Source organism: Sus scrofa, chromosome 16 (assembly GCF_054392235.1).
Source record: "Sus scrofa isolate SSC_HxYL_T2T_F1_AM1 chromosome 16, Sscrofa_HxYL_maternal_Yorkshire_Landrace_v2.0, whole genome shotgun sequence".
NCBI lineage: Eukaryota > Metazoa > Chordata > Mammalia > Artiodactyla > Suidae > Sus > Sus scrofa.
This window is the reverse complement of record NC_139398.1, coordinates 18823683-18967861: the sequence shown is the minus strand read 5'-3', so window position 1 is coordinate 18967861 and position 144179 is coordinate 18823683. Positions and strand designations below refer to the sequence as shown.

The 144179-nt window shown below is 36.3% G+C and overlaps 1 long non-coding RNA gene across 1 annotated transcript in view; it reads right to left on the bottom strand.

Annotated features, from left to right (window-relative positions):
* Positions 1-137565: 137565 nt before the first annotated feature.
* The window catches only part of LOC110257281 (uncharacterized), a 7103-nt gene continuing 489 nt past the window's right edge, over positions 137566-144179 (bottom strand). The window contains exon 2 of the long non-coding RNA XR_002339691.2: positions 137566-142153. This is a non-coding gene — a long non-coding RNA (uncharacterized LOC110257281). The remainder of the gene's footprint in view (positions 142154-144179) is intronic.

Genomic DNA, 144179 nt, shown 5'->3' with positions numbered 1-144179 from the left:
CCATAGGAAGTCTTCCCCATACCAGTTCATGGCAATTCTACCCTTCCAGTTTCTGAAACCCAAAGCTTGAGTATTCTTGATGACTTTCCCCTTTTTTTACACATCACATCCAATACTTTTGCAAATTCAGTCAGCTTTCCTTTTAAAATATACCTCTAATATATGACATCACCTCTGCTCAGGACTTTGTGATTTCTGTTACTCTCAGTGCATGTCCACCGAATAGTTGTAAGGCTCGCTTTCCTTCTTCAGATCTTTACTCAAATATAGCTTTTTTCATAGGAGCCTTTCTTGGGCACCATATATAACATTACAGCCCTTCCAAACTTCTTCATCTCACTTCCCTACTCTATTATTGTTCCTACATATTACCCTATCTATTTTATTTAATTCTGCTGCTTACAATCTGTTTACCCATTTCCATCCATGGGAGCTGGGAGTTTGTACATAAAACATGTAGAATAAAAAGAGACACATGGTAGGTTATCAATTAATATTTGTAAATGGATGAATTAATGGACCAGAAATATACCTTTTATCATAATTGACAACATGAAGAATGAGGACAGGAAAAAAGTCAAGAATAGGTCCCAGGTTTCATCTGTGTTAGAACTGTCTGGGACTTCTCTCCACCATATCTGACTTTTTGTTGGTAGGTCATGGAAGTTCCAGTCAAGTAATTCATAAACAAATGTTTTGAGGAATGACATCGTCACACAATTTGCAGTTCCAAAGTTTAACAATTCCTTAGGTAGTTTTTAATAGCCACATCTCTCTCTAAAACCAACATATTAATCTTTTATAACTACTAAAAAATAGAAAGAAAGAGGGAAAATGTTTGGATTGGGCTACCTGGGATTTTTATTCTATTTCTGCTATAATTTTATAAACTTGCCTAAACTCCTTTGGAAAGTTTTCACATCCTAAAAAAACAGGAAAAAAATAGCAAAAGGAAGTTAAATATTTCTGCTCTAATTTTCGGATAACATTGCAAAGAACAAAATGAGAATTGTATAATATACTCATTAAAAATTAGAAAGGTTATGAAGTCTATGTACAAAAATTCTTTTACTATTTTGTTTTCAGGAAGTCCAACACACTAATATTCCAGATATATAAATATAAATGAAGGATTTACAGGCAATTATACAATAATGTAAAAATTCTCAGAACCAAAATCTTCATAGAAGTAGTCAATGTGCTCGCTGAAAACTTTTTTCCTTCTTATTACAAAACCATTTCTAGTGATCTACATTGATCATTAATGTGCAATGCTTTGCCCGTGTTAGCTCACTACCTTCCCCTTAAAATATCTGTAACCTTTAAAAGATTCTACCATCTCTTTATGTCTTTGTCAAAACTAAGAAATCTGAAAGAAAAAATGTCCACAGAGTCCAATTACAGATTACTGAAAAGGTCAGCAAGATGTCAATATTACAAAGTTGTCGGAAAAATCTCATGACAATTTTAGCCAAGAGTTCAGTTAAATCATTGGGCTCCTAATATAGAGGAATATCTCAGAAGAATAAAGGGCAACATCTACCATATGGGTAAAGAACACTGGTTTGACTATTCCTTTGATGTAAAACAAAGCTGTGGGGAAATTGGCATCAACCAACACGTTACACGACATTGCTTCTGGTAATTAAAGGCTATTTGGTCTCCTATTTTTTTTTCACACTGTAATGTGCATTTGACTTGTAACTAATACACTCTGGAATAAATTTCTGGTTTAATCATAAAGATTTAAGAGCTTCACCAAATTTCATAATTGAAGGGTTCTTTAAAAATGATAATTAAAGGTATTTTTAGGAATTGATTACCAGTACAAAAATACAAGATGCACTTGTGTTTTATTCTTATTTTTCAATTTATTTTGTACTTAGAGAATGAAGTACCAAGATTTATAAGACTTGGAGGAAAATTTGAATAAATCAGCCAAACATCTTGCCTAAAAATAAAAAATACAGCAAATATAGTGGTGTGAAGAAGGATTTGAAAGCAAAAGAAAAGGAGCTTACTTTAAAATTATGAAATGACATATGAAGTCTTAAGAAAGCTTTTTTAATATCTTAGAATATTCCCTCTAGTTATTGGGTCAAAGAGATTATAGACTTTTCTGTGGTCTAGTAAAATATAGCTAAAGATTTCCAGATCTTGAATGTTTATATAGATTCTCCTGTCTTTAAAATTGTTTAAAGTTTTAACAATATAGTTCTAAATTTAGTATTGCTATTGTAAATGAAAAAGTGGAACCATCATAAACTGCTAGTTAAAACAACTTTGGCAAATGATTTGGCAATTTATTGTAAAGTTGAACTTTCACATACCACATGAACAGCAATTCTACTTCTAGATGTTTTACTTAAGAGATATAAAAACATTTCCACAAAATATGTAAAAGAATGTTTATGGTATTTTTTTTTTCATAATAGCTCACAATTGAAAAAGCCCAAATGTCCATACTTGAACAGGAAAATAAAAGATCATCTGAGGTGTTTTCTTATAATAAAATACTACTTAGCAATAAATAAGAACAACTTAGTGATATGATTAATCTCAAAAACATTATGCTGAGGAAAAGAAGTCAGATGCAAAGAACATACTATATAGGATTCCATATATTTGAAGTAGAACAAAAAAACTTATGCTAAAAATCAGAATAGTGGGGGCCATCATGGGTGGTGGTTGACTGGAATTAGGTCTAAGAAAACATTCTGGAATGATGGAAATTTCTATGACTTAATTATGGTAGTGTAACAGGGTGTATACACAGGTATCCTAATTTACTGACATTAAGATTTTCACTATTTAGTTTTTTTTCAATGAATAAGAAAACAAATATCAAGTGATGGACAGATATGAGGACATATACTTTCTCAGACTCACAAAAGCAATTGCCATCAAAATTCTGAAAATGCACTTAATTCTTTTTCTTAAGGAGGTAACCGAGTATGTGAAATGCAAAGAGCTATATGCATTTAACTTAATCATTATATACATAGTAGTAAAAGTTGGAGCAAAATTAAATAGACCTTCCTTCATACGCTAGCATACTAAGCAGTCCTAAAAAAATTTCTGAGAGTTTAATAATATAACATATTATATCAATATATTAATATATATCAATATTACATTAATATTATTACACATTGATATTATATATTAATAGTATAACATAATATTCTTGTTATTAATACATATTATATATATTAGATATTAAGTGAAATAGGTACAATGTGTGCATAATAGTGCCATGTGATTAACTGTAGAACAGATACTTGTGTGTTTTGACGAACCTGTACATGTATACATGGAGTAGGAACCAACATCCATGTATAGTGAGCCCATGTGGACTCATACTGAACATGCTAACTTGTAATCTCATTTCTCAGTACCACTGGAACATCTTTTCTATTGGGTCTGTATTTTACTGTATGTGCTGATTGCTTTGCACAGGGTTTGGCAGAGTTTCACTCAAAGTTTGCTTATTATGGAAAATATTCTCAATAAATATAGCACTTCTCTAAACCACTATAGTTCCTAATGCTTAGGAATTACATTAAACCTGGTTTGCCTTTTGTTTTTACTATAATTGATATGATTCATTGACAACATACTTTCTTTTCATGTTATAGAGAATAGAAATTCAAGCCTTCTGAATTGAGCTATTTAAAGTCAGGACCAATTCCTGTACCTCTAAGAGATTCCAGTGGAATACTATATCCCTAATTGTTTAAAACTGGGTTTGTGTTCCAGTTTTTGAAAAAAATCCTTGCTATAATTGGCTTAGAAAATTAGAGCACATCTTTGCAGCTGGAGTGGGCCTTAGTAACATTGACCCTGGTTCTGCCTGGGTTAGAATCATAGCTTTGCCACTTGCTATTTGTGAGACCATGAGAGATTATTTCAACCTCTCAGTAAGCTAGTGGTAATGATGGTATTTCCTAGAGTTTGTGAGGATTAATTATATTTGTAGTGCATGAAATGAACCCAGCATACATATGAGTTCCATAACATAGCTATTACAATTATGTTTATTATTGCCAGGGGATCTATAGGATGTGTGGGGCAGGGGTAGGTCCCCCCAAAAATTAGACATCTACAATTTCTGTAGAAAGTGCCCCCCAAATTAGACATCTACAATTTCTGTAGAAAGTGCCCCCCCAAATTAGACATCTACACTTTCTGTAGAAAGAATTGTGTGTTAAATAGTTAGCCATCAGTGGCTACTACGAATAACTACTTCATAAGTTAAGCTATTTTAAAGTGAGAGACTGATTTATTATCTTAAGAAATGGCTAAGGCAGTCACTGAGTATATAATTTATTAACATAATTTTGATTAAACTGACAAGTGAATCCTTGGTTAGTCACTCAACTATTTGGTCAAGATGGAACTCCTAAGTTTCTCTTTATTGTTCTTTATAAAAGGGCAAAATGATAATGAGGAATTTTAAGGGTGAGTCACAAAAAATAATGAAATAAATTCCTACCGTCCACCTGGATTCATCAGTTGATCATTTTAGAGAACTAAATATAAAGTCTTTGGGAAAATGAGAGAAAATAGTCCTTTCAATATCTACGTTTGACTTTGCTAAGTAGGATTACAACTTAAAATCAGATACTTAAATAAATATATTACTTTTAAATGAATAAAAAGCAAAACTATGGATATGCCTACTTCCCAATCATTTTTTACACTCCTAAATTATACTCAATTGTGTAAAGTTTGATTAGTTGGAAAAATCAATATTCATCGAAGGATAAAGGGACTGCCTTGCTGCCTTAAGGAAATCTTAAATTCCTCGGAAGTGAGCACATGGATGGAGGAATACCAGCTAATTGTTATCTCCCATGATGTACTTCTAACTATATAAGTAAATTAAAGCTTATTCCCCACTTACCACAAAATAAAATCAGATATTTATATAAAATAAAAACCTTTCACTAATGTTCAATAATTGACCACACATGGTTTTTTGCTTTGTATACTTTTCCATAAGGGTCATTCTATAAATTTTCAACATTCTTTCCTATTGAAAGGATCCCTTCATTTGAACACTTTCTCATTGGATTTGGTGTGAAACAGATAGCTTTTTTTTTTTCTTTTTAGGGCCATGCCTGAGGCATATGGAGATTCCCGGGCTAGGGGTCCAATTGGAGCTACAGTTGCTGGCTTATGCCACAGCCACAGCAACATTAGATCTTAGCAACATCTGTAACCTACACCACAGTTCACAACAACACCAGATCCTTAACCCACTGAGTGAGGCCAGGGATTGAACCAGCAACCTCATGTTTCCTACTCAGATTCATTTCTGCTCCCCAACCACGGGAACTCCAGTAGATAGTATTTTTAATGGTCCTGGAGAATTATGCCATTCATCGCTGAACTTAGAATTTGTTCACCTTATTTGGATAGGTCACATTTTATTCAGTGCCCAAAGATAGGTTGCCTGGTAAAAGTCTAAATTACAACCTATAGTCTTTGCGGGGAGGAAATACTTTGTGCTCAGGGAAGTAAGCATTGCAAATTATTTAACAAACTGATGAATGGGTATTAATCCAAAAAGCATAATTATTTCAAAACTGTTTTAACTGAATCTTGATTAATTAACTAAATGCTTTTATATTCAATAAACACTTTTATTTAATAATATGCATGCCTTATTGCATATTAATGCTATCTTTTAAAAATACAGTTCACTTCAATAGTTACCTTGTCTAACATAAGGACAAATGAAACACTTGCTTGTGACAGTAAACATTGTTGTCTAAGCGCTTTGCTTATTCAGAAAGTGTGAATAAACTAGTTACTGAAGTCATTGAGAATACAAAAATCAAAACAGTACAATCCCTTAAATAACCTTGAGTTCTGGGCTTAGAATTGTTAAGATTGTCCAACAACATATCAAAAGAAACTTTGCAAAGAAGGCTTTACTATTTCTTTTACTGTGTATGTAAAAGTAGGCAAGACCAACACAATTTTTTTAAAAGTTCGAAAGTAGAAGTTGAGGGCTTAGAAAAATTTATTTTATAAAGCTGACCAAGAAAGTTAATGTTTAAAATGTATTGGTGATGGCCAAAAAACACATGAAAAGATGTTCAAAATCACTCATTATTAGAGAAATGCAAATCAAAACCACTCTGAGCTACCACCTTACACCAGCCAGAATGGCCATCCTCAAAAAGTCTACAAACAATAAGTGCTCAAGAGGGTGTGGAGAAAAAGGAACCCTAGTACACTGTTGGTGGGATTGTAAATTGGTGCAACCACTGTGGAAAGCAGTATGGAGATTCCTCAGAAAACTAAACATAGAGCTACCATTTGATCCAGCATTTCCATTCCTGGGCATCTACCAGAGAAAACCATGACTCGCAAAGACACATGTACTCCGATGTTCATTGTAGCACTATTTGCAATAACCAAGACAGGGAAACAACCTAAATGTCCATCGGCAGAGGAGTGGATCCAGAAGAGGTGGTACATATACACAATGGGATATCACTCAGCCATTAAAAAGAATGAAATACCAGCATTTTTTGCAACATGGATGGACCTAGAAATTATCATGCTAAGTGAAGTCAGCCATACAATGAGACACCAACATCAAATGCTTTCACTGACATGTGGAATCTGAAAAAAGGACACACTGAACTTCTTTGCAGAACAGATGCTGACTCACAGACTTTCAAAAACTTATGGTCTCTGGAGGAGACAGTTTTGGGGGGTGGGAGGGATGTGCTTAGGCTGTGGGATGGAAATCCTGTGAAATTGGATTGTTATGATCATTATATAACTACAGATGTGATAAATTCACTTGAATAATAAGAAAATCATAGTCACAAGTATTATTTTATAGAGATGTAATTTTTCACTTTGAACATTCAGATCTAATACCATTCTAATCTAATGCAGCTAGGATTGGCTTTAATGTGTAGTGTGAGGCCTTAATATATAGAATTCTAAGTTCATTTTTAATTGGCACAGAGCAAATTACTTAAAGGATTATCCTTTAAGGTCCTCCCTTTTAAAGAATTGGCATATGTAAAATGCTCACAAATCATAAAGAGAGCAATTCCTCAAAAATTCATCTTATTGATCAGAGCATTTGCTGTGACTGTCATTTTGACCATGAGCTAACACTTTGTTAAATCTTTACGTTCCAAAACTTGGACAACAGGCCTTGAAATAATTTCATAGCAGATCCCCTCTTTGTCTTCCTTCTGAAATCTGTCTACCTAACCTGTAATCTGTGATAGAAGAGGAGTTTCATGATTGACAACATCAACATAAGAATTCACATAATATTTTCCAAGCACTAAATCTGTAGGGAATATCATGAAGACATCGATTATACATTGAACATCATAATTTTTTATTCAACAGAAGTGAAAAGTATCTCTTTTAAGAAAAGCTCTGTTTTAAATGGGATGAAGCTAGTGCTCCCCAGCAGACAGGATTTGGCGATGTAGCATTTTAGCAGCATGGATCCAGCCTTAGCATGCTGTGAACATATTCATAGCAGCCTCATGAAAGTCCCAGGGCTGCTGGGACAGCAGCTGCTCACTTCCAATGGAGCTCCTGTTATTACAGAGCACTTTTTTCAATTCTCTATCCAATCTTTTTATAGTATGGGGCTCCACAGCCACAAGGAATCAGCTCTGTAAGGGACTAAGGAGGCAACTCCTAAACATAAATAATAGCTAGTTAAGTGGACATGTCGTACGTGCAAAAATGACAGTCCTGTATGTCCATGTAAGAGCAATACTTCAATTACACAAACATTGAATCATGACTAATATGGCTGGACAATGTGAATTAACCAGACAACTCATTTTAAACCTCCAAAAATATAAATATCTATGTTAGCATGCTCAGAAGATAAGAAGTCAATTTAAAATCACACATCATCACACACTTTCTACAATTCTGAAGAGCAGTTAAACTGTATTGCTAAATACTTTTGAATACCTTTCTCAACGAGTCCAGGAGAAAACAGGATGTTTTGTAAATATAGTCTGATATGAAATATAATTCTTAAAATAGAAAGCTCATAAGACAAGAAGTCAGAAGATATTGATTCTCAGGTGTTCCATTGACACCTGGGTAACTTTAAGAAAATAACATATTTAAAATGGAAATAATAGCTGCTACACAGTTACCTCGGAATTGTTAAGCGAGCACATGAAATAATGTATGTAGATGTCCTTTTTATCTCATAAAGAGCCATAAAGAGGTAATATTTTAACACTTATAGCTAAGTGTGATCCTATGATCGCTTTTGAATAATCTGTATTTCTGGAAAAATTTATGTAATTGATATATAAAACTAAATAAACATTTTAACATACTTTTTCAGTTTCAGAAGCTAAGGAACCTCACATTTTATGTACAAAATACACCTAACTTTTAAATATATAAGCCTACTTTTAGCTTTCATCATGTAAAACCTTCATATTCTGGGAAACTCATGTGCATATATTCCTGTTTGGGGACTGACTACATTTCAGGGCTAAGACAAAATAGCATTCTCTTATACAATTTAACTAATTTTACTTAAAATTTTCTCTTAAAAAACTGAACAATTAAATGTCTTTGTGTGTCAGCATAACATTTAATATTCTTGATTTATAACATACAAACAAATCTAAACAAACTTTTTTTCTTTTTCTAAACTTGCATATTTACCAAGGTTTCCAGAACATTCTAGACAGAACTGATCTTTTGTAATAAATTTCTAAAAGAAAGATCATCCTGAATCTCTCTCTCTCTCCCTCTCTCTCTCTCTCTCTCTCTCACACACACACACACACACACACACTCATTCACATAGCAGTAAGAGGATGGTCCTTCTCTCTTTCAAAATACACATCCAATCAGCTTTGCAGGTAGCAAGCTCTGTTAAGCTTATTGTACCAAAAAGACAACCTAGAAAATGTAATTTAATTTTTTAATAAAAACTTCATTTCTGTTTAATTGCACACTACACCTTCTTCAGTGCTGAAACATAATGAGAAGGAAACAACTTCAAATGTGCTTAAAGGTCTTATGCAGCTCCAAAGTAGAACTGGTTTCCATGGCAACTGGCATACCACCCTCTATTTATTCCAAATAAATGACAAATTAAAAGTGCAGCTGTAATATCGGGGAATTCTATTTCTCTTAACACAATACAATGCTACGAATGCCTCTGTGAGCATGGTTACCACTTTTGATAACATAATAAGTGAAAAAAGCAAGCTTTCGGAATGTAGTCTGTGGCTGCAGTTTTCTGCAGTGTGATGACTGTCACAATGACCTTGACTTCTATTCTAGAAAATGCCCTTGGGTGAGAAAACAAAACAGAAGGCATGATTTTCATGATGTTAGATATTTTACACTGCAAATGAGATTTGTTTGACTTAACCTAAGAAGCAAATCACATTCTAAATGACATCATCTAATAGCTACTGCTGGGAGGTGCCGGCAAAGGATTATTGATTTGGAAACCCAACATCTGCAAAAGGCTAACCTGATCTATTAGGCTAAACAAAGGTTTTCCTGGCTCAGCTGGTCCCTTTTTACTGCCTTCATCATGCTGCCGGTTAAATGAGCTCCAGTCCAAGAGACAGGAAAAGAGGCTGGTGAGAGTCCATCAAGTTAGTTAGTGTGCATATGAGACAGCATCATTCCAACTTAGTGCAAAACCTGCATTCCCTCAGGCTCATTCACATGAAAGCTTCCTCTTGCATATTCACGTAAGTGCTTGCAAAGGAGCACACACACACACACACACACACACACACACACACACACACACATGCACACTCACTCCTTCCCAGTGAACATCAGAGCCAGAATGCTTGAGGAAAAAAATCATTTGTACCTTTCACATTTCAACTTATTTGTAAGTCCCCTCATGAAATGAGTTATGGAAAAATAAGCATACATTCAGATAGAGAATATACTCATATGTGATTTTCTCATAGGAGCTATTTTATAGTCAGAAATACTAGTATTTTTATTCAATATTTTATTTCAAGATATGCTTAAAGATTTAGGTATATGTCACCAGCATAACACTGATGAGACTATTTGTGATCAGTAATCAACCAGACAGATTTTTCATTTGCCAATTGGAAAGTTAAAATCACTAATGAAAACACACATACACACATGCACGGCCATGCATTTTTTTTTTTTTTTTTTGCTGAGTCTCTCCTCCGCAAAAAGACCAGGGGCTTCCTGGAAGAACAGAGGCCAGGGTTTGTTGTTATGGTCTGTCTGCCGGTGCACAGTGAAAGCACAAACCATGCCCATGTCAGCTCTACTGCGTTCTGATTTCTCCCATTGTTTGTCAGCAAGACTGTTCTTTTTTTTTTTTTTTTTCCCCACTGTACAGCAAGGGGGTCAGGTTATCCTTACATGTATACATTACAATTACGCTTTTTCCCTCACCCTTTGTTCTGTTGCAACATGAGTATGTAGACATAGTTCTCAATGCTATTCAGCAGGATCTCCTTATAAATCTATTCTAAGTTGTGTCTGATAAGCCCAAGTATGTATATGAATGGACTAATGAATAGAACAGTTTCAGCACTGAGCTGTTAATCCTTTTATGATTTTTTTCTACATCACCATTCCTCCTAGACACCTCGACCAGTTTTTGTCACAGAAATAAATAAAGAGACCAGGGGCAAACATAGCTGGTTTTGAGATTCTTTAAAACTGCTCACCCAAATCTTAATTATGTCAAAAATATGGATTCCTTCATGAACACTAGTTAGAAAACTCCTCTTCTTAAAAATAGATGCAACATGCCCGCCAGTTTGGCAAAAAAAAAAAAAAAAAAAAAAAAAAAAAGATGTAATACTAAAGCCAGCAAAAATCTATTTAAACTCGCAATGAGCAAGCTCTTACACAAAGATTTAGTTAAAAAATCAACCAAATGATAATGATTCTATTGATTTGTTTCTAAAATGATGTGTTTAGACAATCAATTAGCAACAGATAAGGGTTGATGTGATGAAGGAAGTTGCCATGTTGGGAAAGATTGTGGGTCCAGGAACTATGGGGAACCCCTAGGATCTGCGTAAACCTCTAGGAGCTTAGGAAGCCTCCAGCCAACATCCAGCCAGAAGAAAAGACCCTCACTTCTAAACCACAAATGAATGAATTTTGCCAATAACATGAGTATGCTTAGAAACAGAATCTTCCCCACTCAAGCAACCAAATAAAAATGCTACCCAACTAACACTTGAGTGCCGCCATGTTAGACCCTTAATTGAGGATACAGCCATGCCATGCCATGCCAGGATTTCATACCCTGGGCCAACCCTGGGAAATAGTAAATATGTGTGTTTTAACCCATTAAGTTTATTGTAATTTGTTAACAGCGTAGAAAATGGAAATTTTTTCTCCTTTCTAAAATCCTTTACTTATTTGTTATTTTGACGTTTGTAGTTAAGAGAGATATTTTCAAATATCACATGATCTTCCTTTATACCTTTATGCTTAATCACCCCCACAAAATGATTTCCTCTTTTTCAAGGTTAATTATAATGATAACAACACAAAGTATCAGTGATGTATTAAAGCATGAAAAATCCTTTCACTAGGATGCCACGTGTGAGTACTATAGAATGTACAGTACATATCAATTGTGTTTTCTAACCCACACTGTATTCAGTTATCCTAAATAAGCTAAATCTCTCAGCTTAAGCACTATATTAGTCAGTATTTGATAGACAATGCTTCAGCAACAAATTAATCCTAAAATCTAAGTAGCTTAATACTACAAAGGCTTAACTCTCAAGCTCACATAATCTGATGTAGGTAAGATGATACCATGGTTGGTTGTGCTGTATGAAATGGTTCCACGTCCAGGTTGCTTCCATATTGTTATGCCATTATTATGATCTCAATATGTGGTTTTTCATAATCAATAGCCAAATAGAAAATGAGGAATGGAAGAGCCTAAAGAATCTTAGGAGCCTTAGACTAGAAGTAGGGTTCATATTTCATTTGCTAGACTTGATTACATGACTATAGCCTGATTACAAGGGAGGATGGGACATGAAAAGAAGTACATGAATATTTTCTGAGTACTACTTATCCTGAAAACAAGAGCATTGCTTATCGCTAATCATAACTTGCTCCTAAATAGAAGAGTGTAGATCTTCAGCACTTTGTAATTGTTTTAAACATTGTAATTAAAATGGTATCCATTTAACTTTCTAAACCTGTCCAGTGACATTTGAAGGGATGTAAATATCAGAGTGGAAAAACCTTGCAGCATATGTGGCACTGAACTGAGTTTTGAGAAGGGTGGGACTTTAGTAGTGAGAAGGCTATGAATTTAGTGGTGAGATTAAATTACCCCTAGAATGAAGTCTACTTATCTTAATAAGCTGAAAGAAAGCTTTGTAATGATGAATATTAGCCTTCCAAAATTAACTCTGGGCTAGGGGGGGAAAAAGCCAAATATAACTAAAGCAATCTGGCAACCAAAAAATGTAAAATTCACATTAGAAATTGTAAGACACTGAAAATTATGACCCAAATGTTTGAGAAGAAAAATGGAAAGACAACCACATATAACAGGATAACAGAATTCATAGACAGCAACTTAAGCCATCATAAAATTTATAAATACACTAGAGGATATAAAGGGAAATGTGAACTGATAAGAACAGTAGACGATAAGAAAATGACCCAAATGGAAGCTCTAGAGATGAAAAATGATATACCTCAATGAAAAATATTCTGAAAGAGATTAATAGTGATTAGACACAACAAAAGAAAATAGCTGTGAAATTGAAGAAATTATCCAAAATAAAGCACAGAAAGGAAAGTCTAGAAAATAAAAACGAACAAGGCATAAGTGGGCCTTTGAGAAATATAAAGAAGGCTAACATAAGTGTGATTCAATTCCAGAAGGAGGAGGTGGAATAGAGAGAAAGAGAGAGAAGAAATAATGGCTGCTTTTCTTAATTTTTTAGAAAAATTTGAAATCTAGGGACTTACAAAGCTCAAAAAACTCCGAACAGAAAAAATAAACAGAAAACAAAACCAAGGCATATTGTAAGAGAAATTATTAAAATTATGTACAAACATAAAATCATAAAAGCAATGAGAGGTCGTGGAGCTTACATTACAAACAGAGGAATAGAGGTAAAATAATGGCTGAGTTCCTGTCAAAAGTATGCAGACCAGAGGCAATTGACCAACCTCTTTATAAGTATTGAAAAAGATGTGGTCAGTCCATGTGTATATACTTGGTGAAAATATTTCTCAATATGAAAATAAAACAATTTTTCAGAAAAACAGAAGCTGAGTGAATTTATTACCAGAAGGACTGGGCAACTGGAATGTTAGAGACAGTTCTTCTGAGAGAAGGAAATTCATATCAGAGGGTAATTTTCAAATATGTAAAGAAAAAAAAATTCAGGAATAAAGTATATGCTTTTTGATGTTTCCTTTTCTTAATGTAATGCAAAGATCATTGACTGAAAGAAAAATAATAATAATGCATTGTGGTGTTCATAACATCTAAAAATAAAATGGATAACAACAATAATAAAGACTGAGATGTGGAAAATGAATGTATACTTTGGCAATATTATTACATAATAATGCACACGTATTATTAGGTAGACTCTGATAAGTTAATGGTACATATTTTAGATCCTAGAGCAACCCTGAAAGAATAAAACAAAGAGGTATACATATAAATTAGTAGCAGGGAGAAAATAAAATCCTCCAAACCGTCAATGCAAAATAAGTTAGTAAATGAGGAAAGGGGAATAAAGAAGAGATGATAAGAATAGAAAACAAATGGAAATATTGCAGAATTAGATCCAACCTTATGATGATTATATTACATGTGAATAGACTAAACACTTCAATTAACAGGCAGAGGTGGTGAGAATTTTTTAATTTTTAAAAATGTGTAATATTTATACAGTTTTTAAAAGATAAACATTTATGATCATTACAAAATATTGGGCAATCTTCTCTGTATTGTACAATACGTCCTTGTAGCCTATCTTACACCCAATAGTCTGTACCTCCCATTCTTCCAGCTCTATTTGTTCCTCCTCCCCCAACTGGGGACTGGTAGTTTGTTCTCTATATCAGATAGGATTTTTTAAGCAATATTTAACTATATGCTACCTATAAGAAACTCATTTTAGATATGAACACTTAGGGATGTTAAAGTAAAAGAAAAGAAAAATCATAGTATTCTTATACTAATCAGAGAAAGCTTGAGAGGCTTAAGTAACATCAAAGTAAACTGTAGATAGAACAAGAAATATTACCAGGGATAAGGAGGTATTTCAGAGGTACAAAATGGTCAATTTGTCAAAAAGACTTAATATTCCTATATATGCATTTAATAAAGAAGCTTCAACAACACATGAAGGAAAATTGAAAAACTGAAAAGATAAACAATTTTACTTGGAGATTTCAACACTTACTGTCAGTTATTAACAGTAAAAGCAGACTGAAAATGAATAAGGAAATTGTAGTGGCTATGTACTATGTTAGCTTCTCTCGGCTGAACTTTATTCCCCAGTATTTTTCTTTTCTCACTTGTTTTCAGTCCCTTTGAACCACGAAGTAAAATTCTTGGACAGTTGGAATGTGGAAGGGAAGCAGCTGCCATTTTGAAGTCCACACTTGATTATTGCTGATCTGCTAACTACCTCACTGGCATGAAGCAGCAGCTAGGCCTGCCACCACATAATGTGGGGATCCTTCTTCAGCTTCTCTGATTCCTGGGCCAGGCCGGTATCTTCAGCTCCATGAGGAAGAGCCTCTGCTTCTGCAAAATGCTAGGTTAACAATGGTCAGAACAAAAATTAGTCTGTTCTTGTAGGGTTCCATCTTATGTTCCAAAGGAGATAGGGTCCCTCTGGAAACCTTGATCTCCTTCACTTTAAATTAAATTAAGTTTCGCTTTCTGATGTCCCTCCCTGTGGATTTCAAGTTCCAGCATTAGGTAGGGACCCAGCCTTACAGAGGCCACTTAACCATCTGTCACAGTTATAAGGTCAGTCCCCTGGAATAAATCTACCTGTAATCTATCTATCTGTCTATCTATCTACCATCCGTCTACCTAGCTATTGATTTATATATCTGTATCATAAAGATTCTGCCTCTCTGATTGAATCCTGACCAATATAGAAGACTTTTTAACCAATTTGTTGTGACTGATAAATACTCTACCCAACAACAGTATAGAAGATATTGTTCTCAAGTAAACAAAGAATATGTACCAAGATAAACCTTATGGGGACCATAACATGATTCAATACATCCTTAAAAATTTAAATCTTGGGGAGTTCCCATCATGGCGCAGTGGTTAACGAATCCGACTGGGAATCATGAGGTTGTGGGTTCGATCCCTGGCCTTGCTCAGTGGGTTAAGGATCTGGCATTGCCGTGAGCTGTGGCGTGAGATGCAGCTCGGATCTGCGTTGCTGTGGCTGTGGCGGAGGCCAGTGGCTACAGCTCCGATGAGACCCCTAGCCTGGGAACCACCATCTGCTGCAGGAGAGGCTCAAGAAAAGGCAAAAAAAGACAAAAAAAAAAAAAAAGAATTAAATCTTGGCAGATGTGTTGTCTGCATGAAATGGAACAGAATTAGAATTCATTACAGAGATATCTGTAAAATCTCTAAATATTTACAAGATAAACAATACACTTTTAAATAGGATAGTCTGATAAAATACAGGACACTCCATTAAATATGAATTTCAGATTTTCAATGAGTTCTTTAATATAAATACAACTCAAATATTACATGGTACATACTAATACTAAATATAATTTTTCAATTTGAAATTCAAACTGAACATTTATGTTTTTATTTTCTAAATAAGGCAATTGTACTCCTTAGTCACTCATTAACCAAAAAAGAAACTCAGAGAACATTAGAAAATATTTTGAACTTTATAAAAATGAGAACATAATAAAACAGCTGTGGGATACAATAATATATTAATTGGAGGTAAGTCCATGATTGTCAATAGCTTATAGTATCTAAGGAGAAAAGACTAAATCAATTAGCTAAGATTTCACAATCTGAAACTGAAAAAAGGATATCAAATAAAACCCAAAGTAAGCAGAGGAAAAGGCTAATAAAGATAAGAGTGAGAGATCAATGAATTAGAAAGTGACCAAAGGTAGAGAAAAATGTATGAAACCTAAAGCTCCCTATTTGAAAAAATGAGTAAAATTTATAAATTGCTAGCTGTCTGTTGAGAAAGAGAAGCCCTCAATTACCAATACCAGGAACTGTGAATCCTAAAAACATTAAAAAGATAATGAAGGAATACTATAAATAATTTTTACAAATAACTTTAATAATTTAAGACGAAGTAGACCAAATCCTTGAAGCTGCAACTACTAAAGCTCACTCAGTAAGAAATAAATAACCTAAATAGCCCTATGTCTATTAAAGGAATTGAATTTGTAATCGGCAAACGTTCCCACAAAGAAACCCGAGAGCCAGATGGCTTCCTTGTGAACTCTGCCATTTACTTAAGGAAAAAATACTATCCATCTTACAAAAAGTCTTCAATAAGGTGCAATTTATTTTGTGAAGCCTAAATTACACTGGCACCAAGATGAAAATGACTTTAAAAGAAAAGGAAACAAGAAATCCCCGACTAAACAGAGATATAAAAATTTCAACAAATTTTACCAAACATAATCCAATAATACATAAAAACTATAACATTCCATGACTAGTTGGATTTTAGTATCAGAAATGATAAATTTGTATTACATTAAAAAACAATCAGGATAATGTGAGAAAAAAGAATGTATGTATATGTATGGCTGGGTCACTTTGCTGTACAGCAGAAACTGACAACATTGTAAATCAGCTATAATTAAAAATTTTTTAATTAAAAAAATAAAAAGGGGAAAATGAGAAAAAAAATCAGTGTAATCCTAAATCTAAAATAATTAGGCTGAAACATTTAAAAAATGTTTTAAAAGTGGGAGATCCCATCATGGCTCAGTGGGTTAAGAACCCGACTAGTATTCATGAGGATGCAGGTTTGATCTCTGGCCTCGCTCAGTGGGTTAAGGATCTGCCGTTGTGTGAGCTGTGGCATAGGTTGCAGATGTGGCTCGGATCCTGCATTGCTGTGGCTGTGGTTATAGGCTGGCAGCTACAGTTCTGATTCAGCCCCTAGCCTGGGAACTTTTTAAGTACAGCCCTAAAAAGACAATCAATCAATCAATCATTTTTTTCCTTTTTTTTTTATTACTCAAATGAATTTATCACATCTGTAGTTGTATAATGATCATCACAATCCAATTTCACAGGATTTCCATCCCATAGCCCAAGCAATAAATGCAAAAACACTTTAGAAGTTATCAAAAAAAGAAAAACTCTCAGAAAAATAGAAGGGATCTTTCTCAACCTGAAAAAGAAAGTCTGTTTCACTATGAAAATCTATAATGACATCATACATGATGGTGAAATACAAAAGACTTTTCCTTAAGATCCAGAACAAAGTAATAATGCCCCCTATCCTTACTTCTTATAAGTTAAGAAGTTAGATTATCAGTCATACTGTGCTGGTACACTCCCTAACAGACTTGTTTTAATGTAATTACCTCTGTAAAGTCTCAATTTTTAAATAGAGTCATATTTGAAGTACTGGAAGTTAGATCTTCAACATGTGAATCTGTGTAGCAGCGTGTACCCTTTCAGTCCATAACAACCACGTTTTAAAAAATATGCCTCAATTTTATCTCACAGTGAAAATAGACCTAAATTTAAAAATAATAACTGGAGTTCCCATCGTGGCACAGTGGAAACGAATTCCACATGAGGTTGCAGGTTTGATCCCTGGCCTCACTCAGTGTGTTAAAGATCCAGCGTTGCCATGAACTGTGGTATAGTTCACAGATATGGCTCGGATCTCATGTTGCTGTGGCTATGGCGTAGGCTGGCAGCTGTAGCTCCCTAGCCTGAGAACCTTCATTTGCCACGGGTGTAGCCATAAAAAGCAAAAGAAAAAAAGAAAAAAACCAATAACTATAAAAATACACAGATAAAAAAATAAGGGGAAATTTTCATGATAATAGATTGGGCAAAGGTAAATAAGGACACAAAAGGCATCACTCATCAGAGAGAAAATTAATAAATTTTCTTTTGTTAAATCTAAAATCTTAGAGCTTTGAAAGACATCCTTAAGAAAATAAAAAGTCAAACCACAGACTGGAGCCAATATGTCTAAAACTTCAGTCTGATAAGGCAATCGAATCTAGAATATTGAAAGAATTCTTACAATGCAAAATTAAAAAGAAAAACAATCCAGTAAAAAATGGGCAACAGGTTTGATCAACCACTTCATCAAAAAGAGCATATAAACAATGAAGTTTTACATGAAAATACGCTCAACATAATTGTTCATTAGGAAAGTGCAAATTAAAACAATAAGACATCAATCAACTAGAATAACTTTAAAAAAAGTGACAATCACAAATATTGGCAAGCCATGGAACAATTGGAACGTCCACACATTGCTGGTGGGAATGCATATGATAAATTTCTTTCTTATACAGTTGAAGATATTGCTACCACTTGACCCAGTAAACACAGTCCTAAAAATGACTCAAGAAGAAGGTGTATGTCCACAAAGAGACTTTTACATTAATATCCACATAAACTGTGTTTATGACAGTTAAAATCAAATGCTCATCAACTAGTGAATGGATTAGCAAAATGCTATATTCATACAATGAAATACTACTTTGCCATAAAAAGAAATATGCCATGGATGCATGCAAAAATAGAGATGGATCACAAAAGAATTTTTCTTAGTATTAGAGTACAGATGCTTAATGTACATACTATATAATTCTATTAAATTAAATTCTAGAAAACATAAAAATATAGTAACAGCACATTAATGGCTGCTGGGGCAGGGCCACGGATAACAGAAGAAATTTATTGCAAAGGGTCACATAGAAATTTTAGGAGTGACAGAAATATTCTTTCTTTCTTTTTCTTTCTTTATTTCTATGACTACACCTGTGGCATATGGAAGTTCCCAGGCTAGGGGTTGATTCAGAGCTGCAACTGCAGGTCTGGCAACGACAGACCAGGGACTGAACCCGCATCCTCACAGAGACTATGTCAGTTCTCTAACCTGCTGAGCCACAATGGAAACTCCTGCTAACTATCTTTTGATAGTTGTAGTGGGTACAGAGCTTTAAGCATTTGCCAACATTCATTAAATTTTACGGTAAAACCACTGACTTTGGGGTTGACTTTAAAGAATAAACATTTTATGAAATTTTCTTTTTTGATTCCAAAATCTCATATATATATATATATATATATATATATACACACACATACACACATTCATGCAGTAGAGTGAACATCTACCCCAAAGTGGCGGATAGATAAGGAATGAGTTTACATACACAAACTTCTGATGGTGCCAACAGCTGAAAAAGAAGGACTTTATCTTAAGGGCACATGGAGTGGTGATACTCAGATATCTTTCAAGAAGACTTTTTCAGACCCATCCCTAAACCCCCTTCCTGAAGAGAAGGGTCTTGCCAAAACCACTCAGCTAGCAAGTGTCAGAGCACTAGTGTTGGAACTAGAATCCAAACCAAACTAGTCATGCTTTACATGATGCTTCAACCCCCTATGTTAAGTTGTCTTTAAAATCCATGTGCTTTGGAGTTCCCGTCGTGGCGCAGTGGTTAACGAATCCGACTAGGAACCATGAGGTTGCGGGTTCGGTCCCTGCCCTTGCTCAGTGGGTTAATGATCCGGCGTTGCCGTGAGCTGTGGTGTAGGTTGCAGATGCGGCTGGGATCCCGCGTTGCTGTGGCTCTGGCGTAGGCCGGTGGCTACAGCTCTGATTCAACCCCTAGCCTGGGAATCTCCATATGCTGCGGGAGCAGCCCAAGAAATAGCAACAACAACAAAAAGACAAAAAAAAAAAAAATCCATGTGCTTTGAAAATTGACATCTAATTTTAAGATCAATTTGATCATTAGAATGCAGACTGCTTAGATCTGTGTCATAACAGGTATTAGTATTTGTACTGATAAGCATTTTCAACTTCAGCAATCAACCTTGACTTTGAGAAAATTTAATGTTTGTATTTGCACTGCTTTTTAAATAATACCTTCTATTAGAAAATGTGAAATGGAGTGATTCTTTACGTGGCCCTTCTACGACTTTGCATTATAGCATAGTCATAAGAATAATATGAACTGATAATTTGTTGTATGTAATAAGTTACACATTTTAAACTAATATGATGATTATGTAGATTCATTTATAGCGTTAATTAATATACGCCTTTGTTAGATGAATGTATTATTTCATTTGTTCTATAAGAGCCAGAGTATTTCATTTCTTTACATACAATTTAGATAATGACCATATCCTTCAATGACAATTTTTTAAGGATAACAGCTGTCTTAGAGCTGTAAATCTCATTACATGCAATGAACAAAGCTTTGGACAATAGCTGATTTCCTAGAGCTCAGTAAACTTTTATAGTAGAAGCTGAAAAATACTCCCTATGTCAAAATTGTTTCATATGTTAAGTATCTAGTTGTATGATAGTATAGTATGAATGAAGAAATGTGTTCTAACTTCTACATAACAATATTTAAAAGGATTTTTTAATCTTCTGCATTGTCTGAAATATATGAGTGACAATATCTTGAGCATTTTCTTGTGTATAAGACATCATATAAATTCCTAACCACTGAGTAAGATCCAGTATATTATAGAGTTTGAAAAGCATTTGGAATTGTAATATCCCAATTTCTAAGACATCACCACTTTAATTTTTAAGTTCGCTAACTGAAGGAAAACTGTATTAGCTTTTAAAATTCCAAAGTAACAATCTTATAAAATAAAATAATGTTAAATAAATTATCATACACTCCAGAATCTGCAAAATTGTGATGCACTAATTCATAAAACTATGGAAATTGGAAGAAGGAGATGGAAGAAAGTTTATAGATTTCCTCAAATAGACCAAGGTCTGGAAATTAATTTCAGTAGTAGACATAGTGTCACATTTTCAAATGGAAATAATAGACTACACACATACATACATTTTGTTATTTTTAAAGAACCATTGACCAGGTCCAGTCCTTTTATTAAACAAATTTTCTGATGAACAAAGAAGGATTAGAACAAAGTTTTTTCCCCAAAATTCCCAGTTGCTTATGTATAATTTTAACTAGAGTTTTAAAGCAATCTCTCATTGGTATATTTTTAATCTCTAGATATATTATTTGAACTTAAACTTTCTGCCAAATTCTGCAATTTGTTATCCTTGATCTCACAAGTAATCTTAATCATTGTCTTATATGAGTTAATCTGTGACCTCCTTTAACTATTTTTTACAGCAGAGAAAATATTATAACCAAATTAATTTTGTGAAATATCCTTCATTTACTTTTTTCCTGGATGTGATAGGACAAAGTTTTATTTAGCACAGAAAAAAAAATTCCAAGTGAAAAAGAGGTGTCTTTAAATTCTTTGACATCTTAAAACTTTAATTGATCTCTAAAAATTAAAATTGCTTCTCAAAGTCCCACCCAGCCAATAGCAAGAAGCTTCCTAGATGGTATGCTGAAATAGCTGCACAACTTCGGTCTCACTTTTCCATCTTATCTCACTACCACTATGCAACTAAGCCTCAAAAACTCTTATATGTAACCAATTAATCCTTGTCCTTTTCAATTTTTACACCATATTACTGTATATGAAATCAAGCAGATTTTGATTTTTTTTTAAAGACAGTTAAAGCCTAATTAAAGACAGAATAGACTGGATTGCATTCTTCCCTCAAGGTAGTAAGGGAGAAGCGGCCTTACAAGGTCCTAACAGAAAATTTGTAATGATACCAAGATGTGTAAGGGAGAGTTTGAAAAACATCCCAAACTCTGTATCATGGTGCACGTAGCTCCTCAACAACTTGGCCTTGACTCCTCCCACTTCTTAACTGCTGTGACTTCCACTTTCTCTTCCACATTCTTTCAGTCTTTATTCTTTTGCCAAATTGTCCACAGTATCTCACATCTCTTGGTGTGATACTTCATTTACCACACTATGCAATAGTTTTTGATTTACTTGTTCATCTTCTAATTAGACTTTACTCTCCTTATATTCAGAGATCAATTGTATTTTTCTCTCCCCACCTCCACCCTAGGTTCCATGAAAGTGACTGCCCTAAGTAGGGGCCCAAGTGCTGTAAGAAAACTACAGACAAAATTTTACGAGGCGCCTCATATGAAAATATTACTTGGGTGAGACAGTAGAAGAGCACAGAGTTGGAAAATCAGAAAAAATCAGGGATGTTTAAGTAGTGCTTAAACTGACAGGATAGCAATGGGATAAAATGCTAGAAAGTGAACTAGAGAAAAGAGATTGAGCAAAGATAAATAATCAGAAAATGATGTGTAAGGAAGGATTACCCTTGTCTGGCTAGAATAACAGGGAGAAAGTGGAAGGGGGAAAAAGTTGATACCAGACTTTGGAATATCGTAGTGTGTAAGAATTAAATTTGTTTTGAGTAATACACGAATTCGTGAACTATATTTCAAGATTAACTTTGCAGAATTTTGCAACATGTAGTATAGGGAGGAAAGTTAAGAGACTACAGATGGTCTTCCGCTTACATGGTTTAATAGAATTTTTCAACATTATGATGGTGTGAATATGTGCCTTCAGTAGATATCCTGATTTCTATCTTTTCCTAGATTAGTAATAGGCAGTACTATCCTCTTTTATGATTCTGGAAAGCTCCCAGTCAGCCATAGGACCACAAGAGTAAATAGCCAATATACTTACAAGCATTCTGTACCTATACAACTAGACTGTTTGTTGCTTTCAGTACAGTATTCAATAAATTACATGAAATATTCAGTTACACTTTATCATAAAACAAGTTTTGTGTTAGATGGTTTTGCCCAACATCAGGCTATGTAAGTGTTTTCACTAACTTTGTAAACTTCAGTAGTCACTTAACCTCTCTAAGTTTTAGTCTCACTAACTGGGGAAGTTAACAACCATTCTACATGTGACATAAAGTTGAGAGGATTAGATAGAAAAATTAATTTTTTTGGTGAGAAAAATAAATATGCTATAAAAACTGCAGTTCATAAAAAAACTAATTATTTTTGTCATACTGGTTTAATGAGCCACAATGCCCTCTGGACATATGCAGTTCAGATTATCAACTTCTAAAACAAGGCTCAGTTCTTGTTCAAATGCATATTATTATACACAAATAAGTAATTAATAAATACAGTTTTATATCCTTACACATGGAAATAAACAATAGGAAACACTGTAGATAAAATTTTAAAAGATATTTTAGATATCATGAAGTTGTAAGGTCAAACAATAATTATGTCCACTTAAACACTCAGCCTTATTGTCCTATATTGAAATTTCATTATAAAAATACATGTTTAATCTAGCTAAAACTAACAAGGCATTACCAGGTAAGTCAGTATAAAAAGAAAAAATAGGGAGTTCTCTTGTGGTACAGTGGGTTAAGGATCTAGTGTAGTCACTGCAATGGCTTGGGTCACTGCTATGGCAGAGGTTCAATCCCTAGCCTGTGCATGTCCACATGCTGTGGGTATGGTGAAAGAAAGGAAGAGAGAGAGAGAGAGAAAGAGAGAGAGAGAAAGAGAGAGAGAAAGAAAGAAAGAGAAAGAGAGAAGAGAGAAAGAAAGAAAGAAAGAAAGAAAGAAAGAAAGAAAGAAAGAAAGAAAGAAAGAAAGAAAGAAAGAAAGAAAGAAAGAAAGAAAGAAAGGAGAAAGAAAGAAAAGAGGGAGGGAGGGAAGGAAGGAGGGAAAGAAGGAAGGGAAGAGAAAAATAACAAAAAAAGCAAAAAATAGCTCAAAAAAGCTTTCATAGTCCATGACTGTTTCACCAAAATAAATTTCATAGCCCATGACTGTTTCTCCTAAAATTTATTTTAAAGTATAATTTCTTTGTCAGTATAAATTTAAATCTCAAAATAATATATGATTTACACTTAATACACTAATCTTCAATAAATTGTAAATATTATACTTAATTTCAAATAAATAACTCTATAGTAGCATAAGTATAATTTCTATTTATGAAAAAATTGTTATTTTTCTTAAAACATATTCATTTATTTATCCAAAGCATAACATACAGTACACACTTCATGCAAAAGTGCTGTGCTGAGTAGCAGTAATATATGCCTCTACCCTCAGGAAGCTTCTATTCAAATGGGGATGAATATACACTAGAGGTGCCAATGTTATATGATATTTAATTTGATCAATCTCAAATGCTATAAAATATTACATTTTACAGATTTTAACATCCTAGAAACAGTATTCTTAATCCCTTATTTATCTCCTCCTTTGCATTCTCAAAATCTTTTTTTCTCAGTTTTTGTCTTCCTCCAACCCCATGGCCATATGCAATCAACAAAGACTCAGGAATAACATGGTTAAACAGTTCATCCCAGGCTCTTCCAAAGACGTTTTATAAAATTATAATTGTTATGCACCTGGAACATTAAGAAGTAAAATGGTATACAAGCCTAAAATTATAAACTAATTTTATACATTTTAAAATATATATTTAAGAATATACTTAGTATTTACAACAAAGATACATAGCTTTGGGAAGGAAAGAATGATCCAAATCCATATAAAATTTATTCTGTATACGGGAATAATCTATATAATATCTATATACAAAAAATTCTCTAGAGAAAACCAAATATGTCACAAATACTATTCTGAGTATTAAGTACACATAAAAGATTTTGTCCTTAAGCATTGTGTAAGATTGCCTAATTAAATGGTATTATGACATATCATAGTAATTAAATAGTAAGGAATAATTCCAGAATTCACTCCAACTCTTTAGTTAGAAAGCATAACAATGTAAAATAATCTCAGGAACTAAAACCACTATGATTAGAACCAAATTGTCATCCAGTTTCAAAGTTAGGAAACACTATATGTTGTTTTCCCATGACCTCATGGTGTCTTATGTTTCATTAAAAACTTCCATTCTTTTCCTAACCACTTCTACCTCCAAATAATTATATAGATTTGGTTACACAGGAAGAAATAGATGAGAACTGAGTGTAAAGATAGAAGTTATGACTCAGACTTGGTCAATTTAAGGGGGAAACCAAAGAAAACAAACAGCTGAATTTCATTATTAATGGAGATTAATTCTAATAAACATGAATTTTCTGTAAATAACCTTTGGGAATCCTAATTCTTTCTGTTTTCTCAATGCCAGAGGACTCTCAAAGCATTTAATTGCTTTCTGGCAGGACAGAGGCACACACCGGGACTGTATTGTGCTTTGGTAATCAAACTACTTGAATCCTGGTCTTATAGCTTATCAATTATATGACCTTGAACAAGTTATTTAACTTCATGGTGCCCAAATTTCCTCATATAGAGGAAGAGGCTGCAGTAGATTGCATTTCCAATCACCTTAATTCAATGCCTCTCTTTTCTTTCCCCCTCCCAACTATACATTCCCAACCAATTGAACTCAGTTATGACCACATGACCTTTTCTGACCAATGAAACAATATGCGTGGGAATAGCATGTATCGCTTTCAAATGGAAGGATCAAGGGAGCCACACAATGTGTATGTGGGCTCTGTCCCTCTGCTACACTCTGAGGCCATGTCCACAGATAACATGCAGTAGAGCTTCAACAAGTCCACCTTGGATACACAGTACAAAGGAGAAACTTCTGTTCATTAAGCCACCTGAGCTGTTCCACTTGCCCTTTAAGGCAGTTTAAGCTCAACTACCTTGATTGATACAGGGAATTTACCGGTGCCAAGAAGATCAATTAGATTGTTCAAGGAAAAAATTTAGAGGCACACTTGATACAGTAAAAATTCATGGTAGAAATTCATATGGTTATAGTGTATATAATTTCCATGAATCAATCTTTAAAAAGAATCTATCTGATATACACAAATCATGTGTGTTTGTGGCCATTTATTAAGATAGTGCTTATTTTTCAGATGCATTTATTATTTTTAACACTGCTTGAACATTTCTCATTTGTAAAAATGTATTAATTCATCTGTCATTTTTTTTCTTAGAAAATTAATATCTGCCTATGCTTCCTCATATATACAACAGGGACAAGAGTGCCTACTTTATCAGTTTATGAGGATGAAATGTATTCACAGATGTAAAGCACTTAGAACAATGGAATGGCATAGTTCCATTCAGTTATTATTATTATTAATGATCTAATTATCTTTTCATATTATATTCACCTATAGATTACTACTGTGTCGCCAATCACAGAAATTAATTTCCTTCTGTACAATTAATTGAGGTTTTCTGTTTAATTAGAAAGTTAAGTTAGAAAATAAGCAAGTATTTATTGTGATCCTATTACGTACTTATGTCCTGTTATGTACTTTCGCTGCTGGTAACTGCATTTGAGTCTATTTCTGTTTTGAAAATAAGTTCATTTGTATCACTGTTTTTGATTCCATATATAGTGACATCATATATTTGTCTCTGTGTCTGGCTTACTTCGCTTTATGTGATAATTTCTAGGTCCATTCATGTAGCTGCAAAGGCATTATTTCATTCTTTTTATAGCTGAGTAATATTCTATTATATATCATATATAATATTTAATCTTCTTTATCCATTCATCTGTTGATAGACACAGGTTGCTTTCATGACTCAGCTATTGTAAGTAGTGCTGCAATGAACATTGGAGTGCATGTATCTTTTCAAATTGTGGTTTTCTTCAGATATATGCCCAAGAGAGGGATTGCAGAATCCTATGGTAGATTTATTCTTAGGTTTTTAAGGAATCTCCATTCTGTTCTCCATAGCTGTACCAATTTACATTCCTGCCAACAGTATAGGAGGGTTCCCTTTTCTTCACACCCTCTCCAGGATTTTATTTCTAGACTTTTTTTATAGTGGCCATTCTGACCAGTGTGAAGTGATATGTCATTGTAGTTTTGATTTGCATTTACCTAATAATTAAGGATGTTGAGCATCTTTTCATGTGCCTTTTGGGCATCTGTATGTCTTCTTTGGACCAATATCTACTTAGATCTTCTGTCCATTTTTTGATTGGGTTGTTTGTTTTTTTGCTAGTGAGGTGTATAAACTGCTTGTATATTTTGGAGATTAATCCCTTGTCAGTAGCTTTATTTGCAAATATTTTCTCCTATTCTTTTGGTTGTCTTTTTGTTTTGTTTATGGTTTCCTTTGCGGTGGAAAGATTTTAAGTTCAATTAGGTCCTATTTGTTTATTTCTGTTTTTTATTTCCATTATTTTAGGAGACAGATCCTAGAGGAAAACATAGGTAGAACACTCTGACATAAATCACAGCAATATCTTTTGGGATCTGTTTTCCGATATTCTTGAACAAATGTAGCCTCGCCTTGAGTGCGCAGCACAGCCTTTCTTCCTGTGCTCTCCTCAGGAAGGTGTATCTTTGTTTCTGCAAGAAGAGGGTTGGGTAGGGCAGCTGCTTCCCAGTGACACTTCCAGAATGGCCCCGGGGTTTAGTGTTGGTCCAGAGGTGAGCAGATAAGCCCTAGCACTAATAGGCTAGAGGGAGGATTCCAAAATTGCACTTGCTGGTGTTCTCATGGCAGAGTGAGTTCCCCAAAATGGCTGCCCAGGTGTAACACGGTTGCCTCCTGCTTCTATGGAGGTCCTCCAAGAGCAGCAAGTAGGTCTGACCTACACTCTTTTAAATCACTGCCTCTGCACTGGGACTTGGAACACATGAAACTCTGGGTATGCCCTTTAAGAGTCTGCTAGATTTCCAAACCAGAAGTTCTGGATACTTTTCCTTTTGGTTCAGTGTCCCCATGAGGGGAAGGAAGCCTGAGGTGAGACTCAGACCCCCTTGCTCCAGAGGAGAACTTCTGCAATCGTAATTATACTCCCTGAGTGTAGCTTGCCTACCTGAGTGTGTGGGTCTTGACCACACCATGTCTCTACCCCTCCTAATTTTCTCATCCTCATTTTACATCTGTAATCATGGAAAATATCTTCTGCTAGTCCTTGGGTTATTCTCATGGAAAGTTGCTCTGTAAATAGGTATAATATTTGTGTGTCCATGAGAGGAGGTGAGCTCAGCTGGTCTTCCTTCTTCAACATCTTGGCCACACCTCTGACAAATGTGAGTCAGAATTATCCTTGTCGGAGTCCTCAAGGAGGAGAACTATAGCTTTAGCCCTAGTCCAATCTTTGGAATTCACTGGGTAATTACATTTATTCATTTATGTATGTATATATATATTTATTTATTTATCTATCTTTTTAGGGCCATAATTGCAGCATATGGAAGTTCCCAGGCTAGGGGTCTAGTTGGAGCTGTAGCTATCAGCCTGCACCACAGCCATAGCAAAGCCAGATCTGAGCCGTGTCTGTGACCTACATCACAACTCATGACCATGCCAGCTACTTAACCTATGGAGTGAGACCAGTGATCAAACCCTGTCCTCATGGTTCCTAGTTAGATTTCTTACTGATGAGCCACAATGGGAACTCCCACTGAGTAATTACTGTTAATCTACCATTTAAGGAAAGTATCTGGGTTCTATGTCCTATGCTAGACCCAGAATTAAAAAGAAGCAATGCCCATTTAACCATTCTTAAAATGAACCACTACCAGAAAGCAGAAACTTTGAGCAGAAGTTGTCATGAGAAATTAAGTTTTCTGGAAATATACTGAAATCTTTAAAAAGTTATTAAATCATGGACTTGGAGAAGAGACTTGTGGCTGCCTGATGGGAGGGGGAGGGAGTGGGAGGGAGTGGGAGGGATCGGGAGCTTGGGCTTATCAGACACAACTTAGAATAGATTTACAAGGAGATCCTGCTGAGTAGCATTGAGAACTTTGTCTAGATACTCATGTTGCAACAGAAGAAAGGGTGGGGGAAAAAATGTAATTGTAATGTATACATGTAAGGATAACCTGACCCCCTTGCTGTACAGTGGGAAAATAAAAAAAAAATTAAAAAAAAAAGTTATTAGACTTTTAGCAAGTCATGACATAGCATTTTAGAAACAATTTTTCTATACATTAAGGTTCAAATGTACTATAGAAAACATAAAACTTAACAACATTAATAAATTTGGACATTAGCCTCTAGTTGATGGTAATTTATTAAAGCAGAATAACATTAAATTTTGGAGTTTGTGCTAATAATCTATCTTCAGTGTGGTGAAGATTTGTTAGATTCAAGTCTACATACAAGGAAACTGGTTAAGAAGCTACTGCAGTAGGAAAAGAAGAAAGATTACACATATTTGAAAATTTGAAAGCTGAAATCAAGAGCTTTGGGGTTAAGAGGACATGAGCAGTAACAGTGGGAGAAGAAGGTATGATTGTGCCCAGATTTTTAATTTTTGGACTACATAACAGGGACATATAGTATTCCAGTGTTCATTGTATGACACTACAACCATCTGTTCAGCTGGCTCCTGGCTGCCTAGTATAATGGCTACATTAACAAGAGCTTTTTTTTTTTTTTTTTTTGGTCTTTTTAGGGCCATACCCACAGCATATGTAGGTTCCCAGGCTAGGGGTCAAATAGGAGCTATAGCCGCTGGCCCACACCACAACCACTGCAATGCCACATCCAAGCTGCATCTGCAACCTGCAGTTCACAGAAACACCAGATCCTTAACCCACTGGGCAAGACCAGGGATCAAATCTGCATCCTCATGGATGCTAGTCAGATTCATTTCCTCTGAGCCACAGCGGGAACTCCTAACAAGCTTTTATTTAGAGCTACCTGGGCATGTGATTTAAGTACATTCTGGCCAGTTGGTTTATAAGCAGAAGTAGTGCGTGTAGCTAAATGGAAGTGTCTTTAAATGGAGCAGATGTATTTTTATTCTCTCTGATGGCTAGTGTGATGATGTGTTGTCAGAGGCTCCACCAGCTACCTGACAGTATGAACTAGGAAAACAACATAGGAGTGGCAGAGGGATAATATGGAAGAAAATATTATACAAGCTGTCATACAAACCCAGAATTATTGACTTCTGGCCTTTGAATATGACAGAATAAACTCTAGGATGCTGAAACCAACATCAATTTGGGTTTTCTGTCCATTCGTTACCTTAACTATTACAACCATCTCTATTTTATGCTGACATCATTCAGTGCTAAGAAATACAAGGAGTTTCTCAGGGAAAGAAAAGGAGTTCAATTCTGATAATATGGGATTTGGGATTTGTTTGCTAATGAAACATTCAGATGGATGTATTAGTGAGATAAAAAGAGGACCTACAACAGAGACTTTTAAAAAGAAAAAAAAAATCTTCTACAGAAATAGAAGCCAAGAAAACTCTAAACCATAGAGGCTAGAAAACCATCAATTTTTGGCAGCACAAAAGCTAAGGCTGGAGCTTGTTTCAAGAAGGATCACTATTCTATAAAAACCTATATGGGAAAAGAATCTGAAAAAAGAATGAATATATAATGAAATCACTTCACTGCACACCTGAAATTAAAACAATAATGTAGGAGTTCCCATTATGTGACACAGAGAAATTTGACTAGGAACCATGAGGTTTTGGGTTCCATCCCTGGCCTTGCTCAGTGGGTTAAGTATCGGGCATTGCTGTAAGCTGTGGTGTATGTCACAGATGTGGCTCAGATGTGGCAATGCTGTGGCCATGGCAAAGGTCAGTGGCTCCAGCTCCAATCTGACCCCTGCCCTGGCAACCTCCATATGCTATGGGTGTGGCCCTAAAAAGCAAAAAAGCAAAACAACAACAACAACAAAAAAAAAGCAATAATGTAAAGCAACTACACCCCAATGAGAAAAAAAAAATTTTTTTTTAAAGAGATCAAGTGGTTAACAGTGACAGATGTTGAAATGTTAGGTAAGTGCTGAAGTGTGTGTCTTGAACTAGTGATAAAGTTTTTGGCAGCCTAGGTGAAAGCAGTTTCACTAAAGAGGTGGTGGAAGGTGATTTGCAAGTGGGTTGATGTCTGAGTGGCTTGGCCCCAACCTCATCTTGTCCATTATGAGGCACAACACTTCCTCTCAGAAAGTAAACTTGGCACCCATACTTCTAGAGCCATGGCACAATAATTGTCTACTCCCTTATTCTTCTGTCATTCAGTTCAATTTTGCCCATTAGTTGAAACACACTAGCTTTTTGGCCCATACCTTTCCTCCTCTGGTCATTTTAAGTACTTCTGTCGACAGAACACTGTAAATCAGCTATAATGGAAAAAAAAATCATTATAAAAAATAAAATAAAAAAATAAGTACTTCTTCATTCATTCATCACTGTTCTAAATTGAAACTATTCTCTCATAGTGCTTATCGAATCCTCAAACACCTAAGTCCATAAATAACATCATGTACTACTTCCTAAAGTAGGGTCTTAAACTTCAGCACTATTGATATGGGGAAGGGGCACCTCCACTGTCTATTATAAAATATTTAGCAGCATCCCTGGCTTCCACCCATTATACAACAGTAAGAGCCGCCCCAACAGTTGTGACAACCAAAAATGTCTCCAAACATCCAGTGGGGAGGCAACATTGCCCCTGACAGACAACCACCAGAAACAGTTTGTCAAGAATATTTCTACCTTCTTTTTCCCACAACTACAGGTTCAATACCCCTTCACATTCTTTAGATGGAGACTCAAATGGTAGGGCTATAGTCATTTTGAGAACTAACATTCCAAACCTTTATTCCTTCATCTTTTCCTCTCTAAGGAATCACTTTCCCTTAACCTAGATGTAGGTTGATGCAACCTGATAAAACAGCTATCACACTTTCTCTAACCTTCTCTAGAAAGTCAGTCTTCTTAACCCTCTCTATATGTCTCATCTCATTCCTTTCTTCAAAACTATCCAAATCCTATACACAAGCCATATTAAACAATCATTTATAGTTTTTATTCTGGCCTTGCTCTTCCAAAGGTGTGTTTGCTCTTCCCTTTTTCCTACACAATATATTCTTTCCTTCTCATTCATTTTTCTAACCCTCATGAATTCTTAAAAACTCAATCCAAGAAGCATTCTTGGACCTACTATTACAGGCTAAATTTCTTGCTAATATACTTCAGAATACCCTGGGTTTACTTTTGTCGCTACACACATCACACTTTTATACTTTCAGTTGGACTCTTTCTTTCCCTGTTTCCACAACCATTAGCTCCTTAAGACTAAGATCTATGTCTTCTTTTTCTGTTGCAGTTAGATTTGCTGAATCCACAATGGACATGAACTGTGCCATATTCTGTTCCTTTGACTTAATTTTACTCAACTGTGTTTGGACATAATGGAAGCTGTTAGGCATTTCATTCACACCTTGATGACTTGCAAATACATCATCTTCAGCTCTATTTAGGTCAACTCATTTTTTCCTACCCATTTATCTGCTCATCAGGAGAGATGAAAATAGTGGAAATAACATATTTTGTTCAGGAACTGGTTAATAACTGCCTCTATCTGATGATGCAGTAGCAGTTTTCCAATTGGAACCAAGCTGCTTATTTATTGATTGATGGCTTAAACGGAAATTGTTTTCTTTTCTCCCCTAAAAGGTTAGCCACACTTCTAAAAGAGGCTTTTCAAGACCTCAGCCTGAACACTTTACATAAATTTAATCAAGGGTAATCAATAAAACATGATTTCATGTCACTACTGAGTGTCCTAAATAGCTAATTTCCATTTTTGTTCAACTGAAGTTATATAGGGTGATATGAAATTATCACAGCATCAAATGAACTTAAAAACCAGAAGACATTATACAGTATATTATTGAGCTTCTGGGTTTACAGTTAAACAGTTACTCTCTGTTTTTCTTTAAATCCAATGGTCCGGAAGACTTAACAAAGATTTTTAACCAAAACCCTGGAAAATTAGAAAAAAAGTTAGCCTCATATAATTGACACAATTCATGAATACTTCTATTTCTCATCATAAGAAAAAATGTATAATTCGTATGATGATTTTTGTCCTAAAGTTATCAAAATTTCATTAAAATAATTTAACCACACTTCTGAACCAAATGTATTCTAAGTTGTTATAGGTTTATCTAGTCAAGAAATTTGTAATTCTGCTTCATTCCTCGATAAACTGGGAATAAAAACAGTGGGAGAATAAAAAAAAGAATCTTTATATCCCAGAGTTCCTTTCACAGCTTGGTGGTTAATGAAACCAACTAGGAACCATGAGGATGTGGGTTTGATCACTGGCCTTGCTCAGTGGGTTAACTGTGGTGTAGGCCAGCAGCTACAGCTCCAATTTGACCCCTGGCCTGGGCACTTCCATATGTGGCAGGTGCAGCCCTAAAAAGCAAAAAAAAAAGAAAAGAAAAAGAATCTTTATATCCAGATTAACACTTTTGTCTTATTTGTTCTACTACCTTGAAATCAGTGAAATTCCTTTAGATGTGGATTTAGAGAAAGAGGACAGGTAGTAGGGAGGAATGGACTGGGTGTTTGGGATTGACATATATGCACAGTTGCCTGAGACCACAGTGTATCAAGTGTGGTATATGGAATGATTGTGGTATAGGGAATGACTGGCCAGCTGGGACCTGCTGGATAGCACAAGGAACTCTACCCAATATTCTGTTTTAATCTACATGGGAAACGAACCTGAAAAATAATGGATGTGTGTATATGTATAAGTGAATCACTACTGTACAGCAGAAATGATCACATGTAAATCAACTACACTTCAATCAAACTCTAAAAAACTGAAAAAAAAATGCTTACTTAGGTAGATGGCTAAAAAGAGGGACTTAATGAAGGAGCGACAATTTTCTCCACTAACCAGTTTTTTCCTTTTTCCCTTCTCCCTCCATTTCACAATAATAAAGATATCCATGGAATCCAGGGATCCATGACCAAAGAATAGATGGATTTTTAACACTGGGATAAATATTCTCATTTCTTCCCAGAAGATATATTAAACCAATATGTTTTTCACCTGTTGGTTTTAACATTATTTGATAGACTATTTTCATTATAACTTATTGTTTATCAATATGCTTGATTATTTGCATTATCCTCCTCCCAATTTAATGTATAAGAGGGCAGGGAGTTCTGCAGAGCCATATCCATTATAAATATTTGTTGAATAAATATTTTGATACAAACTATGATATCATCATCTAATCTGAACGGGGTTTATTGTTCAGAGAACCAATAACTCTGAGAACATATTTATTAGATTACAGGATCTAGTAACCAATTTAAATAAACAAATAAATACTGTTTGCATTCTTGGCATAAAGCTATGCCTGAAATGTTATATTAAATTGACAAAATGTTTATGCTTTTAAATCATTAGTACATTTACAAAATAACAATCACTATGCTCTTATTCTTTTCTCTTAACTGGCATCAAACACTAGTTATATAGTTATTATTCCAGCTCTTAAGCTCATGTGACAATTTCTTCACACTGTTCTTGAATCTATCTTTTGTTCATTGATTCTATTCACCTCACGTGAAAGAAAGCATTTTAGGCAATGAAAGAGTCTGATCCATTCTCTAATTGGTAGGAGTATGTGATTCTAATCCCTAGAAAGATTTAGTCAAAAATTAAAGTTGTAAACTTTTTTTTTTTTTTTTTTTGCATTTTTAGGGCCACATATGGAAGTTTCCAATCTAGGAGTCAAATGGGAGCTGTAGCTGCTGGCCTACGCCGCAGTCACAGCAACTTGGGATCCAAGCTGCGTCTGCACCTACGCTGCAGCTCATAGCAACACTGGATCCTAAACCCACTGTTCAATTCAGGGATGGAACCCTCATCCTCATGAATATTAGCCACGTTTGTTACTGCTGGGCCATGACAGAAACTCCGAGATTCTTTTGGTTATTATTAGCCTGACAAACATTTTTCTATTCTGTTTCTGTACTTTTAACCTATCTATGTCTTTATTTTTGAAGTGGATTTCTTATATACAACATAGTGATTTTTGCTTCATTTTTATATTCATGCTGATAGTCTCTTAATTGATGCATTTAGACCTTTCATACATTAAATGATTATTGATATACCTGGATTAATATATGCCATGTGTGTCACTGTTTTCAATTCATGTATTATCCCTTTCTGGAACTTTTTTTCTGTCTCTGGTTTTAACTGGCATGTGAATCATGTGTATGATTCAACTTTGTCTCCTCTTTTAGCATATAAATTTTAGCGAATGTCCTAGTGTTTCTAATGTACATTTCTAACTGATCTAAATCCACCTTCTGCTGACACTACTACTTCACCTGTAGTATAGCTACCTTATAACACAGTATTCCTAATATCTTCTCTCATCTCTTGTGACATTACTTTCATTTATTTCACTTATCCATATGCTAGGATTATCCAATACATTGTTATTATTATTATTATTATTATTATTTTGTCTTTTTAGGGCCATACCCACTGCATATGTAGGTTCCCAGGCTAGGGGTCAAATCAGAGCTGTAGCTGCTGGCCTATGCCACAGCCACAGCAACGTGGCATCTGAGCCGCATCCACAACCTACACCACAGCTCAAGGCAACACTGGATCCTTAACCCACAGAGCAAGGACAGGGATCAAACCTGCCTCCTCATGGATACTAGTCGAGTTTGTTAATCACTGAGACATGACAGGACACAAAGTTGTATTTTCCATCCATGTAGAATAGGAAGGATAAAATATTTTATTTTTACTTTCATTTATTTCTTTTCTGATGTTCTTTTGTGTGTGTGGCCCCTTCCAAGTTGCTATCCTATTTAATTTTCCTTCTGCCTCAAGAAAGTTTCACATTTCTTGCAAAGTATGTTTAACAGTAATGAAGTTTCTCAGTGTTTGAGAAATTCTTTATCTGTTTTCTCTACTCTTGAGAGAGAAATTCATTAGATGTGGAAGTCTAGGACAGTGTTTGTTTTCTTTCAGCACTTTAAATATTTCATTTCATTTTCTTGTGGCTTCTCTGGTTTATGACCAGAAGTCTTCAGTCCAAGATTAATTCTTGTCCTTGTTTTCCTATAGATAAGGTGATTTTTCTTTCTGGATTCTTTCAAGAATTTCTCCTCATCCCTTTGATTTTCTTCAGTTTAAATACAGCATGCCTTTGTGTAAGAGGTTTTCTTGGGTTTATTTAGGTTTTGGTGTATAGGTTTTGGTATTTATCATGGTTGATCTTATTTAAGCTCTCTAGACCTGTGGTTTTGTGTTTGTCATTAATTTTGGAAAGACTTTGGTCATAGTATTTCAAATATTTATTTTATTCTATTGTGTCTTTCTTCTACTACTAAATTACGCACTATATTACACTTGTTTTTATTGTTCCACAGTTCTTGGATGTTTGTTCTGGTTGTTTATTTGTTTTGTTCTTCTTTAGCTTTGTGTTTCAGGCTGGCAAATACAAATTAACCTATCTCCAAACTTATTGATGCTTTTTTCAACTGTGTTGAATTTACTGATAAACCCATGAAAGGTATTCTTTATTTCTATTATAGTATTTTTTAAATTTATTTATTTATTTATTTAATTTTGTGTGTGTGTGTGTTTTTGCTATTTCTTGGGCCGCTCCCGTGGCATATGGAGATTCCCAGGCCAGGGGTCCAATTGGAGCTGTAGCCATCGGCCTACGCCAGAGCCACAGCAACGCGGGATCCGAGCCGTGTCTGCAACCTACACCACAGCTCATGGCAACCCCGGATCCTTAACCCACTGAGCAAGGGCAGGGACCGAACCCGCAACCTCATGGTTCCTAGTCGGATTCATTAACCACTGAGCCATGACGGGAACTCCAATAGTATTTTTTTTAATTTCTAGCATTTCTGTTTGATTTTCTTTAGTAATCCATCTTTGTAGTTATGTTACCCACATATTTTTGCATGTTGTTCATTTCTCCTTAAAGTCCTTAGTATCTTAATCATAGTTATTTTAAATTCCCTGTGGATAATTCCAACATCTATGTCTTCTCTGCATTTGATTCTGGCATTCATTTCGTTTCTTCAGACTGCATTGCTCTCTTGCCTTTCGGCATGCCTTGCAATTTTTTGCTGGAAGCCAGACTTGCTATAGCAGGTAATAAGAACTGAGATAAAGTCTTTAAATGTGAGGACTTAGTTTATTCTGGCCATAAACTGAGCTTTGTTTAATGTTTGCTATTGTCCTAGAATAGTAGTAAGGTAGTAAAGGTTTCACATTCCTTTAGTGTCCTTGTTTTTGGCCCTCCTCTAGTCTTTGGATTTCCCTAAATATTCCTTCTCAGAATGATTCTGCCTTGTGCAGCACCTTTTTTGGCTATATGCCACTGCTATTTTTTAAATACCCCTATTGATGTGGAGGCATTGATAATGGTAAACCATGTGTGGAGGAGGGAAAGGGAGATTCTGTAATCTTCTGTTTAAACCTCAGTCTCTTAATGAGCCTATGTCTTAGGGCTGTGACCAAGAGAAATGTTTTTCCAGTGATATGGCTTTTCTCCTGCCCTACTCTCTTTTTTGCCTACAACATCCCAAATCTATTTTTGTGAATCTCTGATCCCTTAGACTGTTGTTTGTTTGTGTTTCCCTTAGATGAAATAGGAGGGTGGAGGTCACTGACAACTAAAATGGGAGAAATTCCCTTCCCTTAACTACTAGGAGAATGCTCTAATAAAGTCCTTTTTTTTTACAGTAGTATTTTGTCAAGGAGAAAGTTCTATGTGTATTTCACAGTGATTATACCTCTTCCTGTGCCAACACCACAAAATGGTCTTTTCTGAATCTTCATTATTATAATTTAATAAGGTTCCTGGAGATAAAGCTCATGAAAGAATGGAGCCCCTTGGAGTTCCTGTCATGGCGCAGTGGTTAACGAATCCGACTGGGAACCATGAGGTTGTGGGTTCGGTCCCTGCCCTTGCTCAGTGGGTTAAGGATCTGTCATTGCCGTGAGCTGTGGTGTAGGTTGCAGACAAGGCTCAGATCCTGCGTTGCTGTGGCTCTGGCGTAGGCCGGTGGCTACAGCTCCGATTGGACCCCTGGCCTGGGAACCTCCATATGCCGCGGGAGTGGCCCAAGAAATAGCAAAAAGACAAAAAAAAAAAAAGAATGGAGCCCCCAAGGTTTCTCATTTTCACATTAAGCCACATCAGCTTCCAGCAATAGGTCAAAACTGTTTTCATGTTCCTACAAGTTTGTGATTCTAGGAGCTTCTGTCTTAGATCAATAAATCTCAGCTGTGGCTCTCTGAATGCACCTGTCTATCTAGGGTTTGAGAGGAAGGTTTAGTTTCTAATTTCAACATTTTTAATAGATTCAAGAAAACATCTTTGGTTTTCAGTTTGTCTAGCTTTTTGTTTAAAGGATGGAGTGATGACTTCTAAACTCTTTACATGTGAAAGCAGAAGCCAAAAGTCCCTACAGTAAATGTTTTAACAACATTTATCTTTCTATTTTGAGTTTGGATAGGTTGAGTCACCACACTGCTTTTTAAAAGATGCTAGTGAAATTACTGTTGTCATGCCATTAAATGAAACTATTGCTATCACACTGGCACTTGCAAGTCAATGAAAGGAAAAGATTTTCTCTAATGGGAGCGTAAATGAAATGGTTTTCTCAACAGCTTTACAGGGGAAAAAAAAAGAAAGCTTGTAAAACTAAATATTTCCATTTTTATAAAATAAAAATTTATCTGGGAAGGATTGGAGTTCAGGTAAAATAAAATTTGAGTGTCAATTGAATGATAAGGCCTCCTCTCATTTGTAATACAGAGCCACTAAATTTTCAAACTAGGAAGGATTTTAGAGTTCATTGAGACCAGTGATCCTTAGTGCTATGTTCGTATAGTTCATAGGGGTACAAAATTGAAATGACAGCCTGGAAACTTGGTGCTCCAGTAATCACTTCTCACAAGCCCTGATCCTCTGGAGCAGCTTGAGTGAGGCACATGCTCTGGCGCATGAGACGGGGCTGAGAGGCTTGCAGAGACTTGGGTGCCACGGTTTATTTACATCATTACTTCTGCTGCATCTTCTGGTGCTCTTTTCATTGGTCTTCTTCACGTGAATTAGGTCACCTTTCTTACCATAAACACACATCAAAACTGTGTTCTACTTCTCTACTTTTTGTATGGTGCTTTCCTTCTTCCCACCGCCTCCGTCCACAAAAAAAGAAATAAAAATGGAATACGACACTTAGAGACTCACTTGTGTCATAGGCAGAGAGGAAGCACAGATAGTCATAACACAAACACTCAAGCTGGTTATTCTCAAAATGAATACGTAACTCCAGGCTCTTGGCAACACAGCAATCAACACGGGGCTGCCAGGGGTCATGATGGGGATCTTGAAGTCATTTATGCTTGCTTTTCTTAATAAGCCCTTTTTACAGATCAGCAATCCTAAGCGCATAACTCAAATATATCTTTATGATTTCTATGTCTTATGTTAACTTTTATTTTAAGCATCAATTATAAAGAAGAAACAATTTCAGTCTGCTCATTTCCCAATTTTTTTTTTTTTTTTTTTTTTTTTTTGTCTTTTTGCCTTTTCTTAGGGCTGCTCCCATGGTAGATGGAGGTTCCCAGGCTAGGGGTCTAATCAGAGCTATAGCTGCCAGCCTACACCACAGCCACAGCAACAAGGGATCCAAGCCACGTCTGCGACCTACACCATAGCTCACAGCAACGCTGGATCCTTAACCCACTAAGCAAGGCCAGGGATTGAACCCACAACCTCGTGGTTCCTAATTGGATTCATTAACCACTGAGCCATGACAGGAACTCCTATTTTTCTTCAATTGAATTTAAGATCTAACTGAATCTCAGACCCATAATTCCAGGGAAGTGTGGGGTGTGTGTGTGTGTGTGTGTGTGTGTAAAATATCTTAGGTAACTAGTACTATATTCTGAAACAGTACTCCGAATTCATTTCTCAAAAACATTAGCACTTCTAGGCACATGGGCTTCTAGCTCTGTAGATGTCATTAGCTCCACTTCAACCCCAATATACACTAGTTCTTTGTTTGTTTGTCTGTTTGTTTGTTTGTTTTTGCCACGCATGGCATATGGAGTTCACAGGCCAGGGATCAGATCCCAGTGGAAGTCGTGAATTACACTGTAGCTGGGGGTACCTGGGATCCTTTAATTCACTGTGCCCGGCAGAGGAAGGAACCTGCATCCTGGCACTGCAGAGACCCACTTCTCCCATTGTGCCCCAGTGGGACCTCCTATCCAGAGTTTTCATGGCTAGGTAAGAATTGCTGGCTACAGATAAGGTCCCTACTCCCTTTGACTGGGGGAGAAAGGGAAGATGAGCGTGTAGTGCTTGTACATAATTCACTACACTCAGTGATATTAAGGGACAGGCTTATTTGATTGTTTTTACCTCATTGGCAGATAATGACTAGATTTTTTTCTATTCTCTGCTGGAAAAGATTTAATTATTTTAGAAATTTCTATTTCAAGATACAGACATAAAAATAACCTCTCACAGATTTCTTTGTTTAATTGTTCTCAGAACTGTCACTGGGAAACTGAATATTGTCAGTGTTTACTCATCCACCTTTGCTTCTGAAAATCACACTTGTATCTTTCCCAGGATGTTCAAAACAGTCTATAGAATGACTTCAAATTCCTTCTTATCATACAACCATGAAAATTCCAAGTTAGCCATGAATTCTGAGAGTCGACTTCATCACTGACAATTCTTCCACAGAGTCATGGACAATGATTTAAGATTCCTTTGCTTTCATTCCAGTCTGTTATTACTTATGAGATACAATTCACAAACATAAAACACATACTTTTACAATGTGCAATTTTGTGTTTTTGAGTATATTTTCAAAGTTGTTTAATCTTCACCACTATTTAATTTGAGACCATTTTATCATAACAAAGAAGAAATTTAGTAGCCATTAGAAAAACTCTACATTTTTTCCCTTCCTCTTGCCCCTGGGAAATACTAATATACTTTCTGTCTTTAAAGATTTGCCTATACAAATCATTTAAATGTAATTTAAAAATGTATATGCTTTTGTGACCAGCTTTTAATACTTAGATGATTTTTCAATGCTCATCCATCTTATAACATTAATCGGTACTTCGTTCCTTTTTATCACCAAGTAATATTCCATTGTGTGGCTACATGCAATTTTAGTTACCCATTGCATCAGTTGATGAATATTTCGGTTTTTCCCACTTATCAATCATTATGAATAACCTTTCATGGTCATTTATGTTCAAGTTTTTGTGTACATATATTTTTCATTGTTATTGGATACATAACCAGGAGTAAAATTGCTGAGTCATACAGTAATTCTAGTTTTAACATTTTGGAGAACTGCCAAAATTCTTTGGAAAGTGGCTGTACCATTTTATTTATTTATTTATTTACTTACTTATTTTTAACTTTATTTATTTTTTTATTTTTATTTTTCTTTCTTTGTATATATTTTTTTCTACTGCACAGCATGGTGACCTAGTTACACATACATGTATACATTCTATAGGTTCCATCATAATTGACTACAGAGTTCCCAGTGCTACACAGCAGGATACCATTGCTAATCCATACTGAAGGCAACATTCTGCATCTATTTACCCCAAGCTCCCAGTCCCTCCCAATCCCTCCCCTTCCCCCTTGGCAACCACAAGTCTATTCTCCAAGTCCATGATTTTCTTTTATTTGGAAAGTTTCCTTTGTGCCATATATTAGATTCCAGATATAAGTGATATCATATGGTATTTGTCTTTCTCTTTCTGACTTACTTGACTAAGGATGAGAGTCTCTAGTCCCATCCATGTTGCTGCAAATGGCGTTATTTTGTTCTTTTTTATCACTGAGTAGTATTCCATTGTGTATATACATCACATCTTCCTGATCCAATTATCTATCAGTGGACATTTAGGGTGATTCCATGTCTTAGCTATTCTGAATAGTGCTGCAATGGACATGAGGGTGCATGTGTCTTTTTCAAGGAAAGTTTTGTCCTGATATATGCCCAAGAGTGGGATTGCTGGGTCATATGGTAGTTCTGTGTGTAGTTTTCTAAGGTACCTCCATACTGATCTCCATAGTGGTTGTACCAGCTTACATTGCCACCAACAGTGCAGGAGGGTTCCCTTTTCTCCATACCCTCTCCAGCATTTGTTATTTGTGGACTTCTTAATGATGGCCATTCTGACTGGTGTGAAGTGGTATTTCATGGTAGTTTTGATTTGCATTTCTCTTATAATCAGCGATGATGAGCATTTTTTCATGTGTTTGCTGGCCATCTGTACATCTTCCTTGGAGAACAGTCTATTCAGGTCTTTTGCGATTTTTCCATAGGGTTGTTGGCTTTTTTACTGTTGAGCTATATAAGTTGTTTGTATATTTAAGAGATTAGGCCCTTGTCATTTGCATCATTTGAAACTATTTTCTCCTATTCTGTAAGTTGTCTTTTTGTTTTCTTTTTGGTTTCCTTTGCTGTGCAAAACCTCATCAGTTTGATTAGTTCCCATTGGTTTATTTTTGCTCTTATTTCTGCTGCCTTAGGAGAATGACCTGAGAAAACATTTGTAAGGTGAATGTCAGAGAATTGTTTTGCCTATGTTTTATTCCAGGAGTTTGATGGTGTCTTGTCTTATATTTAAGTCTTTCAGCCATTTTGAGTTAATTTCTGTGCATGGTGTTAGGGTGTGTTCTAGTTTCACTGATGTTCATGCAGTTGTCCAGGTTTCCCAGCAATGCTTGCTGAAAAGACTGTCTTCTTCCCATTTTATGTTCTTGCCTCCTTTGTCAAAGATTAATTGACCAAGGGGTCTGAGTTTATGTCTGGTTTCTCTATTCTGTTCCATTGGTCTCTCTGTTTTGGTACCAGTACCATACTGTCTTGATGACTGTGGCTTTGTAATATTGCCTGAAGTCTGGGAGATGCCTTCTGCTTGTTTTTTTTTTTCTGTTTTTTTGTATTTTATAGAGCCGCACACAGGGCATATGGAGGTTCCCAGGCTAGGGGTCCAATTGGAGCTACAGCTGCCGGCCTACACCACAGCCACAGCAATGTGGGATCCAAGCCACATCTTCTACCAACACCACAGCTCACGGCAATGCCAGATCCTTAACCCACTGATCGAGGCCAGGGATTGAACCCACAACCTCATGGTTCCTAGTCAGATTTGTTAACCACTGAGCTACAACAGGAACTCCACCTCCTGCTTGGTTTTTTTCTTCAGTATTGCTTTGGCAATTTGGCGTCTTTTGTGTTTCCATATAAATCTCTGGATTGTTTGTTTAAAATATCATCAGAAATATATGAGAATTCCAATTTCTTCACATTTTCCCCAATATTTGTTACTTTTCTATCTTTTAAAATTTAGCAATTCCTAGAAGATATATAATGATATCACATTGTGGTTTTAATGTGTGTTTTCCTAGTGACTAATTATGTTGAGCATTTTTCATGTGTTTGTTGACAAGTTGTATATCTGCTGTGGAGAAAGGTATATTCAAAATTTTGCTCATTTTTAATTTAGTTCTTTGTTGTTGAGTTTTAAATGTTTTAAAACTTTACATATTCTATATAAAAGTTTCTAAACAGATAAATGATTTTCAAATTGTTTCTCCTATTCTGTGATTTATTGTTTCAATTTCTGAATGGTGTCTTTTTAAGTACAAGTTTTAAGTTTTAATAAAATCCAATTAATCTACTTTTTCTCCTATCGTTTGTGCTTTTGGTTTCATAGCTAAAAAACAAATAAACAAAAAATCAGTAACTCTTACTTAACCAAAGTCACAAAGATCTACTCCTTCATTTAAGAATTTTTCTTCTGACACAGGTCTTTATGCGTAAGTGTTCTACAAACTAATCTTTAGACCTTTGCCCTTTAGACCCAGACCCATGAAGTTGTATTCAGGGTGTGCCAGCCATCAGTTTTTCAAATATCCTCATTTCTCTTTTGTTTCTCTTTACTTTTTTTCTACCAATTTAGAAATCTCTACTTAAACATTAGGATTCACCATATTTCCTCTATATCCTAATTCCTACTAAGCCCTAGATTTTCTTTTTTTTTTTTTTTTTTTTTTTTGCCTTTTCTAGGGCTGCTCCTGTAGCATATGGAGGTTCCCAGGCTGGGGGTCTAATCAGAGCTGTTGCTTCTGGCCTACGCCAGAGCCACAGCAGCGTGGGATCCGAGCCGCGTCTGCAACCTACACCACAGCTCAAGGCAACGCTGGATCCTTAATCCACTGAGCAAGGCCAGGGATCGAACCCGCAACCTCATGGTTCCTAGTCAGATTCATTAACCATTGCACCACTACAGGAACTCCAAGCCCTAGATTTTCAAAACTTGGAAGTCTTCTATGTGTTTTCTATAATATCTTAGTTTCCTTGAGGCATATTATATATATCTTATAATGTAACTGAAGGAAATATAGGAAATACTGAAGCAAAAAAGTTATCATTTCTATATCTTTTTCACAAATAACACAAAGCATTCTAACAAAAGGCCTATGTGTGTGTCAAAGACAGTAAGCTACATATAGTAGCTAAAAATTAAGTGACTCATGTATTAGAAAAAAAAATTTTAAGTATTGGAATTAAATGCAAAAACAAATAATATTTTCCTTCAACTAAATACCATGTCAAGTCTGGAACTTGTGACAGACAAATTTATCTCACAGAATAGGAAACACCATTGTTAGTACTCTTACAATAGGCACTCATTTTCGTAGATCTACTGCTTTTGGAGTTAAGACCAGTTATATCTTTTGGGAATGGTCATAGAAGATTTACCATTTTGTGAACCACTGCAATTACTTTTGTATCCTTTGTTGTCGGAGATTTCTTATGGAATCATAGGGGAAAACTCACATCTGATTAGTTCTACTTGGCTAGTGTGAATTAGTTCTACTTAGTTCTACCAATGAGGCAACTATATAATACACACACACACACACACACAATATTTTGCCCAGTTAAAGGAAGATGACTCATACCAAAATCATTTGGAATATGCTGAATCATTATACACATTTTAAAAAATTTTGTGTTCAGAGTGAAGGATTCTTTGACCACTGTTTTGACGGAAGTAAACTTTTTTGAATCATTACCTATTCTTTAATTATTATGAAGAAATTGATAATGAGTATACCATCATTTTTTATAGAAAATTAATTTGCTTTCCATAGTCAAACAAATTTTGAAAAGCTCTAAGACGCATCTGTTCTTTTGCAACCAAAGATGTTTATGTGATGCTTTAAATTAGAGAGAATATCTTCAGGCTAACAGGAATATTTGGAAACATAGTATACCTAAATGAACTTGACATGCTTCTGGGGTGAACATAGAAATGACCTGTGTTTCATTGGAAAATTTTTATATTGGATAAAGCAATTTGAGAAGGAAGTTAAATTATTCCATTTCATGTTAAAATACATTTCCAAAAATAAATATGCAAATATTTAACTAAACAAAATGCTTTTGCATCAGTCCAGTGACTCTATAGATATCATTCTTCTAATGATATTAATGAAACAGAAAAAAATTGATTTTAAATTAATTTGTCTTAAAACAGATTGCAGCAACAATGGTGACTTAATGAGATATGATTTCTCAGTTATGAGTCAATGATCACATCTAGATATAATGTGGAAAAAAAATACAGTTTGAGAATTTCTGGTATTTTTTTTTTCCATAATGATGATGATAATGACGGTAGCACTGGAGTGTGCTTCTGCCATTTGCTTCTACTACGTGCCGATAACATAAAGAATTTTCATCATTTTTACATGTAAAGCAAAAGTCAGAAAACCTTTTAAATAAAAGTGTTGAGGAGTCCCCTGGTGGGGGTGGTGCAGCAGGTTAAGGATCCAGCATCACTGCTGTGGCCTGAGTTCAATCCCTGGCCCAGCAACTTCTGCATGCAATGGGTGTGGCCAAAAATAAAATAAAATAAAATAAAAGTTTTGGCATGCTTGTAAGCTATTCTATTAAAAGTCTTACTTGGCTTAAACATTGTTGAAAAAAGTTAAAGGAGAAGGATCGCTAAGTAAATTTTATGTACACATTAGTGTGAAACTAAAATAGTCAACTTTATAATTTTGGGCTATATCTTAAGGCAAATGACTACATCTACTTGATGAATGAGAGCAATGGAACAGATTTACAGATGTAGAAACTAGAGACCTGATTATAGAAGTCTTTCTCAAGGTGACAGCATGAATTATTGACAGGGGTAGAAACAAATTCCAGATGTTTCTGACTCCAAGTGCTATACCTCTTTGATCTTAAAAGAATGCTTATTCAAATGCCTGTGATAAATGAAGAATGGTATCCCTAGTATTCATTACACAATGATATAAGGCACTAACATGTTCCTTGGAACTTCTGTACTGGCCGGAAGGTCTGGTAAAACAGATACATTATTTTTCTCTGAAAAAAGAAGGTAGGATCAAGTCTGCAACCGGCCCCTCTATGAAACTCCATCTGTCAAAACATGACTATTTTCTACTTTCAAATTTACCCAAAAGACTATAAATTCCCCAAATAATGATAACCCTAACCAGGCAAGCGCCTACATTACAGTAGGCACAATGATTATTCAATATACAGAAGATCACAGGCTCATAGCCTAATTCTACATAAAATATGGGAGATTAAATCCCAGCAAGTTATCTTCTAAAGGAGCTACATTTTCATACAACCAGATAGCTATATTGATTATCAAGCATTATAAATTCTTAAAGTTTATACCCCTCTAGCATTCATACTTTATCTGATCCTGGATATTATAAAGTGTCACCATCATTCAGTTTTCATGAGAAATTCAGATAAGTAGTGTGCTTCCATAAGACTCTACTATGAACTCTCAACATTCCCTGCCCCAGCCTCAAGCAGGCACAGTTGGTGTCTGGGAGTTTAGGCTGAAAGATGGGCTGCTATGCACTGCTGGGCACAGTTGCCATCAAGGTAATTTGAGAAGCAGCACATGTTGGGGTGATTGTCCAATGAATAGAAGCCTGTCCAAATAGGTAATCAATCTGCTAGGTCCAGGCTGAGAGAAAGCTTCCAAGTAATGATGCCAAGGGCAGAGAAATCCAGGAGACCAGACTGGAGAGAGGGTTCAAAGCAGATGGTGAGGGTAGGAGCCACCTGGAATAATTCTCTGAGTCAATTATCATGTGCCAGGAGTGGATTCTGGGGTAACGCTTCAAGCTAGGGAAGAAAAAATGTCTGCCTTAAGGGTATAGGCTGGATTTTAAAGTAAGGGGAAAATATTTTAAAATTTATTTCTCCTTTTTATCCTTTTCACAAGCTCACTTCATACCTCACTCAGTCTAGACCCCACTGATGGTTACCTCAATCTCTCCCCACAAATACGCTCATCTAACTTACAAGAGTTTTCCTTACGTTCCAACAATAGAGAAACCTCAAAAGATGGACTCTGCTCCCTTTTTAAGTTTTATCTATGGATTGTACCTGAGGAACTTTCCAGGGCTGAGGATCAAATCCATGCCATAGCAGTGACCTGAGTCACAGCAGTGATGATGCTGGATCCCTAACCCACTGAGCCACCAGGGAACTCCATCTTCTCCTTACTTTAGGCTCCTGAGTACTCTATAGAAAAACAACCCAAGGATTTTTGTTAGTACAGTACCCCTTATTATTATATAATGATATATAATCTATTATATAAAATGATCTGCTATTATTATCTATTAATTTTTGTCTTTAACCTATTCCCTCTACTAAGAAAAAATTTTATTTTATTTATTTCAAATTTAATTTAGTTTTTGTAAAATTGAGGTATAATTGGAGTTCCCGTTGTGGCTCAGTGGTTAACAAATCCAACTAGAACCATGAGGTTGTGGGTTCAATCCCTGGCCTTGCTCAGTGGGTTAAGGATCCAGTGTTGTCGTGAGCTGTGGTGTAGGTTGCATATGCGGCTTGGATCCCGTTGCTGTGGCTCTGGCATAGGCTGGCTGCTACAGCTCCAATTGGACGCCTAGCCTGGGAACCTCCATATGCCATGGGAGCAGCCCTAGAAAAGGCAAAAAGACAAAAAAAAATTAAAAAAATTAAAAATAAATAAAATTGAGGTATAATTGACATAGAACTTTGTGTTACTTTCAGGTGTACAATGTAAGGATTCAATATGTTTATATTGCAAAATGATCAACAAGTAATCTTTTGTCAAAATTCAGTCACTGCATGTAGTTTAAAACATTTTCTCTGTGATAACTTTTAAGATCTATTCTCTTAAAAACTGTAAAAAATGCAATACGGTCATATTGACTGTAATCACCATGCTAAATATTATATTCCCCAAACTTATTTATTTTATAACTCAAATTTTGTACCTTTTGATCCCCTTCATCCATTTCTGTCACCCCCATCCCCTCACATCTGGCAACAACCAATCTATTCTCTGTATCGATGAGTTTGTCACACTTTAAAACTTTTGCCACTCTGTGAATTCCCCACACTAACCCTTGTCACCTCTTTCTCATTTGAAGATCTATATCTATGACATTCTTTATCATTTTATTCGTCATCCCTACATCTTTATCTGACCTATATTTCCAGGCTTTTTTCTAATTTCCAAAGTAATTATACAGTTCCTCATACTAAAGATCACCCTTGGAGTTCCCGTCGTGGCGCAGTGGTTAACGAATCCGACTAGGAACCATGAGGTTGCGGGTTCGGTCCCTGCCCTTGCTCAGTGGGTTAACGATCCGGCGTTGCCGTGAGCTGTGGTGTAGGTTGCAGACGCGGCTCGGATCCCGCGTTGCTGTGGCTCTGGTGTAGGCCGGTGGCTGCAGCTCCGATTCGACCCCTAGCCTGGGAACCTCCATATGCCGCGGGAGCGGCCCAAGAAATAGCAACAACAACAACAAAAAGACAAAAAAAAAAAAAAGATCACCCTAATCCCATCTGTGTCCTCTCCTCAAGGAACTGGCATCCTTCTTTTATGCTCAGGCACTCACTCTCCCTCTTTGAAGATGTCCCTCCAACTTGAAAATGTGCTGCTAGTGTCTTAGATTTAAAACAAAACAAAAACCAAAGTTGGCGCCTACTTCTGCTGCACCAACTGCAAATAACAGCTGAGGAGCAAAAGGAATATCAGAAACCATACCGCAAGGAAAAATCATCAACTGCCTTATCCACAAGAGACTCTGTGTCACTCGAGGATCTTTGGAGTGTCAAGAAACTCTTGGAATTCAGATTCTCCAAGATCCTAATCTCTGCTTAACAGCTGGCATTCAAAATAGCAGCATGCATATACTTAAACACACACGCATACACACACACACACACACACACACACACCCTCTAAAGCTACAGTTCTTATATTTGCCCCATCATAAAAACACCCATAGCATCCGTTAAAAATTCAAATATCTAGATCTGGAAATTATATCTGAAATGAAAACTAAATATATATATATATATATATATTAACCTGAGTGCAGTTGAGTTTTCTTAGAAGGAAACATTGTTCTACCAATTTCATCCCTGTAGCTCACTATGCTCTCTTTACCTAAAAAGCAATAATAATAATAACATCTTGTGCTCTCATTATCTCTTTCTTTCTCACTTTCTTCCCACTTGCTAAATTTGATGCCCACTAAAATTTCTCTTTCAAGATAATAAAATCCTCAGTCTCTTTCCTCAATGTTAACCCCATGTTTTGACTTAAAGGAAACCTGATTTTCTGCTGATGACACGTCTTCCTTTGAGATGTTCTCAAGGGCAGCTGCTCATTTTCTCACACTTCATGTACTTGTAGGTTGAGAAGGTTGGTCTATATGTTCCTTATTCCTTCTTTCGAATATTTACATCTCATTCTTCTTATGAAACCCTCCTTTTATACCTATAAATATGAAGAGAAGGAGGTAGGATGCAGAGATAGCATAGCCTGAAGATAATATTGCATCCAGGGAAGTATTCCTATGCTAGGAGAGACTCAAGCAGGGCCTGAAAGGGGGTGGGGAGGAGAAGAACGCATAAAAGAGAGATCATTGCAAATGTACGTTTTCTGGGAATTAGAATCCAAGGTATACATGGAAAAATTAGCCTTTGATACATAAAGGGGCACTTTCTGTATTGCAACATGATAGGAAAAGAGAAATGTGAGTATAGACACACCAAGTTTTTAATATCTTTGGTGGAAAATTGAGGGAGTTCCCACCGGATTTTTATTCAGTCATTCAAGAGGGAGGCAAGATTCTCTTCCCAGAAAGTGCAGATTAAAATGGGCTATTTGAGGTGCTTCCCACTACGGCTCAGCAGGTTGAGGACCTGACACTCTCTCTATCAGGATGTGGATTCGATCCCTGGCCTTGCTCAATGGGTTAAGGATCCAGCTTTGCCACAATCTGCAGTGTAGGTCGCATATGTGGCTCGGACCCAGTGTTAATTGCAGCTGTGGCACAGGCTGGCAGCTGCAGCTCTGGTTCAACACCTGGCCCTGGAACTTCCATATGCATCAGGTGTGGCCAGCCATAAAAATAAAAATAAAATAAAATAAAATTTGGAGGTTCCCAGGCTAGGGGTCAAATCAGAGCTATAGCCACCGGCCTACGCCACAACCACAGCAATGCGGGATCCAAGCCATGTCTGCAACCTACACGGAGTTCACGGCAACGCCAGATCCTTAACCCACTGAGTGAGGCCAGGGATCAAACCCGCATCTTCATGGATGCTAGTTGGGTTCGTTAACCTCTGAGCCACGACATGAACTCTAAGAGGGTAATTTAAACGTTGATCATATGAAAATCCTTCTGGATGTAAAGGACATCTACCTCCAGTGCGACCTTATTACCTGGTGTGCTTAGTATATATCATTAGAGTCCCACTTGGCTTTTTAAAGTTTGGACTGCTGTGTTGATATTCTGAGTCCTGAGAAATTAGTGTTATTTCAGAGCCAACACCAATCTCTGCTCAAAAATCTGGTTGTTTTCTTTTTTTTTTTTTCTTTTTAGGGCTGCACCCATGGCGTATGGAAGTTCCCAGGCTAGGGGTCCAGTCGGAGCTATAGCTGCTGGCCTACGCCACAGTCACAGCAATTCAGGATCTGAGCCATGTCTGCAACCTACACCACAGTCATAGCAACACCAGATCCTTAACCCACTGAGCGAGATCAGGGATCGAACCTGAAACCTCATGGTTCCTAGTTGGACTCCTTTCCCCTGCGCCACAACAGGAATTCCATATCTAGCTGTTTTCCATTCACCTTATCCATCCTCTATGCAATGACCAAAAGCCATAAGGGAAGATTAAGGAGAAGTTTCCTGAATATTTTGCCAGGTTATAGGGTTCTTTCCTAAGGAAACTCAATTGTTTTCTTCCTTCAAAACAGTCTGTCTATGAACACACTGAGGATCTATCTAATAGTCAGAGAAATTATGTAATATAATTTCTCAATTATGTTTGATAAAGTCAGATCTCTATTCATGAGAGTCGGGATACTTATATTAAAGCAACTGAAGAAAGAGGGTCTTGAGTTGACCATCAGTATCACCCTTAGATAGCTTAGCATCGACTAGCTGATGTGAAAGCGCTTAAGAGGTTATACAGATCTCAGAGGTCTGATTATAATGCCTATCTCAACTTCTGTTGTGACAATCATACTTAGCCCTTGATGGCAAATATGGTCCCACCCATCTCTGCCGCACTTAATTATCTCATCTTCTTTGAACTTGGGGTACCCCTACAGAGTCTGCAAATTCTTCTCAGCCTCAGCTGCCTCTAGGGCAGTTGACCACGATCATCTCCATCAAGCCACAACAGAAATGATCCAGTCTGTATGGACTCTGACTAACCTCATGTTAGTATAAGCCAACATATATTACTTCATACCAGCATCACCACATGTGACTCATTTCCTGCCCAAGGAATTCCCTGTGAAATTGCAGATGTAAAACCAAGTAGGCAGTCTGGGGGACTTCAAATGCAAAATGAAGGCGTGCAAGAGAGAGTTGTTGATGGACAAGTTGTTCTCCTTTCATCTACCTAGATAGACTGCCCTACGATTTTTTCATAAGACACCCCCAAAAGATTCTGTTGTTGGTTTCATGTGATACCAAAGTTGTCACATTCTGACATTTGTTCTCTCTTCTTTTCTGACTCACATTGCTTTTTTGGTTTTGCATTCTCAGATAGCAGCTTTAGCTGTAGGCTCTTCTTTCTGGGAGAATCCATTTCATTTGCAGAGTATTCCACCAGGATTTTTAGCTTGAAGAAAGCAATGAGTAAAACACAGTTCTAAATAAAAAGTGTGCTTTCCTCAATACTTTCTCAAATCCTTAGTAAAGACTGCCTCCTCTGGATTTTTCTAAGGAGACATTGGGCTTTGAGTGAATGGGATGGGATACATATGAGGGATTTGATAGATATTTTGAATACTTCTTTCCATATTTGTCAAGGTCTTTCTGAACTCACAAAGTCTTTAGCAGAGACCAAAACTAGTTTGTATTGTTAGTAGTTCATATTGTTAGTGACTACCACTCAGCTCTTCTTAACTCTAAATAAATAAAATGTCATCAGTTAATTCCCATGTCATTCCAAGTGCTTCCCATTGCCTTTGAGATAAAATCAAAGCACTTTAGCCTCGAACACAGACAGGGTCCTCCTCTCCTTGTGTCTATCTCTCTAGTTTTATCTCTTGTTACTCCTAAACCTGTACTTTACAAACCACATTTTCAGTTTCCCACACACACATCACCCACACACCTGTTCCTGTAGTTTTGTTTATGCTGTTCCCTATTCTGGAAACTCCAGCCCTACATTTCTCTTTCTTATGAACTTTTTATTCATAAAGACTGAGCATAGCTTCACTTTCCTACAAAAAATATTTTTCTGAATTTTCCTCCCTCGACCCATGTCACCCCAAGAGGTTGTGTTATTATGAAACCATATTATTATAGTAAGGTCATTTCTTTCCTTGATGTCTCTCAAAGTAGACCAACTTCTTTGAGAGCAGGGGCAAATTTTATTTATGTCGGTATCCTAGGACTCTGAACAATGTTGGTTATAAGAAAGTATCAAATAAATGTTTGTTAAATTGTTGTTAAAATACCCATTAGAGGAGGGCTAATGGAAATCCATTAGACAAAAGTAGAGTTGACCAGAGGTTAGAATTCAAAGAAAAATATTTAAGTTTAGCTAAAAGTAAAATATACAAGGAGTGATCCAGAAGACAGGTAATAGAAATTTCAAAGAAACACAGAAACTGAAGGTGCCAGACAACTGAACTTCTTCTAACTGTAGGCATTTTTCCTAGAAAACTATGTCTGCTTCAACATTTCTCTATGATAAAGTCCTTAGCTTAATAATAAACATTGAATCTCAGAGTGATTCCATTTCAATTTACCCTTCAGTCTGTGTGAACATTATTTATGGCCAGATGGCTTTGTTTTCCCTTTTGATTATGGTGATGCCATCATCAAATATCTTTGTTTCTAACAACTATGGATACTTGAACTTAAAAACTCTGTTTAGAAGCATTTACCCCAAATGTTAAAAATAACTAATACCTCAAAGATTAAAACTAAGTATTATTATTAATATTATTATGCTAATGCCAGGCATAAATATTAAATTATTACCATGTGTTAAGTGGCTGCCACATAGGAAAGTTTCAGTATCAGATACTTTAATCTTCATAAATAAACCACAGGCCTTTTTTCCCACTTTAAATATAAGGGAAAAAAAATCTCAGAGAAATTAAAGGGTTTGATGCCCGCTCAGATCTATTTGAGGCCAAACTTATGCTAAGAAGAGAATAAATGGAGTTCCCGCTGTGGTATAACAGGATCATCAGCACCTCTGCAGTACCAGGAAGAAAGTTCGATTCCCAGCTCAGTGCAGTGTTGCTGCAGCTGCAGTGTAGGTCATGGCTGTGGCTTGGATTGGATCCCTAGCCCGGGAACTCCATATGCTGAGGGGAAACCAAAAAAGAAGAAAAAAAAAGAGAGAGAGAGAGAGAGAGAACAAATGGACATGATGTGACAGACTAATTTTAATATCAATGGGTATGATTGTAAAATTTCACAAATAAGAAACTTTCAACATTTCATCCCAAGAAACAGCATTTCTGAAGAACACACTGAACTGTATTCTTGCCATTTACTGCTGGCACTCATTTCTGTTTCATTTGCTTTAAGTGTTGTATTTCATTTCAAATTGCTTCCACTGTTACTAAAAATGAATTTAGAGCATAAAGAAAAAAAAAAGATACTGGCAAGTTATTTCCAGTTCTTTAGATGAGATTTCCAGGGCTCTGTCATTTTAAAACAGAATCTTTTCTTTTTCTATCCTTAGAAGATTACCTTAGTAATGATGAAGTGATACTGACTTTTCCTACATGTTGCGAAATTGCCCTTCATGATCTCCTACCCCCTTCATCCCCACAAATGCCTCAAAATCTCCTTAATGAAATCCAGCAGCTAAAAATATTCAAGAGAAATATCTTTCGTCTATGCTTTAAAAAGTAGATTTATAAATGGAAAATTTGTTTTTGGTGAAGAGATGAGCTTTTCTTTTTTAATATTATTATTACTTCTGAATCAAGACCAAGATTTAATAACGTCTCCTTCAAAATGAGAACTCCTTCTGATAGACAGAGATCATCCCAACCACGGTGGCAGAAAAGGACATAAAAAGGCCTCAAAGGGAACTTCACGGAGTGGGACAGAGGCTCAGTGCTGTGACTCCAGTCTCCTGCCAGGGATGTTCTGGGAAAATGAGCGGCTGGAGCTGGGAGCCCGGTCTGGATTGGCCATGCTGGCTAGGAACCCACGCTCTGGGGAAAATGTCTGCGCTTGTGAGTGTTAACCAGTGACCCTGACTAGAGAAGTCCAAGCATGAATCCCTCCACCTTCCTGGTGAACAGGGTCTGTGCCAGCCTTGTGCATTGTCCCCACACTGAATGGCACTGGGACAGCTTGCAAAAGAGATGCAACAAGAAGAGTATAGCAACAAGTGTGCGAGCAGGCAAACACCTGGTCTCCCTTGAGCCCTGAGGGAACTCTCTAGCTTGTCTCCAAAGGGAATTGGTAAGCTGGAACTATATTGAATATGTCTGCCATACCTCAACAATGCAGGCAGTGAGAGAATTTTTCTAAAAAAATCCCAGACTTGCTCCTAATCTGGAAGATGGGGACTCTACCAGTCTTTATTTTGAAATTAGAGAGCTATGGTCATCATTGCACTGTATTTTAGATATGTGGCTATTGTACTATCAATTGCATGTATATGTCCGATAATCAAGTAAGTTGCATAAAGTGTTGTTATGGAATTACATGTAAGCAATTTGAATCCACTCATGCTCCTGCTTTGCTTTAGAGTGGGCAGAACCTCCCCAATCATTAAAATCAAGATTGTGGTGTCCAGAATAAGCAAAATCAAGCACAAGTACCCTTGCAGAATGTGGTTTTAGCAAAGCTTATTTTAGTCTGATTATGTTACCCGTTACAAAACCACAATTTTCATGCCACTGAGAAGCTCTTATTTCAAATTGACCACATGTCGATGATCTTAAACAAGATACTCTTTCCCTGAGTTAACTGTGACGAAATCCTAGCATCAGTACTGTTACATTATTTAAAGTTGAACATTTCTGACACATATATTCCAGAGACACCGTGCAATTGTTTTTAAGAACATGGGTTTATGACTTTGTATTTTGGTAACTGTGATATTGTTTTGTAATGTCTAATGCAGAGTCCATTTAGAAAGGCATAGTAATGTAACTGAGTATTTGAAATGCAAAAATTCTAATAGAGACACTACATTTAAATTTAATACTTAAACCTTATTGAATACTGTATTGCCTCCTTAATTATCCATAATAATTATGTACCACATTACATATTTTCAAACCACTTTTCTCATTAATGAACACATTCAATCTCATCATTGATCCTAACTTTGAAAGAGATGAGCATTGTTTGCTCAGTTTAGGGAGGACAAACAGAACAATTTCCCCAGTATCATATAGATATGAGCCCATATCTTTATGCTTTTGAAGGCTGTCTCTAAGCAAGGAAAACTAATCTTTACAGTTATTTTGGCTTGACACTAGAGCCCCAAAAATTCAGAGAGATGAGGTCTTCCTCACAATGACCAGTTCCATCTTCTTGCACACCCACCAAAGTCCCTTCAGCAGAGGTTTTTCTCCAACCATTGCTGCTAGGAAAGGAAGTAACAGGTACCTCATCATGTATGATTCTGCCTCCTGATAGAACCAGAAATCTGCCTTGGCCACCACTTGCTTAGTGGAACAGCAAACATCTCCTTGAATGGAGTCCAAAATCTAGCTTTGTGCCTGAACCATGAGTTTCCAATATTGAGAAGGATTAAGACCCTTTGAGCAACTGCCTAGCTAATTTGAAGTAAGGAACACATCCTGACTTTTTGATTTTCTACAAAGTATTAATTATGAGTTTCCATATAGATGTCTGTCGTTAACTGAAGTTAAGCATTTGTGAAGATTCTCAAGAATCTGTAAGGCAAAATACCAATAAGAGCTGGTTTTCTGCCAGATGTCTGTTCACCAATCAAAAGCTCTCCCAGGGAGTTCCTGGCATGGCACAGTGGAAACAAATCCAACTAGGAACCATGAGGTTTCGGGTTTAATCCCTGGCCTCACTCAGTGGGTTAAGGATCCAGCACAGGTGAGCTGTGGTATAGGTTGCAGATGTGGCTCAGATCTGACACTGCTGTGGCTGTGGCATAGGCTGGCAGCTGTAGCTCCGATTAGACCCCTAGCCTGGGAACCTCCATGTGCCACTGGTGCGGCCCTAAAAAAAGCAGGAAAAAAAAAGAGCTCTCCTAAACTCTAAACTCTGGCAACATATATTTGAGTGTTATATGCTAGACACATTCAAGTTTAACTTCCATCCCATTGTTGCTTTGTTGCAAGGCACAGAGCATGGCTGTTACATCATTCCAAGACATCTGGCCATAGGGAAAAATGTTTCATCAAAAAGCACACCTGATGGTGGCCTGACTTAACCTGAAATTGATTTCAGGTGCTACAGAAGTAAGAAATTAAGACTTTGTACATAACAATTTAGAATTTATTAATTTCACATAAACAATATGTTGTTTTTTTTATAATTCTTCATTTAGAGATACATGGATACCTACCCTTCTCTAATGTTAGCATCATATTAGCATTTTCCAAAGCAGCTCGCATATTTCCAAACTGATCTCTATCTGCAAAGTTAAATATCTTGCTAATAGCATTGGCCCAACATGAGAAAGTAATGAGTTAAGCATTTTAATCAAGGAAAAAACATTTTTTATTCCTTCTTAATTGCAAAATCCCTTTACCTCAAATGCCAGCTTATGCATTTACTTCTAGCTAGTAAAGCACAGGAGACTTGCTGCCTTGGAGAGTTAGGAAAATAACAAAATTTTGTTTCTATAATACACTTAAAAATGCAAAACAAGAGTAAAATTTCCGCAAAGGAGAAAGATAGTGTTGGGAGAAAATTCTCCAAGGATCTTCCCTTTCTGTACATCTTCTGAGCAAAAGGTACTGATAACATTATCTTACAATGTTTGCAAAGCTGTGAGCAGGGGGCATATTTTATTAAATTCCAAATGAATCCCATCTCCTGATTCATTTAGGATGATAAAGATGAGCTCCAGAGGGGCAAGAACAAGCAGTCTCCTTGTAAGGTTGGGGCTTTCTTGAGGTGAGTGTTGCTCAGCTGTAGCCAAGATCCACCGTGTCCCTATTTCACTGTTCTGGGGACTAGATGACAAGGGAAAGCAATGCACATAGGAAGCCCAGGCTGTCTTCTGTGCCATTAGTAACAAATTGTCTAAATCTACTTGGGCCCATTGTCTCTTACACTAGAGTGTGGCAGGCCCACCCAGCAGCTTCAGTATTAACTGCTTCTTAGGAACTTCATCCCTTGACAGGTAGACATAGAAAAGTAAACTTTGGTCTTAGAATGGTACTCTTTGCTCCATTCAAAAAGAGGAAGTCAGAAAGTATGCAACGAGGTGTGATGCAAGCTCTAGAATGAAGTTTTCTAGGAAAATATCTGTTTTATGAGTGCAAGATCAAAAACTCCCCTTTCTGCTAAGAAATTTAAGTAAAAGCTATCCAGTTTGTGTGTGTGTGTGTGTGTGTGTGTGCGCGTTGTGTTGTGTTGTGTGTATGTTTTCATCTCATGCATCCAAGTTATTCTGTGTCTGGGATTTTGACTGAATGAAATACAAATTTTGAGACAATTTTGAGCCAACCAATCTGAGATGTAAATGTAAAAGACAATAAGCTTTTACTATGGACATTATCAAACACATAGGTACATTTATAAATTTAGAGGGAGAAAAATTCTGAAGGCTTCTATTGACCAAGAGGAGATAATTTAAAATTGGTAGCATATCTCCTATTATTTTACCATACAGAGAATAACATTGAAATTGAAATTCACTTTCATTATTTTTTTTCAGTGAAAATCAAAATATTTCCATGTGCCTTTATGCCTAGTTATTGGCCTCCTAGTCTATTTTTCTTTTTTAAAATTTTTTTGGAGTATAGTTGACTTGCAATATTGTTTCAAGTGTATAGCAAAGTGAATCAGGCATATACATACAAACACATATCCATTCTTTTTCAGATTCTTTCCCATATACAGAATATTCTTTCCCATTCATAGAATACAGAATCAGGAAATTACAAAATATTGAGTAGATTTCCCTATGCTATACAGTAGGTCTGTGTTAATTATATATTTTATATATAGTAGCATGTATACGTTAAACCCAACCTCCTAATTTATCCCTCCCCCCAGTGTTTCCCTTTTGGTAACCATAAGTTTGATTTTGAAATCTGTGAGTTTATTCTATAAATATGTTCTTTATATTATTTTTATTATATTTCACATATTAGTGATACCATATGATATTTGTCTTTCTCTGTTTCATATACTTCACTTAGTATGATAATCTCTAGGTCCATCCATGTTACTGCAAATGGCCCTTATTTCATTCTTTTTATGGCTAAGTAACATTCCATTGTATATGTACCACATCTTCTTTATCCACTCCTCTGTCAGTTGACATTTAGGTTGTTTCCATGTCTTGGCTATTCTACATAGTGCTGCTATGGACATTGAGCTGCATGTATCTTTTCAAATTATAGTTTTCTCTAGATATATGCTCAGGAGTGGGATTGCTGAGTCATATGGTAGTTATATACTTTGTTTTTTAAGGAACCTCCGTACTATTTTCCATTGTAATTGTACCAATTTACAGTCCACTCCAATTGTTTAGAAGTCTTCCCTTTTCTCCACATCCTCTGCAGCATTTATTGTTCATAGACTTTTTGATCATGGCCATCCTGACTGATATGAGGTGATACCTCAGTACAGTTTTGATTTGAATTTCACTAATAATTAGTGATGTTGATCAATGGAGTTTAATATCTTCAGTGGGACTTCTATAAAGATATAACTATGACTTCAATATTTGGCAGGGATTATTGTATTTTACATTAGAGGAAATGTTTTCTATTAAGTTCTCCTTTGGAATTGGTTTCACCAGAGTTTTGTTTTTTGTTTGTTGGTTTTAATCGGCATAATTCTAAAGTATTCAGTGCACCATCCTAAATCATTCCTTAGTAACTTAAAACATTGGAGAATTAAAATGACTTACAAATGACTTTTTGAGCCATGTATATTCTGTTTCTCAGTATAAATGTTTTTTTCCCTGTTTTGGAATTTGGCAAGAATGTAAAAATTTCCCATGTTGGTTAATTTTCAAACATCAGTTGTTTCTTAGATATGTTTAAAGGCACGAGTAATAATGGAATATGAAAAAAATCTTATATAAGCCATGGAAATTTGTTCTTTTAGTTACTTTAAAAAATTACTTTTGTCAATTAAAGAAAGAAAATTTGATTTAATAAAGATTTTAGGTTTTTTTTAGACACAGTGCAAATAACTTTTATTTATTTATTTATTTATTTATTTATTTATTTTATTTTTGCTTTTTTTTTAGGGCTGCTCCAGAGGCATATGGAAGTTCCCAGGCTAGGGGTTGAATTTGAGCTATAGCTGCTGGCCTATGCCACAGCAGCAGCAATGCAGGATCCAAGCCACATTTGCCATCTACACCAGAGCTCATGGCAATGCCAGATCCCCAATCCACTGATCAAGGCCAGGGATCGAACCTACATCCTCATGGATATTTGTCAGATTTGTTTCTGCTGCACCACAATGGGAACTCTGAGTACTGTTTAATTTAAATTTATACTTACAAAAGAAAGCAAGTAAAATAGTTATATCTAGACTGTATAAAGAGTTGCAGACATTTCTGCTAATTAATTTCTATTTAAATCTGCATTCTAAATCATTTCTCCATCTCACCAATATGTCGTTACCAAAATACTCTGAAGCCAAATGAACTTCAGACCTCATTTTCCCACGGCAACAAGTATAAATTATACTTCGATTTCTAAACCAGCATGCAAATCTCATTTCCCCCTTGCATGCAGGTGTCATTGCAGAGATGCAGTGTCAATGTTTTTGTCTTCTAAGTTTTGAGGAATTCTACTCCTCTGAAGAACATCTCTCTTAATGAGCCATGTGCTCCCTTGAATGGGAAGCAAGTGCCCAGCAATGAGAAATCTTTTGAGTAGTGATGCAAGAGAGCTCTGGAGGAGAGAAGGGGTAAGACTGGTAACAAAAGAATGGATGGCAGAACAGCTCAGCTCCCAAAGGAGAGGACGCAGACCTATAGTCAACTGCTTTGCCACATTTCAAATGCATGTACACCTGCCCTTAGCCCAGCCTCCCACCTTCCCCCACCACATCACCTAGCTTATCCGTCTTCCCTCCACTTCAGAATTCCAAAGTCTAACTTGACGTAAAATCTATGCTGAGGTTCTGATCATTATCTGTGAAAAACAGTGTAGAAGTACTTTGAAATCACAAAATCACTGGTTCATATTAAATTGTTTTTTCATTTGTTCATTCATTCATATATGCAATTTGTTCAGGATATTTGTACTGAACATACACTATGTATAGCAGACACTTGATGTTTATTCCTTAGCCTTATAATTCATATCTATGTCCCAATTGTATGTATCTAGATCCATCAAATTTGTTGCTGTAGAAGATGTCTTGATCTTAATCCAGCTCTTCAAGTGCAGTTGAATCTGGTTACCTTCACACAGTAACAGATAGAGATTATCCAGCTCTTTTTAGCCACTATAGGGTCCCATATAAGAAGAACCAAAGAGTAGAAAATAAAACATATTTAAAGTACTCCATCACCACTTCATAAACAATTCAAAATTCACGTCTTCATTCTAAATGTAATACTAAGAAAGAACACTGCTCAAAAAAAATATATATATATATACTAGACCAGTATCAGCAATTTACTACCAACATGTAAGTTTTGATTTCCATAAAATTTAAATAACCCCAGTAGGACCAAAACTGGTAATAATTATTGAAACCGATAATGATGGGTCAATTTCAGATTATTTGGTAAGAGGTCTTTGGTGAAAATGGTGAGCAGGGTAAAAGAACAATTATAATAAGCACTGAAGTTTTTTGCAAGCAATTAAAATTCCAAGTGAATAAATTAAAATGAAAGCTTATTTTTTAAAAAATATTGCTTCAGGTAGAGGTATATCTGATAGAAGTTCTACCAAAGAGAGTATTTGCTTACTAAACTAATTTGACTTGTTATGAGCCAAAACTAATGAAATACTGATATTTGCTTTCGGAATAATCACCCTCCCTTTACTTATGTCCCATGTGTCCATTTTAATGTTCTCTTCCATTTCTCTTCCATTTTTTCTCAGGTTCGTTCAATCTATCCAGTCCTTAGCGTAATGACAAACCAGATTCTCCAGATCAATTACACTGAGAAAGAAACAACAAAATGCACCAGACTGAGCAAGTATTCCACAAAGAAGGCAATGTTCTGCATTAGAATTAACATATAAAATGGATATGTGTATTTATGTGTTGATCTGCTATTAAAATATTTCTTTACCACTATTAGTATTCCTTATTCTTTAGAATCAATTTTGCCTAATACTTTTATTTGGGGAATAAACATTTCATTTTGAAGCAAATAACTGTATGGTGTTAATCTTGCCATCATGAGGAAATGACTTTTTTTTATTCATCTTAATGCTGATTATGTGATAACTGGCCATGAATATGTATTTGGTGCACATATGTTTTTTCAGTGTAATCTAACATTCTAAAACTTTATATAAAAGGGAAGACATTAAAAATTCCTCTTTCCTTTCTTTCTTTTCATGTAAACTTAATAACACATTTCGATAAATAATATACATGAGATATAATGTCATTGTTAATGATACTTTTTCTTTAGTATCTATAATGGGGGATAATGTGAGAAAAAGAATGTATGTATATGTGTAACTGGGTCACTTTGCTGTACAGCAAAAGTTGACAGAACATTGTAAATCAACTGTAATCAAAAAATAAAAGAATAATAAAATCACCCCCCAAAAAAAAACTTCTTTTAAATAAAAGAATTCAGGTTTACCTTCTTCTCAAAGAAAAGATAAACAACAACAAAATACCACTTCAGGAAATTAGGAGGTTTGAGAACACTGACAAATTTCTTGTGTAAAATTGAAGGATAAATATTCAAAGTTTAGAAATGAAAGAAATTTAACCTAGTACAAATCAAATTCTAGTATGTGGATATTAAAACTTTTGATGTTCATCATTAAAAATAGTTGTGTTTTATTTATAGTCTTGCAAAGTCGAGTAACTTCAAATGATGTAACTGCTATGTTACTCGATACAAATGTTCATCTAGTGACATGATACTTCCATTCCTGCCCTTCTGAATTCTACCTTATTTTCTCCTCTTTGAAATGAATGACTTCCTGCTGATTTATTCAAACTCTAACATCTGTTTTCTTGTTGACCAATAGCATCTGTGATAATTATTGCTCCTAAAGAAAAGCCCTTGGTCCAATAGCTCACATATGTGCTAGATGGTAGCTTGTCCTTAAAGTTCCAGTTTTTCAACTGGCCCAGGGTAAGCTGACCAGTTTCTCAATTAAAAAGAGTGAAAGGAGTCCTCAGCTATTTAGCCAGGGTCCAGTGGGTAGACTCTTTCAAATATGCCACATACATCAGGGTTGGAAGTTGTAAGGATTCAAGATAATTTCTGGGAGCCCTCTGATAGCAAAGACATGGCAGCTTTATTAAAGCATTTCTTAAAGTCAATTCAACTCCCAAGAGGGCACCAGGGCAATCTGATTGAGTACCAAGTATTATCACAACCTTGACTACCTGCTGTTTTAATTCTCACATAAAGCAGTTTTCCTAGGTGCAAATCATTCCCAGCAGGACTTGACCAAAAACACTTTTCCTTTATTCTCTCACAATCTCCTTGCCTAATCTAATCTCCTGGATGCCTGTCTAGCTCTCTAACAACATGATAATTTAATTCAAGAGGATTCATTCACTTCCTTGCCTCTGTCCTGTGACTGGGTCCAACCAAATCCATTCCAAAGACGTTTTCAAGCTCTAAACCTTGGGGACAGATGTTTGGAAACTACTGATTCCTCCCTCCCAATAAACGATAAGCACTTAAACAAATCGATTCAAGCTTTTGTCAACTTGGGAGAAGCCCAAATAAAAGCCAGAGAGAAGATGATAAATGGTACCAACATCTTTTTTTCCTACCTCTGATCTGCCAAGCTCACATCTGAGAAAGCCCCACAATGTCTATTCAAAAATATTTCCTATTTTTTTTTTTTTTTGGTCTTTTTGTCTCTTTGCCCTTTCTAGGGCCGCTCCCGTGGCATATGGAGGCTCCCAGACTAGGGGTCGAATCGAAGCTGTAGGCACCGGCCTACGCCAAAGACACAGCAACACAGGATCCAGGCCATGTCTGCAACCTACACCACAGCTCACGGCAACGCCAGATCCTTAACCCACTGAGCAAGGGCAGGGATCAAACCCACAACCTCATGGTTCCTAGTTGTGGGTTAACTACTGAGCCAGGAAGGGAACTCCCAAAAATATTTTCTAATGTTGTTCCTGAATTTAAAAAGAAAGAAAAAAATTAGTAGGCAAAAAAGAGAAAAAGTTTTTGAAGTTCTCCATTCCATCTTACAAATCCATTGCCAACACCTGCCAGGGGTTTACAAGGAACACCAAAGGCACTTTGTCACCCTTTAAATGTCATTAATGTGCCATCATTTGGAACAGTGATTGTTATGGCCTCTTCTAAATGATATCTTACAATGAACAAATTCAGTAGGGAAACTATAGACAAGTTCAATTTTATTTAATACAATTCTGGCCTTTCCATGAAACTCATGGCAAGTTCTGAGTTTTCAACTTAAATGGGTAAGGATTAATTGGAAGACAATCCAGAGAACAAGCTGACCTTATTTTGTTAGTATGTTGTCTTTATTTTAGTGACCAATGTCGGTAATTCTTATTTTGTTGCTACTGTTATTCTCTGGCTCAAATTAGCTTCCAAGCCATCATGATTACATTCAGTGATTTTGTGAGTGTTAGTGTGCGTGTGTCTCTGTGTTGATATTATTTATGCGTGTGTGTGTACTTGCTAGAACTACTTTCTCATGCTTTTTCTAAACATATAAAATTGAATTTATTTGCATTCTTCCATTTATAAAACTGTATATTAATGGAAGAGTAAAATGTGTTATACAAATTACTTAAATGTCTTTTTTTTACTTAGCGATGTCATAATTACATAGATATGCTGGGATGATGGGGGAAGAATTACTCTTAATTAGCACAAAAATATGAATACATGAGCCACACTCATGAATAACATATTCTGCTTAAAGATATGGTAACATATATGTATTTAGAAAAAATATTTTGTAATCAAATTTGTTTTATCTATCTAATGTTAGTGACACCAAACGTTAAAATGACATATGCTTCTCTGGAATGAACTCTGATTTGTCTTACTCCGTATGCTAATCCATATGCTCTAATTTATATAAATCAATCTGTGGCCAAAACTCAGTTGCAATAATGATTTAAATATATTTGTATAACATTAAAAACAATGAAGAAAGAGTATCTTTAAATTCAATAATAGAACGATTAGGAGCTCCTGTCATGGCTCAGAGGTTAATGACCCCAACTAGTATCCATGAGGATGCAGGATCCATCCCTGGTGTCGCTCAGCGGGTTAAGGATCCCGCTTTACTGGGGCTGTAGTGTAGGCCGACAGCTACAGCTATGATTTGACCACTAGCCTGGGAACCTCCATATGCTGCAGGTTTGGCCCTAAAAAGACACACACACACACACACACACACACACAAAATTACCCAAAGTGAATATTATGAAGTAGAAAAAAAGGATAGATTTTTCACATGTAAAATGATAATATCCATTTATAATGGAGATTAGGTGAATGAGAGGGATAAAATATTGTTTTGTGTGAAAACAGTATATATAAAAATAGAAAATAGTGGGTTATCATAAAACAACTAGGTTTTTTTATTATTGCACAGTTCTAGTCCATATTTATCCCTTAGCTCTATTTTTTTAATCTGTAACTTTTACTGTCAAAATCGGATCTTCTTAAATTAAACATTAAAATATAGCATGTCATCCAGATACCACCCAATTCCCCATATGGTGCTGTCATCACATTCCACACACTACTATCTCAGACTTTTGCACATATTCTGTTGCTATGGGCCAAAAATGAGTAAATTTAGCCTGTGTGAAAATAAAAGACCCCTATCATCAGATACATACATCCTACTCAACTAAAAGGCTTCCTTTCTTTTCCCAACTCAAGGATGGATTTTCAAAAGGAATTCCCATATCCTCTTGAATTTGCAATCAGAAAAATCTGATAGATAAATTATATGTGAAGTTTCTCCTATTTATTAGAGTAGTAAACTCTTTGTTGAGAAACAGCATTTTTACTCAATCATTTTTATTGTATTCTATTCCATTCAATACTAAGAAGAATATTACTCTAAATAAAATAAACACAACACCTGCTCTCAGAAAACTTTTGTTCCTATGTGCAGATATTAATGAAGTAATCTCAGTGATAACTGTATAATTATATAATTTATGATGATATATCAGTTTGCTCACTGACATAAACAGGTATCATGAACTGGGTGGATTGAAAAACAGAAGTTCATGATCTTACAGTTCTGGAGACTGGAAGTCCAAGGCAAGATTATTGGCAAGGTTGGTTCCTGCTTTTTACTGTAAAGGAAAAATCTGTTCCATGCATCTCTCTTGACTCCTGGTAGTTTGCTGGGGTCTTATTTCTTGGCTTGTTGACACATCACCCTGATCTTTGCCTTTATGTTCTTATGGCAATGTATGTGTGTATTTGTGTGTGTGTGTTTAAATCTCTCCTTTGTATATGGCACCAATTATTCTGGTTTAGGAACCTACCCTAGTTTATCCTTATCTCATTTTAACTAACAATGTTATTTGGAAATAACAAAAGCCTTATTTCCAAATAAAGTCTCATTCTGAGATATTAGGGATTAAGACGATGTTTGAATATGATAAGGCCATAACAGATGACAGGTGCTTTTAAAGAAAACAAAAAACAAAACAAAACAAAACAAAAAAACACTATACCATAAGAGCATAGCAACTTGGGAGTTCCAGTCATGGCTCAGCAGAAACAAAACTGACTAGTATCCATGAGGACGCACGTTCGATCCCTGGCCTTACTCAGTGGGTTAAGGATCTGGTGTTGCCACAAGCTATGGTGTAGGTCGCAAACAAGGCTCTGATCTGGCATTGCTGTGGCTGTGGTGTAGGCCAGTGGCTACAACTCTGCTTCGACCCCTGATCTGGAAACCTCCATATCCTGTGGGTGCAGCCCTAAAAAGACAAAAAGTAAAATAAAATAAAATAAAATAAAATAAAATAAAATAAAATAAAATAAAATAAAATAAAATAAAACAAAATAAAACAAAACAAAACAAAATAAAATAAATAAGAGTCTAACAACTTGGACTAGGGTGTAAGGACAGGAGAATGGTTAGGGATAATTGGGCTAGAGAAGTGACTTAATGAAGGAAATAGAAAAAGAGAAATTAAAGAAGTTCCCATTGTGGCTCTGCGGGGTTAAGTACCCAACTAGTATCCATGAGGATATGGGTTTGATTCCTGACCTTACTAAGGATCTGGAAGTTGCCCCCAAGCTGTGGTGTAGGTCATGGATGCTGCTTTGATCTGGCATTGCTGTTGCTGTGATGTAGGCAGCAGCTATGGCTCCAATTCGACCCCTAGCCTGGGAACCTCCATGTGCTGCAGGTATGGCCCTAAAAAGGGAAAGTATGGAAGGAAGGAAGGAAGGAAGGAAAGGAGGGAGGGAGAAAGGAAGGAATTGAAGACGGATGCAGAAATTATAAGAAAGAGTTTCTTATAATAGAAACTCTTGAGTTTTAAGGTGATTTTGTTCAATAATGCCCAACACCACATGAAACTAACTCACTGAAATATTGAATAGGTCTCTAAAAGATTCTTTCTGTCTTCTTCTACTGAAGTTGGGGTGAATACCTGTGAGTGTTTACGGTGTAGACAACACTTATGAATAGAGAAAATGGTTATGAATGACATCAAGAGACTAGAAAGACTAAATTCACTGGAGTAAATTTTAAAATATGGGAAAAATTTTTTTAAAAACAAGGTAAAACTCAAGGATGAGACCCAAATGTATAGAACATCAATATGTGCAGTTAAATTTATAAAACTTTCACTGGTATTGCAGAAAAGTGGTTAAGAATGATAAACTTAGAAAACAAGGTGAATATTATAAAATAAAAACTGGCTAATAATTGGAAGATAAATATTCCACAGTAAGTAGATATATGGTAAGGGAAAGATGGAGTAATTTTCTAAAGATATGATGAAGTGAAAGTTTGGGCAGAGACAGTGAGTGGGAACAGAGAGGAGACCAATTTTAGAAATATCAACATATAGCTGCAATTTCTGAAAAAATCTGAAGTATCTTTGCTTCAGATTTTGCCACATATCTACCTTATAAGGCAGTCCCTGTGAGTTAATTGGGAAAATCTTGTAAAAAAGAAATGGCTGGTAAATGCTTAATCACTGGTTTCTGAAAACATACTAAGAAAAGTGAATGCATATACATATGTGTGTGTTTGTAGACATAGGTATTTATATAGATATACAAGCCTAAGTATTATAAATTTAATTGACGTAAAGAATGTATAGCAAAAACCTTCAAAGTAATAAATACTACTTTTTTTTTTTTGCTTTTTTTTAGGCCTCACCCACGACCTATGGAAGTTCCCAGGATAGGGGTCAAATTGGAGCTACAGGTGCTGGTCTATGCCACAGCCGCTGGTCTATGCCACAGCCACAGCCATGCAGGATCTGAGACACATCTGTGACCTACACCACAGCTCACAGCAATGCAGGATCCTTAACCCACTTAGCAAGGCCAGGGATGGAAACCGCATCCTCATGGATAATAGTCAGGATTGTTAACTGCTAATCCACGAACGGAACTCCTTACCTTGCTCTTTATTGTAAGTTTCTTGCAGTCAAGTGATTCTCACAAAATACTTCCATTGATTTTCTTTGACAAATTATTGTATGACTAATCTAGGTTATCAATCAAATGAGTATAATCCCAACAAGAATTTTGGTAGATATGAATGTTGCATTAATAATGAGTAAGATGATATTCAAACAGCATAGACATATGTTGAAATTTCACTCATGTATCAAGGTCCTGAATGATTTCTTTGGAGACTGGATAAGTCTTTAGAAACCAGAAGAATATTTCCTCCATGTTTGTGCTATTCACAAAGTAACAACTACAGACACAAGTCACTCTGTTTTTTCTTTTTTGGCCACAACCACGGCATGTAGAAGTTCCCAGGCCAGGGATTGAATCACAGCCTCAGCTGTGACCTACACCACAGTAGCAGCAATTCCTGTGCCAGTCCAGGAATCAAAACTGAGCTGCCACAAAGACAATGCCAGATTCTTAACCCACTGTACCACAATGGGAACTCCACAAGTCACTTTTAGGTATAGTAGTCATTCTGAACATTTTTTTTCATCATTTTCTTAAGTCAAGCAATCAAAAAATAAATTATGGAACTTCCAGGTGGATGAAAGCATTTAGGTTCCCAGAGAGGGTGTGGAAGCACCTCACGCCATCTCCTCTCCACAAAGCTTTTCCCTAAGCATCTCTTTCACTTGACTGTTTCTGAGTTGTATGCTTTATAATTAACCAGTAATAGTAAATATATACATTTATGCTCCAATTTGTTGTTCCCCACATCCATAACAAATATTTCCAACTGTTGCTGATTTCAAGATACCAACCTGATATCACCAAATTCAAAGTTGGGAAGAGATGCATAAAAGCACCACATTGTATAAATATTTTCACCATTAGATAGACATAACCTCAAAAACATAGATAACAGTAAAATAATTAGAAAGCCATGAGTATTGACTATTTATTACTTTTCTTGTTACTGCAGTACACCACTGGAGAGTACTCACTCTGAAAACAAAGAGTGTTTAGTCACCTAAATTTGGTTCAAATACAAAAGAGAAAAGAAGATTCTGGCAAAGAAGTAGGGACCACTACTCCAATTAGCACCACAACACAAACTCTGGGTTTTTTAGAACAAAGATATTTCAATAAAAATGTACAAACTGAGAGCTGTTGCCTTAAAGTCTGAATGGTATTTGGTTATTAAAAGTTTAAATCTGAAAATGCATTCAGTAATACAAATGTAGAAAGATTTCAGTAATTCTCTAAGAAAATACTCAGAGTGTGGGTGAAAAAGTTAAGAGATCTGTCAGTAAAACCATAAGAAAAGCTATTACTCAGAAGCTAATAGTTTATCAGATTTTTGTAGAATAACTGGTTCTATGTGGCAACTGAGGCTGACATCCAAAAAACTACCCTTGTAAATGTCACTAGTGACCTTGAAATTGCCAAATATACTTCACAATTTTAGTCTTTAATGACATTTCATCAGTTTCTACTTGACATCAATGTCTATTTTCTTCTTTTTACACATTACATCTTCTGTCTTCAATGGTACCATTTGTTTGTCTGTTTGTTTTTTCTACTTCTACCTACCTGGCGTGTCTCACATACTCCTTCTCTGACACGTTTTAATACAAATGTTCCCCAGGGATGCATCTTCAATTTTTTTTCCTTTCTCACTTCATATAGCTAAGTGGTTCTCAATGGGAAAAATGAGACCCTCAAGGGACATTCGTCAATATCTGGAGATAACTTTCATGATCACAATTTGGAGTCTGCTACTAATTTCTCATGGATGGATGCCAGGGATGTGTCTTACCATCCTATAATGCGCAAGATAGACAACCACATAGCAAAGAATTATCCAGTCCAAAATGTCCTCTTTCATTTATACATAGGTGACTTCCAAATTTTTGTCTCCAGACCAGAATTGAGCTTCAAACCTCCTCTTATCCACATGTTCAGTTTGAAATTCTATAGGCATCTCACGTCTAACACATATAAAACAAAATTCATCACCTCTCTCCCAAATCAGCTTCTCCCCATGCAGTCTCTAATTTTGCAAAAACAAAGCAAATTTCAGTCTATTAACTGGAGTTCCTGTTGTGGCTCAGCAGAAACAAATCTGACTAGCATCCATGAGGACGCAGGTTCAATCCCTGGCCTCACTCAGTGGGTTTAGGATCTGGCATGGCCGTGAGCTGTGGTGTAGATAGTAGACACAGCTCAGATCCAGCTTTGCTGTGGTTGTGGTATAGGCCAGCATCTACAGCTCCGATTCAACTCCTAGCCTGGGAACCTCCATATGCCATGGGTGTGGCCCTAAAAATACAAATATATATATAATATATAAATATAAATATATATAATATATAAATATATATATGTGTGTATATATATATATATATAAAACCTACTCCATCTCTTCTATGTTTCATGTCAAATCATGCTCTAAATCCTGTAGTTCTGTCTTTGATGCTTCCTTCACGTCTGTCCCTCAGTGGTAATATATGTCATCATATCAAGAACCTCTTATCTAACTATCTTTTTTCCAGGTTTAGCCCCATTTAAGCCAGACTTCTACACTGCATTCTGCATTCATACACATGTTTCTAAAAGGAACATCTGAGTATGTTCTTCTCCTTTGAAGAACTTTTATGGTGTTGCAAAACATTCAGTTTCCTTAATATGTATTCAAACATTTCATGACTACTAACTTCAGGTTTATCCTCAACTCCATGCTAAATTCCACCTTTCCTGAAAACATCATTTTGAAAGCAGCATTCCCTCTGTGCTTTCGTGTATTTTCCCATGATTTCATTTTACCCATTCCTCCCCCCTCTCCCCCAACTACAGAGCTAACATTCATTTATCCATCATCCCATAACTGAAATACCACCTGTTTTCTAATACAATGGCAATTTTTTTTAATGATTACATCCAATTTAGGGAGAGTATGAGTGAGAAAACTCTACTGATATTCTGCTTATACTCTACTGATAGATTTATAAATTTCAAATTTATAAATACATTTCAACAATGATTTGAAGAACAATTTGACATTTAAAATGTCAATATTCTTACTTTTGGCAATGTTAAACATTCATTTATACATAAGGTTCATTAAATGTACAAAGATGGATTTGAAAAGATGCCCTTTGTAGAATTACTTGTTAGAGCAAAGAAAAAAAAAAAAGGAATTGGTTCAAGAGAATAACTTTAAATATGTAAATAAACATCTGGAAATAACTTGTAAAGCTTTATTTATTTATTTATCTTTTTATCTTTTTAGGGCTGTACCTGTGTCATATGGAAGTTTCCAGGCTAAGGGTCAAATCAGAGCTGCAGCTGCCAGTCTACACCACAGCAACCTGGGTCTGAGCCACATCTACGACCTGCACCACAGCTCACAGCAACAGTCAATGCTGGATCCTTTAACCCACTTAGCGAGGCCATGGATTGAACTTTTGTCCTCATGGATACTAGTCAGGTTCGTTACTGCTGATCCACAATGGGAACTCCCTTTTGTAGACATTTTTAAAACGAGGTAGATTAGTGTATATCAACGTAAAAATCTACCCTATATTGTCAGAGGAGAAATGAGCAGTATTGTATGATCCTACTATCAGTAAAATAAAAGCTTTATTTTCACTTTTTAAAAATAAACTTTTTAGGAAGTTCTCTTGTGGCACAGCAGGTTAAGGATCCAGTATTGTCACTGCATCAGCTTGGGTCACTGCTATGGCATGGGTTCGACCCCTGGGTCCCTGCTATGGCATGGGTTTGACCCCTGACCACATGCCACAGGCGTGGCCAAAAAAAAAATTTTTAAATAAACTTCTAATTTGTCTTTTTGTTTTCATTAAACTTCCACATATAAGGGAAAGTATGCAGTATTTGTATATAGCAAAACACAGGCTCACAGATACAGAAAACAAACTCATGGTCACCATGGGGAGTGAGATGCGACAGGGGAAAGTAAAAACTAGAGGTTATCAAATAAATAAGTCACACGGATGCTGTGTACAGTACAAGGAATACAGTCAATATTTTACAATAACTTCTTATAGTAATCTACAAAAATATCAAATCACTATGTTGTACACTCAAAACTAGTAAAATATTGTAAGTACTCTATATTTCAATAAATAAACAATTAAAAATAAAAAAGAAAGATTTTTTTATTTTGGAATAATTTTGTTTTGGGTTTTTTTGTTTGTTTGTTTTTGTTTGTTTGTTTGTTTGTTGTCTTTTTGCCATTTCTTGGGCCGTTCCCGCGGCATATGGAGGTTCCCAGGCTAGGGGTCGAATCGGAGCTGTAGCCACCGGCCTACGCCAGAGCCACAGCAACGCGGGATCCGAGCCGCGTCTGTAACCTACACCACAGCTCACAGCAACGCCGGATCCTTAACCCACTGAGCAAGGGCAGGGACCTAACACACAACCTCATGGTTCCTAGTCGGATTCGTTAACCACTGCGCCACCACGGGAATTCCTGGAATAATTTTGGATTTACAAAAGTTACAAAGGTAGTACAAAATATGTCTGGATATCCCCACCCAATTTCTCCTCTGATTAACATCTCACATCTCCACAGTACATTTCTCGGATGTCAAAAAACATTTGATATATTACTCTCAACTAAAATCTAAATGTTATATAGATTTCATCTGTTTTCCACAAGTAGTACTTCTGTGCTCCAAGATTCAATCAAGGGAACCCTATTATGTTTAATTTTTTTTTCCATTTCTGACTTTAAAATGCTTCTGTATCATTTGTATTTCTTTTTTCAAAATGCATATACGTATTCAGCAGTGTTAATAAAGCTCAAGAGTTGCTCTCTGAAATGCTTCCCAATCTGAGTTGAATGACCTTCTTCAGTTCCCAAGGAATCTTAAACATCCCTCTAGTATCACACACATTGTAATCATTAATTTTCTTTTCTGTCTCCAACACTGGTTTTAATTAGGCAACTCTGAAATAAGAGAGTTCTCAGAATTATTCGTTTATTTCCTTTCATCACATTATGATAGCCTTGGAGCCAATATGCAAGCACATTAATTAAAAAAAAGCCAATAAACTAAATAAATAATAAATATCGAATATTGCAATAACAGAACCATGGGATTAAACTACATAAAATATTCATACCTACATCTTTATACATGGTAATGCAATCACTGAGTGCTGAGAGGAAAGGTACCAACCTCACCAGCAGAGGCTCAGAACCAACTAAAAAAATAAAATAATTGGGTCATAAAATGAATTCAGGATCGCATTTCAATGTCACATGTTATCAAAGAAATTGACAATAGGATGTGATAGATAATAGGCATACAGCAGAGCAACAATACTTATCACTTTTCAGTGAGTGACAAACATTAACACAAATCATTGAAAGGTCCTAGTTGAGAATTTTAAAATGTTCTTTCAAAGGAGAATTATCCAGGACCCATTTAACTGATCGGGGATTTTAGAAAATCTTTCCAGAATAGTGTGCCCCTGATCACTGAAATCTTCTGTACTCCTTTTATAATGAAGTAAAGAAGGTCACAGAGATGAGGAAACTTGTTCAGGTGACATAGCTAGTCAGTGGCAGAGCAGTACCTAATGAAACTAGTTTATACCCATCCTCTTTTTTATGAAGGACAAAACGGAGACTTCACTTAATTTCACTACATGCCAGATTACGGAATAAATCAATATGGGGGAACATCTAAAGCAAAAAATATATATATATTTTACATAGATAAGAGTTTTGTTCATTGGGAACATATAGGAACAACCAGATTCTCAAATAAATTTTTTTTAAAGGTTTTATAATAGTGTTGAAAGATGCAGAAGTCCAGCCTGTGTGTCAGTTCTGATGAGGTGTAGCTGGCTCGGTGCTTGCTGGTGGTGAATATGAAGTGTTCAGTTCTCTGAGCTATCTCAGAACTCTTCTCCGAAATTCCCTGCCCTGCACAGTTCGGAAGGGAATTATTGTGAGCCTTGTGCTGCATTTTGCACAAGGTCTGGAAGATGCAAGTGAAGCCACAGCATCTGAGCGTTCCTGGGCTCAGAGGGCTGGGCACCTAGCGCGACTGGTCATGATCTTTTCTCATCTGTGCTCACCTGGTTCATGCTGGGCGCCCTCCTCCCACAGCTCCTTCAGCTCCTGCCAGACCTACTGGGTCAGAATCTCCAGCGCTTCCCCCAGGTTTCTCGAAGCTCTCTAAGGACAACAGGAGCGTCTTGTGCAGAACACCCCGCCATGGAAACCAAAAGCCAGGAAGCAGTGAAAGATCAATGTAGGTTGCAGTACATTCTCATGGTTCCATTTCCGATACCATTTAGCCCAAGACCCCCCACTCTGCTCCCATTTTTCCTTCCCAACCACCAGCCCTGTCGACTTCAGCCACCAGGGTCACATATAGAATCATCAGTCTTCTGATGATTGGGTCACTAGCCCCCACACTTGTATGAGGTCAAATCCCTTATTATAAACATATCCACTGGAACCCCTTTTTCTGATCATGCTCTAGAGAAATTCATGGGGTTTACAAAAACAAGTAGGGGAAAGATACATTTAAAAACAAACATGCTTTACAACTCTTGGGAGCAACTTTCTATCTGCCAAATTGGATGCTGCCCTATTCAAGAAGCACTGAATAAAAAGCTTACCAGATCAGTTTAAACAAACAAACAAAACCAAAAAATAAAACAAAACAGAAAAAGCAAGCAAACTTGATATCCCTACATGAAGTGCAAATGATCAAAATGTGACTATAGCAATAGCAAAGCAGCCGCAATGACGGATTGGTTTCAAAGATTCTAAAACAACTAAAAACAGTCTTAAACCACCCAAGGAGTAAAGAATATTCAAACACCATCAAAAAGGAAGGCTGTGGTCTTTATAGTCTGTGGTCATTTTAATTTTTAAGTGTTTATAATCGTACACAGGATTTTCCTTCTATCTAATTTGAGATGATAAGAATATAACATACTTTTCCTTAGAACACAACTTTGATTTTGTGCAGTACCTTTAATTTTCTTTTAAATACAGCTCAACAAAGAAATACATCATATTAGTCCTTGCCCTTGCGGACAGTAGTGGAATAGCGTGCCCATCTGTTAGTTATCTACTTCTTTTTCAGAATGACAGACCAGAGATTTCTCTGGGTTGGGTGATCTGTTTATAGTGGGTCTTGAAGCTGTCAATATGTTTTACTAAGTGTTTCTGTTAAAAGCAAAAGCCACAGTTGAAAATGGATTGCAAGGTCAATGTTAGTTTTTGAACTTGAGACACAACCACTACTAGCTATAAAATGGATTACCTTCAAGTATATCAGTTCAACTGACAGAGCCCTGTTATTTGGAGACTTTCTGTGATAGGTAAAATAGGAGCGATTGTGACTTTTTAGTCACATGTTGACAGGTAAAACTTACAGCTTAAATAGCTGTTTTCTTTGGTAGGTCAAAATGACAAGTAGTCTTTAAATGTGGAACTACTCACTGCCAAGTATATCCAAACAGGGTGAGTGGAAGAAAGTTCAGTACTGAAGAAATCAATTACTGAACTCGATTTGGTCAAACTGGAAAAGAGAAAAAAAATATATGTATATATATATACACACACACACTGCTTGATTTTATAGGAAAATATATCAAATGCACTGTTGTTAGCATTCAAAGATAAATTATTGATGTAAGCACAGATTTGCTTTTCCATTTAAAAGGAGGACTGATAATAATAAAACATATTTATTTGTCAAGATAAATATTTATTTATTTATTGGTCAAGATATTTATTGAACAAAAGTATCTCTCTCCTTCTGTTAGGAATCATACATATTTGACATTCTATCTATTTAATGGCTATAGTTGTAAACTTGGAGTTGACCCCTCCCACCAAGACAGTTTTCTGAACCTTATAAGTACACTCTCCTCTTTTACCTGAATTGCTCTTCCTTAGGCCAAATTTTCTTTCTTTCTTTGTCTTTGTAGGGCCACACTGGCAACATATGGAGCTTCCCAGGTTAGGGGTCAAATTAGAGCTGTAGCCGCTGGCCTACACAACAGCCACAGCTATGCCAGATCCTTAACCCACTGAGTGAGGCTAAGGATGGAACCTGCATCCTCATGGATGTTAGTCAGATTTGTTTCCACTGAGCCACGATGGGAACACCCAGATTTTCTTGACTATTAAAAGAGAGAGAGAGACAAAAATGAAAAGAAATAGAAAAACAAGTGAATTGAGTGTTAAATTAAAAAGAAGAGCACTAAGGAGAGTTTGTCATGAGCCCCTTAAATTTTCTTTTCTTCCTAGAAAAATGTCACATTACAAGGTTCTGTTTATTCCATCAGAAGTGTATCATGAACTGTGAAGGGTCTGAGATTTTACTCTACTTGCATCATAACAAACTAGTATCTTTTCACATAGGCCAACTAATGACATGAGACTCTTGGGACAGAAAAAAAGGCCTTTACTACTCACAGAGCAGCAAGAAGCATGTGCCTAATGGTTATGTGGGTTCCTTGTGCTCTCCACCTTTCGTGAGGTGAAACAGAGGGGCCCAAGTGGATGCTGTGCTTGCAATGGGTTTGCATCACAGTTGAGAAACCTCATATTTGGAAAATTCCAATATTTTATATCAAGGGCTCTAACCAAACTTGACCTTTGCTCTGCAGGTAAACTTATTTCCATATTCCAGAGTTGTCTGCTGCACATATATATCCAAAAAGATAGCCAAAATGAAAGATTGCCAGTTCTTCTGTTCTCAAGATGTGCAGAACTCTCTTCCAACAGAGGTTATGCGGAATTAGGTCAATATCTTTGTAATAATGAAGAGCAGGCATCTGACTAATCTTAATCTCAAAAAGCCAGAAATAGGAATTCCCACCATGGCTCAGTGGTTAACAAACCCAGCTAGTATCCATGAGGATGCGGGTTTGATCCTTGGCCCCACTCAGTGGATTAACCATCAGGTGTCCTGGCAGCTGTGGTGTAAGTTGCAGATAGGGCTTGGATCCTGCATTGCTGTGGTTGTGGTGCAGTCTAAAAAGAAAACAAACAAACAAAAAAGCTGGAAATGGTAGTTAAGAAAAGTGTTTCTCTTAAGCAGAATAGAATTACTCAAAGTAATTTATTAACTTCCAACTACATATGGCATTGTATTAGAACTATGTAAAGCAAATTACCTGTTAAAAATGGTCCCTCCCTTAACTATTTCATGTTACATCTAACAAGAGTAACCTTCCAGGAGTATGTTTTTGTTTTTGTTTTTGTTTTTTGTCTTTTGTCTTTTTTGTTGTTGTTGTTGTTGCTATTTCTTGGGCCGCTCCCGCAGCACATGGAGGTTCCCAGGCTAGGGGTTGAATCGGAGCTGTAGCCACCGGCCCACGCCAGAGCCACAGCAATGTGGGATCCGAGCCGCGTCTGCAACCTACACCACAGCTCAGGGCAACGCCGGATCGTTAACCCACTGAGCAAGGGCAGGGACCGAACCCGCAACCTCATGGTTCCTAGTCGGATTCGTTAACCACTGCGCCACGACGGGAACTCCTTCTAGGAGTATGTTTATTCACATTGCTAGGAAAATTAAATTCTGCCTTAAAAACCAAGGTCATTATGCACATTTAAAGTATGAACAAAGAAATCTAGATAGATAGATAGATAGATAGATAGATAGACAGATAGATAGATAGAATAGAGATAATTTTTTTTCAAATTGCACACTAATGCAAATCGAGGATTGACTGATACCCTATTTTTTGTGCTCTGTTCTTGGGGGAGGAGGGGGAGGAGGGATATTGAATTAGGAGATATGATTGCTATCAGCAAGGACTCATTTTCTCTATGTCAACAGACAAAATTATGTTTACTCCTTAGGCTGTGTTCATAGACACATATTGGAATGTCTGAACTCACTTATAAGAAGGATAAAAATAAATTTAATTAAAGATACTCTGGAAGTTTTGTTTAAATTATGCAAAAATAAACAACTTGACTTTTCCATGAGATATCTGTGAATCATAGGAGTTTAATCTTGCTTTTTTTTTTTCATATTGGTTGTTACTTTTTTCAAGTCCTAGGTTCTTGACTTTTTCACATCATTCAGTTTATCTATATGCAAAATAATGGGTAAATTTCCACTAATTATGGAATTTTTATAAATTATAAAGTACATATTTAAATCTCATAAATATAGATAAAAAGATAGAATTCAGTATTAACACTGCCATGAGTTAAGTAGCAACAGTAGAGCCAAGCGGCTGACAGCTTCTGAGGTTACCAGAATCCAAGTTTTCAGAGGGGAGAGTTTTCCACCTAAAGGTGCACATTAAGTAAAAATGAGTGGATAAGCAACGGGGTCTTACTGTACAGCACAGGGAACTATGTCCAGTCTCTTGGGCTAGAACATGATGGAAGATAGTATGAAAAGAGAAGGAAAAAAAGAGAATGTGTATATATGTGTGTGTGTATGGGCCATATATGGGTATATATGGGCCACTTTGTCGTACAGCAGAAATTGAAGGAACATTGCAAATCAATTACACTTCAATAAAAAAAAATTTAATGGGAATAAGGGAAGGAGCAAGAGTCATGTTCAACTCTAGGGTAAAGGCTGATCAAAAAAGAGGGGAAGAGGAGTCCCCATCATGGCACAGCAGAAATGAATCCGACTAGGAACCATGAGGTTGCGGGTTCAACCCCCAGCCTTGCTCAATGGGTTAAGGATCCGGCGTTGCTGTGAGCTGTGGTGTAGGTCACAGACGCAGCTCAGATCCCGCGTTGCTGTGCCTGTGGCATAGGCCGGCAGCTATAGCTCTGATTAAACCCCTAGCCTGGGAACCTCCATATGCTACTGGTGTGGCCCTGGATCTCCACTCCAAGCAACGTGACCAGGTCATCCATAAAGGGATTCAGGGCATCTCCTTCTAACTTACTTCCAATGCTATGTTCATTCTCACTTGGCAGTTCTACCAGTTTCTTTGCCCCTCAAGTTGACATTGAAATTCTCTGTCAATAGAGTAATTACTCAGAATTCAGCCATTACATACAGTTCTCTTTCTTTTCTCATTTCACTGATTACTCTCCAAAAGTCTGTGTATGAACTAAGAAAGTAACTACATCATGGGTTTATTGAACTACAAAGAAGGGAAGGGCATCAGATTTTCTCTTGTAACTGAATCATCTGAAGTTGAAGAAAAACTTAGGTTTGAATATTTCAAACTGCACAGATTTTTTGTAGTTGAAATATTCTGTATTTAAGACATTTATAAGATATAAAGGTCTTCCCATAAACAAAACTCACGTTTTGTGTGTGTGTGCGTGTGCGTGCGTGTGTGTGTGTGTGTGTGTGTGTGTGTGTGTGTGTGTTTGTGTATGAGTGAAAGCAATGGCCTAGGGTCACTGAAAGTCAAGTTACGACCTCAATGAAAATCTAACAGTTACTGCAAGGGTCCTAAAACCATAAAAAGATCACTGTCCCTCAGAAACACCTACACATTCTCAAGTATAAAATACATGAAAATCAATTAATACACAGGAAAGAATTTGATCATTAGAAAATATGCTTTATTTGGTTGTACGTTTGTGAAGTACACAGGCTGTTATATTTCTGTTAGTTCAATGACTCTTTTTTGAAGCTTCCTGCAGCTAAAAAAAAAAAAAAAAAAAAAAAAAAAAAGCCTCCAGCACAGAATATGCAAGTGCCTTGAGTTGGCAGAGCCTAGGCAGCCTGGTGATTGACAGCTGAGAAAATCTTTGTGATTGGCAGGAGACAGCAATGCCCTCCAGGGGGACAGTTTGCATGCTGACACTAAAAATCACGCCAATCTCTCTCTCCCAATTCCTTTTCCAAAATCTTTTATTAGTAAACTCCTCCCTGCTGTTCTACCTGAGCCATTAAACAAGTTATAGGTTTGCTTTCCCAGAAAGGAGAAAATAAGATATTAGTTAAAGTACAGGCTACAGCATCAGCACCTCAAAAGCTGAACCACAGTGACATGTCAGAAAGCTAGGTCAAATTCTAAACTGATGAAAGCTCACAAGGTTTTCTCTTATTCTTTATTCCTGACAAGGTGCAAAATAGTCTAAATCTCTTCCATAATTATTCCTCACTTATTTCTCCAATCTTCCCTGATTTAGGGTAGTTTTAAACATGGTTAATGGTCAAGAGTAGAAAGATCTAAAACACACATATAATCTCAGTTCTTTTTCTAAGAATATAATATTTTGAAAGTGAGACATACGTGCCTTCTCTGTTCTTTATTTCTAACATAAAAGTACTGGAAAAATATTTAGGATCTACAGTAGACTCATGTAGATCGCCAGTCATACTGGCCTTCTTTAGCTTTCTCAAGCTTTCAAAAGTCAGTCTTAGGTTTGCAACAGCTGAATTTTATGAAGTCAAAAATGCTCTTGTCTTATTCACATGGCAAACCCTTTGTAATTTACTTTAGACTAACCTCATGAATAAATGAGTCAAATAGAGTACTAAGCAATAATGCACTAAGCTTTATTAATAAACATGCATTAAGCAAAAATAATTAGAAGTTACTCAGGGATTTCTTCTATTTTATGGAAAACTGATCTTATCCCTCCCCTTTCTCCCAGTCAAGGAACAGCTATGTTTCTTCAATATTTATTTCATCTAATTTCTAGATTTCCCTAAATATTTTTTGTAGCTAAAGAGAATGGTCATTTTTTTTTTTTTAATTCAGTGGCTCACCTGCAGATCTATTCTAATTCTAAACAGACCTGATGGGACAAAATATGGAAGGAATGGAAGAAAAGATTGAACTAAATGAACTAACACTGCTTGTAAAACAATGTGAAGTAGCATTTTCAACTTAAATAAAGTTAGGAATCGTCTCTGTTTCTCAAAGCTAGGAGCTAGGTCCTATAATTTCTGACAATCAACACTTGACCTTGAGGAATGGGGATGGATGGAGAGGAGGAGAAGCTATAATCCAAAGAATAAAAATTCTGTAATTTATACTGGTGAATAAACAAGGAAGGAGACTTGGAGAGGTCTGAACCACCTACAACACTTGGCAGGCTAAATGCAACCACAGACTGTTAATAACCCTCCTCCCCTTAATTACTCTTGAATAAATAAATCCTCTTGACTTTGGAAAACTTAAAACAAGAAGTTGGATCCCACAACTGAATCCATGAGTAGTGAGTAGAATTTCCCAAAGAAAGTGTCAAGTTTGAGTTATGGAGATTAGAAAAAGAGAAAACTGCTCTCACAGAGAAGCATGAAGACAAGAACAGCATAAGACAAGAACAGGACAGACATTCCAATACATTCTGAATGTTAAACATGGGTTTTGAGGTACTATTACTCAAATCTTGGTGTGTAGTTTAATATGTTTCTCTCCTGCTTTAGATATTTTTTTTTTTTGTACCATTTGGTAGAGTCTGATACTTTCTAGAGCTTCTGTAATAGAGCCGTAGAGAATAAAACACAAGCTAATGAAGTCATGCCTAGCTCACTTCACATGTCACTCTCAGTCGGCCCTAAGGTCAGGTCATGGCCAAGACTGAGAGCTGGTCAAGCAGCTTCAGTGAGTGAACAGCAGAGAAGTGAGAACAGAGAGCAGGGGAACAGTGATGTCTGGGTGCAACTTCGTGACCTACTCAACCAAATCGGCAAAAAAACAACCCCTCTTCTCTCTCTAAGGTAATAGGGGGATAGGATCCTTGATTAGAGAGAGAGAAACTGGCTCATGGGTTACATGTGCTTCAAAATCACATGCTTCCCATTTTGAGATTTCTATTGAGCATTAGCAAAAATAAAATTATACATCAAAGGCTTATCGTTTTGATATAATAGATACAGTAATGGCATTAGACTAAAGGGTACCATGTAAAATGTACTGAAGGTTGAAATGTATACTAAAGCTTGCTGCATTACATCATTTTTGGGAAAGTTTGATGTTAGCTCATTAATTTTATATTATATGATATTAATAAGATCTCTTTGTTTCTACACAGTAGCAGTGGAAATTTTAATACAATGAACAAAATGACTAAGATCACTGAATCAATGAATGAAATCCCACATTTATAAAAGAGATGTATAAGGAAGTAAACACATTTTTTGTAGAATGACTCAGTAGGATGTTCATTAAGAGTTCAAATCTTTCAAATATGAATACATATGAACATATGCAAATTTTCTAAAACATTTCTGCCTTTAAAAGGGTGAATGTTTCTATAAATAGCAAAATATCAGTTTTGCCAAAGACCGTTCATTTGGCACCTGGAATACCCTGAGATCATTTCTCTACTTTCAGACATCCTTGCTGTCAGGTGATCCCCTACACTGCCATTTGCCTGCACTTCTTAAAATACTGCATTTATCCTGTTATTCTTCTACCAACAGATTTTTTTTGTGTGTGGTCTTGCATTGCTTATTAAACTTAGGTCAAATTTCTCTCTCTGGGGTTTATGCTTTCCCATATTTTTCCAGTTTCTCTATTTCTGTGCAGAAAATAATTCCAAAACAAAGTGACGTCAAACAATACTCATTTTATTGTCTCTCATGGTTCTGGGAGGTCAGGAATCCAGAAGGTGGTCTGGCACGAAGTCTTATATGAGATTGCAGTAAGAGAGAGGCTGGAGCTGGAACACTGGGACTGGGAGGAGCATCACTTCATCTTTGTACAGTGTCATAGCTTCTCCATGTGGTCCTTCTGCAGATGGTACTTTGGGCTTCCATACAGCATGGGGCTGTCGGATAGCTGACATGGCAACTAAGGGTTCTAATGTAATTGTTCAGGGGAAATTCTGGCCTTTTAGAAATTGGACTTGAAAATAACATACTGTTACTTTCACCATACACTTGTGGCCAGCCAGTCACTAAGCCTGGTCCAAAATCAAGGGGAGGCAATATAGACCTTGCTGCTTGATGTGAGACATCTCACTGTCCCATTGTGTCTCTATAAAAGTGAGTGGAATGGGAGAGAAGCAGTGAGGTCATCTTGGAAAATTCCATAGGCTTCATATACTTTGATTTGCACCATAATTTTTCAACCTAAATGATGCTATCATTTGGTTTCTATGTCCTCATTTCTTCCTTACTTCACCAAATGTACTCTTGGGTTATTGTTCATAAATCAACCACTCTCTTGTGATGGGTGGATTATATGACCCTGCTGTATTGATACTCTTTGGCCATGTGACTAATAGCCAAAAAATTAGCAGATGTGATGAAGCAAAAAATTAAATGTGATTGTGTGGTTTTGCCTGGAACTTAAACTATAGTGATCTGCTTTAAAATGAGCTCTTCCCAGTAGTGGATGCCCCTTTAATCTGGTCCCCAGAAGGAACAAATCTGGAGCTGATCTAAATGAATCCATAGCCTCAGCTAAGAGCAGGTTGAATCAGAATTACTCAGTCACTAAGTTTTTGATAGTTTATGTGGCATTATTTTGGTAGTAGTGACTAGCACATATCCCATTGCTTCAGTGAGGCTAGTTTCTCCATTATATCTTCTAACTGTCTACACATAGTCTAATATGTATGCAGAGAATTGCAGTCTCTCTCTTGGAATGCTAGCCCCAACTCTCCTTCATTCACTTTCATACCCTTTCAATTTTCAAGGCTTCTCATATTTCTCTCCTGTTCTCTCTGGAACTTAGACTAGCATACTAAGTGATAAGAGACCACACGAAGAAAAGGGGAAGTGTTCTAGAACAACTGACAGCAAGTTAACCCCAAATATGTCATGGAACACACCTGATATCAGCACTTGAGGTTGCTGACTATGAATCCATTAGTGAGCCTAGTCTACCGTAGACTTATGAGCAATAATCCATGTTTGTTGTTTTAAGTCACTATATTTTGGAGTAATTTGTTACTCAGCAACAGCTAACTGATACATGAACATTTATTAATTCTATTAAAATGTATAATACTATTCATATCAACTTATATGGGCTATGTTGGAATTCATTAAAACAAAATTGATCAACTTTCCACTACATAAAGATGTGAAATGTTTGCATTGGTTATAAAAACTGTGCTAAATAAGAGTTCCCATTGTGGTGCAGTGGAAACAAATCTGACTAGGAACCATGAGGTTGCAGGTTTGATCCCTGGCCTCACTCAGTGGGTTAAGGATCTGACATTGCCGAGAGCTGTGGTCTAGGTCACAGATGTGGCTCAGATCTGGTGGTTCTGTGCTGTGGCTGTGGCATAGGCTGGCGGCTATAGCTCTGATTCCACCTCTAGCCTGGGAACTTCCATATACTGCAAGTGCAGCCCTAAAAAGAAAAAAAAGAAAAAAAAGAAAAAAAAAAACCTGTGCAAAATAAAAAGCACACAATACTCGAAATATTCTTTACAAATCATCCAGTATTCCACTGAGGAACCTGATGCTTACCATGTCTTCTTTGCCCATAAATGTAGCTGGTTACACACTGAGGAACTTAAGACTAGGGACCCTATCACATCCTTTTTTTTTTTATTGTAGTGCTAAGTTTTATTTCTTACTTATAAAAACAAATGCAGGCCTGACAAAGAAAATACAGATAAGGACTATTCCTTTTGGATTGAAATTTCATGTTTAACATGAAACCTGCTTTGGAAATATTTTTGAGAACATAAACTCTTCCACATATAATATATCATTAAATTTCAAAAATGTATCATTAAATGAAATTAATTCAAATCCGGTAAAAAAAAATTATATTCCCAGATACTGATTTTTGTAAAGGATAAAAAGTTAAAATTTAACTTAATTTGGCTTGTATATAATTTTCAATTATGTTAACTATTCTTAGATTAGTTACAGGTAAATGAATTCTTCCAGGACTATAATTTGTCTTGAGGAGTGATACAGTTTAATTCTGAGTAACTCTGAGTTTTTAGGCTTCAAACATCACAGCCTCTTTAAACAAAGAAATCTGAATATAGAAAACTTTTAACTTCACCTTTACCATTTCCTCTTCTTCACACAATCCTGTCTTCATCAATATCTTGAAAATACGCTATTTGAAATTTCACCACATTTCTTCACGCTCTTTTCTTTGAGTGGAACTTATTTCTGCATTTATCTGCCTATATAATGCTTTCCCATCCTTAAAAACTCAGGTCAAATATACCCTTCTCTGGGAAGCTGTTCCTGACTCAAATTTGATTATATTATAATTTTTGGTATCTCCACTCCACCCTGTAAATATTTTTATTAAAGTCTAACTTTGGGGAAAATAGTAGCATGTACTAGTAACAGGAAATCAATTTTTTTTTTTAGGTTGGCACCTGGAGCACCTGGAATTTCCCCGGCCAAGGTTGGAATCTGAGCCCCATCAAGGACCTACACCACAGCTGCAGCAATGCCATATCCTTTCCATTCCAGGCTAGAGATTGAACCTGTGCCTCCAAAGCAACCCAAGCCGCAGCAGTTGCATTCTTAACTCACTGTGCCAAGGCAGGAACTCCAAATCACATTCTTTAGGCTAGCACTCCATCTTGCAGAATAATTCCATGTGTCAGCTGGAGAAGTCTGGAGTGTGAACAACACAGAAATCCAATGAGTCTGTAAGATCAGATGTAAAAGTGTGGATGAGAGATGAACGAAGTAAGACTCCCATTTGTTTCAGTAACAGAATCGTAAGATTCATAGACGTCACTGAATGTGTCTGAGTCACACCACACAAAGATAAATTGTGAATACTAAAGGTCTCCCTGCCATCATGGTACTGACAGTTCCTGAAAATTATCAGCTGTCCTTGAACTTTCCAAAGATATAAATAATCAGGCAGTGAATCTACCTCTACAAGCAGTTGTTCTATAGACCTTTAAGTCACAATTTTTGTAAATGAGTCATAACTAAGTTTACAGTACTTCCCGATCGCTGGGAAAGTTCTGATTCACTCATTTTAACCCAGCAAAATTATGAATAATATCTCTTTTACCCTCAAAAGTGCCTTCATTTAGATATTAAATTGTATCATCAAATTTTTGATGCAAAATGGATCTTTCCATATAAACTTACAGTTTTTAAAATTCAGCATTAGCCAATTATTATTATAATAATTTTTGTACGACTTTTATTGAATTCAACTTATATACAATAATATTTACTGATTTTAAGTACAGAGTTTATTGAATTTTGACAAATGCAATCACACAGGTATACATCACTTTAAGATATAGAACAAGTCCATTACCCTATAAAGGTTTCTCATGCCCCTTTCCAGTATATTCTCTGCTTCTTCCAGGCAGCTACAGTTCTAATGTCTGTCATCATTCTTTAGTTTGTGTATGCTGCAACTTCATATACATGGAAATATATGACATACCCCCTTTTTCAATTATTTTGCTTCTTTTGCTCAAGGTAATGTTTTGACTCATATATGCTCTTACGTATATCAGTAGTTAATTCCTTTTTCATTACTGAGTAGTACTCCAGATATGCATATAACATGATTTGTCCATTCACCTGAGGATGGGTGTTTGAGTTGTATTCAGTTTGGACTATTATAAGACAAAGCTGTTATAAATATGCATGTCTTTTGGTGGCCAAAAGTTTTTCTCTCCTCCCCCACCTTGGATAAGTACCTAGTGATGAAATTGCTATGCCATATAGTAGATATAGGAATAAATTTACTAAAACACTACAAAATTCTTCCAACTGGTTGTACCATTCTTTGTTCCTAACATTACCATAGAAGAGTCCCAATTGCTTCACATCCTTTCCAACACTTGGTATTTACAATTTATTCAGTTTTAGCCATTACAGCAAGTGGTAGTGAAAATAACTTTTTATTATTAATCATAGCCAAAAATAATTTTCAAAAGTATTTTCCAAAAATACAATGTCATGAATACTAAAAATAAAGATATTTTTAATTAAGCCAATGAACCACAAAATAAAGATTATGTCTTCCAATTTATCTTTATTTTATTTATTTATTTATTTATTTATTTATTTTTTTGGTCTTTTTGCTATTTCCTGGGCCGCTCCCGCGGCATATGGAGGTTCCTAGGTTAGGGGTCCAATCAGAGCTGTAGCCACCGGCCTACACCAGAGCAACTCGGGATCCGAGCCAAGTCTGCAACATATACCGCAGCTCATGGCAACACCGGATCCTTAACCCACTGAGCAAGGGCAGGGACCGAACCTGCAACCTCATGGTTCCTAATCAGATTCGTTAACCACTGCGCCACGACGGGAACTCCGTCTTTATTTTTTAATTTAATTCTTATTTTATATTGGAGTATAATTTACAATTATTGTATTTGTTTGAAGCATGTAGTAAAGTGATTTAGTTATACATTCTTTTAATATTTTATAATATATATTTTAAAGCATTATATCCAATATTTTGAAAAAGAAATATTGAACACATATCTTTTTGACTGTAATTTCCTTCAGTTAAGAAAATGAGGAGTTCCAGTTGTGGCACAGCAGAAACAAATCCAACTAGTAACCATGAGGTTTTGGGTTCATTCCCTGGCCTCGCTCAGTGAGTTAAGGATCTGTCCTTGCCGTGAGCTGTGGTGTAGGTCACAGACACAGCTCAGGTCCTATGCTGCTGTGGCTATGGCTGGCAGCTGTAGCTCTGATTCTACGCTTAGCTTGAGAACCTCCACATGCCGTGAGTGTGGCCCTTTTAAAAAGCAAAAAAAAAAAAAAAAAAAGAAAGAAAGAAAAAGAAAATTATTGTCATATTCCAATTTAAGAAGTGTTTTAATCTGTGCTTCTTACAAGCTCAATAATTATTTCAGAGATGATTTGGGGATTCCTTCTCATGGTCAAGCTGGAAAATATAGAAATAATATTAAAATCCTATAGTTTGAAATTATATTACCAGCTCAGAAAAACTATATCCTTCTTAATTTAATTAGCTCACTTTAGAGTAACATTATTCATAAAACTATGTAAAAAAAATAATGAATGAAAAATATGAAGCCAAAATGTATTATGCAAATTTTGTTATATGGTTATGTGATCACAGAAGACCATACAAAATTCTATTTAAAAATGAGATTAAATAGTTATCATTTTAAAGAATACTTTTTAATAAGGAATAGTTAAAAAGCCTTAATACAATTTTAGACTATGTAAGAATTATCTAAATTCAAAGTAAAATTCAATGTTTGTACTATCCACCCACATAGTTAAGGAAGCAAATGACACAAAGATAATTTACCTGTAATAAGTTCAATATCTCAAGCTGTTCAGTGAAGCAACTCAAATTATAAAATGAAAATCTGTTGCAGCTATAGCTGATTATTATCCAAAGATGAGTATTCATAGTATAACTTTGTGGAAAGACATTTAATGATTAAAACCAATCATCAATCGCCATATTAGCAGAAATCCATTATTCTGTAAGCCTAGGAGATTTGGATAAAATTCTCTTGATGAATCTTAAGGAATGATAACATTTTTTCACTGAGAGCAATTAGAAATACAATTTAATGTTAAATAGAAATATACTTATCAGAGCTTCATGACAATCTGATTGTCTTTTAGAATTTATTTCATACTATTTACATTCACCTTGTTTTGCTATCTAAAATAGATATTATTTACATATTCCTTGTTAGAAAAAATATAAACACATAACTATGTGCAAAATTCTTATTTTAATTTTACCAAAACTAGAGTTAGAATACATGAACTTGGAGTTCCCATCGTGGCTCAGTGGTTAACGAATCTGACTAGGAGCCATGAGGTTGCAGGTTCGATCCCTGGCCTTGCTCAGTGGGTTAACGATCCGGCGTTGCCGTGAGCTGTGGTGTAGGTTGCAGACACAGCTCAGATCACGTGTTGCTGTGGCTCTGGAGTAAGCCGGTGGCTACATCTCTGATTCGACCCCTAGCCTGGGAACCTCCATATACCATGAGAGCGGCCCAAGAAATAGCAAAAAGACAAAAAAAAAAAAAAAAAAAAAAAATACATGAACTTGTGGATGGCCACACAAAAGCACATATGATTCACCATGTTTCACTAGGCATTATATAGAAACAAACTTCCTGAAAGCTCAGGTATGGGCAGAAACTAAAAGCATCCAAGCTTAAGAAAAACAAAGAAAAATAACCATAAGACAGTCTTAAAGTACCTTGATAACAAAAGATACAAAATTAGTAAAGTGAAGTAGGCATGCTTTGTACTCTCATGGAAAGCCAACTAAACTCAAAATGTGCTTCCATTGCTGAATGCAGCCAGCCAGCCATGGAAAAATCAGGTACTCTATGTAATACCCATTCACCTCATGTTCTTTTCTTGGACTCAGCTGAGCCATGATCTGTCTTGGAGCATCTTTGTGCGCTCTAATTATTTCTCCATAACTCAGCAAACTCAATCTTTCCATCAAGGTGGCCCCATATTTGGTTTGCTCTAAATCCAATATGTATTGAAGAGTTTGTTTATTCACTAGAAAGTCTGATGATCTACTAGTATTCTTATTAGGAGTATTTTCTCAATAAGATATTTACAAAGATGCCTGTGGTTTTAGTGGCCAACTTTTGACCCTGAATTTTGCATAAGCCTCTTTAATTTTAATCTGATGATTCTACAGAATATAAAGGGTTTTCAAGGAACACACATATTGTATTATAGTAGGTGTATCTACATTTCAGTCCTTGTCCCAGCCCCCCAAGTATTTCATTCACACTTATGCAAACACACACACACACTGGTTATTATCATTCTACCAATGCAATGGGCATGGTGAAGACATAAACCCTCTGAATGCCATTAGGTATATTGAGGGAGTTTATTCACAAATTTAATACCATGGTAGGCACTTGTATGAGGATGGTAGGACATTCCCAACAATCTCTGCATGCTTCCATTCTCAGGAAGAATGTGAAAAACACTCACAAAACTGTTCTAAGTAATTGTATAAAGGAAGTGAGAATTTTTTTTTTCCCCAACAGGTGCCTTTTGTAGGAAATATCACAAGAGTTCAGAGGGGGAAAGATCTCTGTGGGTCCAAGCCCAAGGTCAAACCAAATTAAGTTAAGTCTAGAGTAGCTGGAGAAAATAAGAACATATCCCATCTTCCTGAGGATCAGTTTTACTTTGTGGTAATTTAAAACTTTAATCTTATCATTGTGAAATACAGTCATGTGTCAAAGTCAGGTTTCAACTATGTCTGCCTGATTTAGAAGAGCTTTCTTTTTTTTTTTTTTTTTAAATAATTTTCCCACTGTACAGCAAGGGGATCAAGTTATCCTTACATGTATACATTACAATTACATTTTTTCCCCCACCCTTTCTTCTGTTGCAACATGAGTATCTAGACAAAGTTCTCAATGCTATTCAGCAGGATCTCCTTGTAAATCTACTCTAAGTTGTGTCTGATAAGCCCAAGCTCCCGATCCCTCCCACTCCCTCCCCCTCCCATCAGGCAGCCACAAGTCTCTTCTCCAAGTCCATGATTTTCAGAAGAGCTTTCTGAGGCCAGGAACTTCAGGCTCACCCCATCACTCCACTCATTTTATTTTTTAATTAGAAAAATGTCAAAAAACTAATTGAGAAAGCATTATTCTAAAGGCCATATATGCCCCATCCATATTGCATATTTTGCCTTATCTGCTTTAAATTTACCCTTCAGAGAAACATCAAGGAATTATTGCCTCCTACAGAACCCACTATGATATTCAACCATCCCTCTCTCTGCAGAGATGACTCATTTTCCTAAAGATATCAAACACACTTCCTGCTCATGGATTTATGTTTTTAACTACTGATAGCTATCCTTAAGCAACATATAGTATTGCTTTCTGTATTTCACAAGTTCCCATGTAAGACATCATTTTATATAACACTGTGTTCCTAGTCGACTTTCCCCACTCATAGTATGTTTTTAAGAATTATTCAGATGGATGTATGGATCGTAGAACACTCATTTTAATGACTATAAAACATTTCATTGTACGAATCTGCCAAAATAATTTTCTCTTTTCCTTTCGGTAGACATTTTTCTCTATTGCAACCATTACTTCTAAAAATTCTTTTTTTATTTACCTCCATCTGCGTATAAGCAAAAGTGATCTTCATTTATTCCTGGAAAGAAAAATGCCAAGTCATGGGTTACACACAATTTCACTTTCAATGGACACTAATGATTATGGTATTGATAGCCACAGTGCTAATTTTGTGCCAAAATTCTCCAAATTTATCTGTTTCTCTTTTCTCCAGCCATTTCTGCCTCATTTAGGATAAGACAGGACCATGTGACTAATTTGGGCCAATGAATAGTGAACAGAAGAAATACTGTTTCATTCTATTTTTAAGCATATGAAGTTATTTTTCATTATGTTTTAATTTTATTTCCCTTGATAGCATGTAAAGAGGTTATGCATTTCTTCATTTGTTTATTGACTGTTACAGTTTCTTGGCCATGGGAATTTCAGCTTCAATGAATTCATATCATTGCCAATTTTTCTGTTGCATTGGTTACATTTTCTTAATTGTTTGTCATTCATTCTAGATTCTAGGTTCATATCAATTAACATGGCACAAATTACCACTGTCTTCTTCTAGCCTGTGTCTTATTTTTACCTTATTTTATATAATGTATCTTCAGTCATAGACACCATCTTTTAAATTTAATGTACTTTAAAAAATAAGCTTATCTTTTTATGATTTAAATCTTTTGCATATTTGCATACTTAAACTTCCTTACCTCGGTCATAAATGTGTTCTCATGATTTTCCTTGTTCTTTTACTTGGAGTGTTTTGGCAAAAGAAAAAATTATAATTTGTGATATAGAACATTATCCTTTCAAAAATAATCATAGAGACACATATAAATTTTGTTTTATACAGTAGATTAATTTCTTAAAAATTGCCCAATATTGGAGAGTTTCTGTCATGGTACAGCGGAAACGGATCCAACTAGGAATCATGAGGTTGAGGATTAGATCCCTGGCCTCACTCAGTGGGTTAAGGATCTAGCGTTGCTGTGAGTTGTGGTGTAGTTTGCAGATGTGGCTTGGACCTGACATTGCTGTGGCTGTGGTGTAGGCCGGCAGCTGTAACTCTGATTTGACCCCTAGCCTGGAAACCCCCATATGTCAGTAAAAAAAAAAAAAATTACCCAATATTGGTAAATCAAAACATATTTTAAATATCTGAAGATACTGCATCATTTATGAAACCAGGTTTAAAATATTTTGAATAATATATAATTGCCTTTCCATTTCTTTTCAAAGAAAAGATTTTAATTTTAGCTTTTATAAAAATCAAAAGAAATGGTTCAAAATAGAATAGAGTGAGCAAAATAATATGTTTTATTGTTATTTGTGAGACAAGAAAGCCCAAAAAGCATTCAATGCAGGTTCTTTTCTGCAATACTAAATGGATGCTAATGATATTAAAAGCATCCACAAAATGAGACATCTGTGAACATTAATATCAGCTGATAATTCAGACCAACCCGTCAAAGATAGTAAAAAAATAAGGATTGAATATGTTTTTTAAAAATCATCGTAAAAGTAGCAACCCTTAAGTAAATATTTACCAGGCAAAAACCAAGAGGAAATAAGGAATGAAGACAAGGTCTGAACTCAAAACTTTTTCCCCCCAAGGATGTTTTTCTTTAAATATGGGAGAAAAGGCCTGAGACTTAGTGGGCTTGAGTGATAATACAGAACAAAGGGGAAAATATCAAAGTCGAGGGGCTACCTGAGTTTTTAAATACTTGGTTGAAATTCTAATTAACCCTTTTCCTTGAAATGCAGATTTAAAAGATTCGATTTCACGAGTTCCCGTTGTGCCTCTGTGGTAACAAGCCTGAATAGTTTCCATGAGGACATGGGTTTGATCCCTGGCATCACTCAGTGGGTTAAAGATCCAGTGTTGCCATGAGCCGTGCTGTAGGCTAGGCAGCTATAGTTCCAATTTGCCCCCCAGCCTGGGAACATCCGAATGCTGCAGGTGTGACCCTAAAAAAGATGGGGAAAAAAAAGATTAGATTTCAGAGTAAGTGTTAATTGCAATTAAACTAGCCCTCTCCCAAAACTGCAATCTAACTATCATCAAACTTTCTGTGTAGTTAGGAATTCTTAAACCTGGAACTTGGCTGAAAGTGGTATAGGAGAAAAGATGTGCTCTCATGGACAAGTACACACTGTTTTGTGCAGGAGTTGGCAAACCCAGTCCTCTGGCCATAGTCAGCCCCATCTGCTTCTGTAAATAAGATTTTTGTTTTTGTTTTTTGGGGGCCGCACCTGCAGCATTTGGAGCTTCCCAGGCTAGGGGTCTAATCAGAGCTGTAGCTGCCAGCCTACACCAGAGCCACAAAAATGCCAGATCTGAGCCGTGTCTATGATCTACACCACAGCTCATGGCAATGCTGGATCCTCAACCCACTGAGCGAGGCCAGGAATGGAACCTGTGTCCTCAAGGTTGCTAGTCAGATTCGTTTCCACTGAGCCATGACAGGAACTCCTGTAAATAAGGTTTTATTCTACTTATACACAACCCTCTCTATTTGTCTTATCTCATCTGTGCTACTTTAGCTCTGCAGTGGCTGACTTGAATTCTCTCAGCACAGGCACTATAGCGCACAAAGCCTAAAATATTTACTCTCTAGCTCTTCACAGAAGAAGTTTGCCCAGTGCTTGTCTAGAGTACATCCTTCTGGGTTATCTTATTCTGATTCTTTGGAAGGCATGTTAATCACTCAGGAAATTGTAAATTTCTGGCTCTAGCCTGATCGGGCTGCCATTCCAAAATACCACAGACTGGTTGGCTTGAACCACAGGCCTTTCTCATGTTATGGAGGCTAAGAAACCCAAGATCAAGGTACCAGCATGGCTGGATTCTTCTTGGCTTGCAGACATCCACCTTCTCGAAGTATCTTCACGTGGTGAGGGAGAGAGAGAAAGCTCAGCATCTTTTCCTTTTCCTATAAGAATGCTGATCCTATATTCAAGTCCCAACCCTCATGACCCTGCTAAATCTAATTCTCTCCCAAAGGCCCTACCTCCAAATAACATCACATTTGGGGTTAGGGCTTCAATAAAGAAATGGAGGGTGGGTACAAACTCTCAGTCTATAACATATTTGAAAGTGTGTTTCTACTTTACCTTCTAGATAGTTCCAGTGACATAGATGACAGGAACTGAACTATACATGAGCCTCTACGCCACTCAGATACATCCCACTGAATACAAACCAACAGTATCCTCATCTCTACCTCCCCTTAGATGAAACCAAAATGCACCTGAATTACCTTACCTGAGAAGATGTTATGCAGAGAGGAAAACAGAATGGAAGCAAGAGCCATCGCAACTGAATTGCAGTTAAAATATTTTATTTCTTAAAGCACCATTGGGCCTTTAATGAGGTATGCAGTAAAATGTCTTTCACTACCCTCTTGGCTCTGTCATTTTATGACTGCTGGTGTAAATCGTCTTCCCTGCTGAAATGTATTTTTTTTTTTTTTTTTTTTGGCCAGGGCAGGGGAAAGTTCTCTGGCCAGGATGAAATCTGAGCCACAGAAGTGACAAGGCTAGATCCCTTAGCCACTAGGCCACCAAGGAACTCCAGAATGTATTTAAATAATAGTCGGTGATTTGAGAAAGAACATTTCAAATATCATTACATCTTTTTTTTTTTTTTTTGTCTTTTTGCCTTTTCTAGGGCCACTTGCACGGCGTATGGAGGTTCCCAGGCTAGGGGTCTAATTGGACCTGTAGCCGCTGGCCTACGCTAGAGCCACAGCAACACCAGATCCGAGACGCATCTGCCACAGCTCACAGCAATGCCAGATCCTTAACCCACTGAGCAGGGCCAGGGATTGAACCCGCAACTTCATGGTTCCTAGTTGGACTCGTTAACCACTGAGCCACGACGGGAACTCCAAAGTATCATTACATCTTAAGGTGACTATAAGGTGAAGTGGCACAAGGAAATGACCGAGATAAGGATTTATCTGATCTTGCCTTACTCAATTACAAAATTTAAAAGAATATTTTGCAATGAAAAATCTTCATTTTACAACCATGCAAAGTTTAGACCCAGACTCTGTTTCCGGAAAGGAAAAGAAATCCAACCTTCTCAGATAATCAAGGATAAAGCCTATTTTCAATAATGGATGGAAAATCAAAAGTTAAACCCCATATAGGGATGAGGCAAATCGAAATCTCAGATTTAATCTAAAGGCCCTCAAGAATAAAAATTGGTCTGATTCCTTGGATTTCCCATTGTGGCTCAGTTGTTAATGAACCCGACTAGTGCCCATGAGGACACAGGTTCAATCCCTGGCCTCGCTCAGTGGGTTGAAGACACAGCATTGCTGGGAGCTGTGATATAGGCTGCAGACGCAGCTCCCATCCAGTGTTGCTGTTGCTGTGGCTTGGATCCTGCATTGCTGTGGCTGCAGCTTAGGCCCACTGCTTCAGCTCCAATTTGACCCCTAGCCTGGGAACCTCCATGTGCTGAGGGTGCGGCCCTAAAAAAAAAAAAAAAAAAAAAAAAAAAAAAAAAAAAAAAAAAAAAAAGGGAAAAAAAATGGCCTGATTCCTACATGTAGATCTAAATGTTTCTGTGAATTCTTTGCAGGTACACAGTTCCCATGAGACTGTGTTGGTGGCACCCTATTGTCACAGAAATCATTTTGCCACAGCTAAATCGCAAATCTGTAAAATTATTGCTGCATCATAAGGCTTCTACACCTGGGAATGGATGTAAAATAAGTCTTTCACTTGATCTTTTCTCATCTCTAAAGACAAGTCTTTAGAATGGCTTTTTTTTTTTTTTTTTTCCTGCAAAAGCACATCTAAGTGTTTGGTATCTTGAACTGTTCAATTTTCCAGTGATTTAAATGGACAGATGTCCCACTGTTTTGATGCTCACCGTGAGAACTGATATAACTGAATGTGACCATAATCCACTCCTTATGAAAAGATTTTGTGTCTGCTCTTAAATATGTGGGAATGAATGTTTCAAATAAACATGCGTTTAGTAGAAAACCTGCAAGCTCTGGTGAATCTCTGAGAATATTCTCAATTTATTAAATTAAAAAAAATACTTTGTCCCATGTGAATACTGACATCCAAAATTAGTCTTATGTAACTATCTAAAAAATATATGTGCTTTCAAATATGTTATACCATTATACACCATAAATATTAATAAACCTAATCCTATAAAATACTTCCAGGTAAAGTAATCATATTTTACATACTCATCTACTTTAGCTTTTGCCCTAACCCCCAACAACAGCAACAACAACAACAAAAATGTTAAAAATACCACAATTTAAAAACCTTAAAATATAAGTTTTAGAAGCCACAAAAATGATTGGACAGGAAACCACAGGAATAAAATGTTGAAAGTTGGAAAGTACAAGAGGCACATGGCTTAGCAGAACTAAGAAAAATTAAACATGAGTTAACAGTATGAAAAGTCAATTTAAAAAATCGTTATTTATACTGCAAAGTGTTTAAAAAGCCAAGAAATTTGAGGCACCAGGAATGTATGGAAGTAAGGAAAAATAGGAACCAAAGCTAGAAAGGATGTGTAAAGATATTTTTTAAGTAACAATATGATTCCTAAGAGCTCCTTTCTCTATTCTGGCAAAAGGTTCATAGGTACCAAAACAGAAAACTAAAAGTGTAAAAGTAGTTACTTCTGAGGAGTGAAAAATATGGTTGAATTTTGTGAACCTTTAAATCCCTATGATACTAACTATAAAACTGGTAAAAAGCAAAAAATTTAAATGTAAAAAAATAAATACAAACAGAAGTTTTTATGTTGTCCAATAACTTTATTTTTTGTTTGTATCTTTTTATTTCATTTTATTTATTTTATTTTATTCTGTCTTTTTAGGGATGCACCCACAGCATATGGAAGTTCCCAGGCTAAGGGTAGAATTGGAGCTGTAGCCGCTGGCCTATGTCACAGCCACGACAACCCCAGATCCGAATGGCATCTGTGACCTACACCACAGCTCATGGCAACACCAGATCCTTAACCCACTGAGCAAGGATAGGGATCGAACCTTCATCCTCATGGATATTAGTCAGACTCTTTCCACTGAGCCACGCCAGGAACTCCTTGTTCAATAACTTTAAACACACCGTCTCTAATTTGGAGATCACTGATACAGAGGATGGATTAGATGGGATGAACTAAATAATAAAAATAATGTTAGTGAGACCATCATCTATGTTCAAGAATAGGTGTTAAGACATCACTGCCACTAGGTCTTGGATGCATTTTACCCTGATATTATCAGAGGTGAAGGAGAGTCACAGTAGAGGTAGCACCAACTCCCACAGAAGTGCTCAGGTCAATCAAGAGACAAAGTACATACCCAAGTGAGATTGCATCTCCCCTAACAGAGGTCAAGTGTTATATCAAGTGCATTGCCTTCAATTTGCATCATCACAGATCAACAGGAATTCACCCCCCTTATGTCTGACCATCCTCAGATTCACCACTGTTACCTTGCCTTGGATCTACCTGGATGCATCTCAATAACCAGCCACTTCTTTTTGTGTTAGTTGCTCCAAGTTCTCCCACTTTTTGTCTCTGGGGACCTAAGGCCCCCACACAGATTTCTTTTCTTTTTTTTTTTTTTTTTTTTTTTTTTGTCTTTTTGCTATTTCTTTGGGCGGCTCCCACGGCGTATGGAGGTTCCCAGGCTAAGGGTCGAATCGGAGCTGTAGCCACCAGCCTACGCCAGAGCCACAGCAATGTGGGATCTGAGCCGCGTCTGCAACCTACACCACAGCTCACGGCAACGCCGGATCGTTAACCCACTGAGCAAGGGCAGGGACCGAACCCACAACCTTATGGTTCCTAGTCGGATTCGTTAACCACTGCGCCACGACGGGAACTCCCCCCACACAGATTTCTGTTCATCACCTAAAACTCTCTTCTCCCACCTCTCCTCAACTCCTAAAGCCCTTCCACTGTGCCCTCCAGAAGTGGTGTTACTTTAACCACAGCACCCCTTTTATCCTTGATCTCTTCTCTAAATGTTCTCTTTGCACAGTGCAAATCACTGTTTTTATTTTAAAGACTAAGCTTGAGAGAGCAATATAGCTCTCTCAAGTAGGGAATATTTCTTTCTCCCAAGGCTCATGTCCACTTTCAGATCATCTTCTGTCCCTCCACCCTAAAATCTCTCAGCTTTCGTTCTGCCATCATCAGATCATATCACCCATTGTCCCGACTGCAACTGATTTCTACAGACTTCTGGTTCCCTCCTTTGTACCTCAATGATTTTAGCTCCTGGATCCTAGTCTCTATTTCCAGTACCAATCTGCAAATGTAAATATAGATTTCCCTTCCAACACTGTTTTTCTTCATTACTTGAGTCTTTCTCTTCCAATGATGTAATGATTTTATCTAACACCCTACCTCAACAACTGACGTTTATGCTCTTAGTCTAGATTATGTCACTGTGAAAAACTCCATAATCTTGAATTAAGCATCCCAGTTCATTTACCACAATATTTTCCTTTCATCCCCTCCTTCCATCTTTCCACTATCATCCATTTTTTGGCTCTGATAGAATCTCCAAATCTTTGTGTCTATCACTCACCTGCTCTCCCTGACTCTGTTAATACCATTATTTACTCACTTCCACCTGCCAAGTTTAATTCCATGGTTAATCATTAAAAGCATGCCACTGTAGCTGCTATTTTCCTTTCCCTCTCTCACTTTGATTTCTCACTTGGTAAAACCCTAGTCCTGCCTAGACACAGCAGTGCACCCATTTCCCACTGGAACCCATGCAGCTGTATGCCTAAAGAAAAAAAAAAAAAAACATACTCCAGTCTTTTCTTAAACCCATGAGCACAAACCTCAGTGAATCTTTAATGGAACGGACAATGCCACTGTGTACCTCTCACTGATGTATCCCTCCACTCTCCTAGAATAATAGATTTTTTTTTCCTCCTCTCTCTCTAAACCCACATCATTTCCCTCAATCTCACTCTCAGCTGAGAACTCCATTAATCTGCTTAAGCTATATAGCAAGATACCATAGACTTGTGGCTTAAAAAGCAGAAATTTATTTGCCACAGCTCTGGAGGCTGAGATGTGTAAGATCAAGGTGCCAGCATGAGAGATTTCACTCTGAGGCCACTTCTCTTGGCTTGAAGGTAACCATCACCTCTCTCTGTGCTCATTCATATGATCTCTTTCTTGTTAGTCTGTGTGTGAGGACACAGAGGGAACATGTGTCTCTCATCTTCTTATAAGGACACTTATTCTTTCATGGAAAGACCCACCCTCATGACCTCAATTAATTTTAATTACCTCCTAAAGGCCCCATCTTCTAATACCACTGCCCTCTGTAGTTAAGTAGAGTTTCAACATATGAATTTGGAAGGGACACAAGCATTCAATCCATAAACATAATCTTGATTTCAGCTTCAGTAAGGAAACAGAAACACAAATTGCACAACCTCTTCTATCCACCGATCAGCATCTATGCCCCTTACTCCTCCTTCTAGCCCGTTGCCAGAGATGAAATGTCCATGCCTTTATCTCATGTCAAGTCCTACAGTTGTGCACTGAATCTTATATTCTCTTGCATATTCAAGGATAGAGTATCAGATCAGCAATTTTGTATTCTCAATTTTATGCAATCTTTTGTGTTTGTTTTTGTCTTTTGAGGGCGGCACCCTCAGCATATGGAAGTTCTCAGGCTAGAGATCGAATTGAAGCTGCAGCTGCCAGCCAACCACAGCTACAGCCACAGCAATGCGGGCTCTGAGCCTCATCTGCCACCTACACCACAGCTCACATAAACCCGCTGAGCGAGGCCAGTGTTCGAACCTGCATCCTCATGGCTGTTAGTTGGGTTTGTTACCACTGAGCCACAGGGGAACGATGAAATCAATTATTTTTATACCAGTTCATTTCCATCAGCATGCAAACATGTTGCATTTTTTCACATTTTAAGAAAACTTTCTCTTGACCCTCACCCCTGGCATCTACTACATTTCTTCTCATTTTGCAGCAAATCTTTTTGTATGTACCTGTGTTTCCTGTCTCCATTCCTCTCTTCCTATTCTCTTATTAACTCCAATCTGGTTTTCTTTTTTTTTTTTTTTTTTTTTTTTTTGTCTTTTTGCTATTTCTTGGGCCGCTCCCGCGGCATATGGAGGTTCCCAGGCTAGGGGTCGAATCGGAGCTGTAGCCACCGGCCTACGCCAGAGCCACAGCAACACGTGATCTGAGCTGTGTCTGCAACCTACACCACAGCTCACGGCAACGCCGGATCGTTAACCCACTGAGCAAGGGCAGGGACGGAACCCGCAACCTCATGGTTCCTAGTCGGATTCGTTAACCACTGCGCCACGACGGGAACTCCAATCTGGTTTTCGATCATATCATTTCACTAAAATTGTTCTCACAAAGTCTCCTATGTCCTCCTCATGTCTAAATCCAATAGTCATTTTGTTCTTGCTTACTTAGTGTTTATACAAACTATTAGCACAATTTTGCACAGATAACCATTCCTTTCTCCTGAATACACTTCCTTTACTTGGCCTCCAGGATACCAACCTCTTCTGGTTTACTTCTGCCATTACTGGTGGCTTGTAAATGGTATCTTTTTGCTTATTTCTCTTCTCCTTAACCACTCTATGTTGGATTTCTCCATGCATCTGTCCTTCATCTTTTTATTTTCTACCTGAAGCCATATGATCTTATGGACTAAAATGCCATGCACTTTCTAACTTCCCATACTTGTAACTCTAGTTCAGATTTTTCTCCCGAACCCTGGAAAATACATCCAGCTGTTGACTTTTTTTTTTTTTTTTTTTTTGCGTTTTAGGGCCACACCTGCGGCATATGGAGGATTCCAGGCTAGGTGTTGAATCGGAGCTACAGCTGCCAGTCTACACCACAGCAACAGCAGGATCCAAGCCACTTCTGTGACCTACACCACAGCTCACCGCAACGTTGGATCCTTAACCCACTGAGCAAGGCCAAGGATCCAACCTGCATCCTCATGGATACTACTCGAGTTCATTTCAACTGCACCACAAAGGGAAGTCCCCAAGTAATTTATTTATGTGCATCTATAACACCTCTTACTTACTTGATAGGCTTTTAATTTTTTCTTTTTCCCTTTTACTAGTGTATGTGTTCTATAAGCCAGGGATTTTTGTCTGGATCAACAACATCCTCAAAAGCCTAGAGCAGTGCCTGGTGCATCGTTAGATGAACATTAAAAAATAATTTCTGAAAGGATAAATTAATATTGAAATTATGTAAGTCAATAGAATAAAAAAGCTGCAAAATGCCTATGGATGATTGAAGAAACCTAACTGGGGACTTCAATAAATTAGAGGTTTAGAAAAGTGAAATTATAATACAAGAGAGAGGATAAGAGAACTCCCCTTTTACAGAGTAACTGTGAAGTAAAATGGGTTCAAGTAGGAATATGGATAATATCTGAAATCCCAAAGTCTCACATCTTGTCCAAATAACTGGTTGCCATGCAATGTCAGCCAACTGAGCACTTATACCAAGTAATAATAATAATAATACTAATAATAATAAAGCTTAGAAATTGATTCTAAAAATCTCCTGAAGTGACATAATTGACTCCCCAGTAGCTAATCATTTCTTAGTGTTTAAGATTTTAAAAATACATATTAAATGGCAAAGTTAACCAACCCCTTAATAGTTATAATTCTGAGTTAAGGAATATTCTTTACATGTTTTATGTTTTAAATGTATGTGACTTTTAAGATAATTTGCCTAGTTCAGTAGCAGATTTTTTGTAATTTCAACTGAAAATGTCTACATGAGAAATTGTTTTAGTATCATAATTTTGAATTTAAATGCTACTTGACTTACAAAAGAAAAAATGGACTTTACAAAATTAGACTCTTCCAAAGCATAAGTTTAACTTATTAGATTTCCAAAAATTATTTTGGAACAGAGGAATTTTAATTTTAATTTTGGGTGAGGAAAATGATGCCCCCAAAATGATGATAAAATATGTTAAAATTATATATTATTTTTACATATTAAAATATATTGAACTACTTTGTAAAATTGCCTTTAATGTGATCATTAAAATCTATTTATCAGAAGAAAGATTAGACACATAGTTGAGCTTAAAAGCTTGATGATGAATAAGATATTTAGAGCTTCTCATTTGAAATTTAATAAATGGATTATTAATTTTAAAAATACAAGTCTATTCTGCAAGTCCATGATTTTCTTTTCTGTGGAAAGGTTAATTTGTGCCTTATATAGATTCTAGATATAAGTAATATCACATGTAACTGGGTCACCATGCTGTACAGTAGAAAAAAAAACTGTATTGGGGAAATACTACTAAAAAATAATAATAATAATTTATTCCCACCAAAAAAAATAAAAATAAAGTAGCTCTGAAAGTAATCTCTCCTGTGTACCAAAATATCGTGGCTTTATGAAAATGTGCGTACTGATATAAATGAGTTCAACAAAAAGTTATTGGAATAATGGCATTTTAAATATATAAGGAAGAGGAGTAGCAAAAATGAGGGACTGGTATTGGGTGAAGAAAGTGAATTCGAGAGAAGACATGGAGTCAACACGATTTGTACTACAGACATTCAGCCCAACAATTTCCGCTATAAGCTGCACTGGACAGTTGCACTGCATCATCAGCTGTCCATCTCAGGTACTAGCTACATCACTCACTTTGATGCTCAGGAATTTTTTTTCAAAGTCATAGGAGTTAACTATAAAACTAAAACAAAATTATAGGTTATGACCACAGTGCTATATGACTGGAAATCAACAACAAGAAAAAAACTGCAAAAAACACAAGCATGTGGAGACTAAATAACATGCTACTAAACACCCAATGGATCACTAAAGAAATAAAAGAGGAAATTAAAAAATACCTAGAAGCAAATGACAACAAAGATATGACACTTCAAAACCTATGGGATGCAGCAAAAGCTATTCTAAGGGGAAAGTTTATAGCAATACAAGCCTACCTAAGGCAATAAGAAAAAGGTCAAATAAACAAATTAACTTTACATCTAAAGCAGCTAGAGAGAGAAGAACAGACAAGACCTAAAGTTAATAGAAGGAAAGAAATCATAAAGAACAGAGCAGAAATCAATGAAAGAGAAATGAAGAAAACCATAGAAAAGATCAATAAGACAAAAAGCCGGCTCTTTGAAAAGATCAACAAAGTTGATAAACCCTTAGCCAGACTTATCAAGAAAAAAAGAGAGAGGAATCTAATCAATAAAATTAGAGGAGTTCTCGTCATGGCTCAGTGGCTAATGAATCCTACTAGGAACCATGAGGTTGCAGGTTTGATCCCTGGCCTTGATCAGGGGGTTAAGGATCCGGCATTGCCATGAGCTGTGGTGTAGGTTGCAGATGTGGCTCAGATCCTGTGTTGCTGTAGCTATGGTGTAGGCTGGCAGCTACAGCTCTGATTCGATCCTTTTCATGTATCGTTGGATGCTGTTTGCTAGTATTTTGTCGAGGATTTTTGCATCTGTGTTCATCAGTGAAATTGACCAGTAGTTTTCTTTTTTTGTGTGGTATTTTTGTCTGGTTTTGGTGTCAGTGTGATGGTGGCCTCATAGAATGAGTTTGGGAGTGTCCCTTCCTCTGCAATTTTTTGAACTACCTAGGAGTAAACCTACCCAAAGAGACAAAAGACCTGTACTCTGAAAACCTTAAGACACTGATGAAAGAAATCAAAGATGACACAAATACATGGAAAGACATACCATGCTCTTGGATTGGAAGAGTTAATATTATCAAAATGACTCTACTACCTAAGGCAGTCTACAGATTCAATGCAATCCCTATCAAATTACCAAGGACATTTCTCACAGAACTCAAACAAAATATTTTAAAGTTTGTTTGGAAGCACAAAAGACCCAGAAGAGCCAAAGACATCTTGAAAAAGAAAAATGGAGCTGGAGGAATCAGGCTCCCTGACTTCAGACTATACTACGAAGCAACAATCATCAAAACCGTATTGTACTGGCACAAAGACAGACATATAGATCAGTGGAAGAGGATAGAAAGCCCAGAATTAAACCCATGCATCTACAGCCAACTCATCTATGACAAAGGAGGCAAGAATATACAGTGGAGAAAGGACAGCTTGTCCAAGAAGTGGTGCTGGGAAAACTGGACAGCCACATGGAAAAGAATGAAATTAGAACACTCCCTAACATCATACCCCAAAATAAACTCCAAATAGATTAAAGACCTAGATATAAGACCAGACACTATAAAACTCTTAGAGGAAAAAATAGGCCAAACACTCTCCGACATAAATGATAGAAATATCCTCTCAGATCTGCCTCTTAGAGTAATGACAGTAAACACAAAAATAAACAAATGGGACCTACTCAAACTTCAAAGTTTCTGCACAGCAAAGGAAACCCTAAACAAGACAACCCACAGAATGGGAGAAAATCTTTGCAAATGAATCAACTGACAAGTTATTAACCTCCAAAATTTATAAACACTTTCTGCAGCTCCATACCAAAAAAACACACAACCCCATAAAAACATGGGCCGAAGATCTAAACAGACAGTTCTCCAAAGAAGACATACAGATGGCCAAAAAACACATGAAAAGATATTCAACATCACTCAATATTAGATAAATGCAAATCAAAACGATGATGAGGTATCACCTTACACCAGCCAGAATGGCCATCCTCAAAAAGTCTACAAACAGTACGTGCTGGAGAGGGTGTGGAGGAAAAAGAAACCCTATTAAGCTGTTGGTGGGATTGTAAATTGGTGCAACCACTGTGGAAAGCAGTATGGAGATTCCTCAGAAAACTAAAACTAGAATTACCATTTGATCCATCAATCCCACACCTGGGCATCTACCCAGAGAAAACCACTACTCGAAAAGACCATGTACTCTGATGTTCATTGCAGCACTCTTTACAATAGCCAAGACATGGACACAACCTAAATGTCCATCGACAGAGGAGTGGATCCAGAAGAGGTTGTACATATATACACAATGGAATATTACTCAGCCATTAAAAGGAACAACATACCAGCATTTTCAGCAACATGGATGGACCTAGAAATTATCATGCTAAGTGAAGTCAGCCATACAATGAGACACCAACATCAAATGCTTTCACTGACATGTGGAATCTGAAACAAGGGCAGACCAAACTTCTTTGCAGGACAGATGCTGACTCACAGACATTGAAGAACTTATGGTCTCCGGAAGAGACAGTTTGGGGGGTGGGGGGATGTGCCTGGGCTGTGGGATGGAAATCCTGTGAAATTGGATTGTTATGATCATTATACACCTATACTATTATTCATTTGAGTAATAAAAAAAATTTGCCAAAAAAAATAAATAAATAAATAAATAATAAATAAAATGACTCAGGTCCAATAACAGATGGTGGTTAAGGAGTAAATTTTTCCTAATTATCCAAACCTTCCCACTCTGAACCATGACTCTCCTGATTTTCCCAGCCCGCCTTAACGTCTCCCCCACAACTCTACCTTCCCTTCACCCTGTGATGACCCAGCATCATACACAATCTCTTTTAATCTTGATTTCCAGCAAACACCACTCTCCCAAGGCAGTTTTGAAGAACAGACTTGTATTGAAAATTCAGGGAGTAACTCTAGATTATTATGTAGAAACTTAACAGAAGCTAAAACATAACATTGAGCATATTCCTTTCTAAAAAACTTCTCAACCATCCCCACAGCAGGGGATTTCTCAATTGTAGAATCTTTATACTTCCCTCTATCTCTTTACACATTTAATTGCCTCACTCATTCCTGTTCTCATCAACTGCAAGAGTCAGTTCAGATTTCTTCTCAATTTATTAAGCAAAGGAACACAGATCCTTGAAGATTTTTGCTAAAATTAATAAGTCCCTACTAGTTATCAAAAAAAAAAAAAGATTATATGGAGGGATTGTTGCTTAAATAAGCTTGAAAAGTGCTTAAAGTTACAAAGATTCCTCTCACAGGATCTTCTAAGCTTCATGTGTTAGTGTGAGTTGTGTGTTGAGTGGGGAGAAGATCGTATAGTAATAATATCACTTAGTGCACAGTCGAGATATTCTTTCCAATTTTCTTCATTTCTGCAATATGGTCACTATGTTTAGACCTTCAGAAATTCTAAGGCAATACCTGACACCTAGGGGTGTGGGGGAGTCTGTAATCATTCGTGGACAAATCTCAAAAGAGACCATGAACAAATAATCTGAGTTTCCTGGAGCCCACTTCTGTTTTAGATTTATAGGTTCCTTGTGAGAATTGTGATTATTTCCTGGTAAGATAACTACACACATTAAGCATATCTCACCTAATTAAGTACCTGTTATGGTTATAAACTCTGTGTGAATAAACAGTGTTAAAGTCTGAAAAGAATGCATTCTAGGTCCAACCTTGCCTCCTCTGTTTGACAAAGGACCAATAGAAGCACAGGGGAAAATGATAATCCTAAAAACTCCTGAAACTCAGCTAATTTCATCCAGAACTATCACACACTCTCTAGTCACATTGTATAAACAGCTGTAGGACAAATTCTAACAGAGGTTCAAAAGAGATTTAAAAACACAAATTACTAAAAAAATTCCTAGGACATCAATTTTCTATAAAGTTTCCATTTTTCTATGAAGATGCTCCCTTCAATTAATAAAGAAAAGAGGTAGTCAGGCATGAATCTTCTCCAAACTTTTCTTGAGTTGAGAGCCTCATAAACCTAACTTTCTCTACAATTACTGCTGAACCCTGTAGGAAAGACAGTTAACAATTTCTTTTAGAACATGAAGAAACTAAACCTGGATAGAGAAAGTAAATTATGCTTTCCTTGATAATCAGGATAATCCAGATTGATGATGCATTAATACTGTGTTCAACTGATTTGGTCAGTTACATGATTGATAGATGGCAGAGAGATTTCAATGAGAAAAAAATTTTTTAAAAAAGATGTTGACCAGTTTAAACTTAATGAGATGAAATAGCTAAATAGACTGTTACAAAATGTAATTCACAAAATCAGTTAAACATTTGTAAAGGCTTGCTTACAATGTAAAATCTGGCAATTGCGATACTACACTGCTCAGTAAATCCTTATTAAATTTGTTAGCATCCATATTTGACTCAGCAGGATCTTCTATGGGCAACCAAACCAGCATTTACTGATGTTGTTAAAAGCTGACTGGCTTTCCCCAAATATATTTTTCTCGCTCACAATAATGTCATTGAAATAGTATTCCATTACATGGAAGACACTAGAAAGGCGAAAATATATCTTCTGTTTTAAAGAATAATTTGGAAGAATATAAGTTGTCACCTTATATTCAGGTATACATTATAGTTGCAAACCCAAACAAAATGCTTTGGGACACATTCTTTGGAGGGTATGTTGTTTAGGAAAATGGGGCGAAGTGAGCCATGCTACCAAAAGCATTTAAAGGCAAATGGAAGAAGCAACCATGATATATTAGGCACCTTGATAAAGTTGGCATTTTAAGATTTATTGGGTCATCATATTCAATATGAATTGGAAGAGGAGTTAGAGCCTTAGGGTAGAAAAAGCAATTGAAAGCAAAGTGCATTGATCCAAGATGAATCATATGAAAGTACAGAGTAAGATAGTGAGAGGTAAGGAAAAAGAAGAAGCTAAATTTAATCCAAAGACAGTAAAGGCAGTAATAATTAGGTAACTTATTAGGAATACATAGAGCAAAAGGGCAAAAGGCTAATAAGTGTCTGATTTTTCTAGTCTAAGACATTGACATAGATGCTGTTTTTAATAAGAATGGAGGAAACTTCTATAATAACCTATTAACACCTCGATAAGAGATGGAAATTGATTATAGGGTTCTGTCACCTCCTGAGAAAAATTAATCCACTCATAGTGAAAAATTGAGAGGAAGGGACATAAACAGACTCATTTATTTCCTGTAAGAATAATTGCATAAAATTTTGAGCTCTAATAGAAATTTCACTTACTCGGGTTTATCCAGGTATAATTTTTATTTAGTAAAGTTAACCTTTTTAATTTTTTTTCTTTCTATGGCTGAACCTGTGGCTTATGGAAGTTCCTGGGCCAGGGGTCGAGTCAGAGCTGTGGCTTCAGCCTTTACCACAGCCACAGCAGCAGCAGATCTGAGCTGCATCTGGGACCTACACTGCATCTTGTGACAATGCAAGATCCTCAACCTACTGAGCCAGGCCAGGGACTGAACCCGCATCCTCACAGAGACAACATCAGGTCCTTTACTCACTGAGCCACAACAAGAACTTCAGTTCACCTTTTTTAAATATATGGCTTCAAGAGTTTTGAACAATATACTTCCAGTACATTGAAATATCCTTTTGTATTTGGACGGTTCAGGACCACAGATTCAAAATCCTAATTGATACTCCATGTTATTCAAGTCTCTGGGTTAGAATGAAATCTATTTTCTTCCTCTCCTTTTCTCCCTTTCTGCTTCCATCCCTGCCTCCCTCTATTTCTACTTCTTTCTTTTTCTGTCTCCCTGTGTCTCCATTTCTCTTCAAGCTGAATCTATTTATTACAGGCAGTAGTTAGAAAGAACTTGATTTCCAACTGTAATCAATGTCTTCAGAGAAACATTTTATGCAGAACGCAATTGCTAGAAATGGGAGAATTCTGTCTACTTGTTTCTGAAAGATGGTTCTTGAGTAACATTATAGAGGAAATAAACCTATCTCTCAAATGAAGGCTGTTCTTCTATCACAAGTTTCAATCTATCGTCAGAAACAAAATAGTAAAAGGGCAAGTTTTATGAACAGTTTAGTTATTCTTCATCTGCATTGAAAGTTTAGCCATTCTAAAATGGGTGTAGTAGTATTTAATTATGCCTTTAATTTGCATTTCCTAATAATTAATGGTGTTGAACATCTTCACATGTTTATATGTCCCTATTCGCCATCTATATATTTTCTCTGGTGAGTGTTTATTCAAATATTTTGCTCAGTTTGTGGCCAATCTTTCCTTTTTCGTGTATTTTTAGGGCCGCACTCACTGCATGCAGAGGTTCTCAGGCTAGGGGTCAAATTAGAGCTGCAGTTGCCAGCCTACACCACAGCCACAGCAACTCGGGATCCAAGCGACATCTGCGACCCACACCACAGCTTGCAACAACACCAGGTCCTTAACTCACTGCGTGAAGCCAGGGATCAAACCTGCATCATCATGGATACTAGTCGGATTATTAACCCACTGAGCTACAGTGGGAACTCCCATCTTGGCATTTTCTTAACAGTATTTTTCAACAATCAAGAAGTTTAATTTTGAAATATAATTTCCATTTTTCAGAATATCTCTTTAATCACTTTATGATCCATATTTTCACCCATCCTTAAGTCCTAGTAACTGATAATCTGATCTCTATATTTATAGAAATATAGAAATCTATATTTATACTTTTTACTAAAATGTCATGTAAATGAAAGAATTCACCAGTGTTTGTGCCTTCATCCCTTAGCATAGCGCTTTTGACCTGCATAATGCTGCTGCAGTTATAAGCAGTTTTTCCTGTTATTGTACTAAGTAAGCACACCATAAATTTTAAAACTAGTTCACTGTGATAGGTTGTTTTATATCCAGAACAACATCACTTGAGATTAACTAATTTTCAGTTATCTTTTCTACAACTGATCTTTGGGTTACAGACTGTATTTTAACTGTCTGTCTCCACTCATGCATTGGGCAATAATTGCATGCTCAAAAAGCCAAAGTTATTTGTTGTATGGATATCAAACTCTGAAAGCCCTAAATGAAGAGCTCTTACCAAGAATCCTTTTCTATATACCTAACTCTCAACAAAATAGATACTTCTGCCCAACCTGAATTTGGCAAGAGCTGTTTGTTTGATCAGTTATATAACCCTCCATTTGCTTTGTCTACATATGTCCCCACTGACACTTACTGCCAGGCTAAGCAGAATTTAGATCAGGAATTTGCAGAGTCAATACTAAAAAGCAGCAAGTGAGCAGCAGGTTCAGTTTCTGGTAAAGACCCAGGTCACAGGGTTTGGCAGGGGCAGCCAGGGGTCAAGGAAATACAGAGCCAAGTGTGACAGATGCCAATTTCCATGGTAAAGAGCTGGAGCCAAGAAGCCATCCAGAGCCCAGGAAGCATCCACAATGACGCAAGGCAGGCAACAATTTCTAGAGAGATCCGATTCTGCAATATGTTCCAGGAAACCTTTATAGGTTAACATGTTTGAGCCAATTCCCATTCTGTAACATTGTAAAGATACTACCTTCATTCTTAAACTCTGAGCTTACTGGGGCTATTTCTGCTGTGTTTTTTTTGTTTGTTTGTTTGTTTGTTTTTTTAGTGATTATTATCTATGTCAATTAGCACAATGATATAAATAATTTTATATCTTCTTTGCTCCTTTCTTCAACCAGATCATTGTAAGCTCTTTAGATTCATGTCATATTTACTTTGCTTGTCTCTCCTGGCCATATTGGTATGTTACAAGATTAGATACATGATAAAATATGTGTTGACTAAATGTCTTCACTCCTATTTAGATAGGTAATTCTACATAGAACAAGCTGGACTATATTAGAATGAGTAGATAGCTTGAAATTTACTTTAATTTGATGAGGCTCAGTTGCCACATCTGAAAAACACAGCTAAATAATACTTTAGCTGCCTGAACATAGAAGATTAAATCAATATGTTACCTGATAGGCATAAACCTGAACAGACTCATTGGAAGAATAGGAGAGTTCTACATTCGTTTTTGGAGAAATGGGATTCTCAGTGAATCTTTCAATATGTAGCTGTGGGAAATATAGAAAGCATTTACATATAATTGTATTTCCAGAGGCTGCAAAGAAAAAAAAAAAGTCTTTAGGAAAAACAGGACCATTAATTCCACTCATTCCACCCATTTCAATGAGATGCCTAACAAATTGTGAAATTGTGTTCCATTACTTTGGACCCACAGATCTTGGACATATTTTACCTTAACTCTACAACTTAGGCTAATATTGTCAAGCCATATCCTGATGTTTAAGCGTTTAGAATGCCCTAGAAAGAAATTGACGGAAGAAGGAATACATATAGAAAAATCAATTAATTGTTAAAGAAACGCATTTTTCATCTACATGAGGACATGTAGACTTAGATGTATTTCTTCATTCCTAAATATTGTTTTTATTTATTTTTTATGTCTCTTTATACCTGCACCCGTGGCATATGGAAGTTCCTGGACTAGGGGTCAAATGGGAGCTGCAGCTGAGGGCTACGCCACAGCCACAGCAACACCAGATCTGAGTCACATCTGGGACCTATGCTGCAGTTTGCAACAGTGCTGGATCCTCAACCACTGAGCCAGGCCAGGAATGCAACCCACATCCTCAAAGAGACAGCACTGGATCCTTAACCCACTGAGCCACAATGGAAACTCCCAAAAATATTTTTTTACTGTTACATTTTAGAAATATGAAAGAAAAGAAATAAAGGCATTTTTCAGAGACATGTACTATCTATGTACAAAAACATTGAAAATCCTTTGACATTAAATGGACTTCATTCATTACTAAAACCAAGCAGAGGAAAATTACCCTAAAGAATACTATATTTGTCAGTAAAATAACCCAAAACTTAGTATTTTTTTGTCTTTTTTTTTTGTTTTTTTTTTTTGTTGTTGTTGTTGTTGTCGTTGTTGCTATTTCTTGGGCCGCTCCCGCGGCATATGGAGGTTCCCAGGCCAGGGGTCCAATCGGAGCTATAGCCACCGGCCTACGCCAGAGCCACAGCAACGCGGGATCCAAGCCGCGTCTGCAACCTACACCACAGCTCACGGCAACGCCGGATCGTTAACCCACTGAGCAAGGGCAGGGACCGAACCCGCAACCTCATGGTTCCTAGTCGGATTCGTTAACCACTGCGCCACGACGGGAACTCCCCAAAAGTTAGTATTGAAAGAGGAAGTGACAGGAAGGCCAGGTGGATGATTGCAGAGTAACTTCAAGAGCTCTCACCTCCCTAGACACCCCTGACTATCATTTACACCATGCTTGATTTGGCTTGGAATTGTCACTGAGAAAAGTGGGAATTTAGCCAAAGCAGAATTTTATTCTTGGTTTTATGGAGGGAGAAAAAATACATAGGTCTCTAGCTAACTTCCGGGAACCATACACAGGCAGGATAAAATGACTCAGCACAGCCCAGAAACTTTAATATTTACAGTAAATCTTTTGCTATACTCTCACCACCAGCAAATAAATTCAGGCCAGAAACAGACACTTCTAATATCTCACCATCAGAAGATGGAAATTTGGTTGGTTTAGAAAGGAGACACCAGGAAGCAAACCAGGGAACTTTAACAACTCTACCACAGCCAGGAAAAGAATGGCTTCTCAAAGCATCAGTGTCAAGTTTTCCATAATACAGAAAATCCAAACAGACAAAAACAAATCAAAGAAAACCCAAAGTGTTGGCATAGCTGAAAATGTGTCTATAGTGACGGAAACTAATTTTGTAACAGAAAAAAAAAAAAAAAAAAGTAGCACTACCTACCTGTTGACACAGCTGCAATACACTCTTGGTGCAGTGCTTTCTGGAGGAAGTCCACACTAGCTGCAATATATGGATCTACACTATCAGTTCTAAAAATTGGCACTATTATTGGAGAACTTGACATTGGAGGACACTCACTATCCTGAAAAGAAGCTCGAACAAAGACAGTAAGTTCCCCTTCTCTAATGGAACACGATTAATCCAGAAAAGCAGAGAGCATATTAGTATTCTCAGTAGAAAGTGAGAACAAAAATCAAGGGCAAGATACTATCACAAATGAATCAAAAAGGAATCAAAGAGATTTTAAAAATTAGGTGAAGAAACTTTAAAACATTCACTCTAATCAGTGAAATAATGGAGGTAGGTATTTACAGACACTGTAAATATCCCACTACATGCTTTCTGTAGTCAGTGTTCTCCCTCAAAATGTTAGATGGCAGCTGCAATAAAAGTAAAATATAAGTAAATATTTTAAAATAAGTATAATAGAGGAAAAATCTAAAACTGCTAAGAAAATAGAAATCTTCTTACAACCATTTCCAAGAACCTATAAATAAGAAAAGTATAATGACAGAGAGAAAGAGTGTTAAAATGTTGCAGAGAAATACAATGAAGAGGATACTGCTTTAGATACGATGTAGCTGCATTTCCCTTTATTTGCTTTTCATGATTTGTCCTAAGCACTAAGCTGCATTTAAGCGAAAGCCTTTTCTTTCTTACTCCATGCTCCATTTCCAGGTCCTCACATAGTCCTTAAGACATTTAAAGAGCCAGGTGAATGAATATGCCACGAAGTCACGATACAATTCATAAGATAATGGCACATAACATAGGGATAGATCAACAGACAAGATAAGAACTCAGAGCCAAGAGAAAAGATTTATGAAACTACAGAATATAATAGAGATTTTGTTTAAAATCTGTGAGTTAAAAAATAGAATAGCTATTATATTCTGTATAGAAATTAAAGCAACCATTTTTAAAGCTTTACACATCTTGTTATGCTGAAAACTAAAATCTAGATAAACTGAAAACTTAAATGTAAATATATATATGTATATATATATATATATTTTAGCACTTTAAAACTTTAAATATGTATATATATATATATATATTTTAGCACTTTAAAATGAAAAAGCCCTTTCTGATATTAACATGAAATCCAGAAATCATTAAGAAAAAAGATTGATTCGTTTGAGAACCTAATAATTTAAATGCTCTAAGACCAAAGAGCTCCATATACCAAATGAGAAAATGCCATAAACAAAATTGAAAACAGTGGAAGAAATTGTTTGCAATGTACTTTACAGATGACAGACAACTATACAAAATATCAAAAGTCTATGAACTAATGCAGACTTATATTAACAGTCCTAGGTTTATTTATTTATATTTGGTCTTTTTTTAGGGCTGCACCCGTAGCATATGGAGGTTCCCAGGCTAGGGGCCAAATTGGAGCTATAACTGCTGGCCTACACCACAGCCACAGCAACGCCAGATCTGAGCCACATCTGTGACCTACACCACAGCTCCTTAACCTACTGAGCAAGGCCAGGGATCAAACCTGCGTCCTCCTGGATACCAGTCAGATTCATTTCCACCAGGCCATGATGGGAACTCCACATTAACAGTACTAGAAATGAAAACAGTTTCATTTTTAAAAAACAAAAAGGAACATGAACAATTTACAGACTTTCTAATAAGCACTAAAAGACACACAAGAAGCAATTCATAGAACTGGCCAATAAACAAATAATAAGATGCTGAAGATTAAATAATGATGAGATACAAACAATGTAAACTCAAACAATGAGATATTTTCCACACATCAGATTGGCAAAGATCAAAATATTTAACCAACTGAATATGAGAGGACCAATAATCCTCAAATAAGTAAATAAGGTCAACTGGTACAGCATATTTACAATAACTATCATGTCTTCCCTTTAAGCTAACAATTTCATGTCTAGAGATTATATGCAGTTTTTCTCAAACTCATGGAAATAGAATACTCATCACAGCAGCAGGAAGAGGAGAAAGGAGCAGAAAGGAAAAAAGAAGGAAAGAAAAGAAAAAGGAAGAAAGCTTAAGAAGCAAGTGACAGAGCAGCATATGTAGAAAAATGTCCCCAGGTATTTGTGCATATGCTGTGTAAAAATCTGAACGAGCATACACCAAAATTTTAATCATGCTCCCATCTGGAAAGCTGACAAGGGAATCAAAAAGACTTGACTAGGAGATCTTGTCATGGCTTAGTGGAAACAAATCCAACTAGGATCCATGTTCAAGACGTGTGTTCAAGCTCTGGCCCCACTCAGTGGATGGAGGATCCGGCATTGCCATGAGCTGTAGTGAAGTTTCCAGACATAGCTCAGATCTGGCATTGCTATAGCTGTGGTGTACACCAACAGGGCAGCTACAGCTCTGATTTTTGACCCCTAGCCTGGGAACTTCCATATGCTGCATTTACAGCCCTAAAAAGCCAAAAAAAAAAAAAATGGCATTAGTAAATCCCTATATATCAACAATCCCTGTTAAGTATAAATGGACTGAATTAACCAATCACAAGGAACAGGGTGACTAGATGGATTTAAAAAAAAAAAATCTTGACTAAATATTCCTTTATTTTATGGCAATGCAATAATCCACTATAAAACGTATTTAATATACTATTCCTTTGAGTAACAGAAATTGGTGAATGATAATTACCAAATTTATGAATGTTAAGAACAGTACAATTTCTGAAAATGCAAAGGAGAACGACCACTAAATTTCCTTAGGAAACTCTGTGGACAACAATCTTTCCACAAAGAAGTTTTACAATTTGGTATCTATTACACGGGAAATTATTCTATTTCATAATTGCCATTTTCTATTTTGCAGAAGCACGTTACCTCCCTGCCTCTACTCGAGAGCCCAAAATGTTTTGGGGGAAAAAAGTCAGAATAGGGAGTTAAATCCAGAGGTCAAAATCTAGTAAGACAAAGTGGAGCTATACAAGAATGTTATGAGGCAATTTTCATGTAGAGATAGAGTGATTGAAGCACACTGAAACAAGACCTCTCTGATGGTAAAAACACCCTGGGAACCAGTTGAATTAGATGTTCAGCCTAGAACGTGAAGAGGAAAGCATTATATAACTAATCTGAGACCAGTGGGAGAAAAACATAACAGTCAAATTGTCCCCCTGCTTCCTCCAGAAGGACGGTCCTGACACCCAGTAAATCATGCCACTTCTCCAGTGACAGTCCTGCCAAATCAAACATCATTATCCTGATGTCAGCAAAGGCTAGCTCAGTAATGCATCCCTCATATTTGCTTTCTTCATTTTCGGCCTGACTCCCCTTTTCTCTTTCTTCTGCTTCTCTGAGACCACCCTCTTCATGAAAGGTCCTAATTCATACACATTTGGCTAGCACCCTGCTTTCCACAAAAGTGTGTTATCTTTCTTGAGATAAAAAATATACATCTGGATGGGTTTCCCCTGTTTAAGATGCAAAAACTAAATTTTCAAAAATTAAGCTATGGCATTTCTGTGTCTTAATTATCAAAATTCAGCGCTGTGTCCTTAGACAAGCCAGTTAATTGCTCTGGAATTTAATTCCCTGATTTATAAAATTCATTTTCTCCTTACTAAACAGTGATCTCACTTAGGCTGTGTCCTGATATTTTAATAAATACCGCTAATACAAAGATAAATATTGCTAGTCAGGAATCTAAGTATTCTAGATAAACAAAGTCATTAGCAGTGATGATGAAATGCATTGACTGCAGTGACAGAGTTATATGAAAGATTATGAGCACAAGAGAAGGATCATCTCATCCAGGCTTAGGACTTTAAAAAGGTTAAAATCTTCCTTAATGAATCAATATCTGTGAAATTCTTAAAGGATGTGTAATACTTAGCTGAGAAGTCATGTTAGAAATAGAGTTCTAGGAAGAGAATTATATACAAAAAAAAAAAAAAAAAAAAGGCCCTGAAAGAAATCTGTTTAAAAAATCACAGAGCCAAAGATAAGTAATGCGGAGACAAAAGCACACAAGGTCGTTTGTACCATTAAGAGCTTATAACATGACAAGGAGGCAAAGAAATAAAAGAATGACATGGTTGCATTAACTGTTCTAGATAGGCTTTCCTAGCTCAAATTCTGGTTCTATAACCATATATCTCCTAAGAAAATGGAGATTAAAAGTGATATTTGGGGAGTTCCTGTTGTGGCTCAGCAGTAATGAACCCAACTAGTATCCATGAGGACACAAGTTCGATCCCTGGCCCCTCTCAGTGGATTAAGGATCCGGCATTGCTGTGAGCTGCAGTGTAGGTTGCAGACAGGATGGATCTGGCTTTGCTGTGGCTATGTTGTAGGCCAGCAGTCACAGCTCTGATTCAACACCTAGCCTGGAAATTTCATATGCCTCCAATGCAGCCGTTTAAAAAACAAACAAACAAACAAAAAACACACAAAAGAGTGACATTCGGTTGAGGTTATATAGATCCTGTGGTAGTGTGTTAGTGACAGTGTATTAAATGAAAATTATTTGTGATTCAATAATGTAAAGTCAACCCCATATGCATGGTTTCATGAAAAACCATATCTGGAATGCTGTTTTTATTGGGGGGGGCAATATATTTTTAGGAAAAATGTTGTTAATCTGACAATATCCAAAAGAGTCCAAGATTATGAGGGATTTAGAAAACCATTTCTGGGGAATAAAGTACATTCTGTCTTCAAATTTTAAAGAGCTGTCATAGGAAAGAAAAACAGACCTAGGCTATATAGCCCACAGATTGAATGTATATATGTAATCTGTGAGCAAGTTATAAGAAGCAAAATGCTGGCTTAGTATATGAAAGCAGAAAGAGACAAAGTTTTTCAAGAGCAATAAATTATCTTTTGACGTACAACTTCAAGAAGAGGTTAAAAACAATATCTTCTTTTAAAACTGGTGGTACTCCCAGGGCAGGACATGAAGCGATACCTTGCTTGCTTATTATAAAAACAGAACTAACCAAAACAAATTAAAACTTCAGCCTCTCATTATAGAAAACTGAAAAAAAAAATGTGAAAGAGTTGAGTTTAGACACATATTTGCCTCACAAAAAATGCATATACTATATTTTTCCAAGCATGTACTCTTTCACTATAGTTCTAAAATAAATGCATTCCTATCAATTTCTCTTTTTAAATATTTTGCCTGGAAAATTGCATTCATGCCAACAGATATAATATCCACAAATATTTTGTAATACTAAAAAAGGAGGGGGCGTGGCAGGACAGGAAAGCCCAAATCATCATTCTGCATTGTTATCAATGGGAGACATGACATGACCAAGGATTAAATTTTGTATTACAAATTTCAATCTCCTTTAACAATTACAAGTGAGAAACATCAAGCGGTCTTAGAAATTCTACCTAATCGAGTGTTTGGAGTTCCTTAATTCCTTAATACGCTTACTAACATTTTCTTTGCTCTAAAAAACTTACTTTTAGTGAAGTTCTTTTGCTCTGATTCTATAACAAACCTAACTTTAAGATAAATGTTCTTGTAGTATAAGTGACTTACAATATTGTGTTACTTTCAGATCCCTTTTAAGAACCTAAGTTTGAACAATGTAGGAAGAGAGGGAAAACTTTCAATTAGGTTTATTACACCCAATGACGTGAAATATTATTAACCTATTTGCGTGCCTAATAGTACCAAGGTAAACTTTGCTGATGTTAGTTAGACATACTCAAAAAATATCTCCATCCCTTCTACATTTCTAGAACAGCATCAAATAGGATTTTACGCTCTAAGGAGACAAAGGATTAATAAATATTGAGCACCCACATGGGTTCAAAACACATAAAAATCTATAAACCAAGAAAACACATTTGGGTGTGCTTTATCTACATTTATATAATACATTTGAAAAATTTTTATGATATCCTCATGGAAGAGATGGAGAGATGTGCTATGAATGGTAATATCTTTGGGTAAACATATAATTGACTTAATGACCCTGTCAAAAGATAATGTTTGATTTAATGCAAAGAGAGATTTCTTTGAGTTCTCCTCAGTCATGGCTGTGCATTTTGATCAATATTTTTGATTTAAATATTGCTGTCATGCTTACTGAATTTCAAGGTGTTGGGAGGTACAAGGAATACCTAATATAGTGAATGGTGAGATGGCCTGAGTTTATCAAATACAACAAACTAAAAGCAGATGTAAATACCTAAGCCTCACTTTTTAATTAACTGTATAGGATAAGAGAAGGTGGAATTTTATTACAAAAAAGGGGATATGAAAAAGCCTCAGTGGAGTCAAATCCCAAAAGTCTTGAAAGAAATAGCTGAAGTACCCTTGAATTTTATTTAACTGAATCCAAGCTATTGATTTGATTTTCTGCAAGTTCATTGTGAATCAACAGAGTGATACAGCTGCCTGAAATGTTAATGTCATCCTGAAATGCATTAATTAAAATATTTGCTCAGAATAGAAGTCAGAATAAGTATAGCACTATCGACATTGTTGAGAGAGCTCTGGGAGATGTTTGTTCTACAGGGGTGCCTTATTGAGACACAAGAATGCATCTAGAGAGAAAAATATACAAAGCAGTGCATATGTATTAAAAAGATGGTTGGATTGAAAATACTTAACCTGAAAAAGGAAACACTTCATACGTCATTTTGAGTCCTCGCAGAAGCAGATGTGATGATGCGATTAGATATACAAGAGATTTATTGGAAAGTTACTTTAAAGGTTGAGGTGAAGAGAGCAAGATTAAATGGGAAAAGTCTTAAGATTTTGATGCAGCCCTGATACTCAGGAAGAAAGGAAGAAAGGGAGGATTGTATAGGAAGATCCTCAGAACACAGTCTATTTCTGAAAAAGTCTTGGCCAGACCTATGGATATTTCCCAAGGCAAACTTGGCTCCTAAAGGGCAGGAACTGTGTTGTTCTAGTATGGTGGTTGTGCATAGACACTGAGTGGAAACAGCCTGGAGAAATGATGTCCTCAAGTCAGTGCCCCAGTGGATCCAAAGGTGCAGGGACTAGAGGCTGTCAATCAGGTCTACTCTTCCAGCAGATCTTCTGAAGGCATACCAACATGACTGCTACACTGGGGAGGCATAATAGCTGTCTTCAGTTTTTTAAATGCACAGTGGTGTAGACTTTTTCTGCATGACTTCAAAGCAGCAGCATGGAACAAAGAGATGGGGATAAACCCAAACTTCATCAAAATATGTAGAAATTCTAATAATTAGGAGCTCAAAAATACAGTGCACAGTGTCACAAGATGATCTTTTCTTTTGTAATAACAGTATATTTTGCATTTCAGTAGGAAATAGTAAGGACTATACTAAAAACCCACTACTTCTTATTAATGTGAACTAATTGTTCCTCTGCATTGGATTAGAACCAGACAATTACAGACTGAACTTAAATCACAACTTAATGAAACCTGATGTTCTGAAAAACAGGTTATGGTTATCTGCCCTTGAATTACCTTTTAAAGCATGCTTCTTTATTTTCCTTTGTTGACAAAAGAGTATTTTTGTCAGGCAAAAGAGTATTTCTAGATTTTAGTCATGTGTACGTTTCTGCTTTCTTTAGGAGATAAGAAAATGAAAAAGCTTTTGCACCCACTATTTTCACAAGCCAGTGAAAGGGTTAAGTAAGCTAAAGTCAAGTCCTGAATGTAAGAATTGAAAAATCTGGCAACCAGCCCAGAGTCCGTTTCCAAAAAGAAGCAGCTATCCTGGGCTTGTACAAAGGAGGTGGTTGCCCCAGCAACAGTAGCTTAAAAAGAAAATATGGCTGACAGGTACACATACTGATTGCTCCAGAAAGAGGAAAGCAGCTCAGCTACTACTGCACTCAGCGTTAAGGAGTTACTGTGCAAATCTCAAGCTTTTAAAGCTGAACCCTCTCATTTCCAATCGTAGATATTTCCCCTGTGATATTTATTTAGGTCATAATCGATATATTTCATACTTCAGCATGTTGTAGTGATAGCTGAAAATGAATATGCCCCCTAACCTAAACACAACCATTGCAAAATATTGTTAAGATACATTGGCTTACTCAAAAGGCCACTTTCAAGAAGGATTTACTCAAAACGAGCCTTGATTATTTTCCAAAGTTTTAGATGAAATTATTTGATTATGTTCCAGTTTCCTTTTTATTCTTCTGCATAACTGTGACTTTCTTATGAAACATCCAAACTGCTCAGAGTCTCTGTTGTTTTTTCACACAATTATTTGTAAATTATGCTGTCATCTTTCACAAAACACTAAACCTTCCTCAGCATCCTGTGTATACTAATCATCTTTTTTTAACTGAATATTTCCTGAAAAGTTATTAACCTTATAGATTTGTATAAGAGACTCTAAAAGAGTGATGGTTTTTAATACTGTTTCCTTGATTATAAAGGATGAATGCATTTTCCCTGGAAAGCTTGCAAAGATTGCTTACTAGAGTATCGGTTTCTCTAAATGTATTCTTCAGATTGATCTATCTGTAGCTTTTATCATAATTTATGAGTACAGTGCTGAGTTAGCCAATCATATGGCAATCAGAACCTGAGTAAAAAGGGCATAAAGCACTGCTTAGTGAATCAGTTTGTAATAAATATGCTTTCTTCCCCACCCCCACTCCGAAATAGCCAATTCCCTTTTCAAAAATGTATATGAAACAAATAATAAAGACCTATACTCTTTTAAGACATCAGGTGCTAATCCTCATGTTTCTCTTAGCCTATGAAACAGCCTTAGTAAGGTCCTTACCCACCCAGAAATGGTATGATGCATTCCAGATACATGATGCTAAGGCGCTGCTGTTGCTGAAGATTGGGCCATCGCCTACTGTGAGCACAACCAAAAAGGTTCCATTCGAGCCAACACATTCAATTTCTTTGTCAACTTTACAAGTTTTCTCTGTGTTAGCACTCCTGATTTTCCTCAGCAAATTAAATACCAGCTTTAAAATTCTAGGTAAACATTTATTGCACACAGCGAATGAAGGACTCCAGTAGACACCACTCAGAAATATTTGAATGCCTTGGGATCATCTCTTCCATGAATTCGAGTGTGAAATCCTTGGGGGAGTTCCCATTGTGGCCCCGCGGAAACAAATCTGACTAGCATCCATGAGGACTCATGTTCGATCCCTGGCCTTGTTCAGTGAGTTAAGGATCCCAGCATTGCTGTGAGCTGGGGTAGGCCAGCAGCTGCAGCTCCGATTTGCCCCCTAGCCTGGGAACCTCCATATGCCACGGGTACGGCCCTAAAAATACAAAAGACAAAAAAATAAAATAAATAGAGTGTGAAATCCCTGGGACAAATATAAAAATACAAAGGAAGAGTGTACAGATTGCATCTTAAGAATGTAGGATAGCACAGGTAGAGTAGGGCAGAAATAGACATATCTAGGTGTCCTTGGCATGGGGGCAGGCTAGGGTAACTTCAGAGTTATCAGTGATTAACTCTAAGGCAATGTTTCTAAAATCTAACCAGACCTCCTTTAAAGGAAAAAAACATTAACCCACCTATGCACTGTTGACTTGTGTTACTTTGATTATAAATATAAATGCATATAAATATAAAACTAAGTATAAACATCTTATACTATGGCAGAGGACTTAGCCATAGAAGCAAATTAAATAGGAACCACATTATAAAGCCAATAAAATTAATGTTATTAATATAATGGGGTGAATCATCTTGAAACTTAATCTGTTTGAAATTTGAACATTGTACTGACTGCCACATCAGGGTTTCAAAAGCATTTGGCATGCCTATGATACTGTGTCATCTGCTAACTCAATTCACCCACCACTTTATTCAAACTTGTGGGAAACCTTTGTTTGTATGATGTTTCATGATGTTCACTTGGCCTTCATGTCTAGGAAAGCATGGTGTACTTTCTTAACCACCTTCTATTCTTTTTTGCTAGCTAATGACAGTCAAAGAGGTACCATGGGTGCCAATGTGATCCTAGCATCAAGAACATGAGCAGAAGTTCTAGTGCAGCCATCCATGTGATCCAACACGTGATCATGGGATCCAGTCTTGTTTTTCTCTCTGTGACCCTAAAAATAATAACAGGAAATCAAGAAATGATTGTAGAATAGTCACAAAGCTCCAAAGAGAGAAAAAGAAATCTAGTAGATAATTACGTCCAAAGTAAATTATCTTGGTTTTAAATAGTGCTTGGTTTCCAACATAAGTATCCTCAGTATCCAATCTCTTGATGCATTTGTACAGTTGATTGAATAACCAACCAACAGCATTTTCTTCCTCCTTTCTGTTTTTCTTATAAGTGAAAAGCAAAATATTCACTTCCTTCCAGATAAGGGTGGCAACTTGTTTTATTTTGACCAATGAAATAAAAGTAGAACACTGCTTTGAGTTTTCTGGGAAAGTGTTTTGTTCTCCTGATAAAAGTGACAGGTATGGGAGTTCCTGTTGTAGTTCAGTGGTTAACAAACCCAACTAGTGTACATGAGGATGCGGGTTCAATCCCCGGCCTCTATCAATGGGTTTAGGATTCAGCGTTGCCGAGAGCTGTGGTGAAGCTTGCAGATGAGGCTCAGATCCTGCATTGCTGTGGCTGTGGTGTAGGCTGGCAGCTGTAGCTCTGATTTGACCCCTAGCCTGAAAACTTCCATATGCCATGGATGTGGCCCTAAAAATCAAAAACAAAAACAAAAGTGACAGGTATGATATGATAAATTGTGTGCACTCTGCCTTCCCCTTTGGTTTTGCCTTGAGTAAGGACTTTTTTTGCTTTTTTTGATTTCTAAAAATTTATCAAACATCTGATAACCACGAGAGGCCAGGAGTTTAAGTGTGGTTGAAAAGAAAGAGAAGAATCTGTGTCCTTGGTGATCTCTAGATGTTTTTCTAAATTTCTTATTAAGTAAATAATATATGTCCATATAGTTTAAGCTACTGTGAAGCAGGCATTCTGTTTCTTGTGGCCAGGAGCATTTCTGATTTAGAGATCCTATATCATCTCCCAAATCAACAAAGATTTTATTGTGAAAAATAATCACAAGCATCGAGTTGGAAACGATGAAATAGGTCCATCCCAGTTACTGTGTGTGGTACTCCACATTACATTTTATGTTTTATGTTCCAAAATTTTGTATTATATTTCCTGTCCTTTGTTCTAATATTAACTACCATAATCATGTATGATGTTGATACTCGCTTGTAATAGGAAAGATTATACTTTTTTACAGAGATGTTGAAATCGTTCATAATGTTTGATCCTTTCCTTGAGTATGTTTCCACACTCAGCCTATGGTACTGTCTATTCTATCTTTTTTTTTTTTTTTTTTTTTTTTTTGTCTTTTTGTCTTTTTTTGTTGTTGTTGTTGTTGTTGCTATTTCTTGGGCCGCTCCCGCGGCATATGGAGGTTCCCAGGCTAGGGGTCGAATCGGAGCTGTAGCCACCGGCCTACGCCAGAGCCACAGCAACGCGGGATCCGAGCCGCGTCTGCAACCTACACCACAGCTCACGGCAACGCCGGATCCTTAACCCACTGAGCAAGGGCAGGGACCGAACCCGCAACCTCATGGTTCCTAGTCGGATTCGTTAACCACTGCGCCACGACGGGAACTCCCTGTCTATTCTATCTTAATACACATGCCTTCTTTCATGGCTTAGATGTGACATACTTCCTCCTACAAAGATTTTGCATATGATGTCCCTCTGCCTGGGGTGCCCCTTCCAACCCACACTTTCTACCCCTCCTTTACCTCCAAGTTACCCTTGAGTCTAATCTAATACTTCAGTTCCCCAAATATTAGAGCTGAGGAACTAAAGTATTAGTTTTCTCCTAAGAAAGCTTGCTGGACCCCCACAACCCAAACCAAGTCCTTTCTGTAATTCACAAAAAGCCATTTTCCTTTCCTTCTGAGCACATTTTATTAACCTGAATTGACACACTTATTACTGCATTTGAGTGTCAGTTTCCCTGACCAGTCGCTTTGCCTGAAATCCCATGTGCTTTAAGCTCATTAATGTGTTTCTCTATCTAGCACAGTTTCAGGTAACTAGTAGGTGCCTAATAAATATTTGTAAAATCATCGACTAATTTATGAATTCATTAATAAATGAATTGGAAAATGAGGATAATTTAATGATATTTCAGAGGCAATAAATACTGAGAGCTGATAACCTCTATTGGTTATAAAAAATCTTGTATTACAATGTGTGTTTTAGGACTACTAAACTTCAGATTAGTTATATGGATATGTGCCTTCCTGTTCATTGGATAATCTAGTGTCAGTGTCTTGGAAATTCAGCAAAGTATGTAAATGAAATTATGATTCTATATATTAATGTACAAAAATGATGTTCTATGTAAAGCATTTTTTAATTTTATTTTTATTTTTTAATTTTTTTGCTCTTTAGGGCCTCACCTGTAGCATATGGAAGTTCCCAGGCTAGGGGTCAAATGAGAACTGCAGCTGCCAGTCTACACAACTGCTACAGCAATACCAAATCCGAGCCATGTCTGCAACCTACACCACAGCTCAGGGCAACACCAGATCCTTAACCCACTAACCGAGGCCAGGGATTGAACCTGTGTCCTCATGGATATTAGTTGGGTTCATTACCACTGAGTCACAATGGGAACTCCTTTTGTGAAGCATTTTAAATTTCTATTACAGATTAAATTTCTCTTTTTCTCACTGTCCATTGCTAGAGTTAATCATGTTTATCTTTTTAAAGGTCTTAGGCATCATGAAATAGTAGCTAAATAGCCTATCTAAGATAATTTAAATGCCACAGGAAGTTTTAGTTTCATTGAAAATCTGAATCTCAAGAAAAAATAACACTTTCAAAATTTATAGTCACTAAGGCCAAAAGAACAAACAAAAAATTCTCACTATGATAAATTCTTTTGTAAATTCTTAAATATGACCTTTCTTCCATTATATATCAGTTTGAAGGTTTTAAATGCAAGTAAAATATATCATTGTCTAACTTCTTCTATTTTACAGATAACTTATATGCCCTTCACATAAATATTGGAATGAAGAGAAGAATTGTGATTACTTGTTCTAATTGCTTATTAATGAAGAAAGAAGAACAAATGGGAGGTAAATCATCAAAGTCGAAGAACCAAAAAGTTAAGATGAAAAGCTTGGGGGGAAAACTTGCAAACTATTTATTTTTAAAATGGTTAGTTTGTATTCTGTTCAATATAAACTATATTGGGAGTTAGCGCAAATGGGTGTGAATAAAATATTAGGCATGATAAATGAACAGAAGAAAAGAGAACATAGTAATTTTATCTATTATTTATCCATTCATTCATTTACCTTTAAATAAATTTGGCATTGGCTTAGTCTAGTGATGTTAAATAAGACCACTTACAGGAACCATTCTGAAAGCTAATAAATGCCTTCTTCACTTACAGTTTTAGACTTTATTCTATTGTCCTGATTTTAAAAACCATTAAATTAGCCATATATATTTTGCTGTAAAAAACAATCTATCATTTCAACAATGGACAGTTATCCCCATATTATTAAACTTAATTTATGTCAATACTAAATTTCAAGTTGTATAAAAAAACTAACTTAACCAACAAAGAAAAAATAATTGATCCACCAAAATAAGTATTCATTAACTCAGATTAAGTCAACAATACATACAGACTTGATAGAAAGTTGAATTGTTAGGACATGTTATCCAATGAGATTGTATAATGATGGAGCTGAGCCTTTGAACATGGGTGCCATGGTCTTTATTATTGAAAAAAAAATAATAGATTTCAAGAGGACTGGGTTTGAAATGAAGAGCATGGAGATTATGAGCTGGATGAGGAGAAAAAATGAATTTATATTAAGTCCAATCCAGTTGCAGACCATCCATTCCTTGGTATTCTACTGATATTAAAGTTTTTCTACCACTGTTATAGGACATCTGTGGTCAGATAAAAACATGGTGTATTTCATAAAAAAAATAAGGAAACAAACAAACAAAAAACAAACAAAGAAAAAATTTTAAAAGGCTCATGTGGCTGGAAGAAAGAGGCAGATGAATTGAAAAGGCATTAGAATAGAAGTAGAGTGGACTCCAGATTTTTCAGAACTTTGTAGGCCTAATGTTTACTTTTTTGATGCTAAGAGTAGTGTGATGCTACTGAAAGAACTTAAGAAGGATAGTAAATAAAATTATATTTCTAAAAAATCATCTATGCAATAGTACAGTATAATAACATGACCATATTATTTGATGATTGCACTCTTGGACATTTAATCACAGATAAATTAAAACCTGTACATGAACATTCATAGCTGATTTGCTTGTAATAGCCAGAAACTGAGAATAGAATAGATGGCCCCCAATGAGTGAATAGTTAAGCAGACTGTGGTCCATTCATAGCCTGGAATCCCATGGCACACTGTGGAATATCATGGAATACTACTCAGCAAGAAAAAAAGAAGTCTACTGATACATGCAACAACTTGGATGAATCTCCAGAAAATTATGCTAAGTGAAAAAGACAATCTCAAAAGTTTTAATATTGTATGATTCAATTTACATAACTTTCTTGAAATGACAAAATTATAAAAATGAATAACAGACTAAAGATTGCCAGGGTTTAAGAATAGAGAAGGAGTGGGTGATGGGAAAAAAGTAAGTGGTTATAAAAGAACAAAGAGAGAGATCATTGATGATGAAACTGCTATGTCTTGAATGTGATGGGTGGGTACAGGAACTTAAATCACATAGAATTAAATACATACATACACACACACTCACACTCACTAATACAAGTAAAACTTTGTAAATCTGAGTAAAATTGATGGGTTGTATCAATGTCATCATCTTGGTTCTGATATTGCACTATATTTTTTCCAAGGTTTGCAGATTACCATTGTAAGAAATTGGATTAACGGTATATGAGATCACTCTGTGTTCTTTTTTACAACCACACATGAATTCACAACTATTTAAAAAATAATGTTTGAAAAGACTCTCTGGTTACAGTGACTAGTAAGGGGAAGAAAGGATGCTAAGAGAAGAGTTGAGAGGCTTTATCCTTTGCTCAGTATTCTCCACATCTCATGCTAATGAAAAAGATTCCCTCCAAACACTAGGATTTAGAGGGTACCGATATCATAGACTTGCCACCTTGTGTTTTGTTTCTGTTTACCTTCCTTAGCTCCCCAACGAATGATAGTAAATTTATGAAGACCCAGGACTGTGTCTTATCAAAGTGTGTGATTCCTATGACAGCCAGTACCAGGCCTTAGATATTAGGCATCAGTTATGTATTTTTTAATGAAATACTGGATGCATGTGCACATGCTAGGGGTCCACGACCTTTCATAATAATTTGGTTTTGCTATAATTAGCGGAACAATTAAAATGGCAGGAGAGCTGAAGACACTCGTTCCTGCTGTGAGGTATGACACTGACGTGTTTAGAACACTGTTCAGTTGAATCTGAAGTGGAAGTCCTGCCGTCAATCTCCCTCACTTTTACAGAGCAGAAACATTAGGTGACCTTCCTAAAGACCCAAGGGCCAAAGGTGGCCAAGAAGCAGACAGTGACTGGGTCGCACCAGAGTCGATTTACTTTGAAGGGCATCGGGTTAGGAGGAGCTCACCTCGGTCAGGGATTAAAGTTATTTCTAGCTGACTGGAAACAGATCACTCACATGGCATCTTGTGGAACAAGACAAGATGTATTTATTAGCAGATCAGTGATGGGTTCCGCAGTGTCTGAGGGACTTTGTAGAAAGCCCTGATAAAACCCCAGAAGCCAAAGAAATCCCTGTATTCTCCACAGACTTGAATGACTGTCATTCTCCCTCATGAAAACTCATTTTGAGAGAAAATACATAATAACAGTAAATTTTCATATTTTCTTCAATTTCATGTGAACTTTTTTCATATTTTTCTTTTCATGGTTTTCTTGTTTTCACATAAATATAAAGGATGTTTGAGAGATGCAACATTACAAATGCTGTGAGCAACTGAGAAAACCATGATATAATTATTAAGAAAACATTAAAAGACAGTATCAAAATATAGTGGGGTATTTCCACAGAGACCAGTGACTTTCATCCAGGCTTCATATTATAATCCCTGAAGGGGTTTTTAAAAATATCAGTGTTCAAATGAAAACCCTCGAAAGAATCAGAATATTTGGGATGGGGCCTTGGGCTTGATTCTGTATCATTTAATAATATTATTGTTGTAATTATTAAAGCACCTCAGGGTTTTCCGATGTGCAGACAAGTTTGGGAACCACTGACATGAAAAAGAGGCAAAATTACACATTAAAAAATCCCACATCCTATACAGAAAAACATTTTCCTTCATTTATCTTACTCTCTCTAAATAATAAGATTCCTGATCAAATTTCATTAGTAGTTATCATATGTTCTTGCCTAGAATTTCAGTTCAAGAGAAAGAAGAATAAATATCAGTCCACAAGTGCTATTTGGCACAAGACAAAATTATTACAAATGTAAATATTCCAATGAAGGGTGTATCATCAGATGCATGAAAAGAAAAAGAAACCCATCATAAGTGACTAGATATGAAAAAATAAAAGTCATTTTTAAAAAAAGAAAAAGAAACCCAGATTTTTTTTTTGCTCATAGTCCTAGAAGCCAAATTGAATAAATCCCTTCAAATGGACCTGATTCCAAGGTGATGGCATAGTCATAAAGCTATGGTTCATCTTGACCCTCTTATTTTGAAAAAAAAAAAAAATGCTTCTATCTCATATTGTTTAGGGAAGTACTGAGTGTGCTTTTTGGAAAATGTAAGTAGTGATTTTTACATAACATCTTCAGATAATATTACAAAAATCATTCCATCAAATAGTACCTCAATATCATTGTCTCCAAATGTGAAAAGAGACTCAACTTTTGAAACAAAGTAACGCATCAGCATCATTGCGTGGTGAACCCATGACCAAACCTTTCCAGATAAGGGGAAAATGACACCATTGAATCCTTATACATCAGATGCATTTTAAGTAACACCAAATGTCTAAGATGTGAAATGGATTTATGCCCTGAGGAATAGACATTTATTCTTTCTATGTTGTTTGGGAAAGATTTGAAGTATAAGAGAATGAAGTTAACCTGAGTAAATTTGGTGGAAATAAATTAAGAAAAAAGCTTAGGAATTTTTATACCTTTGATATGTCTGCATTCCTCCTTGGAAGCATGATTCATACTGAAAAGTTAATTCATTCAGTATCTTTTGAATCCTGAATAAATCCTTTCAGAAGATACAGAATACAGAGATTATCTCCAAAGACTTTGTGACCTTAAACTGCTCTTACTTTAGTGAAGAAATGAGAGAGTAATCATAGAGGTATCTGTATGATTCAACCTTGTATAAAGAAGAAAGACTAAAGGTTTCCAGTTGTCACATCCAATGGAATGAGGTAAGGACCATGAAACTCAAGAGCCTTAGAACTGACCCAATCATTCCTTGTGATGTCATTTGCCCTTGAATGATCCCAGTCAATGTTACACAGTTTATTTTATGTCAGAGAAGTCGCTATACCAGGTGCCTAAGATGGAACTTAAACCTGGCCTGTATTGTGTGAGTTCTCTCAATAAAATGTTGGTCAGTGTGATTCAGAAAGTCCCATGTACAAGTTAACCTCTAGAAACTGTAAATTAAGCCATAAAATCTCATCCAATGCCTGACAAGAAGTCTGCCTTTTAATTGATTTTAACTGCTATCACAATCATTTGAAAAGGACCTTCTGCCTGGTTGCCCGAGAATAGAAATCTATTTTCTACTTAGTCTAGCAAAATATGGATTATTTACATATTGAAGATAAAAAGCCATAGAAAGGTCTACATAGTTGGCATATTTGAGAAAGAAGAGTAGATTTTTGGAAAAGAAGACTTAGGGCAGGAACAGAAGAGGAAATAAAATAAAATGTTAAGAAAAGTCGTATCCTCTAGGAGATGCTAGCAAAGCATTCTAGCAATAGATACACCACTTAAGGAGGTCCATCCAGCAGCTGTCAAAGAATGACTCTTCTTTAGAGTTCTCCCCTTAGCCCCTTTTTAGTTTTCTTTTTGAGATGTTCCTGAGAAATCTATTTCCAATTCAGTCTCGTCTAATGACTGCTCTTAGAACCTAAGAAGTAAAACCCAAATATTTTTTAAATACTGAGAAAATTCCCTTTAGAGGGAGGGGGGAGTTGTGAAGTTGCCATTATTATAACCCCAGATCCTTGGAGAACTGCAGCACAAGATCCTCAGATGAGAATCAAGACCTGGGAAGCCAGGCAACCAGTGTTTAAGACTCCAATAGCTTATCAAACTAGCAAACACTTTTTAAAAAATGTATTAAACCTGCTGTTGGCAACAGTAAAAGAGAAAAAGTAATAACTCCCTAAAATATTGGTAGGAGCTTGGCAACATCTAGCGAAATGTTCATACCTTTGACCAAAAATTCCATTTCTGAGACTGCATCCTAAGGAAGTAGTCAGGACATGTGTAAAGACACTTGCAGAAATGTACCCATGCTGATGTTACATATGATATTTAAAATTGGAAATTCCTTGATGCCCATTAAGAGGAAATTAACTGTGTAAATTACAGGAGGGGCAACATAATTCCAGGTGACCATTAAAATGCATGAGGGAAACCTTGGACTCTTGTATACATTTGAAGATGTAAATAACATTGTTAAAGTTAAAATACCAATAAGGAATAGTATGAATAGTGATCTTTTTACTTTAAAAATGTGTATACACAGAGAAAACTACTGAGAGTATCAAATTAAATGTTTGACAATACACAGTAATTAATTAGCAACAATTATCACTGGGCAGGGCATGTCATCTTGGCATACTTAATGTCCTTTAACACACATTTCTATGTTTTCATTTCTTGTTTCCTATTTCTATATTTTCTGAAACTTTGCATTCATGGTATAATATTTTATCATTAAAAATTAAAAAATGATTCAATTCCTATTTTTATTTTAACCTTTCAGTTAACTGCCTTTAGAGGTCTGTGGTTTTCAGAGGTCAGGAACAAGAGAGAGGTTAGGAATTCCAAATGCTATGTCATTTAAGAACAAGCAGTCAGATGGTAGGGTCATAAATGTCATAGGAAAGCAAAGGCTGCCAGCCTTGATCAGGGGTCTCATACATTCTGGGGGTAGGGGGGGTAAATATTTAAGTACTTTCCAAGAGAAGGTACTCAGCAGCAGTCTTAGTAATCATCTGGATCTACATGAATTATGCCTCATACTACTTGGCCTCTGCAGTTTTTAATACCTGTAATCATACCCTCCTTCTTAGAATTATTTTCTTTCTCAACTTTCTTTTTTAAATTTTTTAAATTAAAATATAGTTATTTACAATGCTTCTTCAATTTCTATTGTGCAAAGGGACCCAATCGCACATAGTTCCTTGTGCCGTCCTTAACTCTCAATACATTACTCTCCCTGCACAGTTAAAAGTAAACTCCAATCTCTGTGAATTTCTTTTTAAACTCTGTATTGCTTCCTCTTTTGTTCTCATTCCCTGAAAATAATTCTTCTTTATAGTTCTCCCCTTAACACCCTTTTAGTTTTCTTTTTGCACTGTTCCTGAGAAATCGGTTTCACATTCATTCTCTTTTACTCCTTATTAGTTTTGGCCACCAATTTTTGTACCCAAACCTAGATCTTTTTCCTGAGCTCCTGTCTCACATACATATCTGCTCCTTGGAAATTTCCAATTAAATAGCCCAAACAGGAGTTCCAGTCATGGCTCAGCAGTAATGAACCCGAGTATCCATGAGGATGTGGGTTTGATCCCTGGCCTCACTCGGAGGGTTAAGGATCTGTCATTGCCATGAGCTGCAGCTCAGATTCTGCATTTCTGTGGCTGTGGTGTAGGCTGGCAGCTGCAGTTCCTCTTGGACCCCTAGCCTGGGAACTTCCATATGCCACAAGTGTGGCCCTGAAAATAAAAAATAATGATAAATAGCCCAAATGCATAGCCAAAGTAAGTATATTATCCCCTACATGCACACACACACAGACATACACACACTGTCTTCACCACATATATTTCTGTATTTTCTTTTAGATAAATGACACTGTCATCAATTTCATTAATTTCTCAAATAACAGAGACTTCAGAGTCAACCTCACCTTATTTTCCCTCACTACTCCACCAACTCCTATGAATTCTGCCTCCTAAACATCTCACAAATTTGTTTTCCACTTTCTAGCTGCACTGCCACTACCTTGCTTTAGATTCTCTTTATATTATTTTAGTTATTCTAATAACTCTTTTTTATCTAAATTTTATTGGAGTATAGTTTATGTTGTATTAGTTTCATGGCTACAGCAAAGCTAATTAATTATAAATATACACATATCCATTCTTTTTTCATAAATAGGTATTATAGGACATTAAGTAGACCTCTCTCTGCTCTACAATAGGTCCTTGTTAATTAACTATTTTATATACAGCAGTGTATATGTGTTAATCTCATTTTCCCAATTTATCCCTCTCCCCCACTATTTCCTCTTTGGTAACCATAAGTTTGATTTTGAAATCTGTGCGTTTGTTTCTGTTTTATAAATAAGTTCTTTTGTATCTTTTTTTTTTTTATTTTCCCACTCTACAGCAAGGGGGTCAGGTTATCCTTACATGTATACATTACAATTACATTTTTCCCCCACCCTTTGTTCTGTTGCAACATGAGTATCTAGACAAAGTTCTCAATGCTAGTCAGCAGGATCTCCTTGTAAATCTATTCTAAGTTGTGTCTGATAAGCCCAAGCTCCTGATCCCTCCCACTCCCTCCCCCTCCCATCAGGCAGCCACAAGTCTCTTCTCCAAGTCCATGATTTTCTTTTCTGAGGAGATGTTCATTTGTGCTGGATATTAGATTCCAGTTATGAGTGATATCATATGGTATTTGTCTTTGTATCATTTTTATTAGATTCTACGTTTACGTAATATGGTATTTGTCTTTCTCCATCTACTTCACTTAGTATGATACTTTCTAGGTCCATTTGTGTTGTTGTAAATGGCATTATTTCATTCTTTTTATGGCTGAGTAATATTCCATTTCATATACATACCACATCTTCTTTATCTACTCCACTATCAGTGGACATTTAGGTTGATTCCATGTCTCGGCTTTTATAAATAGTGCTGCACTGAACACTGAGGTGCATGTAACTTCTTGAATTATGGTTTTCTCCAGATATACACCCAGGAGTGAGATATCTGACTCATATGGGAGTTTTATATTTAGTTTTGTAAGGAACCTCCACACTGTTTTCCATTGTTGTTGCACCAATTTACATTCCCACCATCCCTGCAAGAGGGTTCCCTTTTCTCAACACCTTCTTCAGCATTCACGGTTTGTAGACTTTTTGATGATGGTCTTTCTGACCAGTGTAAGGTGATACCTCAATGTCGTTTTGATTTGTATTTTTCTAATAATTCATGATGTTGAACGTCTTTTCACATGCTTTCTGGCAATCTGCCTGTCTTCTTTGGAGAAATGTCTATTTAGATCTTCTGTTCTCCTAACTCTTAAATGGTCTCCAAGTCTTACACCAAATTAGGCTTTCTCCTGATATACATACCTACTCATGTTATTCCCATGTTTAAATTCTTCATGGCACTATAACTGACTTCAAATTTGTCATGATTTTTGTATTATCTCTTCAGTCTCAACTATCCACACAAATACTGTGCCCTTAATATCCTTTAAAGTACTATTCTTTCTCACGCTTCCATAGATTTTCTTATGCCCTTTTGTTTCAAGATTCAAGTTGTCAAGGACCCATTCCAGAGCCCCTGGAAAATTAACTAGGAGTATCCTATAGAGGAGACAATTCAGTGTCAAGAGAGTTGTGGTCTTGGCAGAGAACCGAAATCAGTTTCACAAATAATCAAGATGGGCGAAGTTAAGAAAGTTCCTGGCAAAACAATATTGCCCACAAGGAAAAAGAAAGAGAAGAGCATAAATAAGAGAGGTTAATTTGAGGTTGGGATAGTTTGAAAAAGGAGAAATAAAGTTAAGAAAAGAGATTTGAGCTAGTAATTCAGACTTGAGGCGGTAAATTGACAGTCAGGGCTGGCAAGCCACTTTTATTTAAAACTGGGTCCTTTCGGACTAATGAGGAAAAGACAAGGTTAACTGCAGAGCACAAGCTGGGGTGGCTGAAAAACTTGTAATCATTCCCTCAGTGGTCAATTCCACCAGTCCCTTTGGCAATGGCTGATTGAGTTCAATGTACAGACACGTGGCTCAAGCTAGACCCAAATTCTCTTCCTTAGGAATTTATGAAGAGAACAGGGACAAACAGAGACAAATGGCAGTTTGAGTTGTTACTTCATAGCAATGGCTTGTTGGGTTGCTGCTTTTGACCTCCCCAGATCAGCCATGATTTCCTTCCTTCTGGAGGTTTTGTTTGGACTTCCCAGAATCTGTCACTAAATTTCCTTTTTGACTTGAGTACACTAACAGTTTTCCGAGTTATTTGGGAACAAAACAAATTGGAGAACAATATGTTCAATCTGATTCTTTTGTATGAGAAAAAAAGAATGGTGCTTAAAATTTAGATTTAAAACAACATCAAAATAAATCTAGACCCAGGAATGTGTTAATTTCCAGTGTGGATGCAAGGTGCCTGCTGACTTTGGTGACTAGAGCTAGCTGCTTGTATGGCCTCTAGCTGGCATCATGCAGCTTGATTGTACATCTTACAAAAATACTCAGCGGAGATGGGCAAGCATGAGTAAGGCATGGCGTTTGATGAAGGTCAGTGTGTATCTTATGTTAATCTGTTTTACAAGCCCTCCCTTCAAGAGGATCCACTGGAGAGTTCTTACTGTGGCAAAGTGAGTTAAGTATCTGACTGCAGCAGCCCAGGTCACTGCAGGGGTGAAGGTTCAAACCTCCTCTCAACCAGGTTCAGTGGGTTAAAGGATCCAGCATTGCCCCAGCTACAGTATAGGTTGCAGCTGTGGCTTGGATTCAATCCCTTGCCCAGGAACTTCCATATGCTGGGGGTGCAGCCATTTAAAAAAAAAAAAAAAAAAGAGGATCCATCTAGAAGAAATGTTCCTTACACACATCACCACTTGGCATTGATGGATAAATCAACAGTCTAAAGCTTTTCTTTACAGCAGGTAGGTGATTAAAAGGCAATGTAGGAAGAATTAAGCAGGGTTATCTCAGTGAGAGAAGTAGCCATACCATCATAACAAAGTAAATCCTTCCAAAAGAATCAGTATTTACACTAAGAACTTAGGCAATACAGACAGAGGGGAAAATCAGAATTGAGATAAACCAAAATTATAGCTGCAAATATCCACTCTGTGATGCATCCAAAGACTGGGGTGAAAACAGGAGAGCAAGTGGCGGGGACAGCAGTCAGCAGTATAGGACACTGTGGGTGATGTAGGATGAAGAGTAGGTAGATACTGAAAAAGAGCTTTTTAGAAATATCATTTAATACATCCCTCAGTCCACAAGTTCATTACTTTATGATAGCATTTACCCTACTGAGATCACCCATTCTATTATAATTGTCCCCCACAAAGCCTAGATCAAAGAACAGTAGGTTCACCTCTGGGTGCCCAGCCCTTAACAGAGAACCCAGGTCAAGGAAGACCACAAATGATTGCTGAAAGCATGTTGAATGAACTAGGGCATTAGTGTGTTATTTGGGGCACTAAAGTAGTGTTTTAATCCCATCCAGATAACTGCAAGAGCATGGCAAAATCAAATATATGTAAATAAAGATATTTCCAAAAATGCAAATAGAATACTTTTGTTTAACGCTCTTTTTCAGATTGTAAATAATTGCCTTATTCTTTGCAGAAACTTTCAAACATTAAACTGATGTTAGAAATAGGAGGGTAAAAAGCAAATCCACCTTTCTTGCAACAAATTAAAGTATACATTTACTTCTTTTGCCAAATCCCCATATTCCAGGAAAGTAATATTTCTTTGCTTTTCCTGCATATTTAGTAAATTAGATCATCTAGTTAAGTGTTTGTTAACCCTTAGCCATAGCAGGGGTCAATCACAATTTGCTTAACAAAAAAGGATCCCTTTGCCTTCACACCATGTACAATATCTGTGCTGCTTTACTGGACACTAAGAACTGCACCTTTTGAAAGTTGCTTATTTATTCAAGCTGTGGTCATATCTTAAAATGTTCCAGTACCTATCAAAGAACTATTTATTTCAAAATATCAATTCCAGCTTTGAAACCTCTGAATATAGAATCAAAATCTGGGAGTTCCCGTCGTGGTTCAGTGGTTAACATATCCAACCAGGAACCATCAGGTTGTGGGTTCAATCCCTTGCCTTGCTCAGTGGGTTAAGAATCAGGCATTGCCATGAGCTGTGGTGTAGGTTGCAGATGTGGCTTGGATCCCGAGTTGCTGTGGCTCTGCCGTAGGTTGGTGGATACGGCTCCAATTCGACCCCTGGCCTGGGAACCTCCATATGCTGCAGGAGCGGCCCAAGAAATGGCACAAAAAAAAAAAAAAGAATCAAAATCTGTAGACAACCAGAAATTAGAGTAAATTTAATTGCATTAAGGTTTGTTCATAATCCAAACACAAGCCTAAAATCTCACTGAGAGCCTAGAGGTGGTCAATTGAAAAGAACAAGTAAGATAGTTACAAGATAGGCATCTAAATCATTTTAATCAGTCTCTCTAGTACTTATAGAAAGGCAATTCTACAAGTATCAAAGGAATCGCCATGTATAATGGAGTCATTCCTCAATAAATATGTACAAAATTTCAGCGCTGTACTGAATTAGGCAGACCTTGGAATTGAATTCTGCTTTTGAAGAAATCCCAAGTAATAGAACAAGAGGTTTAATTTGAACATTTTAACATTCCATATGGGTTTTGTATGCAACAATATTCCAATGTTCAGAAAGGACAGTGTTAGCGTTTTTACAGAACTGTAGAGACACTGTAGTACAGTGGAAAAGCACGGCTTTGGAATGAGCTAGAACTCAATATGAATACCAACCCCATTGCTTTCAGCAAGCTAAGTCGACCACTTACGTCACAGTCTACTTAATTGTAACACAGGATAAATGAGACTTATCACGTGGATTTGACATGGGGAATGAGGTAAATGGAAAAACACAAAATTCCTGGTACAAGGTAAATGCTGGGGAAATGTATCTGTTTGGGAGGTCTACTGATTTTCTTGTTATTCATGAAGAGTTGGAATACAAAGGGACAGGATGCACAGGAGGAGAGGAAAGACAAATATGGATTGCAAAATGGAAGAAAACTAATGTGCTGAGGTCTAAATATCACTTGTGGGTGAAAATCTGTGTTGGTTTCAGATGGCATTACCATAGTGTGCAGTCAGCCATCAGCCCACAGTTCCCTCAGCCCTTTGGCATTCAGAAAATGATTACTTAGCCCCTGAATTTATGCTTTGGTGGATCTGACAAAGCCTCTGCTAAATTGATGCCCTTTCATATTCCCTTGTCTCTGCATACTGAGACAACTCTGATTGAAATAATAGCTGGAATAATTCAGGAAAATAACCTCTTATTTGCTGCCTTTTGGACTGAATTCAGAGAATCTGTACTTTTACATATATTGCCTTAGACAAACTCCATTTGAGGTTGAAAATATTATCCGTTTCTTTATTAGTTATCATTAGCATTCCCTTCACTTGGCTGTTATTTATGTGCCTGTAAGGTTTGTCCCTCAGTTTTTCAAACATTTGGAAAATGTACCGTCTCCATAAACAATATGATAAGGTATCTATTGAATTGAATTAATTCCCATCATCTTGACAAGGAATTTTTTTTAAGGAAAAAAAAATAAATAAAAGAAAAGAAAAATTCTTATGTTCCTGCCCAGAGGAACACTAATGGGTTATGAACCCTTTCAGAGTCATAGAGCAGAGAGAAAAATGGTTGCCTTGGTAACAAGGCAGACCAATCAGCGGCATACACTCTCCCCAGAGCATCTAATTTATTCAGCAAATGCAGGCTAGAACAGTTGGCTAACCTAAATGATGCCAAAAAGCTTCAGCTCTCGAATATACACACCCCCTACAATTCCTTTTACAGAGAATTTCATTCTTGCCCCTCATGTAGAAAGAATTAGGAAAGCGCATTTCAGTGTGGACTGTAACAATTAATCAGAAGAGCTATCTGAATTTGTCACTTTTGAATTTTCTGCCAAAAATAAAGCTTTGTGATTTCAAAAAATGCTTGCCACTGACAACTTAATTCTACTAGATACCTTGAAAGTGGAGGTCATCTTCGCTTCTATTATAAAATTCCATTACTTGTCTTTTAATAAGTCAAATACTATTGTGAGTTTTAATAGCAGGAGAGTTTATCTCTAGATTTCACAATTCTTGCTTTAGATAATAAACAGTCACAGAAGTTTCAATTCCTTAAGCCATCTGAAAGCACAAAGATGTTTGTAAATAATTCTGGATTATGAAGGGGGAAAAGAGAAAATAATAGCAAACTAGTTAAAGCTCTATTTTTATAGCATTAAATAATCCCATTAGCTGTATCTAAAGTTATAAAGGAAAATTCTGGAAAACTAAAAGTATAAAATGTTTTCATCCTATAGAAGGACTTTTATAATCCAGGCCTACTTTCCTTTTCCAACTTCATCTTCAAACACACTCAAATACATCCTGATCTTCAATCAAAAGAACACCAATGAAATCTGCTCGTCATATTTCTGCACTTTGCCTTTGCTGTTCCCTCGGTCTTAAGGTCTTAGAATGTCCATTGAGCCCTGGCTCTCTGCTCAATGTCTATCCATTCTTAAAAGCTAAGATAAAGGATTTTTCACTTCCCCAAAGCCTTTCCTCATCTCCCCAGGAAGAATTACAGTCATCCTGCTATTCTCCCCCTGCTAGTGATTCCATTGTTTGGAAGCAGTCACCTCCAGAGTAGTATCCAAATCATAGTATGAAATCATAAATATTTGATAAAAGAATGAATTAATAAACACAATTATACATTATTAACACAAAATCTGCACAAATTTAATATATCACAAAAACATTCTCAGAAATTAAAATAAAAATCTCGTTATTTTAGACAAAGTATAATCAAGTGTGTTTATATGAATAGCCTGTATTTTTTAAATGAGTGGAAACGTTCTTCGAATGAAGTTTCATCTGCAGCTTCTATTTTCAAATCTGAATGTCAGTTCATGGTCTAAGTGAAAATTCTGCTCATTCCCCCTTTCAAAACATCTTTCTTATAAAGCATAGGCTTCCAAGAGCAGAGCTTGAAAATATTGGACTAGACTTAGTTCATATGCAGTTTTGCCTTCTTTTCCTGGAATATAGTAATCACATAAGCAAGTGTCTGTTGGAAAATGACATTTAAAATAGGAGCCATTTTCTAGGAAGTTCAGGTCTTGGTGTTTCTCAATTGATCTGCTTTTGAAGTCTTCCGACTATTTCCAAAGGTGACCCTTGCAGCATGAGGATGTTGCCTTGGCAACAGGGAAGACTGCTTCCAGCATGTAAAGGGAAGGCATCCCTGTTTGTTTTACACTTACAACAACAACTAAAGATGTTGTTGCTTTAAAGAAAGAAAGAAACCCTTATTTTTAAGTACCAGCTCAGTTCTCCAGTTCATGGGCAGCACATTACTCTGGAAAACAAGAGGTGCTAATAATAATTTGTGATAGTTTCACCATCTCATCACCAGTAACAAGCTCCATATTGATGCATTTTCATTCCCCTCTAATTACTCCATATGCCTGCCTATGCACACACACACAAAAACATGCACATATAAATATACACATATCATTTTATTTTCATTTTCTGCATTAAAGCTTTTGCTTGCTATCAAATCTCTCCTTTCTGTATGGACTCTGTTTCACTTCTTTTCCATTTCCAGTAACAGCTTCTTTGCACATCTCAGTTTCCAACATCAACCAAATTACAAATCGGAGTTAAGTGTCAATGTATTGTGGCCAAAAAAGGCTTAGCTAGAGCCACTGGCATTTGATCAGCTTGCATAACCTTATATTATTGCAAAAAAAGATGAAAATATAAAATAGACTTTGAAATCAGTTATTTATGGTCAATTCCCATTTAATTCACATTTGTTCCTATTCTTTTAAATAGTATAGCAACATTTTATTTGTTATACTTTATTGCCTCCCCAAAGCGATTTGAGAACATTTTCCTTGATATCAATGAATCTTCTTTATGCCAATTTCATACAATTGCACAGACATGTCATCAAAGGGCTAGAAAACCTAATGTGTCAGACATACCTTCATATCAGTGGAATTATTTTGCCTGAATTTTGTACTAGCAAAAGGAGGAGGAATTAATGATATCGTATAGAGTGTTCTGGGGAAAATTCTTCCTAAAAGATGTTTCCAAATATCATTTTATGCTAATTTCAGTATGTAATAAATTATATTTTTAGAGTGGATGATGGTACATCAAAGGACTTGAACTCATAGCCCATTATTTTCAATATGGAATATATAGAATCCTAAGTATGAACAGTAAAATGCAATGACTTCTTTCATACAAAAAGTATCCAAGGAATATGAATTTTCAAATATTCAACAGGTAGTATTATAAAGCCATAGATTTAAAATACACTTTGTTCTAATATAGTCAGAAGTTTAGACATGCAGTGGAACTCAGAAGTAATGCAATCTATTATTTTACATGTGAGAAAAAGAACACCAAGAACCAGTAAGAAATACGCCAGTGCAATTGATCTCAGACCTTGGACAAATATTACAAAGTTTCTTGATGCTTACTTCTTTATCATATAAAATGTTTACCATAAAGTTCCTGAAGAGAATTGTATTTTGTCTTTATTGCTAAGTATTTTATTTTGTAACATAATGCTCAACTTTCAAACACCTTTCTAAATTATTTATACATGTGGCATCAGTTAGGAAAGGCTTCCAACTAAAAGTAACACATAGACTGACTTAGTAAATATTGATTTACTCTTCTGACATAGCAAGGAGCCTTGAGAAGACAGCTGGCACCGGTTCAGTAGTTTTAGCATGTTATAGCAGGCATTCTGAAATTCTCTTAGGGTTTCCTCATATGTGCTTCCTCATGGTCACAGAACAGCTGCAGAAGATTTCAGCATCCAAGTGCCTTCAAAAAAGAAGATAAAAGGATCCACGCCATAAATGTATTTCCCTCATATTAGGTAAACAAAATCTTCAATCAAGCTCTTAGCAAGTTTATACTCGTATCTCGGGATCCAGAACTAAAGACTATGACCAACCTCACTGTAAGAGGACCCAGGAACTTAAGAACTTAGTTTTTCAACTATTATAACAGAGGTGGCAATGGAGATATGGTTTTGAACCATTTGAGGGTGAGCTAAAAGATCAGGTGTTTATTTTCAGATAGATGATAGATAAATAGACAGACAGACATATAGATATACAGATAATATATACACATATATGTAAATAAAAAGGAGATAAATTAGGAAAGAAAAAAATAAAGAGATTGAGAAAGAAAAGAGAGAAAATATATTCCACTGAGACCTTAAAATAGAAAAATGAGGTACTCAAAATGAGAAAGAGAGATGATAAGAAGCTGCACAGATATGCTTTCCAAATGCTTTCTGTGGGGGGATTCCAAAAGCATGCTCAGTGGACAGGTTTTACCAGTAACCAAAGCATGCCAACAGAGAGGATACAGTAATAGTGGACATTAAGAAGCTGTGTGTTTTGCCTGTTGGTAGGTCAAGGAAAAGTTCCAGGGGAGCCATAGCTAAAAAACTTTATTAATTGTGAGTTTCCTCAAATTAAAATTAATACACTGTATGAATAGTGTAAAATATTTTTTTCATAATCTTCTTAACAGAGAATTTGGAAGAACAGTATTATTACAAACTATTTATTGTTTGTCTTTAAAGTCACTTCCAAGTATTTTGAAAGTACATATGAATATTTGTAGAAGCTCTTTCTTTTCCTTTGGCTCAGTGTTGTGCAACATGAAAACCAGATGGGTTGGATAAATTTCTATAGTATCTAGTCAGAGGGTTCAATTTTTCAGTCACCTTACCCTTTTGCCTTTCTAAAGACAAGTTGAAATTTCATGCTACCTCTTTGTCCTTGGTCCCTGCTAGAATGTAAGCCCTTGTTTGTTACAACACCCCAATGTTTACAACAGTGCCTGATACAAAGAGTCATTCAAGAAATAGTTGCTGCCTGAGTAAGTGAAAATTAAAAATCAATCCTTTATAGACTAATTGCCTACTAGTCAAATATTCTACTTTGAGGAAAAATGCAATACATTCTTCGAAACTTTCCTCCAACATAAGTTACACGGCAATAAAATTAAACATCAGATTCTTCTTCAGAAAATAGCTCGCTGACCAAAAGGTTTAGACTATAAATATCTTGAAAGTGAGCACCACTTGTTTGATTTTTCTGTTTCCAAGCCTAGTGTCCAGTACATAATACATGTTTAGAAAATGAATTACTGACTGCATTTTATATTGAGCAATTACTGAAGTGCACAACCAATTTTTTTGTTCCAACCTTAAAATAAAACCACATTGACCTATTTACAATGAATATTCAACCCCTGAACTTCCTTCTTAAGAATATTATTCAAGTTCAACCAGAAGGCTAATAAAAATCTGAGAGGAAATTCATAAGACCCAGCTCTCTAACCACCAAATTAGAGTTTAATATATACATGTACACAGATCAACCTCTTAGTTCTTTTTTCTAGTATCCTTCAGGGCTACTAGATAAATGTTTCTCAAAGAGAAAAAAGAATACAACTAAGAACCTAATGGACTGGTGTCAAAGAAGTCAAAACCAAGTAACCCTAGGAAGGAAAGTATTCTTTAAAATCATGTTTATTAATTTGTGTCTATGCAATTCCAAATAAAATTTATTTAAAAAATGTAAATGAAGATAATATATTTATTTATGGCTGGAAGGTGAAAAACATTGCATTGTTGAAGTTAACTCTTTTTATCAGTATTCAAACCTTTTAACACCATGGTATATACAAAGCAGAGCTCACCTTTAACACCATGGGATATACAATTCTACAACAGAGCAGCAGGTAAGGTAAATAATATACATTCTCAGCAAGTCAGATGTTGCATTTATTGAAATACTTTGAAAGTAGGCTCTACTTTGACTTGTGA